Source organism: Rhinoderma darwinii, chromosome 8 (genome assembly GCF_050947455.1).
Source record: "Rhinoderma darwinii isolate aRhiDar2 chromosome 8, aRhiDar2.hap1, whole genome shotgun sequence".
NCBI lineage: Eukaryota > Metazoa > Chordata > Amphibia > Anura > Rhinodermatidae > Rhinoderma > Rhinoderma darwinii.
In genome coordinates, this window is record NC_134694.1 from 84,497,500 (window position 1) to 84,599,609 (window position 102,110).

A 102,110-nucleotide genomic window follows, 5' to 3' on the forward strand; every position below is an offset into this window, starting at 1 on the left:
AAAAGTAAAACACAAACACACAAATATAAAAGTTTTTAATAAAGCACTAACATCTTTAACATATAAAAAAATTATTTCTGATGACACTGTTCCTTTAATGCAGGCACCAAGTTGATTTGGAGCGTGTAACCGGTCTGGAGGAGGCTGAACTCTTAATGGTTGGTAGGGGATCAAATACTTATTTCTCTGTGCACAATGCAAATAAATATATATAATTTTGACTATGTGATTTTTCTTTTTTTTTTTTATATAATCTATCTCTCACTAGTAAAATTAACCTAGCCTAAAAATTCTAGACTGTTCATGTCTTTGACAGTGGGCAAACTTACAAAATCAGCAAGGGATCAAATACTTATTTGCATCACTGTGTGTGTGTGTGTGTGTGTGTGTGTGTGTGTGTGTGTGTGTGTGTGTGTGTGTGTGTGTATATAATATATATATATATATATATATATATATTTCTATCCCTTTTTAAATGTAGTATATTTTACCTATTGTTTTAAGAGTTACTCATCTTTGTTTACAGACTTATTGAATTATACAGATGTATTTACCCAGCATGGATTGTATGTGATAATTGTATTTCAGGTTAGTAATTCCTCTTTATGCACTTGCTGATTTGGGAAGTCTTTGATCTATTTTATGACGTTTTAAAGGATATGAGTTAGTTCTTAAAAGAGGGTGCTCTTATTATTTTAACCATTTCCTTTTTTATTACTTGTATAAATAACTTTGGTAAAGACCTCTTAACTTGCATCTGCAATATGTTTTGAATTTAGGGTATTCTTGCCCCATAAAGCTAGAACTTGTATTAATCACCTAATAAAACCATTCCAAAAGAGAACCTCCTCTTCCAAAACTGTCGAAATTGAAAAAGAAATCTGCATTGTATCTAAAAAGCTATGCTCAATTATTGGGAGCAGTCGGCCATTTTCCACTGTCCAGCGACTGGGTCCTGAAGTGTTAGTGGCCACCGGAACTTGTTTGGGTGACATGGCATTCTTGTCTGCTGGCTGTGGCAATTGATGCCAAGCAAATACTGGTCTTTTATTCAGTGCGCCACAATGTATAGGCCAATAGGAGGAAAATATTGACACCCTATAGAACTGACAGGGAGTTGGTCATTTAAATACCTCACGCCCAAAAAAAAACTATTTTTTTTTTCCTTTGGGTGGTAGTTAGTGGTGGCTTGACTTCTACAGTACATCTCTAGGAGGAATATAATTTAATAAGTAAAGTTGTTTTCAGATGACCTCATACAAGATAATTTATTATTTACTGATTATTATGGTACAGTACTTTGGTAAAATAACTGTATTAAATTCAAACCTCTGAAAGTTAGTAAACTAGAGATGTCACGTGTCCTAATACTGAAGATTTCCTATCCCGTATGAATGCTGTCTTTATCTACAACATTCCTTATATAGGCTAACAAGGGAGCCATAGTTTAATGATACATTTAATTTCTGGCTGCTGCTACTACACAGGAAATGCCAAACCTAACACTGTCCAATATTCATTAACATCCCACTTCAGCCCACAAAAATGTCTAATTTCTCAGCATTTGGTTTGTAAATTTACAGTATCCCTGACTCTGACACCAACTATTCCAGTCTGTGCTTTCTCAAGTGTCCTATAGGTTGTTACGTCCTGGAGCTTTTCTTATATTCCTCCCTTTATCTGTAAGGGCTCATGCACGCATCAGTTATTTATCTTCAGTTTGCTATCTGTTTTTTTATTTTTTTTACAGATAGCACAGTGACCCGTTAACTTCTATAGGGCCATACACACCAGTTTTTTTGTTTTGTTTTTTTCCTGCGGATCAGTGCGCCCGATCCGCAAAACTGTGGCCCGCAAAAACTGATCGGACCAGCTCTGTCTAGCCTAGTCTATTCAATGGTCTTTAAGAAAAAAAAAAAAAGGGATGCACACGGAAGCCATGCGTGTGCAGTCCGTGTTTTACAGCCATATATAAGCACAAGGATGTGTGCATGAGGCCTAACCGGAGTAAGCTGGGAGCTGGCTATTGAGCTTGCCCTTGTATCAGTATGTTTTTGTGTTTTCTTCTTTATTGGCTTAAATTAAAGAGGCTCTGTCACCAGATTTTCAAACCCCTATCTCGTATTGCAGCAGATCGGCGCTGCAATGTAGATTACAGTAAGTTTTTTTTTTTTTTTTTTTTTTTTTTTTTTTTTTTTCCAAAAACGAGCATTTTTGGCCAAGTTATGACCATTTTTTATATTTATGCAAATGAGCCTTTCTTAAGTACAAGTGGGCGTGTATTGTGTGTGTAACATCTGGGCGTTTTTACTAGCTGGGCGTTGTGAATAGAAGTGTATGATGCTGACGAATCAGCATCATCCACTTCTCTTCGTTACCACCCAGCTTCTGGCAGTGCACAGACACACAGCGTGTTCTCGAGAGATCACGCTGTGTTTCTGTGCACTGCCAGAAGCTGGGTGTTAACGAAGAGAAGAGGATGATGCTGATTCGTCAGCATCATACACTTCCATTCACAACGCCCAGCTGGTAAAACAAGTAAAAACGCCCAGATGTTACACACACAATATTCTGCGGGTCTATGATTACGGCGATACCAAATGCATATCGTTTTTTTTTAATGTTTTACAGCGTTTGCACAAAAGATATCCCTTTTTTGAAAAATTAATTTTTTGTGTTCCCATATTCTGTCATAACTTTTTTTTTTAATTTTGCGTTGACAATGCTGTGTAAGGGCTTGTTTTTTGCGGGATGAGATGTAGTTTTTATTGGTACTATTTTGGGGTATGTGCAACTTTTTAATCACTTTTTATTCTATACTTTAGAAGGGATGGTGACCAAGAAAATAGCGATTCTGGCATTGTTTTTTTTTGCGGTGTTCACCGTGCGGGAAAAATGACATTCTAGTTTGGGTTGTTACGAATGCTGTGATACCAAATATGTGTGCTTTTTTTAATGGTTTCATTTTTTTTCCTATAATAAAATACTTATAGGAAAATAGGCAGTTTTCGAATTTTTTAACTTTGAACTTTTTTATAACTTTTTTTTTTGTCCCACTACGAACCTGCACCTCCTCTTTATTCTAATACATTGCACTACCTATGTAATGCAATGTGTTAGAGCTGTCAGCGGTTCACTGACAGCAAGCCTATTAGGCTCTGCCTCTGGGCGGGGCCTAGTAGGCTTCCATACGAGGGAGACCAGGAAGCCATTGTTGGCCTGTAGTTCCCATAGTAATGATCGGCACCCGTGTAATCACATCGCAGTGATGCCGGTCTCCTGGAAACAACTAAGATGCCGCGATCGCTTTTGATCGCGGCATCTATGGTGTTAATGGTTGGGAACAGAGCTAGCTCCGTTCCCTGCCGTTACAGCAGGATTTCAGGTGATGTCCTTCAGGCTGATGGCTCAGCTTATGAGCCCGCCGCCATCTTTCATCTGTGGCTGGAAGCCTTTAAAGCCCCACCTCTGGGCAGGGCCTAACAGGCCGCCGTACTTGGCAGACAGGGGGCCATTGTTAGGCCTCCTGTTGCCAACAGCCGATTGGCTAGCGTGGCTACCCAGTAACCATGCTACAGTACTGTGATTGGTCAGTCACTACTGACTGACCAATCACAGCGATCGCTGGCGGCGCCTTGCCGTGATTGGTCTCACGAGTCACAGTGACTATCGGCTGTCTGTGACAGCCAATGTAACTGTTCCGTCACCATGTGTTTTGACAAGGTAACCGAAAAACACCATGAAGTAACTACTTCATGGTGCCTTAATGCAGTGCAAACCATGACGTACAGTTGCGTCAAGGTGCGCTAAGGGGTTAAACAAACCAGTGTGACAGACTCAAACCAAAGACATATCTGTGGAGAAGTTGATTTTGCCAAGTTGGATTTTTTTCAGTTCTTGTCGGGTGCTGTCTTGTAAAGATTTGCAACACATTAATAGCAGCTAAAACCAGGCCACAGAACAGATATCGATCTGCGATTTGTTGTCTTCTACTTATGGAGTTGTAGTCCAGAATGAGAACTTTCACAGACCAACAATGAACTACAAGTCGTTCAGAAAACAGCTGTCTAAAATTTCTAATATATGGCCAGTTTTTACAGGGCAGATTAGCGGCAAAAAAATCTGCAGCTAATCCACAATGGGATCTGCAATATGCTTGTTCGGGTTTTGTTGCTAACGTAACTGCGGATTTAATTCTTGGTAGTTTTACTCTTCGTTCTTCAGCATAATCGAGCATGCTGGGGATTTTCCAAATGTCTAATCTAGAATTAAAAACTGAGAGCTCTATGCTGTTACTCTGTACAGTTTTGGCAACCAGTGCACCAGAAAGACATAGTAATAGAGATTTTGAGTAGGTTCAAAGGCGGGCAGTCAAAGTAATGGAAGGAGTGGGCTGCAGCACCCAGAAATATGATCAAAATTTGGGTTATTTAGTTCAGATTAAAGATGTCTATGGGTGATCCAGTAACTATGTATAAACATATCAAAGGTAAATACAAAAATCTGTCTAATCTATTTTTGCCTGGGGGGGGGGGATGCGGATGCGGAAAAATAGCAGTGCGCAAGCCGTGGCAAATTTTGCTTTCTTTAGTCACTCCCCTCATCACTCCCTTAAATATGTAAACCACACCATTAACACAAATAGGAAATTTAAAGGGGAACATACAAAACACCTAATAATGCGGTCAAGGAAAGGTTTGCACTCGCTTTTTCAGTCAGGGACAAGTGTACACTACCACTATGCAAGCAACAATATAACTAGTAAAAACTGCCATACAGTGACCATCTAGTGGTACATACCAGTTCTACACTGGTGGTCTGCAGAGTATTATCACACTGTCGACTATACATGGGAATACAGTACAGATCAGACGCAGTTACAGACAGAATACATAACAATTAAAGAGGATCTGTCTGCTCTCCTAAATACTTGTATTCGTCATTAAATATTTCTGGAGCACCATTTCTTATAACGAGTGACAGCTGCAGTCCACAAGACAGCTGTAGTTCTATAGTTAAAATTAATTAGTTGCGTTACAAAACTTCTCCATGTAAACCATGTCAGGAGAGGTGACGGTTCCTCTATAAATACAGTGACTCTCAGGTGACGTCTTCTCTGTTGGGAGTTGTTCACTTTCCTTTTCTTCTATATCCGGCCCAGACTGCCATGAAGACTGTTTGCTGCCTGACATCTTCGGCCCCTCGCAATAACAGCCATCCCCATCCTCTGTAGCAACAAAAATAAATTCAGACCCCCGAACCAGACCCCTAAATTAATCAGACCCTGACCAGTCCCCATAAACTAATACAGGCACCTATAACACTACATATTAAATTAAACAGACCCTGTAAATTGATCAGACTCCTAAATTGATCAGACCACCTAAATTGTCACATGTCTGTGGCCACCTTAATTGCAAGATTTTATTATAAGAAACTAATTTGGTAAGATGCTTTTCCTGGACTAAAAAATGCTAAATTACATCCCAGCATGTTTTATATTACTTGGTGTTCTGCTTACTGGATAATGATTAATATTATGTCCTTACGTGAGAGAAGAGAAGACTTCTCTGTTGACATCTTGGGAACTCTTCCCATATTCACTCAATGAAAGATAAAATGCAGGTCACTATGGCCATGTGGGTTTTGTCATGCTAAAGATGCTCCTCTCAGAGTTTATTTTATAATAGTTTGAAGAGGAATCGCCTCCCAGCACATTTCATAATAAACACTGCGTACTACACCATAAATTGAGTGTTCTGCTAAGACACCACTTACAATTCTGTTCTTATGTTCTGCATTGGTTTTAAGGCAAAGATATTTAAGATCTATTTCATATATAAAATAAGTTGTACTTCTATTTAATTTTGGACTAAAATCTATTCCATTAATAGGAAGCTTTCAAGTTCTGTTTACACATTTCCCTTACTTACATTTTCTATTAGGGCCTCGTTCACATCAGCGTTGGTTTCCGTTCATGGGTTCCGTTACAGCTTTCCATCAGAGGAACCCATGAGCGGAAAGGCAAACGAAACCATAGCTTCCGTCTGCATTTCCATTGATTTCAATGGTAATGCTTCTGTCGCAAAGGGTTTCAGTTTGTCTCGCTTAAAAAAAGCGGAAACCTTGTGGAATGGAAACCATTTGCAATGGAAGCATGACCACTGAAATCAATGGTAATGCAAATGGAAACTTTTGGTTTTCATTCACGGGTTCCTCCAACGGAACCCATGAACGGCAATCAATGCCGATGTGAGCACAGCCTTAGTTAGGACGGGTCACCTCTTCTGACACGTCTGTTTTAGTAAATATGGGTATTTTCCATAAAGTAACCATACTAGAGCATCTTTTCTCGCATCGTGCCGTTTCTCTTGTATTTCTCCTGGGAATAAATTTATAACTGTGTATTACCATTCCCTTGATGGGGTATGTACCTAGAGCCTTTGACACTATCAGTACTGTTCAGAAAGTTCTGAAATTGGAGAGTTCTAAGAAAAGACACTCCAGAATTGTTTTATAGGGAACATAAATTAATAAAATAGACATGTCAGGAGAGTTGATGGGCCCCGTTTGAAGGCAATGCAAATCTTAAATCAAAAGCGCTTGCTATGTATCAAGATATTTCACATGTATGTAAGTAGATCTAGTTATTTTCCATGAGGTACCATAGGTTGAGAACTGAGGCCTCATGCACACAAATGTGTTTTTGTGCCTGCAATTCACCTGCAAATCTGCGGGTGAATTGCGGTCCCATTAGTTTCTATGGGCCCATGCACACGACGGTGGTTTCCATGGTCCGTGCATTGCCCGGGAGCCTGGACTGCAAAAAGATAAGACATGTCTTATTACGGCCGCGTTTTGCAGTCCAGGCTCATGGAAATGAATGTGCACGGCCCGTGATTTGCGGGTGACACACCGCAGCCATCTGAGCGGCAAATTGTGGGCCGTGCACACCACTACGGTCGTGTGCATGAGGCCTTAGGCTTTAAAGCAATAGTCCCTGTACCTTTGTATTCTTGAGCACATCGAACATCCTTTCCTGAGAAATTCTAATGGCAGATACGCTGGTGGCGTGACCGGTGACAGCATCCGTAAATCACTAGTGTTGACCCTGCCTTTCCTTTACTAGGCAATTGTCAGAACATGCTGTAAATGAGCCTGAAGGACTCCCTAATGGATAATGAATGCAAGTCTATTAAATCTCTACTAGGAGACCTGTCATTCACATCACCTTCACAAATATAGACTTCCATATTGTTCCAACTTGTACAGAAGAAACTTTTTTGAGGACTCTGGAAGAGCAGAGATTCCTCAGTCATAGTCTTGTGAAAACTTGACGTTTTCACTGTCACAATATATGCTTAATAAATAGATCTGAAGGAGTAAATCTGGTATGTGTAGGAGACTTTCTTCCAGCTTTATCTCCCAGTTCTAATTATCTTCAGAAATGTTTACATACATATGTTGTCATTGCTAGGTCTTTTACATACGCCAACTTCTTTTTTTTTTTTTTTTTATAGTGCTCCTTCCAGCTCTGCAGTTTCCTTTAGAAAATTCCCTTCATGTGCCTCAACACGATTTGTATATAATATGTGTATATATTTTATTTTGGTGATTTTTTTTATTTTTTATATATTCTATCCTTAATTTATTTAAGTTCTTACACTAGCCACTAGGGCGCACACAACAAGCTGACATTTCCTGTTCTCTGCAGCTCACTTGTTAACTTTGCTGTATAGACTGGGACAGATATATCATCATCTTATCATTAGATGTCGGGGGGCTTAATTACAGTTCCATTGTATTTCTGGAGGCCCAGCTGAGACATTACAGCAGTACTATACACACCTAAAGCTTTGTATGAATCTCCTGTGCCCCTCCATGGTCATTTGGGTACGGGCTGTGCTCCATCTCTTACTGAAGATTGTACAAGTCTTTGACATTCACTGCAGCTGCCATAAAGCACACACCCTGCAGTACTGATTATAGTAATACAGACAAAACAGGAAGGGTCTATCTCCAATATGGCGACCCCAGTGAAGTTTTCAAAAATAAAAAATTGCTACATTATTTTTAAAAAATACAAGTTATTTAAACATGTATCTGAATCTAATTAATGCATCCAAAATAAAAAAAAAGATGAGACCACCTCTCTTTAATCTGCCCCCAAGAGCAGATCTCTATGACCAGAACCACTAGGACAGCTATGTTTATACACGTGTATATACTATGTATGCGTCCATAGATCTCTGCTTTTTCCGACCACCTTCTGAATTCTTTGCTCTCCCATTTCCTCTGGCCTTTAAGCAATTAACTGTCTAGAGATGTAGGTTGGTTGGAATGAAAAATATTTCCTCAATCTTATTTCCTATTTAAAGTGTAGTGAAGGTAGTCCGACAGCATTTCTAAAGTAAACAGTGGCTGTGTAAACTATCATCTGCCAATCATTGCACATTCATCATTTTTGGAAGAAATCGTAAGTTGTTAGGATAAAATATACTCTTTCTTTCTCACTACCGTGCTAAGCTCAGAGATATTTTGTGAGTGCTAACATTTTAGAGTGTTTCATGTAGCCCTGGAAGATATTTAACATGGCACTTTAGTGAAATGGGAAAGACACTTAATCGGGTTACATTTAAAGGGGTTTACTTTGCAGCTCCTAAACATTTTAATGTGTCTTTTTGATGACCTTATGAATTTTTTACTATACCGTATACTCTCCCACTTTTCAGACCACTTTTATTTTTTAGCTGTCTTTATCATTAGGCAGTATTTTTCATTGCTCAGATATAGATCTTAGAGCTTCTCTGTGCTTTTATATGACATAGCAATGCCAACAAAGCACACCAGGTGAAAGCAAAAAGGATTCTGTAGTATGGTATGAAAGCCAGGGTAGCTTCTAAAATTAGAGTTGTGTCATGACAGACATCCTGTGGATATACAATAAATATCTGATAATTGCGGGTCCTACCTACCTGCACCGATTTCCCAAATGGGGGTCCATGGTTTGCATTGATAGAACATCAGTGCACAGCAGGTCGGGTTTTTCAGAAACAGCCGAGCTCGTTGAGTTACTGTTTCTTTAACTTCTATAGAAGTGAATGGGAGTTATCAAAATAGCGTAGCTCTGCTCTTTCCTGGAATCCCGTCCTGCCGTGCACGGCTTCACCGCATGGTCTAAGGGGAAACCATCATTTGGAGTAGGGTTATCCAAACCAAACACGTCCCAAAAACTTATGCCTGCAAGCAAGTGGAAGAAGTACCATGTATCGCTGCACATAGATGCAAGAGGCACTACCGTTTCTGTTTTTTTTTTTTTTTTTCTACAATTTTAAGTCCTGTAAAAAAAAAAAAAAAATGCTGCTGAGAAATGTAGCACACGCACGCACACACACACACTCCAAGTGCATTCTAACCAAATATCAAAAGATATTCTCCGCTACGGGTAGCATCACCAATGGGGATATTTGGGGAGCTACTGACTCACTACTCATGGTGGCTCTGACCAATATATTTAAAGATAAAAGATAAAGTGGGAAATTGATCCAACCTTCTAGTCGTGATTGTGCCAAAAAATGCAACACTTGCGGCATTTATGCCACTTACGCCACTTTACTCAAAAAGTGGACGGAGCATAGCGTAAATTTATAGCACAAATTTACACCAGCTCACAGATGGCCTAGATTTGACTTTCTGGCATATAAAATTCCAGTCTTAATAAATTCCATGCACTATATCTGAATGCTGTTTAGAGTGGGGAGAAAATGGAGGGGAAAAGATAAAACATACTAATATAATATAGGCTAAGGATGCTTCAGGACACACAAACAGAGTTTTTTGGTTTCCACGAGAGATTTCTATGAATGTCCATGGTGGGCAGGTTGTGGATTTCTTTATCCTTTTATGGTCTCCCGTTATCGAATGAACGGCCAGCTTTCTGAGTTAGACTTCGTTTACATCTGCGTCGGGACTCCGTTCATGGTTTTCGTCTGAGCTTTCTGTCAGGGGAACCCATGAATGGAATCCAAACAAAGAAACGGAGACCATAGGTTTCCGTTTACATCACCATTGATTTCAATGGTGACGGATCCGATTCAAATGGTTTCCGTTTTATCAACGATGTGTAAGGGCTCCGTTGTTTTGCCAAAATCAATACCGTAGCCGACTGCGCTATTCATTCCATCAAAGCGACGGAACCCTTACACAATGGTTACAAACGGAAACCTATGATGGATTCTGTTCATGGGTTCCCGGCCTTTGGGTGTGTGACTTGTGCGGAGGCACAGGGCGCAATACTCTTGCACAATGAGGGTGGGTGCTGCCTTTACAACATCTGCCGCCAGCAATCCTTCCCCCCCCCACCCCCATTCCTCCACTACGTCTAGGTGAGCTGCACTAAATATGGCTACACAGGACTCCCAGGGGCAATCCAAACCTTCATAAAACTCCCCCCTTCTCAGAAAACACCTCTTTAACTTTCATCCTTCTCCTGAGAAAGCAGAGGATTCCTGACGCCCCTCCTCCAACACACATAGCACCATCCAGCTTATGGCTCCTAAAACCTTTTATGCCTAAAGTACTGACATCCTCACCAAATAGGTATTGGTCAATGTATATGTACAGTGTGTCATTATCCATTTATTGTGTAACTATGTTTATGCATTTGTCACCATCTACGTAATGTATATGCATGTCACGAGTGATGTCACTATGCATAGTATATGGATATGTAACTGTATGTACTGTATGTATAACAGTTTATAATATAATAATGTACATATGTGTATGTACACACACACACACTGTACAGTATTTTTTGTAAGGTGATATGGTGGATCCTATGATGTGCATTATTTGGGCACTGTATAGCGGTATTATTTGGTTACTGTTTAGTGTTCTCATTTGAGCACTTTTTTTATTTTTTTAAAGGGTATTTGGATACAGTGATTTAATATTTAGCCACTAACATAATATTTAGGTACAGTATGGTATTTGGCCACTATATTCCTTATTGGGTACAGTATGGCATATTCTGTAGACACAGTATTTGATACAGTTTGGCGTTTTATTGAGGCACTGAATACCATTATTTGGACATTGTATGGCATATAATTTCGAGGGTATGGTATATTATTAACCCCTGTATGGTAGCAATATTTTGGCACTGGGCTAGTATATGGTGACATTAGTTAATAACTGCTCCCACCCTCCTTATGCAAGTGCACTTTACTGCAAAAAATTTACGTAAAAACTGTTTCTTAAAAAAGGACACGTGTGTGTGTGTGTGTGTGTGTGTGTGTGTGTGTGTGTGTGCTTTTTTTTTATTTATTTTTTTTAAGCCACATTCCTCCCCTCATTTCTCACCACCTTCCGATTCCAGCGCTGTAGGTAGGCGATTCCAGCTCCTCAATAGGTGTTGCTTCCTGCATTACTGGAACGCTGTCTAATCAGAACGGACAGCCTCACAATGATGCAGAAGACATTGTGCTGCTTAATGGTTCATATTGTAAGTCTCTGAGGGTATGCTCAGATGTTGCGTTCAAGTAGTGAACTTGACTGCACCGTCTCAATATACCCTGACCGTGTTTGACCACTACATTTTATTTCTTGGGGGCACTAAAATAAAAATTTCCACACCGGGAGCCATGTAGACAAAGGCCGGCCCTGAAACTACATAAATGGTCCACCAAAGTGCCTTTTTGGGGTCAGAATAAAATATGGCACATATGAACTTAATATAGACACTACCTATTTAGAACAGACTGATGCCTACATGACCTGTTCCCCTTTAAAAAGTGAGGGAAATTGGATGGCCTGAGGAAGACGCTTGTTCGGCGTTGAAACGCGTAGCCACTCAATGAAATAAACATATCTTACCTATTATATTTGGATTTCATTCCTATCGAGTCTACCACGCAGCAGCGCCCCCGAAAAGATCCAATTTTTCTCCTTTATTTCCCTCAAACCAAGCGGTCCCCTCGGGGTACCGACTCGGATCTGGCAGCAGCACTGTGGTTTTATCTATACGCCTCAAAAACATCCTACCTAGGTGAGCATGATACATGCCCTCTTGCCTCACCCTCTACCCTCTGATCTGCACAAGGTGGCGCCGTGTGTTTTTTCTCTTTCTCTCCTTTAAAAAGTGAGCGCCTAGAAACTCTTAAGGTATATTATTGGTCGATCTGCAACATGGTTCCTTATGTAAACAAATCATTACTTCACGTCCATTGCAAAGATAGTAATTTTATTTCCAAGTGTTGTAACTCTATAGGAGTAATAGTAACTCCATTGACCTAAAAGTGTTGTAGTCCTGTTTGTATGTACAGCCCTGAGTATCACGAGAGAAACTTAAATTTTGCTGCATAAAAGCTACGGTATTTAACTTGGTCAAACACAAAACTATTGGCCGTATATCTGACAATTTGATATGCGCGGGGGCAGACCAATAGCCATCTGGGGAAACAAGGATTAAGCATTTTGCGATTTGATTTTCGACTAGGTGTCTAGCAACGGGTTATTTCCCACTCCCTATTGAAGTAAACATGCATCCGCAGCTGATCTGGTATGTGCAAGGCTTCGTTCACATCTGCGTCGGGACTCTGTTTATGGGTTTCGTCGGAGCTTTCCGACAGTACAATAGTTGTACCCACTAGTTTAGAATTATTAGGACATATTATAATTGCTCTAACATGAAGTAATCTTTCCTGGTTAATAGAGTCCATTTACATTACATAAAGCTCCTGAACAAAGAACACCCGTAAACTACATATTTTTTTTTTAACTCTTAAAAGTGATGTAGCAGCAAGAGTGTCTCTAGGAATAAGACACAACGGTTTCAAGTAGATTGTAGAAAATAAACTGTAATCTTACTCTATTGAGTATTGTGCATTTAGAAAAAGAATGCTCTAGTAAACCTTTATAACCCGATGCCTAGGTATCCTGACACTATTTTCAAAAATGATTTACTTACGGTCCATCTAAAATAAGTATAAGTTTTGGCTCTTACATTGTATAACCTAATGTTCTCCACTGTTGTCCTGGCTAAGAATCCAATCCATCTGCATGGAGTTTGTTCGTTCTCACTGTTTGCATGTGTGTCCTCCCAGTACTCTGGTTTCCACTTCAAGCACCTACTGATGGGTTAACTGGCTTTCTATAAAAATAGCCCACTTGTGTGTATCCGATAGGGAAATTAGATTGTGAGCCCCATTGGGAACAGGGACTTGTGTGAATGATGAGAAACTCTTTGGAATGTATTGGCGCTATATAAGCAACCGGACATAAATCCATAACACTATTGGAATCCCTGTATTTTGGTGCGTAGCCAGCGTAATTTGGGCAGAGCGCTGTGCTTGGCTGTTCCCATCAGCCTCATAGGCTTTGACTGGACCCCCCATTGATCTACAATTTTTCACCCATCCAGTGTATAGGTAAAAAATGTTTCATGCTGGAATACCCTTTTAATGTAAAGTTTTATGGCATAAATACTTTTAAAAATATGGTGTTTGGGCCAAAAGCTACATTAATAAAACCCATGATCCACATTATGCAACATGACTGTGCAATTAATTTAACTTTGTTCAACCCTCTGATCTGGTGAGGTTTTAAAATCGCTCAACATTTGTATGACCGACACATCCACGGAAATGTATTAAAGGGGTTTTCCGATATCCGGGCCATTTTCGGAACACACTTAACTGTACTGGATGCTGGCGAATAAAAATCTTTCGCAAATACCTACAATTTTGGAAAAGTTGGTTTCCACTGTGCTGTCTGCTGCTTTACCCACCACCGGACCTCCAGGTAGTAATGTAGCGTCCATTCAGAAGCCACATTACATGACCATAGCAGCCAATCATGGTACTGCCCCTGTGATGTTGCGTCAACAGTATAGTGCCATGATTGGCTGCCATAGTTAGGTGACTTCTCAAGAACGTCACTATCTAGGGCACCTGTGGCAGGGGAGGCAGCAGGTGTACCCCAAAATATTGCATCTGTCGCATGAACTTTGTTAAATAGCATTGTCTAGCTAGGGGGTACAGCTGTCTAAATAGACTTTATTTATTTTTTATTTTTTTAACTAGACCGCAAAAAGGGATGGGCACATCTGCCCTCTGAGCACATCTGATTGGCTCAGTACAGCACCTAGTTTACAATGTGCCCTATCATTTTGCCCCAGATTTGGGGGCTGTTTACTGAGAGTAGATGCATCCACCTCTTTTCTTTATTAGAGCCTCTGATAAATGCCATGAAATTAAAAGGGTCTGCGTAGTGAACAATTTTAATTGAGGTGTGATAAATAAATCACTCCTCCTATATCTCATGTAGGATTATGTTGCAGGATATTAAAATAATACTTTTTTTCTAAAAATAAATAAAAATGGTGCCATCAGTATTGCTGTGTAGGCACTTAATTAAAACCATGTGTTTGCAATCCAGAAAACTATTTATTGAAATCCATTTGTAAGAATTGCTTTAAAATTTGTTCTAGGAGCGTTGTTGCAGAACTTCCTCAAGGATACTTGCCTTGAGGCAAAGCTGTCAAGCTGTTTCTTGTATTGCACTTGGGATACTGTTTTTCCAACAGAGAGGGAAGGAATGAGAATGAAGAAGGGGAGGCCACTCGGTCGGATTATCCATTTATGGAATAAGCACAACCTCCTTACTCCCAGCCGGAGAGATCATGGTCTGCCTGTTAGCTGGGACTGGTGTCTCTGCACATACTAGGTGTTGTATGTGTTGGTATTTGCAGAATTGGATTGTGAGGACTTGTACTGTTTATTCCAGCCACAGCTCCGCACACCGCAGGCCATGCAATAAGTGGATTGTAGCAGTCAGACAATGTCTGCATTGTATAGTTGTCTGAAAGGTAAAAAGTAAGTCATCCCTTCATTCTTTGTTCCTTTGTTGCCTCTGTCTTTATATGCTGCCTAACCCTAAACTGAGGCTAGAAGAAGAAAATCTGGTTTTCCTTCATCTGTTACACTTTTTTTTTTTTTTTTTTTTTTAAACAATCTGATTAAGTGACGTAAATTCTTATCTGATATATGTATATCGAATAATGTATAACCAAAACCGTGACTGCTCGTGTTCAGATTTGATCAGATTTTTGTCCATTACTTTTTATCTAAGCATGCACGTCTCGATAGGATACATTGTGTTTTATCTGTCCAGCTTCTATTCATGTTATCAAGTGTTGTGATTGATATCTCTCTAGTGAATTGCTGTACCAACATGTGCTAACTAATTTATTGCTACCAAGTATTTGGTATGAGCGATACATTGGGCTATTGGAACATCTATTCTTCTTACTAAATGTATCTTGCTGTTAATAAACATAGGTATGGGATTATATGACCGTAGGTGTTGGATGAATTCTGTCTTTCTTGTATTTTAAAAATTTGTGCGAGAATGTATGTTGATTTACAATGTCCGAACATCACTTTTTCATTGGACAGACCCACTGTTAACCCTAAATCTGCTGTTCTTCTTTCGGCTGTCTGTCATTTTCTCAGTGTCCCAATTTTGAGTTTTTACCTTTCCATCTGCTTTTTCTTAAGATTTTTATGTTCTAGTGTATTGGTATATTCTTGGCATGACCGACTAGAATAAATGATATATTATAATATCCTATAGCCAGATTCAGTTGTATTGCCACAGCTATATAGTCTTCTAACTCCTCTGCACTGAATTTAACACTTCTCATTATTGATGTGTATAGCTTTAAATATTAGAACAAAAAAGCACATTCATAAATGTAAAACATCCTGGTAGATATGGTTTATAGATGTGGACATGAAGTTTCTGTTTTTTCCTGCCAGTTTTATTTTTTCCCAGAATGTCAGCTTTTTGATATGGAACTGTAATGCTGAGGTGCATAAAGTAGGATATATCATGCCATACTTGTGTATGGGAATAGTTTTCACATAAATATGGCCCAGGTCATAGGTTTATAGTGGCAGAGTTATTAAGACTGGCATTTTATGGCACACCTATACATAAATTAAGCGACTCTGTGGCTGTCCATGCGCCTGAAAGGGAAAATCTACGCTAGCTAGGAGCTGGTGTAGATTTCCACTGTAATTTACGAAGGTTTCTTGCGTAAATTTGTCATGCCGCGACAGGCTACTCCTCTTTGACTAAGCCCCACCACCATTTAAAAAAAAGTGGCGGAGGCAGGGTAAAAGGACGAAAGTTACAAAAAAATGTTGCAACTTTTTTATTTTTTTTTTTATGCCAGAAATATATGGAAGATTGCTTAATAAAAAAACCCTTTTAGTGTTTGTCCTTTCACTATGGTCACTGGAGCAGAATAGGCAAAATGAGTAGTTTACAATGGCATATTGAATTTGGACGCTAAGGAAAACTTAACCCTAGTAAAAACTTTTGAGGGAATGTGCTATTGAAGGAGAATTTCTGAGTGGGGCGCAAGTCTAGAGGTTCTATCAGTGTTAATGGTTTTGCCTTCATATTCTACTGCTATGGAGGTTTTGAAGACGATGGGTCATATTGTCTCCACAGTCTTTCATGGTTACTTTGTGTAACATGTTGTTGCGTGGGTGCTATGAATCTGACTTTATAGGTTTGCAGTCTACCGTAGCATGTACTTGTGTAGGCATGAACATTTTGAGTTTCCGATTAAAACAAGATAGGAAAAAGTCTTAACTAATCTGCGCACCTTACCCTTATAGGCTGAATCTTATTAACCCAAAAAAATGTTGGCAGGAAACATCTGCGGCCTGATAATTTGGAACAGATCCACTCCTGGTCTACTGGGATTGGTTGAGGAGATTTATTTCTGCCCAAGTGAAAGTATGTAAACTTTGCTCCAAGGGAGGGTTCCTGTAGGTGTCATAAAATGTACGAACATGAGGGACGCTGACAGTAAAGGTAGAATGTCTTCTGCAGCGGATAGTGTGCCAAATAATAAATTCTAATAAAGGACCATTTGTAGATAGTTGCATATTTTGCTATGTGCTTGGTGTTTTGTATTAACAGTTAACCCATTGTTCAGATATTATGATTGTTGTTATTATTATGGCACTTGATGGAAACATGTCGTCTTTCAACCATATCAAGTCTTACTATTCTTTTAGCTTTATTTCTTTTTGTATTTTCTCATCTAGACATCGATGGCATATCCACAGGGTATGCCATGAATGTCTGATAGATCAGGATCCTACCTCCAAGTTACGGAAACGATAGCTTATATGGCTGCTAAAGGGGTTGTCTCAAGTTTTCTATCCTAGTCTATTGTCCCACGCTATGCTTAACTTTCGTTTTCACAAATCAATTCTATTTCCCAAAGTGGCAGATGTTCCCCTTCCCATGTGTTCTTTTACTTACCGTTGCCGGGGACACATCCTGGAGTAGATCTCCTCCAGTTTTTCGGTCGAGCATGCGCACCTCTGATTCTTCAGTCTTCTCCATCTTCTCAGTCTTTTTGTCCTGTCTTCTAAACACTCTCCCTCCAGTGCTCACGCACGTGCGCAGTATTGCCTGATAGGACGCATGTGCTGTCAGTCTTCGCTGCAGAACTTCGGCAGCACGTATTAGCCTGTGTGACAACCACTGCACATCTCGTAGACGGGCACGTGGATGGTGCACAGCTAGCAAGGAGAACTTATTGGGAGTTTTAGGATTTACACCCTGAGCGCTGGTCACATGGGTAATGCTGCAGGACCACCCTAAGAGCTTATCAAACGACCAGCGATAATGAAAAAACGGTGGTGCCAATGAAGGTTGGTACATGCCGCTTAGGTGCTCATGCTGTATGTTTAAATCAACCTTAAAGGGAATGTGTTGCCAGAAAAACATGTTTTGTTTTTTTTTAATTGAACATTTAGTGTGTAGGTGATTAAACATTGTTCAAATTTTTTTTATTTTTTTCACGAGTCAGGAAATATTATAAATTAGATTCTAATTTATAATATTTCCCATTGCTGGTCACTAGATGGAGCTATTCCCAAAATTGCAGCATTGCAAAATTGGGTAAAAAGCCCTCGCTCTAGTGAGCTCTCAGCATCCCCCCCTCCTTTATCCTGGCTAGTGCCGGGATAAACGAGGGGTTTGAACGGTCTAATCTCCTACACTGTGTGTCGCCATTTTTTGAGCTAACACACAGTGTAGTAGGTTTACATACAGTAGTAAACGTACACAAACACGAACATACATTGAAATCTCTTACCTGCTCCTGCCGCCGCGGCTCCCTCCGGCCCGTCCGCTCCGTCTGCTGCCGCTGGTCCAAGTGCACAAGTCCGGAAGCCGCGACCGGAAGTAGTAATCTTACTGTCCGGCCGCGACCTCCGGTCCACAGGAAAATGGCGCCGGACGGCGCCAATTTCAAATTGGACTGTGTGGGAGCGGCGCATGCGCAGTTCCCACACAGACGGCGTACACAGAAGTGGATGGGACGGGACCCGTTCGCAGTCCCTATGGGACTGTGGCTGCCGTATTCCATGTCTGTATGTGTCGTTAATCGACACATACAGAAATGGAACAAAAAATGGCAGCCCCCATAGGGAAGAAAAAGTGTAAAAATAAGAAAAAGTAAAACACAAACACACAAATATAAACGTTTTTAATAAAGCACTAACATCTTTAACATATTAAAAAAAAAATTGTGATGACACTGTTCCTTTAAGACAACCCCTTTAAGGAAACCGTGTAGCACAGCGAGCTCTGCTGTTTCTGTATTCCTGGCCACCTACACCGATTTCTCTTCCTAAAAGCGGAGTCCAACAGCCGCCTCTCCAGGTCGGACGAGGTCGGGTGACCCCCGTTCTGGCAATAGGCGCAAGCCCCCGAGGTGGGACCTGCATCTATCGGGCATTTCTGGCATATCCTATGGATCTAAGATGAGAATACCCTTTTAACATTTGGCTCTCTCTTCTACATAAAGCACTGTCTCTGTTTCCAGCGGCAGTAATTTTAAAGGGTATAAGCCTTTACATAACAGTTCCATTGATATCGATCTTAGCGCTATCATCATATGAGATATGCAAATCTTTCCGCTAAGCTGAAGTGCCCAGTACTTGGTAAGTTCAAGGAACGCCACCAATGTGCTCTTCTTGACATGTCTCTATGACATGTCAAAAGCTAGTTAAGTGTGTGTACTCAACTTCCAGCTGGATCCTAGATTGGTTATATGGCCCCTATTGACATGAATAGGGGCTGTAAAACATTCTTTGTACCAACTGAATATAGATAACAATGCAGATGGAGGGGGTCTGTGCTGGTAATTTGTAATTATACGACTACTGAATAGAGAATTTGTCCACCATATAGAAGAAAAAGCAACAAAAGTTAATAAACCATATTGTTCACTTTGTGATAAGTGCAATATTTATTCCTATCGCTGAGGGCCTAAGCAGCATTGGACTAAGGTTCCTTGTGATCACCAAGGAAATTATTCTGAAGGTCCACACTACATTTATACATCTTCTTTTACTTGTAGTATTTATCATTGCACACGCAGTCCATATTAATAAGGTCTAATTTTATAAAATACAAAATAAATGGACGCTAGTGGCAAGTGAGACCTTTGGTGTCCTGTATATTAGGGGACCACTATTGTGTTAATCCTGGAACACTCTGACCCTGGGCCTGAGTAGCTGTAATATCTAATTTTCTCAAGTGGGTGATGATGTCCTGGGACACACTCTCTCTTAGGCTATGTTCACACGGAGTATTTTGGGGGAGGAATATCTGCCTCAAAATTCCGTTTGGAACTTCCAGGCAGATTTTCCTCTCCCTGCACGCCGTTTTTCGCGGCAAATTTCGCGCCGTTTTTCGCCCGCGGCCATTGAGCACCGCGGGCATAAAACAGCGCGAAATGCACTTTCTCTGCCTCCCATTGAAGTCAATGGGAGGTCAGAGGCGGAAGCACCCGAAGATAGGGCATGTCGCTGCTTTTTCCCGCGAGGCAGTTTTACTGCTCGCGGGAAAAAGACGCCGACGCCTCCCATTGAAATCAATGGGAGGCGTTCTCTGGCCGTTTTTGCCGAGTTTTGCAACGCGGTTTCCGCTTCAAAAAACTCGGCAAAATACTCCATGTGAACATAGCCTTAGGTCACATTGATTCTACTGATACCTGTAGATAATTGTTAAACCTGCTACATCTAGTATCTAGAACTGGCAGACCATCCTTTCTGGATATTCCAGAGAGTTTGCCACTAAGCTGCCTGCAGGTACATATTGGCATTATGCATAGTTACATCCCATAAACATGCAGTTGTATATGTCGTTCAGGACTGGAGAAGAATATGATGACAACTTAGGTTATACTAGCCAAAGGGGCGGTAATTCTGCTCTTTGTGGGCGGTGTCGTTTTTTTTTTCTCTGTATGGCGTTGTCCAATCCGCGTCATACAGCTTTTCCACTTCCCCGCACTTCGTGATCTCCGCTTCAATCGCGAGATTACGCTGTGTTTACTCTTCCGGCCAGGGGGTCCTTCAGCACTCATCCAGGAAGACAGTTGAAGGACCTGCGGCCGTAAGTATAACCACAGCGTGATCTCACGATTGAAGCAGAGATCATGCTGTGCAGGGATAGGGAGAAGCTGTATGATGCTGATTGGACAGCGTAACACAGACAAAAAAATAACACCGCCCACAGAGAGCAGTGTTACCGCCCTTTTAGCTAGTGTTGCCTCATTTGCATATTAAGAAAAAAAGCTCATAACTTTTAAAATAGTATTTTTGGGACACAATATTCACTGGAATTATCAGTGTGACCGCGCCTATTTAAAGAAGTTAAGAGATTGGGCATTAATAAACTAGTACACCGAAAAAGGCCATACTTACAAATGGACACAGCCAGGTCAGAAATGCTGATGAAAGGGCGAGCAGGTGCTTTAAATAATAGCCACTCCCACTAGTCTTGAGGGGAGTGGTGTGTGTGGTGCATGGGATGTGTAGTAAGAAATAATAAATGGTGTGTGCAAGTGTAATACTATAAGTGAAATATAGGGGGCAGTAATGAGTGAAGTGCCTCAATAGAAATAAATGGATAATGGGGTGCAAGTGAGTGAAACATGGAGGGATAGTGTGTACGTCATGAGGCACAACGTGTATAGCCAGGTAGAAGCCTATTTGTGACGCCTTGATAATTCATAGAGCGGGCTACCCTGCTTGCTATGCCAAACAACAACAACACCATGCTCTCCCAGCATCAAAGACCCGGCTGTGTCCAAGAGAAGAGAATATACATAATAATGAAAAATACCTGGGGTATTGGTAATCATTTTGGCCAAAAGGACGCAAGCTCGCAATCCACGACAAGGATCCCCAGACTTGCGAGTCCCTAACTCCTAAACTGGAACAGAACGTTCCTGATGCACAAACAGAACCGATAAAAACACAGGGACATATACATGGTGTGTTGTTGTTTGGCATAGCAAGCAGGGTAGCCCGCTCTATGAATTATCAAGGCGTCACAAATAGGCTTCTACCTGGCTATACACGTTGTGCCTCATGACGTACACACTATCCCTCCATGTTTCACTCACTTGCACCCCATTATCCATTTATTTCTATTGAGGCACTTCATTTATTACTGCCCCCTATATTTCACTTATAGTATTACACTTGCACACACTATTCATTTATTATTTCTTACTACACATCCCATGCACCACACACCACTCCCCTCAAGACTAGTGGGAGTGGCTATTATTATTTAAAGCACCTGCTCGCCCTTTCATCAGCATTTCTGACCTGGCTGTGTCCATTTGTAAGTATGGCCTTTTTCGGTGTTTTTGTCGGTTCTATTAATAAACTAGTGACTGATCCTCTTTAATGGCTTCCATTCGTAGTTACCACCATGTATTTGTTTTCTTTATCTGGGTAGTTGACCAAGATAACTCTGATAAAGGGCAGATAAATAATGATAATTTCACGCAAGGGATCAAGTCAGAAAATGTTCTATTAATAATTTATGTAACACATTGCGCAAATGTTATTAGTAGAACTCCATTCATATTGGCAAAGATGTCAGTTTTCCTTATAGTTTGTTAATATATGGCTTTCCAGTGTTACCTCTGGAAACGGCAACACCCTGGAGCTAGATGCGGACCATGGGTTCAGTGCACATTTATTCATTTCCTCTGCAAATAGTGGAGTGGACTTGGTAATGCTGTTCTTTGTTATTCAGTGGTACGTTTCATTCCAGAAAAGGGAGCTTGATCCAGGAAATCTGGCCAGCTTCACTTGTCCTGGAAATGACTGCTTGTTTATGAAACTACCAGGGGGCACATTTAGCACGGGCAGCAAGTCTAGCCGTGGGCTAATCTGAATATGTGCGCTTCCATCACTTGTATCCTCTTTATTAATGTTTGTGTACTGGTTGTTTGCATGAATAATGGTCTGGAGTAACATTTTTTTCAGGGAAATTAAGCTGTTCTTTGTGCATTTTTGTTTTCTCTTCCATTAGTTGTTGTGGTGTGTTTGTTTTGTTTTTATACTAAGTTTCTAACTTAGTAGTTTTATACAAATGTCCCATGTTCTATTCCAATCTATTTTTATTATGAGGCATATGTAATGTATGTCAGCACAATTTAGTCAACGTATTTTATTGCCGGTGCTGGTTTTCAGAATATAGGCTGGCTAGTTTTGCACTACTTCACGTAACATTTCGTCACAGACTACATAGCGACCTGTTACCATCAAAATGCCTCAGCTGTTCTTTCATGGACAAGTTGAAGTGAACTCTGAGTTGTCTGTAAAAACGACATGAAACTCCTTTATATTAAAAAGTGGCCTTGTGGCCCATACTAACCAGTTTCCATGTATCCTTTCTCCACTTCTATTTAGAAGATTTCCTTTTGCGGGCAACAAGATCCCTTTTGCTCTGAGCCAGCTTTGACATGATGCCCAATTTGTTAAGTTATTGCATATAAATGGGCCACGTTGTATGAGTAAAATTGCATACATGTAAGGCATGAGTCGCCACAGCCTTAGCCTTTCCCCAATAAAATGTATAATTTCCCGATATTGCACATATTTTCATGGGTACATGGGTAAACCACCAGCATGATTTAATATTTTGGGAGGAAGGTGGGGTGTCTGGAGACCAGATTCAATGCAGTAGCACTCTCACCAGAGTTACATTTTTCAGCTCATTGCGGACCTGTATATGAGAGATGCTGTCTGAACGATGGTTTGGCTCACGTTTATCAAAAGTCTATGGTCAACTTTCAATTTACTGGTTGTGTGTGTGTGATTCTATCCTATCTATCCATCTATCATTTTCTGAAAAAATCTCAATCAAGGCTGTTCTCTTTGGACCTTAGTGACTCTTGGAAAGTGTATTGTCAGAAATAAAACTAGGCATCCTCTGCAGTTCCAACCAAAATAACTACATTTTAACACGGTCTGCATCCTGGCTCTGGTTGGGATAGCTCACATGGGTCGACATTTGAAGAGCAGAAACTTGCAGGAAGTTTTTATAGGCTCGGGTGGGTCACGGGAAAGGAAGTGATAAAGTTCTGCATTGCTTTCAGTCTTTTGATGTTGGATCCCTAAGGTTGACTGCTACCTGCTGTGTCAGAAATGCACTCAATGTTTCCTGTACTTAGCAGCTTTTCTTTTGCTGTCGTTTTTGTCCTCTCTTATACTTAGCAACTTTACTGCAACCTGTTTTTGTTTTTTCTTCTTCAAAGACTACAACCTCCATTGTTGTAATTGTTGAACAGCAGGAACAAGTCAATGTTAGTCTGTCATAAGAGATTCCAATATGTACAGTTCATGGGCGATACTGAGATTCCTTATACAATAAATATCCTTTAATCCCGGATTACAGGACTAGAAAGCTGCTGAATGATCAAATTTTCTGGATTATTTAACGTTCTTATAAAAGTATTGAAAACGTACAAATCCAGGAACTTCAGGTTCTATGGTACATTCCCAAGATAATGAACATGTATACTATTAATGTGGGGGGTAAAAATAATTTATCTGAGTGTTGTTCACATTTGAAAGGTGCGAATTTTATGATCCTACCTGCCGTCCCAAGAATCATGTTGTTCTCATGAAAATTTAATGTTAGGGACATATGTCTTGCTATTCATATGATTATATATCTTTTTGACCGATTGGTTAAACTCTGGGCAAATAAAAAACAAACTCAAATTTTTTTTTTTTGCCTTAATTCCACCCTCCAAAATTTCTGTTAGCCGGTTAGTGTGATGCAGTTTTTTGGTTCACTTTGTCAGTTTCTCCTGGATCAGATCTCCCTGCATGAAGTGACGTCATGACTCTCCTTTTCGTGTGTGTATATATGTGGAATATATATATATAGCAAAATCCAAAACACAAGACAGCACTCCAAATTCAGTGAGAAATCGAATCACTTTAATCACCACTTGCGACGTTTCAGCCCTACTCCATGGGGCCTGTCTCAATCCAAAGCTTGAGAAAGGCCCCATTGAGTAGGGCTGAAATGTCGCAAGTGGTGATCAAATTCAGTGAAAAATCGGATCACTTTAGAGTGCTGTCTTGTGTTTTGGATTTTGCTGGCTATTTGGGACACTGGTCGTGTGTCTGAATGAGAACCTGTGCACCCGATACTGGAAGAACGGTGCTGTTTTTGCTCTGCTTTTTTATTTATATAATATATCAGCAGGAACAGAAGACAAGTAATCGCACCAGGACTACAGAGTTGGGGAGATGTTTGTTCACCACCCGGTGGAAAGAATGAGCATAATATATATTCGTGTGTGTACAGGGCCGGCGTCTTCACCCGGGCAAGTGCCGGGGCCCACTACCCTTGGGGGGAGGGGCCCACTTAGCATGCCACAATCACTGTCCATATATGCGCTAGCGGCTCTGCCCCGGGACTCTGTCTCTGGGGAAGCCTCTGACATCACTGTCCATATGTGGACAGTGATGTCCGGAGGAGCGAAGGCGTCCCAGGCAGAGTGCTAGCGGTTCTTTTCCGGGACTCCATCTCTGGTGAAGCCCCTGACATCACAGTCCATATATGCATGCGCACACGCTCTCTGCACATGTAAGGGCAGGTGAAAGGTTCTCTTTAAGACTTAGGCTCTGTATGAAAGAAATGTGTGCAGCTGCATACCATCTACTATTCTGTACCGCAAAAGAGGTATCTGGCTATAAACCTGCCAAAACATATACACAAAAAGCAATAGAAGTTGTTCAAGGTTAGAAAAAAAAGTATATGATTTTTTTCCAGAATTTGTGTCCATGGTTTCTGTCTAGTATTGCAGTCGAGTCTCGTACACGTAAATGGGGCTCAGCTGCAATACCATAAACAGCCCGGTGGGCAAGAGTGGCACTGTTTCTGGAGAAAAAAAGAAACCCTTTCTTCTAATCTAGGACAACTGCTTTATTTACATAAAACTAGAAAGTCTCTTTTAGGAATTATGTACTTTAATTCCTTACCATTTTCTGTTTGTCTGTGAATAAAAACATTATATAAGCTGAGAATTTGCTGCCATTGTATCCAGTCTGGACAATCCTTTGTGCAATAATTAAAACCAGTAATGTATCAACCTGCCGTCCAGGCTGTTTAGTTCACTGAGGATGCCTAGACCGGATACAATTGTAGAAAACTATCATCTGTGAGAAAATGTTTAGGTTGCAAAGCTCCTTAATATCTGGAAAGCTATAGACCTGCATGTTGCTGCCTTTACCTGATGCCCTTGTGGCAACAAAGCTTCTCTTGTGCTAATTCATATGGGAGCTATGTGGAGCTGGTCATTCATGTCCGCTTTATTCTTGTGTTTATAGTATCCTTATTCTAAAGCAAATTCGTCAATGTTGAGGACTTGTAGAGATTTCTAGATTCGCGGAGTCATTAGCATGACCTGTTTTTAAACCATGGCTTGGACTGGTGTAGAAAATAGTTGTCCCTTGTAAGAATAAGTTCTGTGTAATTACAGACTAAACGTGACCCTTTGCACCAAAGGCATTTCCTCTTGTAACATTTTCGAAAAACAATTCATCCTAGCCAGCTGCTCCGTGTTACAACCAGACAGAGGAGCTTGAAAAAATATTGTAGCTTTTTAACACTTTCTGGCAAAAGTAACAGAGATTTGGAAGAACATCCGAAATATAGTGAAGTGAACATCCATCCTTGTGTCACTGCTTTACAAATACGTTCCTATGAAAAAGTAAGATTCGTTATTGCTATTAACTGAGAATATTGAAAGGCAAACTTTTTAAAAAGTTATTATTTATTAGACCGTCTTTTACCCACACTATTCGCGAAACAGGGGGACTGGATATGTTGAACTGCTCCAGTCAGTGGGTGGCAAGTCTGGCAAATATGTGTCGCGTTAAGTACAAGGACTTGTGGTGGCACCAGCACTTCCGCTCCCAACTGTCAGGGAGATGGCATCTGGGACCCAGCAGTGGGCATGGATTTTTCTGTAGTAGTTTATTAGAGGGGCTGTGTTTTTAAGTGGCCTAAGGCTGGGTTCAAATAGTACAACCCAGTTAAAGCCGGTTTTCTTAAGACCGAAATAGTTTGGAACAAAAAATGATTTCTGGTTTTAGCTGCAATTGCTGAGTAAATTCAGCCGAAGATCCGTTTAATAGGAAGCTACTCAGTGTCCACCTTTTGTGAACCAATTAATATAAGTTACTGCCAGTGTCTTAGTCCAGAGCAGCATTCACAATTCTGCTGGCATTTTGATAGCTCTACGCATTTGACAATCTATACTATGGAATGCTGTGTATTTCTTTTTCACTTGTAGATTGTTATTCGAGTGGAAACCTCTTTACGGCTCATTGTCAGCAAGAAAAAGTACATCCCTCCACCCTTCTTTTTTGTCCTGTCAAAAAGTAGTATCCAGACATCTATATACATTGTTTGTTTTTGCTTTTTTTTATTTTACAATGAGAGCCAATGGCAACAGGATACAACTGTACATGCATCCTGTTATTATCCCTACTTTTCAGTAGTATATGTTTTTTTTGCTGTATACATCTACTGTATGATAAAAAAACAAAACATGATGTGAACTTTAGCCTTCGAAACACACACACACACACACACACACACACACACACACACACACACACCTAAAAAATCTGCCAGTTTGTGTTTTGGAATATAAAAGAAAGCTGGAGTACAGGGAAGAGAACCCATGGCAGAACATGCAAATTTTATGCAGATCATTTTCCCACCTTACCAAGAATCAAGGTCTTCTCCTTTTTAAGTTTGTGATATTGTGGAATTGTAAGAAGTGGAAATTGAGATATATATGCATTACCATTTTATATAATTAGAATATTTTTCTTTTTTAATCTATTAGTTAAGGTGTAACGATCAAGGGAAATGGCAAAGCCGGATGCACAGACCCTGTATGGTGGGACACTGAGTGCCTGCAGTTCTGTATCAGGGAGTGAAAGGCACCCCATGTGTCGCCATATTGTTTCAACGGAGAAAACCTCTGTAATAAGACATATGATGTAGCATGCCACAATCACGATTTTAATTATTTTTCAGAGATTCTTACATGTGCTACTGTAGATAATTAGGAACACAGGGGGACAGTATGACCAATAGCAGGCAGCCCTTGTCAAATACACAAGTTGCCCTTTTTATCTTTTATTTTTAAGAGGATACATTAGAATATCCTTAGACGTGGTCTTGAAACTGCCGTGGTGGTCTGTTTTTAGTATGAGCAAAATCAAAAACTGCTCTGGAAAAATAAAAAGTAAGTTTTGATTTGTTTCTATAGGCAACAAAGACTGTTTTACTGTTACACCGTTTCACCAAATAAAACCCAAAGTTATTCCGTCAGTTGATTTAAATTTTGCTTTTCTAAAACTCCAGCATTTTGTAGCTCCCCCTTTGTACTATTTTACTGAATATTATGTGAGACTTACCATATTGTGGTCACTGTAACCCAAATGTTCCTAGATCTCCACATCTGTTATTGTATCTGGTCTATCAGATAAAACCCAGATCCAGCATATTCTCCTCTCTGGTTGGTTCATCTACCAAGTGAATGAAATGATTGTCTTGAATTGTGGATACCCAGAGACCCAAGCCCCAAAGCATAGGTTTTTGGTTTTTTTCCCCATGTAGAAAAAAATTATATATTGAAGACAGCATATCTATAAAACAACCTATACAGCCCATGATAGGCTTCGATACACGACATCACCTGTTGTCCTTGGATGTTACTTTATATAAAAAATAAGCATTGTGGGGCATGGAACCGGTTTCTATAGATAAATCGTTTATCTCTAAATAATAGCCATGCAACTTAACAAATAATACTATTATATAAGGGAGAAATAATATCTCCACACGATTACCACATATAGTGAATAATACGCCATACTGTTACTTAAATGTTCTTCATGATAGTGTTATCACTGTATATTGACTGAATAGTCATAGTTACCAAATAATACCACTAAACAAGAAACCAATATCACCATACTGTTACTGAACAAAACCTAGTATACCAAGGCCAATATAAGCCATGATACCACTGTAGGAGGGACAAATGGTACCGCCACACCATGACCACACATTACCACCACATAGTGACAGATTTAAAACCCCATACTTTTACTGATTAAAAACCACAAAGACCAATGGCCAGACTACCATGATCACTTCTTACAGCCATGATTTGTCTCAGCAGAACTTGATACACAGACAACTGTATCTTCCCTTCTCCATCTATCTATAACCCACTTTAGTGCCCACTTTGTGTCCCACACAGTAATAGAGCCCCACAAAATAATAATGCCCCTTACTCCGGAATAGTACTTGCCCCCCTTAGTCCCCCGTCCCCCACAATAATAGTGTCGCCACATGGTTATAGTGCAACGCACAGTATTGGTGCAAACTTAGTGCCCTTAACACAGTAATTGGGTCCCTTAGTGCTGCCCACTCAGTAATGGTGCCCCTGAATAGCCCCTATTCAGTAAATGTCACTCAATGCCCCCCTACTCATTGGTGCCCCCTTAATGGTCCCCATTCATTATTAGTGCCCTACTCATTAATGGTAGTTCCCCTTATTGCCTCCCAACAAATGTAGAACTCTTTTATGCTCGCCTAGTTCCCTCCCCACAATGAACGTAGCTGCACAGTTTCATGCTTCAGGCCTCCTCCGCCACATTAGGCATGCAGCCTATGAGAAACACAGATGGGACCCCAGAGTGAATAGCGGAACAGGAAGCTGACCGCTCCCTACGTAGCCATAGTATTCAACTATATCTGCGTCCTGTATGCAGGTACAATTGAATGTGGCAGTCACCTCGGGATCCGAGCACCCAGCCAAGATCTGGAGCTTATACCCTGGATGCCCGGTGCTAGCGATTACCACTGTACCCAGTCATGGCTCTCATCCAGCCAGGTTTCTCTTATGTCCACTAAATAATAACCCATGTCCGTCAGTAGAACTTCCTATACTTTTCCCAGTACAGCTGTACCCTCCCCATTTCGGTGCAGTCCGTCCCTACCATAGAGTCTGTAGCCAACCCAGTTCTCCATGAACCCAAACCCTTCCTTACTACACCAACTTCTAAGTCACTTATTTAACACTAATTTGACGCTTGGATTTCTGCTGTACATCGGCCAGCGGATCTGCACGATTGTTGTTCCCATTATAATTTAATGGAGCTTATATGCCGTTTTTCAGCATGGAATCCGCAGCAATAATGAACATGTTGTAGACTTTAAAATCCTCTGTGCAAGTATTATTCTGCGTGGATGTTTTTCCTGAGTGTGTGAATGGGGTATAAAGTACTCCATTCACATGCATTGCTGGGGGAGTGTGAGCGGATTCTGTCAGGATTTAGGTATGAAATCCATGCCTAAATCCTGATAGAATCCTAAATGTGTGAACGTGGCCTAAATAAAAAAAAATACAGGCTGTTTATGGGGGCACTGTGGCGATCTCCAGACACAGCCCTAAGACAAGAGTGGTAGTTTTTCTGGAAAAATAAGCCAACCCTTTTTTCTTAACCTGAAAATCTCCTTTAATTTAGACACTTAGATCTATGGGACAAAGGGACTATTTGGGTCCCACAGGCTCCAGGTCCAGGTGCGATCCCAGCCTCTGCACGCCCTATAGTTACGCCTCTGAATAAAGACCTCCACTGTTTGAGGATTAATGTTTTCTACCTGGGCTCAGTGCAGACAAAGTCTCTAGGAAAATGTTTACTACCCTCATTATCATAGTCTGTTCTAGTAACCTAATGAAATCTGCTAACCAAACAATGAGGGTATAGAAGGCTGCAGGTTGAAAAGTAATGACCCATCATACTATGGACACTGCTCCGAAGAACGTCCTGAGGGAAAAAAAAAATCGAATACAAAAATCAATATATTTAAGGCCTTTTTTTTTTCTTAATAGTGATGCAATTATGGCTGCAAATACTTCAGAAGGAACACGGACTGTAGAGCCTGAAGAGACCCATGACGAATGTTCTGGTAAGCCTCTTTTTATTTATTTTTATCAAATAGATTCCTGTGGTATTTTCCCAATTATTTTACAGTTCTAATTTCTATAGAATATCTTCATTTGAGGTGGTTTGTTTTGTAATTTTAAGGTAATGGTGCAGTGTATGAAATCGGCTGAAATACAGCATTATTTAACAATAATGTATTCATGCATTGCAAGTGAGATTTTAACCGAGGTAGGAACCGCTCTCAATTTGTCTCTTATTAGTATTTATAGCACTAAATTTTGCCCTTTATTTCTTTGGAGGGTAAACAATGTAGACTAAGCATGTATGGCTACCTCGTTGCCCAGGATCAATAGGGGTCTTAGCTAGTAGACTCAAACAATTTTGGCTTCATACTTCAGAAACATAAGCAGAAACTTGTGGCCCATGCGATGTGTCTTTCAACACAATGAAAACTGGATCAAATTGTATGAGTTGTCAAGAATGTTTTTATTTCTAATAAAAAATATTTTTATGGTTATGTTAAATGTATAGTTGCAATATAAAAAAGGAAGTTAAGAAGGAAAAAGTCCTGGTATGCGCAATAATTCATTTCGTATCCTGGATTGAAGGACCCGCATTCATTCAGACGAGGGTACTGGATTAGAGGACCTCACTATATTCAATCAGAGAGCGACTACAGAGCATCTCTGGAAGACCCAGCACATCTTTGCATTTCATGGATAACTCGTTGATTTCAATAGGCACCATGTAATACTTCATCTCTTCTGTGGTGGTGATGCAGGGAAATACGTGCTGCCAGGTTCCCGCACAGATTACAGTTAATCTCTGGGGGTCCCAGCAGTGCGTCACCTTGTGATCAGCTTAACGTTGGAGCAATCTATCAGAGAGGGGATTGTCCAAAGCGGACAACCTCTTTAAAGGGAACCGGTCAGGAGTATTTTAGGCTCCCAAACAGTCTCCATTGCTTTTATAGTGTGTGTAGATAACTGTCTACACATGTCCCTATATGTGTAATCAGTAGTTGCATTCTTAAAAATTTGTTCTTGGAAAGATGCATGCACTCTACGCAAAGGAAGTTATTGGAGTCATGCAGGTAGAGCCGTCTGGTGAACAGCCACGTTGGTTGATCCCTAATAATGCCCATTCTGGCTTGATTGACATCCTCTGCTGGCCGCCTATAGCGCATGCACAGTAAAGCTGTGTGTACTTACCCTGGCTTCATTGGCGCACTGTCTGAAGAGTATGTCAATCAAGCCAGAATAGGTGGGTTAGAGAACGGCCACCGTGACTGTTCATCTGAGCGGCTCCACCTCCAAAAAACATTATTTCTATACAGCACATGTGGTGTTCAAAGTACATCTCTTCAAGAATGAAGATAATTGATTACACATATAGGAACATGTGTAGACAGAACTGTATACACCCTATAAGGCCAGTGGAGATGGTTTGGGAGTCTAAGGGTCTGTTCATATCGGCGTGGTGCTTCCGTTCATTGGTTCAGTTTGACATCTCCGTTGGTGGAACCAATGAACGAGAAGCCAAATGGTAACGATAGCTTCCGTTTGCATCACTATTGATTTCAATGGTAATTCTTCCGTTGGAGTTCTCCGTTTCATAAAGTTTCTGTAGTTTTTTTCAGTGGAAACAATAGCATAGTAGACTAAGCTATGGTTTCCTCAAAAAATATTGAGAAATAACCGAAACAAACGGAAACTAATTGCAACGGAAGCATTATCATTGAAATCAGTGGTAATGCAAACGGAAGCTATGGTTTTTCTTTGGCTTTCCGTTCATCGATTCCTCTGACGGAAAGGCTGAACGGAAGCCAAACGCTGATGTGAACACACCCTAAATCTGCCTGACAGGTTGCCTTTAGGTTAAACTAGAGTAGAGTAGTATACTGCAGATATACTGTACATAGATGCAGAATAGTGAATCATATTAAATAATCGTAATAGCATTACAATTCCAGTAGGTGTAAATGGAAAACCTTGTACTTAATTGCATGGGGTTGATTTGAGAATTATACCGCTCTGATGTAATATGAAATTGGAGCCTGTATTAACTTCTGACAATAAAACTGAGGGCTCGGATATTTGCTGCATGCGTAGTTAAATGTTTTATGGCTTCATGTAAACAGTTGTTAAATCTGCTACCTTTTTTAGTGCTGAGTTTTCTGACACAGGAGATAGATGCCAGAACCGCAGTACAGTTTACCAGCACAGTCCCTGAAGATGGTCCAACAGGACATGAGTGCTGCTCTACTGTCATCTGTTCTTTACTACTTCTTGTTTATTCCAAGTCCTGTAATAGAAGAATGCCGCATATAAACTCACTTCAAATGCTTCAGCTGCCTTGGAAATGACCATGTGTTACTCCCCAGTATATCGCTATATTTCATTCTTTTATGTTACACTGGCAGAAGAATAAAAACTACATTGGAATATGTCTGCGGGACAGATTGTGGTAGATGCAAGACAGGACCAAGCTGAGCGTTCAACACTTGTTTATGTTGAGCTTCAAATTCTGGCTCTTTAGGGGCTGACAAGTTAAATAAAGGCAAGAAACTTCAAGGAAAAAGAGACACAGATTATGTATAGCGTATGAGGGTATTCTAGCAGGCGTACGTTTTTAGCCTAGCATATTTCTGATTTCCTTACATGATTCATTACTATAGAACAACCAGAAATGTGTGCAATGTGCATATTGTATAGTCTATGAATACCTTGTGGTGTAGCTGATGAATGGATAAATATATCTGTTCCTGACAAGATTGAAAATCCCTGCCGTGCATATAGTCAGTCTTGCATATAGTAACTGTCGTGTGCATGAGGATTAGTAAATAGACCCAAAACAATGGCAGTGATCATCCCCAAGATCCACTCTCAGACTGAATTTTTATTTCTGTTCAGTGTGCTTTTTGGTTACTGCGGCTACCACATACTGTTTTTAATGTGTGTGCATATATTTTTATTAAAGTGATTAACCAGTTGGATCAACCGCATTTGAGATTTTGGGCCCCCTTTAATGAAACTGATCTATCCAAGGCTCTGTAATGACTTGTACTCTGCAGTGAAAATAATGCATAACCTAGCGCTGATTGGAAGGAAATTATTGTACGTAGTTTTCTGCGGCCGCTAATTTAGAAGGTCTCGATTGGGGACTCCACTCTGCTACCTTGACATACACTAATGGTCATATGAAAAGGGATGACATTGCTATAAAGGAATGATTTTTTTCATTGGTTGTCCTGTATAGGTAACCGTTTCAGATATCGCTTTAAAGTGTGTGTACACCTCCTGTATTTTTCTTTTATTATTGTCCCAATGCATCTAAAATGAAGCAACGCAAAAAGAAATTGAGACAGCACTGCCAAATTTTCAAAGTAAAGATCCTTTTATTCCACGGTGCAACGTTTCAGCTCAATACGAGCCTTTCTCAAGTATTGAGCTGAAACGTTGCACCGTGGAATAAAAGGATCTTTACTTTGAAAATTTGGCAGTGCTGTCTCAATTTCTTTTTGCCTTGATGGAGGGGTCACTTTGGACTGTGACCCAGGAGACGTGCACCCTTTTGATAAATCCTGTGCTGCTGATCTATACCTAAAATGAAGCAACTTTGCAAATTGTTTTGATTAAAACACATCTTACTGTAATTGTGGCAAGAGCTCCTTTGCAGAGCTATGTGTCTCCATGGTTACAAGTTCAAACAAAATCCTGTGTAGTCTAGTCTTGCAGTCACACTTCCTCCCAAACTTACTGCTACCCTACCAGATGTAGGTTAGGGCATGTGTAAGGGTGTATGTACACAGGATCAAATTACATTCAGTTTGTAGGATCTGTGGAGACTCTTTCCTGTTAACCAAACATGCACAAAAATGTAATCTGAAATGTGGCTGTAAGAAAACCTACATTAGACATATATTTTTTTATTTTACGCAAAACTGCTGTTTGTTTTTTCGCTTCCCTTTTTTTTTTTTTTTTTTTTTTTTTTTAAACCAAAGCGCTCCTTCGTTGCCTCAATTTAGACCTTCCTTTTTATTTTTTTATTTTTTTCTCTACTCCTAGACAAGACCTGTAAAGTGATCTCTGTATTTTGCAGTTCCAAATATCTGGAAAAAAAAACCCCCTTCATTGTTGCCAGAAATGTTCTTCGTCTCGGAGTCTGTTGACTTGTGTATAAAAGGTTTCTTTACACTGTGAGACAGAACAGCACAACTAGGCTACATTGTTACACCCAGCTATTAGGTCGACATTTACGAGATTTGTAGGCAACCTCTCACTTTTAGATGATTTATTTTTTTTCTTGTATTCAGATGACGTAGCAATGTATAGTTCTTAAATATTCAAAAAAAAAACAAGCTATCTTATGCATACATAGGTACTTCTTTTGTAGAGGTTCAGGACTTCATAGAAAGTTAACGCAAGATACTATACACATTTCCTATTATGCACTGTTAAAATGTAGTACTGAGAATTGATCCCCATGACGTATCTATAGAGAATATGGTGAAGGGCGCTATTTACATTATATTGGCCATGTACGCAGCTTCAATGCATATCTATGCTCGTAAGCACCATCATTATGTAAATAAATAATTTCAGCTGTAGTCTATAGATTCACTGACGGTGACACATCGACAACTTGAGAAATATTGACACTGAAAAATATTCACTCTTCCTTTTCCCTAATGTGTACATAATGTATTGAGCTGTGTTATGGGGGGACGGGGGGACGGACGGACAGACTTGACGTTATTATTGTCTGCATATACAGACTGAAAATAATAAGTAATATAGAGACTATTCGTCTTTTGAACAATGAGAATAAAACAGAAGTATGGTCTGTGGCGGCCACTGGGCAAAACATTGTTTGGGGCAATCGCCTCTATTATGGAAGGAAGGAAATGGACCGTTGCTCAGAAAATATGGCTACATCCAGAAGAAACACATCGCGGATGTTTCTGTAGCAAAGTTTGATTGTGGTAGAGATTTCACCCTACTATATGCATTGGAAAGGGTGAAATCCACCGATCTTCTTTTTTTTTTTTTTGCAAGAGTGATCATGTTGTGGATTTAAAAATCTGCAGCCTGCTCAGATTTTTTTCTGCTACATGTGGATGGGGTACCCCATCTACCTGTACTGGAAATTGCTGCAGATTTGGGGTCGGAATTAACGCCCCATAAGTTATAATAGTGCTAAATAGTGCCCAAATAATCGTTCCATACAGCCGAAATAACAGCAGTTTGCATTGCCCAATAACCGTGCTATTCATTGCCCCAATAACTGTTTGCTAGACATTTTAGGGATGAAGTCCTTTTATGTGACAAACCAGTCATTTCCTTTAAAAAAAATGTAAAGCTAAAATAAATTGAATTGTAAAATTTAAAGATTGACGAACACCCAAAGATTCTCTCTCGATTTTCTATCTACACAGGCTGCTGATCTCAAAGGCTTTGTGCATTGTTTTTATTGGTCCAATGCATCTAAAATAAAACTTGAACCAATTTAGGTAATAATCTTGAATATTTATGTTCTGCTGATTTTGGGTCTACAGCTCCTATGCATACCGATGTGTCTCCATCGTTACAGACAACAAACAATCCCTGTCCAGCCTGATCATATAGTCATGTTTATCTCCACTCCTTCTGGCCCCTCTTCATGCTAATGTTCAGACCGTAGGAGAGGGAACAGATAAAAGAGGTTTGCACATTATTGCAGGATCAGACTACACACAAGGTTTGTAGTCTGTAACCTTAGAGACACATAGGTCTGATTTAAGAGATGTAGTCACAAAATGGTAGGATATTTTTAATGAAGACCATCCTCAAAGTTGCTTTTAATTATTTATATTTAGTGCATTGGAGTAATAAAAAATGGTTGCAAAAGTGGACATGTCCTTTTTAAGTAAATTTTCCTAAATTTTTCTAAAAAAAACTTCTCATGAGATTTACGTCTAAACTGGGGGCAAAATTTTTAGTTTTAGTCAAACAAATTTGTCACGACTTAAATGCTCCGTTGCTTGTCGCGTTTTTTATTTTTTTCTCTTTCAATATTTTAAGTTTCATGCAATAAGTTGTACGGAAAAACTGCACACCCACCATTGAAATGAATAATCGTGCGACTGTCGGGTGACTGAGCTGCGTTGCAGTCAAGTGTTGTACTATTAGTATACAGAGTATAAGAATAACCTTGTTCCTTTTTAATTGTTCCATATATTCAACCAAGAGCACTGTAAAACTATATGAAATAAATTGGGCCTCCTGTAAAGACTAGTGTTTTTACAAGTAACACATTCGTGGAATTAATGGATTATTTCTGCTGTCCATCATTTTCATTACTCCAGGGCAATTAAAATTTTTGAACTAGAAATTTTAATTCAGGACACTGATTAGAATCTTTCAAAAAAAATTTTCTCCAACAGGAAAAAAGAAATCAAAATTTCAGGCCTTCAAGAAATTATTTGTCAAAAAGAAAAGGAAGGGATCTGCAGCTCCTAGCAGAGAAAGCAACCTGAAGCCCAGTCAGTCCAGTAGTGATGTCCGTGCACCTGAAGTCAACACAACTGGTATTCATGTCGACGATGAACCAGTGTAAGAATATATTTGTATAGCTTGTGGACATATTGCCATTGTCGTATGAAATGATGTGTAGCGCCTCATTCACACGGCCGTGCCCGTAATCACGAACGTATGGGAGCACGACCCGTAAAAAACGAAAAGTAGGACATGCTCCATAATTCCCGGCACGGTTCTACGGCACTGACACCTATCCGTAGCGATACGGAAAGGTGTCCGCGGCAAGAAAAAGAAGTTTCAAGTAAATAAATTTTATGGGATTTGTAGAAATTATTAAACAGACCTGTACTCTAGTACAACGTCTGTGACTTCTCATTCCCCATAGTAGGTGTTGTATGAGTTATTTGAATATGATATCAAGAGTAGCTGTTATAGACTCTGGGATTTTTCTTACTGTAGCATATTTTCGACAAACCGTATAATGGTATTTCCATGGTCTTTATTACTTTTCTCGAACCTTGTTCATTAATTGATCATTATGTTGTCCCCCTACTTAAGTGCAGATCAGTCTGATTGCCGATCCAAAAAACCAACCAAGCATCTTCCAAAAGGTGGTTGGTGCTTTTGTAATACTAGGGTAATATAATAGTTTAACCCTTTAATGCATTATCACGTAACTGTACATAAGCGTTAAGGGGAAGCGTTAAGGGGAAGTGTGCGCTCCATATTCAGCGGGTGATGGCTGTGTTATACAGCCGACACCACTACAATGGGTGGAGTTAAAGATCACTTTGATTCCGCCCGTTTAACACCTTAAATGCCACGGTCCAATGGCACTTAAATTGTTAGAATCAAGGGGGCGTCCTCCTCCAATGCGTCATAGCCCCCCCCCCCCCCCCGGACGCAAAAGGGGGTGCCGAAAGTTGTCATAGCAGCCTGGGGGCCTGATTGAGATCCCCAGGTCTTCTGTCTTTGTACTAGGCAGGGCTTCAAAGGACACTGTCAGTATCACGGTACACTGCAATACTTTAGTATTGCCGTATATCATGCAAGCGATCCAATAACTGCTTCTTCAAGTCCCCTAGGGGTACTAATAAAAACAGTAAAAAAACATTTTTTATTCTTTTCAATGTTACAAAAAATAAATTTACATGTTAAAAAAAATTATAATAATCTTTTCCCATTCTTTCCTTAAAGCAATGTTAAAAAAAAGTTAACATAACTGGTATGGCCACGTATGTAGAAAGTCTGAACTATCCCAATATAGCGTTGTTTAACCCGCGTGGTGAGCGTCGTAAAAAAAATTATATATGAAACTTTATAAACCTATATAAAAAAAATACTGCTTTTTTGTCACCTTCGCTCTAAAAAAATAAAAATAAAAAAAATGGAATAAGTGATCAAAAAGGTGCATGTACCCCAAAATGGTATCTGTGAAAACTGTTCACCCTGCAAAATTTAGGCCCTCACATCGCTAAATTGATGGAAAAATTAAACCTATGGATCCAGAATATGGCGACACGCAAATACTTTTATTTTTCTAAAAGTGGTAAAACCTACAACAAAACATATAAATTTGTTATCGGTGTAATCCTATCAGCTTGTAGAATAAGGTGAATATGTAGTTTTTACCGCCTGATGGGCACCGTAAAAACAAAACCCTCCCCAAAAAAAGTGGTGTAATTGCTAATTTTTGCTCATTTAACCCATCAATTTTTTTTCAGCTTCCCAGTACAATAAATTATGCCATAAAAAAACCCACTACAACTTGTCCTGCAAAAAACAAGCCCTCATACGGCTAAGTCGATGAAGAAATAACAGCCTATTGGTTCTGTTAGAAGATTGTCATTTTTACCTTTTCGTTTTTTAAAGGGCCAAAGGAAATATGGGGAACAAGGCAGTATCTCATGACAGCGTATTTATTTCTGAGATAGAGAGCTCTGTGAAGGAAGATATCTCTCAGGAATGTACCCCTGGGAATGTGAAAGCGTTACAGGTACAAGGAATAAAAAAATCACAATATGCCTTTAAATCCGTTCTTTGATATTGTGAAGGACAAATATCTCCTTTTTAGTATAGCAGTATATGTTTTACTCAATCCCTTAACACCGTGTCTTTATAGCATTCCCAATGCATAGTCTTGTCCATTGATACTTTTGAGGAATAATGGTAGTTGCTAAATAAATAATTACGACTTTCATCAAATGTGCAGGTCAATTATTTACAAATTATCTTGTCTCTTGTGTCACTAAGCTGCTCTTCTATATCTTCCTTTCATCCTGACAGCAGAAGCTAATGATCTGCCTGTTATATCTCCGCTGAAACTTACAACGTGCTGTATTATTTGTTAGCTGCAGCTCCAGCAGAACATACGGATAGGGTCTCCACCGCAGGGTATTGTCCCACAGAAACTCGAGGATTCTGGGACACTTTCGGAAGATGATGGCTTGCCAAGGAGTCCTCCGGAGATAACTTCATTGCATGATATTCTTGCCCAGTCATCAGGAAAAGTAAGTGTCTGGGCATTTATTAGATGTTTTTTTATTTTGCACTAGTTAAATAGGGTAATACATGACTATCGTTTAGCTTTGTGAAGTCTTTTTTTTATATATATTTTTTTATTACTGACACTATTTCAATCCAATGCCACATAGAAGGCAACAGCAGCCAAGACAAGACAAGACAAGTGGCTCTTTAGTTCAATGAATATTGCCCATATACATCCGGTGAATAAAAGGTCTACTTTGTTTAGCCTTGGACGCTGTTCTCTTCTGAGTGCGTTTGGTAAACTGATCCTTTGCGGCAATTATGCATTTAGTTTTATATTGGACTTTGGCAAGTTGTGTGCTGCATTACTGCTCTACCTACGTGCTAACTAATTTACATGTTATATCTTGTATATCCTATATTAGTGACGGCATTGCTCAGCTTTGTTAGAATCTAAAATATTTGAAGACGGTTGTACATTTTTTTTTTTTTTTTTTCTACCTCGTGTAATTATATGGCTCTATTTCCTTGGTTTCGCTCTATTACCTTCAAAGATGTATATACTATATTATTGAAAATATAAAATATAAAATTTCCCATATTATTAATAGGATTTTCTAAAATATTCAGAGAAATACATACTCTACTGACTGAGTACTAAATAGCAAAGCTCAAATTCCATCATGTGGACTTCTGTTTAGTCATATGCAGGGGTGTTGTTAATCAGGGGCCCAAGACATGTCTGCCCTCAAATATAGATAGATAGCGAAGACAACTTTGATAACACATAATCTGACAACAATGGCTCAGAAGTAAACTGTCCCTGGATATTACACTGATGAATTAAAATAATTTCTTTGGTGCCTGAAACATGTAGACCTGCCCCCAAATAATTTGTCCAGTCATAAAAACGAATCTATGTAGGATAATAGGCCTCTAATACGGTCACACGGTTACCATGTAAAACCACTATAGAAGGGACAAGTAATACAGCCACACAATGACCACATATTACTATCACATAATGACTGACTAATACCACCGTACTGTTACTGAATAATATCGCCACACCATAACCACATAGTGACTGAATATTACCCCCATATTGTTACTGAAAAAACCCGCAACACCATGACAACATAGTTACTGAAGAATACCACCATACTGTTACTGAATAATACCTTCACACCATAACCACATCTTACCACCGCATAGTAACCGAATAATACCGCCACACCATAACCACATATTACCACCGCATGGTGACTGAATAATACCACCATATTGTTACTGAATAATACCGCCACACCATAACCACATATTACCACCGCATGGTGACTGAATAATACCACCATATTGTTACTGAATAATATTGCCACACCATAACCACATAGTGGCTGAATAATACCCCATACTGTTACTGAATAAAACCTCAACATCATGACCACATAGTGACTGAATAATACCCCCATATTGTTACTGAATAGTACCTCCACATCATTACCACATATTACCACCACATGGTGACTGAATAATACCCCCATAACGGTAATTACTTAATAAAAACCACTATACAAAGACCAATCTTACCAAAATATAGTGGTAGATGCCAGTTATACACAGTAGCTCTGCAGACGATATAAGTGATTACAGCACATTTATATCCAGTGACTTGCCGGTGATGTTTTCTCTGATTAGAGTCGTTCCCTTTCCTTTTTTTTTTTTTCCTCCATCCGGCCCAGGCCACTCTGACGACTTATTCCAGCCACGACTCGTCTCTGCAGAATTTGACACACAGACATGTTGGTTTCTCGCTTGTCCAGCATCTTCCCCACCTATACCCCATCCCCTAAACAAACTCGTAATGCACAGTGCCCCAGATGGTAATAATGAACCCTTCGTGCTCGACACAATAAAAGTGCCCTCTCAGTACAGGTGCCCCCTTTGTGCCCTCACGCAGTAATAATGCCCCTTGTAGATGGCGCCACACACAGCCCCCCCATGTTGATAACGCCACACACCGCTCCCAACTTGTACTTCGTGCCACACACCGCTCCCAACTTGTACTTCGTGCCACACACTGCTCCCAACTTGTACTTCGTGCCACACACAGCCCCCAACTTGTACTTTGCAGCCACACACCGCCACCAACTTGCACCTCGCGCCACACACCGCCCCCAACTTGCACCTCGCGCCACACACCGCCCCCAACTTGCACCTCGCGCCACACACCGCCCCCAACAAGCACTTCGTGCCACACTGCCGCCAGAGCGGAGAGCGGTAGAGTACCGCTACCACTCTCTGCTCTGTCTGACGTTACTCCCCATTAGGAGGCAGGAGGTCTTGCAGCAGCGTTCTGACTGGGGTCGGTGCCGGCCCGGGAGTGGACTAGTCCAGTCACCTAGCCTCATGTCACTGACGTGGGGTCAGGTGACAGGTCAGGTGACTAGACTGGTCCCAAGTCAGAACATCGCTGCAAGACCTCCTGCCGTCTCCTAACACGGATCGCTGCTGCAGCCGTCCGGCATACAGAGCGCCTGTCAGCAGTGATCAGCTGTTTGGATACAGCTGCTCTGCGGCACCCCTCCTTCCCTGCCTCCGAGTTGCACACGGGGCACGTGCCCCTCCGGCCCCCCCCGTAGCTACCCCCTGATGTAGAAGTTGCATTTTTATATGGTAGCAGCATCATATTCAACATTAGTGTATAGCCCTCAGTTTAGGGATGTAAAAGATTGTGTTCTGACCTTATTCAAGTACTGTATGCACAGGTCAGGCTCTTGCCTTATTGTGTTGGTGTGATCAATTCTTGTATGATATTGTAAGTTTTAGCTAACACTACTGACGACTATTTATTCACTTCTATCAAGGTAATTGGTCTGGAAACTGAGTCCTAATTAATTTTTATCCTTTTCAGTCTTCCATCATTGCACAGAGACGCAGTTCTCTTAGTTTAGGAGGAACAGACAGTGAAGACGAACCAGTAAGTATACTGCTATATAATAAATTGTGGTAAAATATATATAGGATGGGATCTATTGAGTACATTGACAAAAAATGGCGTTATACCAAAAGAATGGATTTAATCTGCTTTTGTGGGTGGTTTCTGCAATGAAATTGAACTGTAGGAGAGTCTATTAGAAAGCTATGCTGGCTATACATATGAGATGGCTGTTGACGAAATACTTGTTCAGCTGACCACTATCAGTCCCGACACCCCAATAAATATTCATGCTCCGCTCTACTTTAGACCACACCTTCTAATCATTGAAGTAACTTAAAGCTCATTGACCCCCAATGCAAAATCAATGAGTCCCCCACCCTACCATTTTATTTTAGTGTTTTCTAATGTAGCAGACCAGAATTTAAGCCCCCTCAGGTGCCAGGTGTGACTGCTATCTCTGCACCCCCTATAACTACACCCCTTCTTATATTCTATGTTGGGGTATTTTGAATAGAGGTGAGATTCTCCTCTCTACTAGATAGAGTTGCATCCAATATGGCTTATGGCTCTGTTTTCCCTTCAGTAGAGTTGTAGGAAAATTTGTATTTGCCTTGTGCTCCCCCAATGGCTATTCATGGGGGCTTCTAGCAGTAAGCAAATGCTGGCAGTGGGACTGGCAATGTGAGACTGTCCCTTTGAGAATAATGTGCTTCTGAGAGAACACTCTGTACCCATTGCTCACAAACATACTGCCTTTTATGTAATATATAAAACCTTTATTTAACATTCTTCTGCTTATGTGGGATTTCTTATTTAACATTCCCCTTCCTCAAGCCTGGAATTACTAAGCGCTTCCTGTTGCATGTTAGTTATTTTCTTGAAATCTTGTTTTAAACTTTCATTATTGAGGTTATTTAATTTCAAAATGTTTTGTGGCTTCTATATCATGTTGATGGACGTAATATAAGCAATTTATGTAAAAATTTTATTCGTGAATTTGTTGGCGGTATAATAGTTTTTTTTGTTTTTTTTTATGTAAACATTTTATGGTAATGTTTCTGAATATTTTCGTTTTGTTGGAGGGGATTATTAAAATTCAATTGTGCAACTTGATTCCTCCAGGGCGGTTTACTGGCCAAGATAACTAATCCATTGCCAGTTATTGTTTCGATTGTTCTAATATTGACAGGTTTCTATTCATCATGAAACTGAATAAAAACCATGAGAATAAAAATGAAATTTTAGTTTAGGTTCATTTTAAGATACAGTAACTTGTAATTAATAAGCGCAAGAAAATGTAATGTGCGTTTATTTACTTTGGAGAAGACGCAAGATACAAACAAAGCTCAAAAGTCAATTAACAGAAGTCTGGACTGATCCGCTCTATCAGCATTCTAGATGAATATCTGGACTAAACCCCTATATCAGCATTCTAGTTGAATAGCCTGGACTAAACCCCTCTATTAGCAGACGGGCTGTATAGTCTGGGCTGGAACCCTAAAACCGCACACTGGCTGTAGTCTGGACAAGTCTGATACATGCTATGCGGAATTTTTTTTATGGAAATTTAGATGTTGTATTTGTTTTTTATGATGGACCGCCTATGTGTAGGTTGTCTTAACGTGTTACATTATGAACGGAAACTCTCCCGAACTCTGGACTAATGTGCTAAAATTTATTCCTTCAAAAGTAGATCTTCATTTTCAGGGATCCTTTTGGAGGAACCCTTCGTTGTTACTTATATTCACAACGTTTACGTATATTTGTTAAAGAGGTCTATCAAACATTGTTTTACATTTTACTAAAGATGCATAAATTAAATGCTACAATTTACTACCAATAAGAACAAATTCAATCAACCATGAAATGGTGCTCTGATTTAGTTAAGTGGTAGTGATATTGTTCCAGTTAGGGTATATGATTTTGACCAGAAGAGCCAACTGCCAGCAATATATTATGTTTAGTCTGATGTCAACTCTTATTAATCTGGTTCTGACCGTGGGGGAAAGTTTCGGTATTCTATGGCATCTTAGGCATTACAGTCACTGTCCCTCCATCTGACCTGCGATTTGTTATTATAAATATATCCGATATAATTACAGCTTCAGGACCAAGCTCTGATATATATATATATATATATATATATATACAGCAACTGAACAAAGCTCCACACATATATACAGCACCAGAACAAAGCTCCGTACACATATACAGCCCCAGAACCAAGCTCCGTACATAAATACAGCTCCAGAACCAAGCTCAGCACATATTTACAGCACCAGAACAAAGCTCAGCACATATTTACAGCACCAGAACCAAGTTGTCCATATATACAGCATCAGAACAAATACAGCTCAATTTAGTGCAACCCCTGTCTTATAGGTTTGTACGGTGTAAAACTACAGCTCCCAGCTTGGCCCAAACCATGGTAGGGATATACTGGGAGATGCGGTTTTACAAAAATAACAAAACATATCGTAATAAAACCACCCATCATCTCGCTGCAGATCATACAGCGACTACATTACTGATTAGAGGCAGAATAAACTTTTACATTAAGTGACTCACCAGTGACGTCTCAGATTGTAGTTTTTCTTTTTTTCCTTCCCCATCCGGTCCAGACCTCTTTGACGACATCTCCCAGCCACAGCCCATTTCTGCATTTTTCCGTTCAGATGTCTTCAGCTTCTCACTCTTAAAACTTTTTCTGCACCTATAAACGAAGATGAAGTTCTCAACACCCCTAAATATAATGGCACCAATCACTGCGCCCTTAAATATAATAGCACTAATCACTGCGCCTCTAAATATAGTAGTGCCATACACTGCACCTCTAACTATAATGGCACCATACACTGTGTCCCTGATTATAATAGTACCATACACTGTGTCCCACACACACCGTGCCCCCTGTAGATAGTGCCCCCATAGCCCCCTGTAGATAGTGACCCCCATAGAGCCTCTGTAGATAGTGCCCTACATACAGCTCCCTGTAGATGGTGCCCACATACAGACTCCAGAGCTGCAACGCAATAGTGCTAACCACTGAGCCACCATGCTGCCCTACATATAGCTCCCCCTATAGATAGTGCTCCACATATAGCCCACCTCTGTATATAGTGTCCCACATATAGCCCACCACTGTAGATAGTGCCCTACATATAGCTCCCTCTGTATATAGTTCTCCACATCCCTCATATAGACCCCCTCTAGATAGAGCCCTCCCCTGTAAATAACGGCTCACCGTTTTATTGGAAAAAAAACCAAAGCTTTACGTACTTGCATGATCCCGTGCCGTCCGGTGGCATTGCAGACCTGCTCTTTTGAGCAGGTCTGCTGGGGCTGAATGACGCAAGCAGCGCGACAACCTCATCGCGCCGCTGGCGTCGTTGAAAGGCGCTGATTGGCGGGGCAAGTCCTTTTTCCCTGCCAATAAGCATCATTGTAAGACGTCCAGAGGACACAGATACAAGTGAATGTGGCTGTCGCTAATACCGGGGGCCCCTCCAGTGCTAGCGACGTCACCGGGCATGAGGGGGCCCGTGCCGCTTGGCCCATAAATGTTAAGAGGCCAGGGGCGTGGGCCCCGTAGTGGCGGCGCTACCGCTGTAGCAGCCATAACGGCGGCTAGCGGCGCCACCGGGCATGGGGGGGGTGGCATGGGCCGCTACGACTGCTACACTGCTTATGCCACTGACATTGACCTCTTTACTACCCTAGACCAGCATGAATGTTGGTATTAAAGAGGATCTGTCACTAGTTTATTAATTCCCTCTCTCCTAACAAATTACACTACAGCTATCAGCATCATAGCGCCTATTAGATTAGTTTTCAAAAATGTTTTCTAAATATGCGAAGTTGGCTATACTAGCCAAATAGGAGGTTACTTTTTCTTATTACTCTGGGCGGTGTAATGTTTTCTGTATGATGCTGTCCAATCCACGTAATACAGTTCTCCTCTTCCCTTCCCAGCAACACAGCGTGATCAGCTTCCATTCCAGACTGTTTTCAACTGGTGATATCTCCAGTTGTTTAACCACTGTTCTAGGTGGTCCACGACCCAAAATATGGCTATTACAAGTGATCCCCCTTCCCTCCAGTCTGTCTCTAACACTGTGTGTGAAGCAGCTTCATGCTGATAGGACAGCGTCTGAGGCTGTGAGGTAGCTCCACCTCAGGAGAATCGCTGGTGTTCATGCCCATTTGTCAAGTATAATCTCATTTGGGACACCATTTTCACTATCCTTATCAGTGTGACCGCGCCTATTCGATTAGCTAGGAGATTGGGTATTACTAAACTAGCGACAGATCCACTTTAACTCTTTCACTACCCTAGAGCTTAAAATATGTTTTCATAAACCACTTCAGTTCCCTAGACCACTAGGGATGTTGGTATTAGCCCATGATCTACCCTAGGCCACTAGATATATTCTTACCCCATCAGGGTGCCATAAACTGCCCTATAACACCAGGGATGCTGGCATTAAGCCCTTAACTGCCCTAGACCACTAGTGATGTTTGTATTAACCTCATATCTATCCTAGGCTACTGGGGATATTGTCATCACCACTTCACCCTGTTGTTGAATCCTGCCATAGGCCAAAGGCTAAGATGTGAATGCACACGAGCAATATGTGGTTTCTGAGCCCTTGGTTGGAGAAAACACTGGTCTAGAGGGCCATGCTTGACTCCTGCTTAATGTCAAGGTATCATATTACTAATATTACTCTGAGACACCACAAAAAACTATGCATATTTATAATTGGATGCCACACTTATTAAATAGAAATAAACAGTATTTTTAATTGATTAATGAGCAAGAATTACATGTTGTATGATGATTGAATGAAATTTGCTATTCATATCACATGCAGCGTAAATGTTTAAATTACACAGTTTATTTTTATGTCAAGAAGAGGAATGAAAGCCATGCTAATGTTAAATTTTTCTCATGGTGGGGTCATATAAACATCAGAATGCTGAGAAACAATGTTTTGGGTTGGAAATATTGAGGCTGGGGAGCGTCTGCCGGCCATACTCTGCTATTTTTACGTTTCCTGAATCATCGCGACCTTTTTATGTTCTGTTTATTATTTTAATGAATTGGTATATACATCATACATGCCATAGTACCAGACATGAGTCGCCTCTGCAGTATAAGCAGTTTAGAGCTGATTGACATTGCTGCATTGTTCTGCCTTGTCCAGAAATCTGGACAAGGCAGAATATGATGTAATATTTTGTGAAGTTTTTGTATATTAGGGCAGGCGTCATAATTTTTAAAGGCCTGAAGTAAGCTAGTATTACACGGCGCGATGTGGGCTATGTAAACGAACACCGATCAACGAGACACCTTGTTGATCGGCGCTCATTGGCTCCTTTCACAAGGAGCAAGTATGGGGACGAGCGCTCGTTACTCCGATCGCTTGTCCCCATACAGTAATGTCATGTCAGTAGCACGTCTCAGGGTGATGTGCTGCCGACAACGACAAAAGTTTATACATTTAAATGATGCAATCAGCCGATGAATGAGTGTTTGATCGTTCATCGGCTGATCGTTGCCCTGATTTAAACCGGGCATATATCTGGAACGAGCGTTCTATGAAAGAGCCTTTACTGTGGTTTAGAAAAAACCTGTTCAAATTAGGGCTGGGCGACTTTGGCAAAAGATAAAATGTAGATTTTTTTTTTCAACACTTTGGGTGATTTTCAATTTGAATCTTTTTTTTCTGTTTGTTTAACAGTAATACCAAGATAATAATTAAGTTTTTCTTTATATAAATAACTTTTTAACATATATTGCTATAATTATTGTACATAACTTTACAACTTCTAACCTCTGCAAGTACATAATTTTTTTAATCTAATTGATTATAACTTCTGTGTTCCCCGGTAGGGAACAGGTTAACAGAATCTATAATCAATGAGGCACTGTGTGCACCAACATCCCCCTCTGCCCGTCACTACCTCAGCCGTTCTTCGACACTGCCAGATTCACACGACCGTGATTGGACCGTGTGAAATGGTCCGTGTTTCAGCTGGATTTCGTGGCTCGATCACGGTACATGTGAACGAGACTCCTGGCATCAGTCATTTAGGCCACAATCACACGACAGTGAAAAAAACAATGGCTATTAAAAACTGATCAATGGTCTGTTTTTCATGTCCATTTTGCATCAGTGTCTCCAAATTCTCCTCCATTTCAGGTCTGTCTTTCATGGCTGTAAAAAAAAAAAAAAAAAGTATGTATTTCATTTGTCAGAGTAGATAGTGCCCCAGTTCTCACATATAGTGCCACCCCTCCAATATAGTGCCACATCCCCTTGCAGATGGCGCCCCTTTGCAAATAGCACCCACACGTAGATCGTACCCTACCATGTAGATCGCAGCACCACCCCCTCCCTTGTAGATATCACCCCTACATGTAGATCGCACCCCCAACCCCCTTGCAGATCGCAGCACCACCCGCCTTCCTTGTAGATCGCATCCCCCCCTTTAGCTGCCACTAGGAGCTGAATCCCCGGGCAGAGTTTACCAAAGCTTTGGCCAGGGATTCAGCTCCTAGTGGGAGCTACAGCGGCGCCATCTATAAGGGGGGGGGGGGTTGTAGTGCGATGTACAAGGGGGGATGGTGGTGCGATCTATAAGGGGGGGTTGTGATGCGATGTACAAGCCGGGGGTGGTGTGATCTCCAAAGGGTGGTATCTACAGGGCGGTGTGGCTATGTACTAGGAGTCTCTGCTTTCCTGCGGAACTGCTGTTCCGTACTGTATCATTTTGTTCACTACAGAACAGCAGTTCCGTATGGGAAGCCGGGACAGAATGGGGTGGACCAGGAAGTGACGAGGTGGTGGGCCGGAGCTTCCTCCCTCAGCACGGCGCCTCTAAAGAATAGGTTCTATGATTCTGTTAAACAGAATCGTGAGAATCCTTGAGGGCGAATTAATCGAATTAATTTGATCGCCCAGCCCTAGTTCAAATATCCGATCAGTCCAGGGCTACACCTAGACTTTTTGTAGTAGTACTACTGATTGATTTTAACTATTGAGTGGCAGCTGCAGTCTACAAGATTGCATGCAACTCCATGTAATTGGGGTTACTCCATAGGTGAAGTGTTGGTTTGCCTGGACGCTAGCACCTGCCATTCAGGCTTTCCCTACTGTGCAGCTCCATTATTTGAATGACTGTTAATTTACACGGTTGTCTCATCATTCCTGTCCATATGATCTATTAGACGCGAAGTAGCAGTGGCTCTCGCGCATCCTTCCATCTAATAGTATTTACTTGCCATGTAATAGTTCATTTTGCCTGCAGCCAGACTGCCATGGCCTTGGGAGGGAAGATGCAGTTTTCCAGTCTTGGGAGCTGGAACAGCTGATCACTGTGGCGGGTCCCATCTTAAAAAAAAAATAATATCTGCGTTGAGACAACTTTAACGTAAACCGAAAAAATTATATTAATCTAAAATGGAATTGGAAGTGCGGACTAGGTTCTACATTATTTGGAGTACACATTTGTGGATCACTGTTTCCAGAATTCTCGTTCACCAAAAAACATCTTTGCTGTATGACATTGGCATGGCTTCCGTCTTTTGAATTGAATTTCTGACATCTGCAGGTTGCCTATTGTCGTGGTTCTGCTGAGAACAGAAATCAGAGTGGTCAGGGCTGGTATACGTGAAATACATAGGCCAGGCATTGTTAAGCCACAGTATGTATTACAGATCTATTTTAGTAGTATGGGTTAGAAGAAGTTTATCTAAAGTCACTATTTATATTTCTGTTCTGCCTACAAAACATACTTTATAATCATAGACAAAATATATAGCATAGTGAATAATAATACAACTCCTCTCCGTAATTGTGGGTTATGATGGGCTTTTATATAGGTCTCTTGGCCCGGCCTTGGAATTCCAGTTTTATGAAGTTAAACATAATAAGTGGATGCCCAGCCTGTGATTAAGCATCATTTAGACACTATTACCAGGCAGATGGTGCATGCTGTGTTTTTCTTGTGGATAATTCTGGAAAGAGGGAAGATTAATGACATGAAGTAACTCAGCACAAACGTTAAACATCAGTGCCAGATGTTCTTTGCAGATTGTCGATTCTTACAAAATGTAAAACACTAATAATCACTTTTTATCTTCTGTTCCCTTCTTGACAAATAATTAAATGCCCTTGTTCTGGTTGGATTGTCACATGACTTTGCCCTAAAACAGTGTCTGTCTGTTCTACAATACATGGTGAATCGTATACATTCTATATTGTGGTCAGGTGTGGCCCCTTTTACACTGCGTTTCCCCTGCAATTTTGCCATATATAGGACGCAGATACAGTTGACACCGGGAGTCTGGGAAATACCACCGGCCGCCCGGGAACAGCGGGACACCGCCTGACATCCGCAACTGTCCCGCTGATTCCGGAATGGTTGGGAGGTATGCTGAAAGATATCCGCAACAATCATAAAGCAAGTCCCCAATCTGATCACAACAGATAAATAAATTAATATAAAGCAAATCTATCTTTTAATACCAATTAAACAAATTTATACTTATTTATATCTCCTTTTTTTTAATTTCTTTTTTAAAGTATTATCCAACTGCACAAAAATGCCTTGTTTGTAGAGATGTAGCAATCCTTATCCTGTGACTCTAATAACTTGCTGTAATATGATATCTTTTACACAAAGGTTGCAGTCACACGCGGCAATTTTGTTGCAGAAAATTCTGCGATTGAAAATCAGTTGGAGTTGTTTCTGCAGCAGGTGTATGGATTTCTGCAAGTTGCAGTAAAGGGGTTGTCCAGGAATAAATTTTATTTATGTTTTAACTTAATTGGACATATTTAAGTACGTTTAAGACGTTTCTAATATAACGTCTGTTTACCTGTGGCAGCGTTACACTGTTCTGAGAGTACATTTTTAATTTCCTGTGACATTCCGTGACTTTGCTCCGCAGCACTTCTGGGTGAGAAAGGCATGGCGCGTCATCGACTATTTTTACAGGCATTGAGCCGGGCGGATGTTTTATGAGCTCTTCAGAGCTCCGCCTCCTCTGGTCCCGCGGCCTGTAAACACAGTTGATGACGCGCCGTGTCTCTACACAGCAGGAAGTACTGTCTGAGCAGAGACACGCAGCATCATCTCTGCTTGTACACACCCCTCCTCCTCCTATCTCGGAGATCCTGCCAGTCTCCTCACATCTCCCATGCCAACCCCCTGATGGTATCTACAGTTATTACAGGGGTTATATAAATACAGGGATGATGGGGGCTATATACAGGAATGATGGTGCCATCGTCCCTGTGTATTACCCCCATCGTCCCTGTGTATTACCCCCATCGTCCCTGTGGATGATGAGGTAATCTCGTTTTAAATGACAGTTTACATCGTAATCTCGCGAGATTACGCTTGCCTTGCTGTAAATCTCACACAAACGTTAGCGAAGTGTCAGGATTCTGAATAGACATCACGTCCTGGCTGGAGGTAATATATATTCACTGTCAGGACACTTCAGTAACGTTAATGTGTGTGTATGTGGCTGCACATGGTAATCTTAACTAGATCACTATGTGCTGTGTAAATGAATGGGGAGAAGTGTATGACGCTGATTGGTCAGCGTCATATACTTCTCTCCAACGCCCACTTGGTCAAAAAGTAAAACACGCCCAGTTGTCCATTAAGAAACTCATTAGAATAAAGCTAATCTAGGTCATAATTCCGTCAAAAATGATCGTTTTTCTAAATAAAATACACTGCTGTAATCTACATTACAGCGACGATCACATCATGTACAATATAAGCCACTTATAATGTGGTGACCGAGTCTCTTAAACTGGAAAACTGGATTGTTAAAGTTTAGCTAAATGCAGTCTGGCTGCTCAGTTGGCAGTGTTTGGCAGACACAAGAATATCAAGATTTGGAAGCCCCCTTTTAGATAGTGCCACAGTGCGCTCTGTAGATATTGCTGTGGGCGCACACACCCCCAATAGAGAGCTTCATTGGGGCACCCTCTAGGAGTGAAATCCCCAGCCAGAGCGTTGCCGACGCTTAGGCCAGGGATTCCTTTGCTTGAGGAGCCCCTGATTTCACTGTCTATAGACTGTGACGTCAGGGGCAACCCCAGAGCCGAGCACTAGTATAGGCTCTGCTCCGGTACTTGGCGGAAGCCCCTGACATCACGGTCGATATATTGACAGTGATGTCAGGGGTAAGCCCAGAGCTGGAGTCCAGGGCAAAGCACTACCAGTGCTCTGCCTGGGACTCCATACATGGACAGTGATGTCAGGGGCTTCCTCAGAGCAGGAGTACCAGAGCAGAGAACTAATATAACGTCTGCTCTGGGACGTTATGAAGGAGTGCCAGCGCAGTCCTCCTTCAGACTGCGCTCTCCTCTCCCAAGGGAGCTACGGTGCCCCATGGGCCACAGATGACAGCCTCAGGTGCCACATGTGGCCCCCGGGCCGCATGTTTGAGACCCCTGCTCTAGAGGAAGATTGGACAGGGTTTATTAAAAAAAAATATTATTTTTATCATTCTGATAATTTGAATCTTGACTCTGTTGCCCATAGTGAAGTTATTTATAACATTCGTATACCTGGACTAATCCAGTGATTCTCAGCGCTAAAACCATTAGCCATAGACTTCACCAAGGGCGGCATGTAGTTTGACTGATCATACAGTATTTCAGCTTTGCAAAGGTGAATATGATATGTAATTGTTAAACTGAACCGCCTATATTTGCATCATCTTCTCAAAAAATTAACACCTTTTTAGTTTGTGTTTTTATGAGCTGGTTATTTTTGTTCCTACAGATATAGTTCAAAACTTAATTATAATTAATGTTTAAATTGAAATCTCTATATTTTTCAAGTTCAAAATGTGCCAAAATTCCTCTTAATGAAATCAAGGGCAAGATGTGAATATCTAGCCTAATCACAAGAAGGGAGTGTCCTATGACAAACCTAAGAAGACATGACAAAGTGGCCAGCCGCTATTACTACAGCAAGCGCTCGTCTATGCAGTATTCACAGCACGGCGTAGCGCCTGAAGAATGTCATATTGACTGAAACTTTGCACTCTGCCACTGGCATTAAAAACGAAATAGAAAAATTACCTTTTTTTCAAATTGGTGTGCAGGATACTTTCTTTCATACTCTAAGATGACATGAGTTAGGGCCCTTTTACTTGGGCAGATCCCAGAGTGCCGATCAACGATAATAACATAACATGTCGATCAACACTCGTTTGCTCCATTTACATGGAGCAATGATCATAACTATATAGGGACTAATGATCGTTTATACGACCATTCGTCCCCGTACAGTTTGCATCTTGTCGGCAGCACATCTGTTTACATGGGAGATCATTTTTATGGCAGCATAAAAGATTTGATCAGCTGACAAACAAGTGTTTGCTCACTGATCGGCTGAGCACTGCCAAGTTTATACAGGCTGATGATCAAAAATGAGTGTACGTATGAGCATCATCGGCCCGTGTAAAAGGGCCTTTACCAGAATATTTGCCCTCCCCTTTTTATTTTAAATTTAAAACGCCAAAATTCGATTTGAAACGAGACTAAAATGGTAGATATCATAGTAAAATAATCTAATCCAAAAGGTGCGAAAAAAAAGGTGCTTTCTATGTGTCCCAGGATGCATTTATTTTGTATTCTACATTACGATGTTAAAGCCAGTCACACAGTGCATTTGTAAAAAAAAAATATAGGCATAGTTAAGCAGCAGCTTGATGCAGCAGAAATCTTCTCCCACTAATCTTTCCCCATGCACGCAGAATCTCCATATCCCCCGACAAAAAGAATCCCTTTTTTCTCCAAGTTTTTTCTTCATTTAGTTATCATTTTAGTGTTTACACCTGACTTGTGGGTGTTAAACAATGTGCAGAAATAAAAGCTAAAAATTTACCAACTGTGAAAAAGCTTCTGTACCTGTATCCTCACTGCAACCCTCCCCTCTATGCGATGACCATTGGGTTCAGCACTAGAGAGGCACTATGTATCACAGAATCCAATCCAAATCCAGCTCTCATGTTTCAGGTAATAAAAAACATGATAGGTTGAAATGAGAACCACTGTCCCTATGATAACACTGAGCTGTCATCTCCAATAAAAAAAAAAATTGAGTATAGAATTTTTTGGAGTTCTTTAACAATAAAATATCTAAGCAGGTACAGACCTTACTTTCCAATGGAAACAGTTCATGCTTGAGGTAATTGCATTTGTAGCAATTTTAAAGAGCTGGTCCAGATTTATAGGACGTTTGGCTATTAAGGAAAACTGTTATGACACTTTATGTAATTTATCAGGGATTCAAAGATGCAGAAAACCTGTATCATATGTGAAAAAAAAATGGCTGCAGGGCAGAAGCGTATCCTCATGATATCATTACTTTGCGATCATGACTGCATTGTCCATGGGATCAGGGTCTTATCACATGCCTCTGCATGGGCGGATCACTATGAAAGACTTGAGTGTATGCCTCAACCTGTGATAATGGACAATACACTCCTATAAGACTGCAAAGCGGTGATGTCTTATGGACAGTCTTTCCCAGCGCTTATGTTATTGATATATACAGATTTTTGTTGCGCATCATTAACATCCATTACATGGGTAAGTGCCATAGCCATTCCCTCTATAGTCCCATTTTAAGAACCTTCCATAGTTTTGAGTTATACACATTAAAATATATTTTTCTTTTCTATATGTAGGAATCCTCTGAATTGTCTTCCCGTCCCACCAGTCCACTGCACTCCAATGTCCTTTTGTGTCCTACCTCTCCAGTCAGTTATTTTCCTCTGGCAGATTTTACATCTCCAGCAAGTTCTGTGACCTGTCTGGATAATTCTGCAGCAAAGCACAAGATTTTTGTTAAGCCAAAGAAACGGAGAGCACCAACCATGAGTATGAAAGCAACACAGGTACATATTGATTGCAAAACTTTACTTTTCCTAAGTCTAATGATCATGACTTTGAACTAATCAATCGCCGCCTTGTAAGGGAAATTTAGAAGAAATTTTTTCGTGTACCAATATACTAGTCCTTCTCGATGATTTAGAATATCAAAGTTTTTCAGTAATTCAAAAAGTGAAACATATATTCTATAGATTCATTACACACAGAGTGATCTATTTCCAGCATTTTTTTTATTTTAATGTTGATGATTATGGTAACCGTTAATGAAAACCCAAAATTTTGTCTCTCAGAAAATTAGAATATTATATAAGCCCAATTTCAAAAATAATTTTTAATACCAAAATGTTGGCCTACTGAAAAGTATGTACAGTATATGCCCTCAATACTTGGTCGAGGCTCCTTTCGCATCAATTACTGCATCAATGCGGCATGGCATGGGGGCGATCGGCCTGTGGCACTGCTGAGGTGTTATCAATGCGGCGTGGCATGGAGGCGATCAGCCTGTGGCACTGCTGAGGTGTTAGCAATGCGGCGTGGCATGGAGGTGATCAGCCTGTGGCACTGCTGAGGTGTTATGGAAGCCCAGGTTGCTTTGATAGTGGTCTTCATCTCATCTGCATTGTTGGGTCTGGTGTTTCTCATCTTCCTCTTGACAATACCCCATAGATTCTCTATGGGGTTTAGGTCAGGCGAGTTTGCTGGCCAATCAAGCACAGTGATACTGTGGTTATTACACCAGGTATTGGTACTTTTGGCAGTGTGGGCAGGTGCCAAGTCCTGCTGGAAAATGAAATCAGCATCTCCATAAAGCTTGTCAGCAGAGGGAAGCATGAAGTGCTCGAAAATTTCCTGGTAGACGCTGCGCTGATTCTGGACTTGATATAACACAGTGGACCAACACCAGCAGATGACATGGCTCCACAAACCATCACGAACTGTGGAAACTTCACACTGGACCGCAAGCCATTTGTATTGATGCCGCTCCACTCTTCCTCCAGACTCTGGGAACTTGATTTCCAAATTAAATGCAAAATTTACTTTCATCTGAAAACAGGACTTTGGACCACTGAGCAACAGACCAGTCCTTTTCTCCTTGGCCTTTTCTCTTTCTCCTTAGCCTTAGAATGTGACAGTTGTAGCCCATGTCCTGGATACGTCTGTGTGTGGTGGCTCCTGAAGCACTGACTCCAGCTGCAGTCCACTCATTGTGAATCTCCCCCAGATTCTTGAATGGCCTTTTCTCAACAATCCTTTCAAGGCTGCGGTTATCCCTGTTACTTGTTCACTTTTTTTTCTACCACACTTTTTTTTCCTCCTCTCAACTTTCGACTAATATGCTTGGATACAGCACTCTGAACAGCTAGCTTTTTCAGCAATCTCCTTTTGTGGCTTACCCTCCTTGTGGAGGGTGTCAATGACTGTCTTCTGGACAACTGTCAAGTCAGCAGTCTTCCCCATGATTGTGTAGCCTACTGAACCAGACTGTTGGACCATTTAAAGGCTTAGGAAACCTTTGTTGTATTGATTAGCTGATTAGAGTGTGACACGATGAGTCTTCAATCTTCAACTTTTACCCAATATTCTAATTTTCTGAGGGACTAAATTTTGGGTTTTCATTAACGGTTAGCCATAATCATCAACAATAAAAGAAAAACATGCTGGAAATAGATCACCCTGTGTGTAATGAATATATATATATTATGGGTTTCACTTTTTGACTTGAATTACTGAAATTAACTTTCTGATGATATTCTAATTCATTGAGAAGGACTAGTATATATTTTTATTAATCTATAATGGGTCAAAAAATGTATGCTAACTATTATCATAATATATCTTTATGGTAGGATTTGTTGTGTTTATATATATATATATATATATATATATATATATATACAGAAGTGTGTGGGAAGTGAATGTTAGCTGGTGTGGATGCTCAGCAGATATAAAGCAGCCAAAGTGTCTATATTAATTATTATTATTTATTTTTTTTATAGGTTACTGACAGAACTAACGAGCCAGTACAAATAAAAACGGGAGAAGAGAGCTACAACATGGTAAACAACTGAGACATACCCTGCTGGATATATAGCCTGCAAAAATTTACGGACATTTGGAGCGATGCTAGGCCCAAAAATATTTATTATGACATTCGTATCCTTTGCGTGACAGCCAGAGGCCCTGGTTTCTACAGAAACTTTATCTACTTACCCTTTAAAAAAAAAAAAAAAAAAGGTTGTTTACATGAGTCGTTTTTTTTGTGGTGCTTTACCAAAAATCATTGGGTTTTGCATCAATTAATTTGATTGCAGCAAGAAAAAAAAAACAAAAAACTTGAAAACAGGCCCTAAATCTATTTCTCTCTTCGCAGATTGAGGAGCAGCGATCAGTCAAGATTTCAGACTCGGGAAAAAGTTCAATGGAAGAGGAATCCCCAAGTGAAGAAGTCGAGCACAGAAAAGGTATTTGGCAATTACGCTAGGAATATCATGCAGTTTTTAACTCCTAATTATTTTTCAAGTGGTTTTAGAGTCCAAAATACCCAATATTATTATTAATGAAAATAGGACAGGGATGGAGAAATGCAAAGGACAGGATTTGAGGGGTGTTGAAGTAAAAAGGTGCAGCTAGGTGTATTAGTTCACCTAACTAAAAACAATGCATATCCCACCCTGCCACCTGTTTTTTTTTGGAGAGAAAGCTGTGTAAGGCACAGATCACAACACTTTACCCATAGAGTTAACCTCAGGCGGCCTTGATGGGTAAACTATTGGCTAGGAGTCCAGGGCAGCAGGTTCCCATTGGTTGGCCTGGTATAGTCATGGAAGTTGGTCCAATGATTATCCCAGGGGTCAGTTGCATGCAGGCGTAGCCCAGTTGCCAAGTAGAGGTTGTCAGTCAGGGCAGACAAGCCCGATGTCAAGAAAGGTGGTCTGGAAGGCAGACAAGCTCTCCGCAAGTGGTAGCTATGGTGTCTAGATAGTGTTGGGCAGGACTCGCTTCTTGTTATGAAATAAGTGGGTTCCATCACGTTTTTTGCCAAACCATTGTGTTTGCGGGGAAGGAGGAAAATGAGTAGTCCTTACAATTGGACTGTACGCTCCTTAAGGTTTTTTACTGTAAGGGTTCTGTGGTCTTCATTATTGCTGACCGTTATTACGTGATTCCTCTTTGTCATAGAACATAATATAAAACATAGGTAACCATTTTATTTTTTATTTTAGATGTCATGCAGAAACCAAAGAAAAATATGATTGTGTCAGTTTGTGAACTGCAAATGGATATAACAGAGTTAAATTCCGAAAATTCCAATACGCCTTTGCTTTTGGAGGCCTCTTTGTTCGAGAACCAGATAGTGTCATTTCAAGATGAAGCTGTATGTAGTGAAACTGATGTGGATTTCCATGGAACTCTAGTATCTACAGGAGATCAGGTGGACACAGCTGAGGAGGACCCCGAATGGGATGTAGTTACTTCATCACCTCAAACCTGTGATTTTCAACCTAGACATGAAAATAATGATATTACGGTTATGGTGAAACCGTCTGAAATTAATAATGTTGAACCTTCTGAAGGTAAAACTGTTCAAATAGAAAATCCTGATTCAAACATCAGCAAAGACCTAGTCTGTGGGACATTGGACAACCATGAGACAAATGTAGAAGAAGCAGAAACAGCTGAAGTGATTGAAATTAAAGATGAAGAATACAATGGACGTGACAACGTTTTACTAGACTTACAAAATGATTTATTAAATGTGACAGAAAGTGACTTAGTTGCAAGTGAGACCTTACATAAGTGCATGTTGTCATTCGAACCAGTCACTGCCATGCTAATGGGGGATGAAGTTGAAGAAGTTCAGGTTGCTCCTGAATGTGTTACATCATATGAAATGACTGACGAAGAGCATCAAGATACACCGGGAATAACGCAAAACACAGAAGTCTTCCTAGACGTGTCTGATCAAGTGGTTGCAAATGCTGACGGTAAATATGAACACTCGCCTTCCGAACAAAAGACAGAGACTTCTGATCGGAGTATTACTGAGGGTAGTGATGAACGGACTGATGTTGATAATGTACCTGTCAGAAAGGTACATGCTGTAATAACAAATGTTAATGACTCTACCTACACGAATGTGAACAACCGTGCCCATCATTTTGGTATTCTTGCAAGTAGTGAAACTTCCACAGAAATAGTTAAAGAGCCAAATCCTGACCATGACGTTAAAACATCTAACAAACCAGTAAGGTTTACTGTAGCCCCAGCATGGCAAAGAGCACTCTCCAGTGGATCTAGTGTCAAAGACAGCCCCTTCATTAAGAATGTGGTAGGTAATATTGTCAGGTCGGAATCCTTTGATGGTGCTGATGAGTCTGTTGTACAAAGTAGTTGTAAGAAGAATGAAGTTGTTCAAAAAAACAAAGAGGAATCTTGTGGTCATTTTGGGGTCAGGCTAAGGCGGACTTCATCTTCTATAAACTATAGTGAAGACAACGAAGAGTTTGCCCGGCAAGACTCAACTCCTGGGGATAGCTCATCCTTGCTTCCAGGGAGAAACCTGCAAACTTCTAAAAGAACACCGGTTAACACAGACTCTGCAAAAATGTCAAAATTTCCTTCTACTAATGAGGAAATATCCACTCCAGAAATTCGAGGTCAATCGAAACCAAGAGCAGAAGATCATTCACCAGAAGAAAACTCAGGTGCTTTTCAATGGTTTTAACCATTCTATTCATGTGACTGTATACAAAAATGATTTATTAACATTTTTATTGGTTGTTTGTTCAACCTTTCAAATGTTTACTTGCAATTCCTAAACTAGACTAGAAAAGGGGTAACATAAATCTGATATCTCTATAGTCTTGGTCACCATCTTTTGCACATATATTCATTTAAAAAACAAACAAATTTATTCTAAAGGCTCTGTTGACCTAGCGTCATGGCTTCAGTTCATAACTTAGCAATGACGTCTATGCCAGATCTGCTCTTAAATGCATCCCGACTAACCCATTGGCTTAGAATAGCGCTGCAGATGGCGGTATTCAAAAACATGGAATCCCTGACGCAAGTGTGAACAGAGTCTTGGTTATAACCTAGGTATAATTATGGCTTAAGAATTATAAGGCAGGTTATTGGGGGTTATGTTATTGGTGAATATTATTTTGTCTTAATCAGTATCCGTTTTTGGGCACTCTGCCCTTGCAGACCAAGTTAAAAACCTAATCAATACCTATACCAATCCAGGTAAAAAAAACAACTATAATGATCTACGGATATCAATACCTATAAGCATATATGTAGATACTAGCATGTAAATACTAGAACAAACTATTTGCACACCATTTATATCATACAAAAGATTTTTATTATTATTCTCCAGAGTAAAAAAAACCTGTTCTCCTCTGAATAGGACTTGAACAGGTATGTCCATACTTTCATAGGTAACAGAGAAACCTACACCACTATATTCCTTATGAATGTGTAGCCATACATATGTATACTTTGTCAAAGAGTAATCCGATTTAATGTTTAACAATTTTTTTTTCTTCTCAGAACCTGCATGGATTACGATGGCAAAATTGAAACAAAAAGGATTTCAGGAGCATCCACTTGCCAGACAGCAGATTAGCACAACTGATAACGAGAAAGTTGAGGTATTGAATACTTTTCAAAATTGAGGGGTTAACTTTGGCAGAATCCATTGTATTTTGGAACCCTTTTTGAAGAGAAAAAAATAATAATAGTGTGTCAAGATGATTATTATGAATCATCATGACTATTACTTTCTTTAACTCTGATTTATAAAATGCTGCATTATCAATACAGTTTATTCTACACTTGATTGGGTGTAAAAGTTGAAATTGCATAAAATTATGATGTCCTCTCTCCTGTTACTTCACCACTTGCATGACGTCATCAGTTGCATTAGTGCTCTAATGGAGACCCACCAGACAATCCCCCTGATGTCGTCCGTGGTGAAATCACCAAAGCAATTGATGCCTGCCCCCATGAAAATCGCACCAACCTGTACAATTTATAGGGCAAGCACAACTTTGATGTCCCCCTCCTTTTAAATGCCCCCACCTGGGACATTACCACCTGTTCTGGGGACATGTCAGCGACATTGCCTGACATTACCCATTATGCCAGGCATCGTTAGGAATAACACTCATTCCACTTAATCCAATTGATACAAAGCCATGGTTCAATTCCAAATAATAGTCCAATGATATTTAGGATGACCGCATCCAAGTTAAAAAAAACAAAACATTTTTTTTTTAAATTTAAGTTAACATCTTTCTCAAGGCTTTTTATATAGTTGGATTACCAGTTGTGAAGTCATCAACCTATTACCTCAGTGATGTCACCAAGTCAGTGACCATACCTCCCATGATCTTATGCCATCATCACTTGCCTAGGGAGGCTTAAAGGGCAATAATTACGATTCCTGCATGGGCCAACCTTGCTTCCTGGTTCGCCACTTCTGTTGTCACCGCGCACAATGCCCCCCATCTGTAACAATTACCTGTAATGTCATAGTTCATTCTGGAGTTTTAAAGCGGACGTGTCAGGCAATGACACTGACATTGCCTATTATGCTGTATTCACCCCTACGATGTCACCACTTATATAGCGTCGTCGTATGCACTGGTGCTCTACAGGCAACCCACAAATTCCCAGATAATGTCATCAGTGGATGTCCCTCCTGATTTCACGCCTACGGATTCACCACCTGCTATGGAGTCATAAAGTGGCATGGGCCACTCCTGCTTTCAGGTTCAGTTACCGGTAGCCGTTTTTCATTGACTATATGGAAAACAGCTCCTGAAACGCAGCAAAAATCGCGAGTGGCTTAAAAAACGTCTGAAAATCAGAAGTTTTTGAGTTTGCATGTGAACATACCCTTATAATGCCTAATTGCAGTTATTCCAACATTGTGTCTTTTGTAGGTAACCGAATGTATCCAGAAAAAATCCATAGTCATTAGTCCACAAGAAGAAAAGAGGTCTGAGCAAGCAGCTGCTGACAATCCAGGTACTGCATGGAATCTATCATGTTAGTTTCCAGTTATAGAATACAAATAACATAACAGGAACTAGTTACTTAAGTGGCACTTAAAATTAACAACATATTATAGGGGCAAGTAAACCTTTTCAACAAAGTTTTTCTATAAGGAAGTCAGTACAAAGATTCAAACTCATGCTAAATTAGTTTTATCCCTTACTTGACCTGAATAGAGTTACCTGGAGCATCACATTTACCAATTTTAATATGATCATGGGCTGAATAAAACAAAATATTTTCTTCCATTGAAACATACAAATGTAAAAAATTTTTTTTTTTATCTTTATTTTTGGATATATCCTTACCGGTTTTTTTTTATCTTAAGACATGTCAACTTGATGGATTTGTATTTCCAAAAGTCGTAACCCTAAAGAGCAAAGCTTATAACAAAAGCTACTAAAATAATTTCCAGGACCCAGGGGCGTAGCTAAAGGCTCATAGGCCCTGGTGCAAGAATTTGGCTTGGGTCCCCCTACCCCTCCCCATAACCACCAGACCCCTGCGCACGCCTATGCCCAGCTGCCTTGCCCAACAGACCCCATGAATGCCCCCATAGCTGCACCCACAGTATAATGCCCCTCATAGCTGCCCCCCATACAGTATAATGCCCCCCCATAGCTGCCTCCCACACAGTATGTGCCCCACATAGCTGACCACCACAGTATAATGCCCCTATAGCTGCGCTTACAGTATAATGCCCTCCACAGCTGCCACATACAGTATAATGCCCCCATAGCTGCCACATGCAGTATAATGCCCCATGCAGTATAATGCCTCCCATAGCTGCCTCATACAGTATAATGCCCCCATACTGTACAATGCCCCTCTCCCATACCCAGTATAATGCCCCCAAATGTTTGTACCTAATAGAAAAATAACATAATTACTTACCTATCGCCATTCCCACGACGAGTGGCGGATCCTTCTCCTCCGGTCTGTGATTTGAGTGAATCGGCGTAGACATCACTACAACGCGCCTGCCTGCGTCGTGCCGCTTGCGGCATGGTGAATGCTGGAGCAAGGCTCCAGCATTGAGCCCAACTGAATGTGCGTCCTGCAGACGCAGATTCATTTGGAAGCGGGACCAGCGCAGTCAGCGCTGTGTGGGAACGGGGGCCCCTGCGGACCCCCATGCTTTGGGGCCTGGTTGCAACTGTGACCGTTGCGACCCATATAGCGAAGCCCCGGCCAGGACCCCCACAATCAGCAGAATGATGGGACAACTGCTTCCATTGGAGTGCCACAATGCCTTCACTGCATTAGGGCGGATTCAGACCAGCGTGTGCATTTTTTGCGCACACGCAAAAAAACGCGGCGTTTTATAATACTCATTGGGAAGACCATCTGGGCCTGGGGTCTTATTTTGTTTCGAGGATCTAATAAGTTTCCTGACTTCCTGCTCTGAAATAGGGTTGTTTAGGCATTTCAATTGCTGATCAGATAGTTTTGGTAAGTTCAGGGCTGACACAAATTCCCGAGCCTTTTCTAAAGTTACTTGTGGAAGAGAAGGATCTTCCTTCAAATTATATAAATCACTATAGTAGTCTGCGAACGCATCTGCTATTTTTTGAGGATCATAAGTATCAACGCCATCTTTCGCTTTGAGGTGAGAAATTTTAGCTTTAGCGGATTATGATTTGATCCTTGCTCTGGATAATAAGGGTAAAACAAGTTACATGTTAAAATGGGAGAGGGAACTGGGTTCAGTTTTTCCTGAAGATACCTGGATTAAAGCTTCAAATTGGGCCGCAAAACACTCTAAATGTGTAAATCATACTGAATTAATGCGGAAAATTCACCTGCGGTGGTATTTAACACCTTCTAGACTAGCGCATATCATCACGGGTTCTTCTAAACTTTGTTGGAGAGGTTGTGGACAAATAGGATCCCCTTTACATATGTGGTGGTCGTGTCCATCAGTGTCTGGCCTTTGGGTTCGGGTATTTACACTTATTTCGGAATTCGTACAGGTTCCTGTGCCGTTATCCCCTGCCATAGCAATTTTGGATATTAATCTGGAGGAAATAGATCCGCTAGATAGATTAATTATTCATCATATTCTTATAGCCACTAGAATGGCCATCGCACAATCTTGGAAATCTCAGATTTCCCCCTCTATCCAGGAGGTCATTAGAAGAGTTAATAGCCAATGTTATCATGAAACTTATTTAGTTTCTGATTTAGTTCTTCATGGTCGGAATGTAAAGAGATGGAATTCTTGGACTCATTCAAAATACTATATTTAATTATGATCTTAAATGGCTAATTTGAGATGTGTTTTACTTATATGGAGTGTCATTCTAATACGAACAGTATTGTGTGTCTGTTACTTATGTGTATTTTTGTTTGGTTGTAATGTATAAAAATCTTTCAATAAAAATTGAAGATTTAAAAAAAAAAAAAAAACGCAGCGTTTTGCGTGCGCAAAAGGAACTTGACAGCTCTGTGTGCCCTGTTCATATGGATGCGCGGCTGTGTGCTTTTCGCGCAGCCGCCATCTTTATGACACTCCGTTTGGATGTTTGTAAACAGAAAAGCACGTGGTGCTTTTCTGTTTACATTCATTCTTTTACTGTAATTGCGCGAATAACGCTTGTCCCACGGAAGTGCTTCCATGGGGCATGCGTGATTTTCACGCACCCATTGACTTCAATGGGTGCGTGATGCGTGAAAAACACCTAAATATAGAACATGTTGTGCGTTTTACGCAGCGGACTAACGCTGCGCTAAAAACACGGACTGTCTGCTATTGCAGTGGAGTTTTTGTGGCACTCCAGTGAGCGGCACTGCCCCCCTCATTCTAATTGGTAGGGGTCTGACCACTACGGATCACATATTGCTGGCCTATCATAACAAATAGGCCGTCAATGGTAAATCCAGGAAAAAAAAAACATGAGGCTGTGTTTTTTGTAAGGGTAGCTATATAAGTGTATACAGCCCACTTTTTGAACATTGAACTCTTGTTTTCTTATAGCTACTCTAGAAGAGGTACAGCCAGATTGTGAGAAGAGCACCCAACCTACACAACCACAAAACCCAGAGGAACCACCATGGTTTTCACTTGCTAAGAAGAAGGCAAAAGCATGGAGTGAGATGCCCAAGATTGTGCAGCAGTAATAAATGTCTCGTGTCTTATTTCGGTGTCGTTTATAAACTGTGAGCGAATATCAGCCAATGATCATATGTTATTCTGTATGTATTCATGACAAACTGTCTTGACATAAGGACCTCCGTATTTCTTATTTAGAAACTCTTCTGTTTTTTTGTTTTTTTTTTTAACTTCAAAAAGGGCTGCGTATAATATATATATATATTTTTATTCTAGGAAAATAAATAATGAAAATATTATTCTATAATGTTTTGGTTTTTGTTTTCAAGTTAATATTTTCTATTCAATGTAAATGTGCACAATTTTATGCGTTGCGTCATAGTATGAAATCACATTTGTTTGAGCAAATAAATTCAACAGGTGTATTGCAGGATCTTAACCGTTACTTTGCATTCTGTATACCACTGTGGCATGTAGAGATATTTTTTTTTAAAAGGCCATGCTCCGAAATAATATCTACCAGAATGATGTTTGACTATTAGGTCAACTGCACGATCTTTGTTTAGATAATTTAAAAGTCGCTGAGGCTGTAAGATGGTTCTTCATGGACTCTAGAGGGAGAGTTTACTATATTAAGAATTAATTGAACATGTTTGGTATAATTGTCTTAAAGGGGGTCTCCAGCTGAAATAGTCTTCTAACAGGTCAAAAATGGGGTTGTGCTTTGGCATTCTAGAAAACCTTTCGACACTGCTTGATTTCTTCTCTGAAAACCTTGCAATGTTCTAAATAGAGCACCATCAGGGCTGGTGCCAGCACCAGGTGGTCCTGGGGAGAAGCCAGGACACACTGGGCATGGCAGGCTCATGGCGATCTGGCTAAATATGATCAACCTCAATTTGATCATGTTTAGCTAAACTTAAAGTAGACTGTGTCCCACTGAGTCAGGTTTCAAGGTCTTTTTTTCACTGGGTCGAATATGTGGAGTACAACCCTATTCTGCTCATTAAAAGGAAACCTGACCGAATGCTGAAGTCAATGGGGAAATACAGAAAAAAAGGTTGAAAAATGTTTCTGCTAAGAGTGATGGAGCAGAAGAAAATGCCAGTGTGAGTAAGGCCTTAACTATGCACTTACTGATCTTTATAGACTAAAAAAAAATCATTACTTTAATCAACATAGTCAAGTATCCATTTACTTTAATCAATACGACTGTATATATCACAAAATTATATTTTTATAAAATGGTTAAATCATCTTGAGTTAATCAATTTAATATCTTGAGTGTTCAACGTAAATAAAAGCTGTTACAAAATGAATTGCTGGTTTATGGTTACTTTAGGCCGGGATCACACATAGCGTAAACATTGCGTATTTTCCGCAACTGATTTCCTTGCGGAAAATCCACAGCGTAATGCAGCAGCAACAAAGTGGATGAGAGTTGAACAAATCTCATCCACACGCTGCGTAAAAAATCCGCCAAAAAAAGTAAAAAAATTGACGTGAAATTGACACTCACACAGTCAGCTGGATTCTAGAAAAAGCTTAATGCAAAAGTTCGGGTGGCTTTACAGACTCTTCATAAAATTCTTGCAATTATCATAGTAATCACATTGCAAGTAAGAGCTTTGCAAAATTGTACATGCTAGATATGTGCAGAGTATTATAATAGTTCTTTTTTGCATTATTAGGATACTGGATCCTTGTTCTTCATCCTTTCTTGAGTTTACTTTTCACAACCAAGGCCAATAAAGCATTCAAAGGGGTTTCCCATCTCATAAAGTGATGGCATCTCACAAGGATATGCCACCACTTTCTGACCAGTGGGGGTCGCACTGCTATTTTAGCGCTAAACCAGCACTGCGGCTCCTTCAGTCTCAGGATCAGTAGGACCCCTACCCATCAAAATGGGATGGCATACCCTAGTGAACTGCTGGGACACCCCATCAATCAGAAAAGGATGCCAAATCCTAGCAATATGCCATTATTTTATGAGATGGGAAAAGTTTTTAAAGTTTCTCATAGTAAGACCTCTGAACTTGGTTCCTGAGATCATCCTAAATGGGCCCTGGTTGGTAAAGAGATGGTGTATAAGATCTGCTTATTGTTTTTCCATTAACCGTGCTTGATCCTTTGGACTTTGTCAGGTATTGCATCCTCCATAAAGTGAATAGTGCTATAATGTAATACTAGACCCAGCCCATGGACAAGAGTGGCACTGTTTCATGAACATAAGCTGACCTGATCTCATACAACCCCTTGAACAAATCTTTTTCAAGCACAATTCAATTTGCTATAATGTGATCAGGTTAAATATATGTACAGCACATATTCTAGTGTATGGCATTTTGCAGTGTTGGGATGCAATTCAAAATGCTCCGCAAATAATCTGCACTGCCCAACAAAGCAGCTATGACTGTTAATGTTATATCTAAAAGTGTTCAAATGAACAATGCACTTTTGCAAACCATATGATATATTGTTTTATTAAATATTGCTCTTGTATATATGGTACATAAACATGCTTTTTAACCTATGATACCTGTTTTCCTATAGTCATTTTTTCCCTGCATGGTCTGTATATATATGTACCAAGCCTGTAATGTGTCTTCTTTCATGTGTTTTGTCTTTATATATTATTGTTCTAGTCTTTGTTGGAAATACATTGTTTATATCCATTTGTGTTTATTAAATGATCCCATTTATTATTTATGCTGTCCATTTATCTTCTATCCATGTTTTTTGTTTTTTTTATCTGGTGGTGTCCTCCATGCAGTTCAATAGTGTCCAATTAAAGCCCATCCTGTTTTAAAACGCACGCACGGCCCCGCAACAACGCGCAGCCATTAACAGGCAATTTGACAGCTGCTCCAAACACCGTGGCGGCGCGGCTGTTGGCACGAATTGCGGCCGGGTCAGTGCCGCTCCATGTGACCATACCCTTACTAAGAGTAATGGTGCGTTTATGCAGCGACTCTTAGGCTGGGTTCACACAACCTATTTTCAGACGTAAACGAGGCGTAATATGCCTCGTTTTACGTCTGTAAATAGGGCTACAATACGTCGGCAAACATCTGCCCATTCATTTGAATGGGTTTGCCGACGTACTGTGCAGACGACCTGTCATTTACGCGTCGTCGTTTGACAGCTGTCAAACGACGACGCGTAAAATGACTGCCTCGGCAAAGAAGTGCAGGACACTTCTTTGCAACGTAATTTGAGCCGTTCTTCATTGAAGTCAATGAAGAACAGCTCAAGATTTACGAGCGTCAAAGACGCAATGCATAATGCGAGGAGGAGCATTTACGTCTGAAACGAGGCAGCTGTTTTCTCCTGAAAACAGTCTGTCTTTTCAGACGTAAAAGGCACTTCTCGTGTGCACATACCCTTACAAAAATCAGAAATGGCAACATTTAAGGGAATTAATAGCAGGCAAGCATTACCCAACTGCATAGCTCACAACCGTCCAAGAACTGGCAGGATAGCCCTGGTTTTTCACCGCTGTCCTGCCGTCCTGGGCAGTCTGAAAAATGTCCCGCTAGGTCACTGACACTCCCTGCTGTTGCCAGCCATGCCCCCCAACGTTACTTTGCCCTTACTGTGGTCAGTCTCTTGAGCTGCCTGCGCCCAGCGTGACCACTGAGCGCTCGGCGCAACAGCGTTCTGTCTGAAGAGGAAGCAGGGTATACAGACAGCACAGCACCATGCGGAGCACAGTAAAAGAAAACCGACACAGGAAAGCAGTGAGTAGAAAAAACAAGTGTGCCGATCGTAGTAAAAACAATGTAGTGCCTGGAAACACGAGCGTTTCTAAAATCATAATATAAATGACATTATTTTATGATTTTAGAAACTCTAGTTTCTCCAGGCACTGCCTTTTTTCATATAAAATGGCCCAAGTGGATGCCCCATATGGAGCTAGTGTTTTTCCCACAAATAGGGAATACATGTGTGATTGCTGGGGGTCTAAACACATACCACCCAACCGTCACGGATTCAGCGGGACAGTCCCGGTGGCCGGTGGTATCTCCCGGTGTCAACTGAATCTGCGTCCTCAGGACACAGATACAGTTGAATCCAATGCTAAAGCAAAGAACTGTTAGCTCCCTGCTTCAGCATTCAACTATGGAGTCCCCGGCCAGAGAAACGCAAGCTCTGTAACAGAGTACTCCTGTATTGGGAAAGTCCTTGATATCACTGGCCATGTCTATATATTGATAGTGACATCAGTTGCTCCTCCAGGAGCGGAATCCCTGACCAGAGCATTGCTGATGCTAGGTCAGAGCCCCAGATATGTCGGGGGCTCCCTCCAAGAGCTGAATCCCCGGCCAGAGCGTTGTCGACGCTCTGACCGGGGATTCCTTTTCTGGAAGAGCCCCTGATGTCACTATCCATGTTTGGACAGTGACGTCAGGGGCATCTCCTGGCGTGGAATCCCCGGCCACAGCGTGGCCGATGCTCTGTCTTGGTTTTCTGGGTGTGTGGCACTATCTACATGGGCACTGTGACCATCTATGTGGGTACATTGGCACTTTACATTTGGGCACTATGCCATTTTATATGTGGGCACTGTGGCACTATCTAAAGGGGCATTGTGGCACTATGGGGCGTTATACTGTATAGGGTCTGCTATGAGGGCATTATACTGTATGGGGGCAGCTGTGGGGGCATTATATCGTATGGGGCAGCTATGGTGGAATTATACTGTGGAGGCAGCTATTTGGCATTATACTGTGTGGGGAATACTATGGTGTATTCTACTGTGTGGGAGGCAGCTATAGTGGCATACTGTGTGGGGGTTCTATGGGGGCATTATGGGAGCATAATACTATGTGGGCTGGGTGTGTATGGACGGGGTAAGAGGTGTGGCTTAAAAGGAAAAAAAAAATTGATGCAACACATTGGTTGTCCCTTGTTTGCAATACTTGGAAGTTGGGAGGTATTGCCCAACTGTACGATGTAGGGTTGTAGCTATAAGGGGTGCAGAGCTAGCCGTTGTATCCCACATAAAAATATAGCATATTGTAGGTGGGGGGCACTGTTATAGTTTTTGCAATGGGCCCAGGAGCTTCAAGTTACACTTCTGGTATTACTGCAATCCATAAAAAGTGCATATAGGAAAAGCGAGATTTACTTCATGCATCTTGTTTGAGTATTTCTTCTTCAGATACCAAAAATGTTACTTTGCAGCATGACCTTATGGGTTGAAGCCAAATCTATCCAAAAAATTTGTCTGGGAAAAAAAAAAATGTTTCCTGAAGAGGTCTGAACTTGCTGACTGTAAGCATTTTTCAATGTAATCTAAAACAGATTTCCTTCTAAAAAAAAATATCTATAGAAGATTCACGAGTATGCAAAAAATGTTAATGTTTCACATTTGACTGTGGGAAATTCATTTTTTACATACACAGCAGATATTCTCTGTATAAAGCAGAATTCTCTGTATAAAGCAGATTGTGGGCATATTATCATCTTTGATCTGACCACATAATGATTGGTTCCAGAAGTCAATTTCAGCATACAAAAAATATTTTTTTTTTTTATGGAATTTATTTATAGGTTTGACATTAACAACATTGATCACCAATTAACAGGAAAAGTAAAATGCTAGATCGCTGGAGTCCCACCAATAACTAGTACAGGGGACCAGAGTCCTCCATTCCTCCTCACCAGCACGTCCCAGCAGAAGTGTTTCAATCGGTTTAAAGGGTAAATAAACTTCCCAAAAACTTCAAAAAGTTATAGTGACATTTAAGAATTGTTGATTTGTGGGGGTCTGAGCACAGAGACCCCCACCGATCGGTAAAACTAAGCGGCAGTAGCGCTCAGGTGGGCGCTGAGCCGCTTGGTTTCTGATCAACGTTTATCGAAAAAAGTCTATGAGCCCGTACACCAACTGCTCGGCTTTCCGAGAAAAGCCGATCAGAAACTAAGCGCTCGAGCGCTACTGTCGCTTTGTATTAGCGATCGGTGGGGGTTTCACTGTTAGGACCGGCACCAATCAAAACTTCTGACGTGTGACTATGACACGTCAGGAGTTTTTTTTAAAGTTTAGTTACCCTTTAAGGGCTCGTCCACACATTTCAAAATTGATGCGTTTTTTCCGTCCGGAATTGCAGAATCCAGAAATTTTCCAATTCCGTTGTGTGTGGATAAACTCTTAATCGGATGCAGAACAAAAACATTAGGCCTAATTTATCAAAACTGTCATTTTTCGTGTCCTTATTCTTGGCGTCAAAAAACGCTGCAACCATATGTTAGCTGGAAGTCCATGCTGAAATATAGAACATACTACAGACATTGCATTTTTTTAGGTGGTATTTTTTTCTCTTTTTGCTCTTGCGTTTCTGGCTCTGTGGCGTTGTTTCAAATTTGCAACAAGGCCTGGCTTGACCTTTTTTCCAGAAGTTAGTGGCGTTTTTTTCCTGTAGACCTTTATAGGTTTTATTTCCTCTTGGAAAAAAAAAACGCATGTGTCAAGGTTTTGAATTTTTTTTATGCCGTTTTAATGAGTCAATGGCCATACAGTGGCATACGTGAGAGGCGTCTGTCGGGGGTAAAGCAGTCGAGATATAGCCTAACAAAGACTAGCCTTGCTGCCCAAAGCAACCAATCAGGGCTCAGCTTCCATTTCTTCAACTGCTCTAATAAAAGTTGCAGTGTGATTGGTTGCTGTGGGCAGTAAAGCCAGCTTTTTTGTTAGGTAGTCTTGATAATTGAGGCTTATTGTTCTCTGGGTTCTAATAAAATGTAACCCCTAACTAACCATCTCTTGTAATTTAACAAACTAATGACATGGAGACCTATTTACATCATGGCACAGCGCATACCTCCCAACCATCCCGTGGTATGTCCCGGACTCCCGGTGTAAGCTGTATCAGTGTCCTCAGGACAGGGGAGGCTATTGTTTTATGAGGTGCTATCACTTTGTTTATGCCCTTTGGCTGTCATTGTTAAATGGGCTCTGAAAGCACTCAAGTGAGGGGAGGGGGATTTAGTGGCTTAAAGGGAATGTGTCGCTAGAAATTTTTATTTTTTTATTTAAATTGTTAGTATATAAGTGATTAAACATTGTTCTAATTTTTTTTATTTTTTCACAAGTCAGGAAATATTATAAATTAGATTCTAATTTATAACATTTCCATGTGCTGGTCACTAGAGGGAGCAATTCCCAAAATTGCAGCATTCACATGTGGTAAAGCAACCTCATTGCTTTATGCTGCAAAATTGGAGAAGACACACTCGCTCTAGCGTCCTCAAACAATCCCTCCTCCTTTATCCTGGCTAGTGCCAGGAGAAAGGAGGGGGTTGAATGTTGCAACCTCCTACACTGTGTCGCCATTTTTTGAACGAATGCACAGTGTAGGAGGATTAGATACAGTGGTAAATACACAGTATAACACAAACATAACTTACCTGCTCCTGCCGCCGCTTAGATTAGATACAGTGGTAAATACACAGTATATCACGAACATACACAAACATAACTTACCTGCTCCTGCCGCCGCTTAGATTAGATACAGTGGTAAATACACAGTATATCACGAACATACACAAACATAACTTACCTGCTCCTGCCGCCGCCGCCGCCTCTGCTCCGTCCGCTCCCTCCGCTCCTAGTCCTTGCTTCTGAACATATGGAAGGAAGCCGCGACTGGAAGTTGTCATTTTACTGTCCGGCCGCGACTTCCGGTCCACATGAAAATGACACTGGATGTCGCTCTGTCGAAGACCTTCCTTTTGGACTGTGCGGGAGCGGCGCATAGTGAATGGAACGGCTCCCGTTCGCATTCTCTATGGGGATGTATGTGTAGAGGGAGCCTTGCTGCACACAATTGGATACATAGAGACACTTACTGGACAGATCCTTATATAGCAAGTATTAGGCTGGGTCCAGACATGGGGGATTTGCGGTGCCAGTTCCACAACGCAAATTCGCAGCCATTTACAGTACAATACAAGTGGATGGGGTTTTCAAAACCTGTTTTCACATCAGCGGCTCCTCCAGGGAGCTATGTACAGGGAGGGGGTAGCGCTATCTACAAAGGGTGGCTGTGTGACATTATCTCCTGGGGGAGGGGTGTGGCACTATCTACAAGAGGGGGCTGTGTGGCTGTATCTACAAGGGGGGGGGGGGTGGCACTATTTACAGGGGTGGTTTGTGGCACTACCTACTAGGGGGAGTGTGGCACCATCTACAAGGGTGTGTGGCACTATCTACAGGGGGGTGTGTCACTATCATACTTGCCTAGAGTCCCGAATTTGCTGAGACTGTCCTGAATTTACAGAGGCAGTCTCGGCAAATTACTGTCCCGGGACTTGTCCCGGCGGCTGCCACATTCAATTGTATCTGTGTCCTCAGGACGCAGATACAATTGAATACTATGGCAGAGCAGGAAACTATCCACTTCCTGCTCTGCCGTTCATTTCCCCTTGAGCGAAATCCCCGGTCAAAGCGTTGCCGATGCCTTGGCTGGGGATTCCGCTCATAGATGGAGCCCCTGACTTCACTGTCCATATAAGGGCAGTGACGTCCGTACAGGGCACCACCTGCAGCGGAATCCCCGGCCAAAGGATTGCCGATGCTCTGGCCTCGGATTCCGCCCAAAGGCGGAGCACCTGACTTCAAGGTCCATATATGGACAGTGATGCCAAGGACTTCCCCCAGAGAAGGAGTCCCGAGACAGTGATGTCAGGAACAGAGCAGGTGTCCCAGGCAGTGTGCTAGAAGCGGCTCTGCTCCAGGACTCCGGCTGGGGAGGCCCCTGACATCACTGTCCATATATGGACAGTGATGTCAGGAGCAGAGCTGGAGTCCCCGGAAGAGTGCTAGTAGCGCTCTGTCCGGTACTCCTGCTCTGGGGTTGCCCCTGACATCACATTCCTGTCCAGGGGGATCCCCTGACGTCACTGTCTATGGACAGTGACATCAGGGGCTCCTCCAGCAGAGGAATCCCCGGCCAAAGCGTGGCATCTACAGGGGGCTGTATGGCTCTATCTACAGAGGGCACTGTGCTATTATCTACAGAGGGCACCGTTATCTACAGAGGGAACTGTGGCACGATCTAAAAAATTAGTGGCACTATCTACATAGGGCAGTGTGGCACTATCTACAGGGGGCATTGTGGAATTATCTACAAGGAGCAGTGTATGGCAATATCTACAGGGGGCAGTGTGGAGCACCATCTACAATGGCACTGAGTGTGGCACAATGTACGCTGGTTTTTACGCTACCAGTAGTGGTCCGCACATATCGCCTAGCCCTAGTGATAAAGCGAGACATCACCTGCCTATAAATAACAAGAGACATACTGGCCACTGTAGTAGTTGTCAGCCAAAGTAGTGCAGACAGTTTTGTTCGTTTATTTGTATGCTGGAAACCCCCCCCCCCCCCACAAAACGCCACACCCCAAAGTGTACCTGGAAAAAAAAAACAAATATTGGGCAACTATGCATTATCTATAGGGGGGGGGGGGGGGGCACTATCTACAGGGGAGGTGGGTTTTGTAATATGTGTCTGTGTACAGTAGTTGAATGTGTGTGTTCGCATCGCATATCTGCATAAACGCGAAGCCACATAATTCTGTGTACACCTTTGCATAGGCTAGAGTTACTTTTTCTTGTCTTCAAAGTTGGGAGGTATGTTGCTACAAGAACAATGTGTTTTTAGTTTCTTCAAAACCACACTGGAATGTCTAATTTCCTTGTAGTAGACTTTACCAACCACTAGAGGTCACTATAATCTCGGGGAAAAATTCTATAACCTGTTTGTAAAACGAGTGAAGCAGATTCGTTAATATTTGTAGTAAATAATATCTTATAATTAGGAATTTTCGTCTAAAAATATTAAAAAATTAAGACGCTACTAATTGTCAGAGGTTTCTTTTCTTTTTTTTTTTGTGTTTGTTCACAGAAAATGCCCGGGACTGGAGATTGGTGAAAGTGCGGGATTTCATTGTATCTTGTTGCTACAGAGATGGCCGCTGTATGTTAGAGCTGTGTACTCGGTGCAGGAAGAATCTGTACTGGTGAGACTGGATATACTGGTGGTAAGTTACCTGCTGTCATTCATGCTTATAGTTGGTAGTGGAATAGTTTATTGTAGATAATTATAATATAATTGACTTGTAATGGCACCCTTTTGAAACAATCTGAGCATCACTAATATCCATGCATAAATAACATATTTGGACATTTTTTAGCGCTTTCTGTCATATTGTCCGCAACACAGTCGTGCGCCCAAAGATGGCTGTGTCACCCTGTATGACAGTCGCAAAAAATTCAGCGTGTTCAGATTTCTTGCAACTGTCATTTTGCGGTCGCAGCAACCACCGGGTCACATGGCGGCCACATTGGCTTTCATTACCTCCAATGCAGGTAAGTGACACAGGGATCTTTGGTCGCGGTCAAAGTCACCCTATAGCCCTAGCCAAAAAAATCCTGATATGCAGGTAACATTTTTAACCCCTGTAGTTCCCGGCAGGAGCGGAATCCCCAGCGGCCAGACCCTGCTCCTGGAGAAGGCCCCGGCGTCACTATCCATGTATGGACAGTGACCTCAAGGGGTTACTCCTGGAGCGGAATCCCCGACTAGGGGATTCCACTCTTGGAGAAAGCCTCTGAGGTCAGGTGCTCCGTCTATGAGCGAAATCCCCGGCCAGAGGGATTCCGCTCCTACAGGCGATATCTACAGGGGCGGGGGGGGGGGGGTTTCGATCTACAAGGTTGGGTGCTATCTACATGAGCACTGTGGCACCATCTACAGTGGGCACCGGCACTTTATATATGGGAACTATGGCACTATCTACAGTGGGCACTATCAATGTGGGCACTGACACTATCTACAGTGGGCACTGTGGCACTATATACACTGGTACTATGTGGGCATTGGCCCTATGTGGGCATTTTCTACAGTGGGCACTCTGGTACTATCTACATGGACATTGCGGCACGATCTACATGGGCACGGCGGTGTTTTCAGCGGATCGGGACAAAAAAAAAACACTGACAAATGAAAAACGGACAGACGGACTGGAAATGGATTTCAATGGTGACGGATCGGGTGTGAATGGTTTCCATTTGTCACCGTTGTTTAAGGGTTCCGTCGTTTTGACGGAATCAATACTGTAGTAGACGGCGCTATTCATTCCCTCAAAACGACGGAACCCTTACACAACGGTGACAAATGGAAACCATTCGCACCCGATCCGTCACCATTGAAATCAATGATGATGCAAACGGAAACCTATGGTGAACGAAGTCCCGACACAGATGTGAACGAATCCTAATGCAGCCTATCTGCCCTGTGTGAACTTCATATATTACAAATATTTATGCTGTACAGTTTACCTTTTTTCTTTTTTTTGAACAGTGCCTTTGTAATAAAAACGCCTGGTCATCTATGCTCTCCAATACTGTAAAACAAAAAGTATACAGATGTATACCGGTCAAACTTATGCCAAAAGGACGCTTTTGCCATACATGGGGTCCATAGAAGTTTATTCATATATTCGCCGGAAACCGTGTAAACATAGCCTTAGGCCCCATTCATACGACTGTAGTTTTCATCCGTACTACGGATGAAATTGTGGACCCATTCATTTCTATTGGCCATGGACACCTCTCTGTATAGTTAGGGATGTGTGTCCGTGCCGTAGAAATGATCCGCAAAATATAGAACATGTCCTATTCTTGTCTGCAAAAACCCTTACGGTCGTGTGCGTGAGGCCTTAGATGGGACATGCATGAATGGTACGGCTATGTTCACACGTGGGCTATATGTTGCACAGCTTTGTGTATGTTGCACGGCTTTTTGTGGTTTTTTTTAGACCATTTTGATTAAACATAGTAAGGTTAAAAAATATGTCCAGTAGTTCAGCCTAATATCTTCCAATGTTGATCCAGGCAGAAGCCAATTTTCCTCATTTTAGGGAAAAAATTCCTTCCTGACTCCAAATATGGCAATCTGAATAAATCGCTGAAACCCATCTTGTAATATTTATTACACTCAAGACATCCACTTCCCTCTTGAGCTCATAACAACGTCCTCTGGCAGAGCGTTCCATAGTCTCACTGCAATAAGAAATCCCCTTCTATGTTTGGGTAGAAACCCTCTTTCCTCTATAGGTAGAGGATGCTCCCATGTTATAGTTACAGTCCTGAATATAAATAGATACATGACACATCTCTGTATTAAAGAGGCTCTGTCACCAGATTTTGCAGCCCCTATCTGCTATTGCAGCAGATCGGCGCTGCAATGTAGATTACAGTAACGTTTTTATTTTTAAAAAACGAGCATTTTTGGCCAAGTTATGACCATTTTCGTATTTATGCAAATGAGGTTTGCAAAAGTACAACTGGGCGTGTTGAAGAGTAAAAGTACAACTGGGCGTGTATTATGTGCGTACATCGGGGCGTGTTTACTACTTTTACTAGCTGGGCTTTCTGACGAGAAGTATCATCCACTTCTCTTCACAACGCCCAGCTTCTGGCAGTGCAGATCTGTGACGTCACTCACAGGTCCTGCATCGTGTCGGCACCAGAGGCTACAGTTGATTCTGCAGCAGCATCAGCATTTGTAGGTAAGTAGCTACATCGACTTACCTGCAAACGCCGATGCTGCTGCAGAATCATCTGTAGCCTCTGGTGCCGATGTGTCCTCGCTCGTCTGACACGATGCAGGACCTGTGAGTGACGTCACAGCGTGATCTCTGGAGAACACGGCTGTGTCTGCACTGCCAGAAGCTGGGCGTTGTGAAGAGAAGTGGATGACACTTCTATACACAACGCCCAGCTAGTAAAAGTAGTAAACACGCCCCGATGTACGCACATAATACACGCCCAGTTGTACTTTTACTTTTCAACACGCCCAGTTGTACTTTTGCAAGCCTCATTTGCATAAATACGAAAATGGTCATAACTTGGCCAAAAATGCTCGTTTTTTTAAAATAAAAACGTTACTGTAATCTACATTGCAGCGCCGATCTGCTGCAATAGCAGATAGGGGTTGCAAAATCTGGTGACAGAGCCTCTTTAAGCTTTGATGTATTTATACATAGTCATTTGGTCAACTTTTTCTATGTAACCCCAGTTTTCTTTTGGGGTACTGCAATCTACAAGTTCCATTGATAACTTTGGTTGCCCATTTCCGAACCTGCTTAACAAATGTCTCAAATATTTCTATTCCCAAAAGCATTACAACCTGTACAAAAATGTTAATACACTTTTTTTTTTTAGGTGATTTGGTAAACGCCTAACACGTAAAGAAAAAAAAAAGTAGTAGTGGAGTCGTTTGTTTTTATGCTTTCTACCCATTATTTATTTCTATTACTTATGTAACACCAACATATTCCGCATCGCTATACAGAAATTGTTCTCACTCCCTATCCCCAGTGGGGCTCACAATCTAGATACCCTATCTGTATAGATTTAGGAGTGTGAGAGGAAACTGTAGTACATGTACAAAAGCCATACAAACATACAACGCCATGCAATTGATGTCCTTGGTTGGATTTGAGTCTAGTTATGCAGGGCGACCGGGCTAACCGCCGAGCTGCAAAAAACAATGCCTCAACATAAATATACAAAAAGTTATGGCTCTTGAAATTCATGGAAGCAAAAATGTAATAATTCTTCTTTGTCTTAAAAGTTAACTAAACTTTAAAAAAATATATTTTGTCACCTTACAGTGAATGTCAGAAGTTTTGATTGGTGGGGGTCTGAGCACAGAGACCCCCCCACCGACCGCTAAAACAAAGTGGCAGAAGCGCTCGGGTGAGCGTTGTGCCGCTTTTTTTCTGATCGGCTTCCTCGGAAAGCCGAGGGAGCGGTATACGGGTTCGATAGAAAGCCTATAAGACTGTACCCCGCTCCGAGGGAAGCTGATCAAAAACTAAGCGGCACAGTGCTCACCCGAGCGCTTCTGCGGATTTTTGTTTTAGCGATCGATAGGGGTCTCAGTACTCAAACCCCCCCCCGACCCCCCCATCATAATTTCTAACATGTAGGGCTGCGTTCCATCAGAGCTTTCCAATGGGACCCTGATAAACACAAATGGAAACCATAGGTATTGGTATTGATTCCTTCAAAACGAGGGAATCCTTGCACAACAGAGACAAACGGAAACCATTTGCACCGGATCCCTCACCATTGAGATCAATGGTGATGGAAACGAAAACCTATGGTTTCCATTTGTGTCAGTCAGGGCTGACGCAGATGTGAACGCAGCCTAACTATGACATGTCAAAAGTTTTTTTTACATTTTAGTTACCCATGAAAGGGTTATTCCAGTCTACAGCATTTTTTAACTATCTACTGGATTGGTGATAAATGCTAAATCAGTGGGGGTCCGCTGGATAGGTGAAAAAAATCTTTAGGCTGGAATACCCTTTTAAAAGGGTTGTCAGAGTCAAAACATTGTTTTTAGGCTTTTTCAAATTTTAAGGTTTTAATATGTATTTAGTCTTTGAGTGCAGGACAATCTTGAATTTGGACTACAGAGATCATTAGGATGTACTTAATAGTCCAAGTGCAATGTAAACATCAAGATTATGATTGATGAATCTTTAAGATGTCTTCTGCTGAATGACCAATGTAATGTTTCCACGATCTTATGCCCTTTACAGTCACTGACCATTTGTGTTTCTACACAGTTTCAAGGAATGCCAACAAAAACACTGGCTTGACCATAAACTTCACTGTACAGGTTTTTACAAAGCAATGGAAGGAGAGCACCTTCTCAATGGCTCCGAACAAACGGAATGTTATTTTCTGATCAAAATAAAAAATCGACATGGAAGATCTGAACTCAAGGTTCCAAAAAGTGAAAGCGGGGAAGAAACTTTCTTGTTCCTGTGCAGTCATCTAAGAATTCCCCCAGATAAGATAAGACTGGTCTGTAGAGGAAAGATAGTGACGAAGGACAATATATCCTCTTTTATTGCCAACGGTGCAGTTTTTCAGGCATTTGGGGAGGAATCTGAGGATGAAACTGGCTTGGATGTCAGAGACATTGAGGTGCTGATGCATCAGTTATCGGTGGAGAGGAACGTGGCTATTAAAGCTTTGAGGAAAACTGGAGATCTTATTGATGCCATCTTATATATTTCTGATAACTTGTAGAAATTTGGCTGTTGTAATGCATTGTAAATAAACAATTCTTATATTTGTAACAAGCCTTGCAGTTCTCGTGTTCTTAGGCCCCATTCACATCACGTTTATGCCCTATGCATGTAGGTTGAGAAAGCTCCCGATGTACGCACTAAACGTGTCCATAGGGGGGGCTATAAATTTAGGTTGGTAAAAATCGGTACACCTTTCTAGTTTTTTTTTTAGGTATTTCGTTTCCCTTGCTAGAAATCTCAAAGAAAAGAGTCAGAAGTGTCATGATTCTGAATACACATGACGTCCAGGCTGGATGATCATGTGTATTCATTATCAGGACACTTGATTAACGTTAATCTCTGTGTATGTGGCTGCACATCGCTGCTGTGTAAATCAATGGAGATGAGTGTATGACGCTGACTGGTCACTGATTGGTCAGCGTCATACACGTAAACACGCCCAGTTAAAAACACAATACACGCCCAGTTGGACATAACGAAAAAAAAACGCCCAGTTGTCCATTTCAAAGCTCATTTGCATATATATAAAATAGCTCATAACTTGGCCAAAAATGAACGTTTTAAAAAAAAAAACAACACGTTACTGTTATCTACATTGCAGCGCCGATCACATGCAATAGGAGATAGGGATTTGAGAATCTGGTGACAGAGCCTCTTTAATTACTATTAATGTGAGGTATATAGAGATATTAAATTCATAACACTTTGTGCCTCACATTAATGATAAGTGACTTCATTATTTCCCTCACATAATGGCAACATTGGGGTTAATGTGGGTCACATTAACCCAAATATTCCTCACTGCTGGCTGCAAAAAAAAATACTTCCAGTACTGATCCGCTGTGTACTTTTACGCAGCCTATCCGTCCTGTGTGTTCGTACCCTAAAACTAAAGCCATGCAGTCACCTGTTGTCAGATACAATGACCTCAATTACTTCTATTTTTCCTGTCGTTATTTTTTTACATTTTATACTTTTCAATTTATCTGATAACAACACAGCAGTGAAAGACTTGTTAAACCCACATGCCAAAACCATGAATATTTTTGTTGCTATCGGCTCATGACCATTTTCTTTACTTTCAAATCTGTTCATCTGCGATATGGAAGTCAAAACATTAAGTGAGATTTATCAAAACTAGTGCAAGGAATAAGGAGCAGTTTCCAATAGCAACCACTTGACTAGCTGCTTTTATTTTCCTAAGGGCCTCTCAGAAATCATTGGTTGCTATGGGCAACTGCTTCACTCTTTCCCTTGCACTAGTTTTGTTAAAACTCATCATCACCACTGTTTTGTTGTGTGAACCTGGCTTAACATGCTGCAGAAATAACCCCAATCTGATGTATGGTACAGATTTCCAGCCGCAGATATTTCTGCAAGAAATCTGCCAAGTGTTAACATACCCTATGTGTGGCATATTAAACCCATACGTCCCCTACGGCCTCCAGCACAAGTTGCATAATATGAATAAACCTCTAGTACCAGAGAAAAATCCCTAATAGAACAATAAGTCAAATAATGAGATGCCCACAATGACCTGTGTAAACCAATAGGAAGGTATCAACAATAAGCCAAACACGCGGCGTGTAATATGAAAATACCAAAATCGTTGTTATAAAAAAATTATGGCTGACAAAATCCACAATAAAAAAGGCATGTACACAAAACAAAAATAAAATACATAACCCAAAGAGGCCGGTAGAACATCACATGCAGAAAATATATATTGGATAAGTTACTGGTGTAAGGGGCACCTGGCACTCACTAAGGGTATGTTCACACAGCTTATTTTCAGCCGTTTTTCGGGCCGTAAACCACCCGAAAAACAGCAGAAAATACGTGGGCTGAACGCCTCCGAACACCTGCTCATTGATTTTAATGGGAAAACGGCGTTCCGTTCCTACGGGGCTATTTTTAAAAACGGCCGCGTAAAAAAGAAGTGCATGTCACTTCTTGAGACGTTTTTGGAGACGTTTTTCTTTGACTCAAAAGAAGAACAGCTCCAAAAACGGCCGTAAAAAAACACTAGTTGATTAAAAAACGGCTGAAAATCAGGGGCTGTTTTCGCTTGAAAACAGCTCCGTATTTTATGTCCGTTTTTGGTTTGCCGTGTGAACATACCCTAATACAAACAATTGGTAGGTGTGCAAAGGAGTAAATGTCCTGCACATCTAAAACACATTGATGAAGCCTTATAAGTAGTGGCGTAACTACCGATATAGCAGCCGTAGCGGGCCCCCCTCCCATGGCCGGAGGATCCGCTAGCGGCTGCTACAGCGCGACGCCACTGAAGGGGTTGTTCCTACAAAAGACATGCATCCCTTATCCACAGGATAGGGGATACATGTGTAATCGCTGGGACGCCCAGCGATAAGGAGAACGGGGGACCGAAAGTCCCCCGAAGTTCTCCATGACAAACCTCGGACTTCCGGGGTCTGTCTGCAGCTCCATAGAAATGACTTGCGCACCGGTCGCGCTTATGCGCATGCGTGACCAGCGCTCCTTTCATTTTTATTGAACTGCGCAGACGCCGGAAGTCCGAGGTTTGTCATGGAGAACTTCTGGGGACTTTCGGTCCCCCGTTCTCCCTATCGCTGCCAGTGATCACACATGTATCCCCTATCCTGTGGATAGGGGATACATCTCTTTTATGGGACAAACTATAGGCAGGTTTTTTTGGGGGGGGGTTCGGTATGGCGTTTTCTACAGGGGGGGTTCTGTATGGTGTTATCTACAGGGGGGGGGGGTCTGTATGGTGTTATCTACAGGTGGTCTGTATGGCGTTATCTACAGGGGGGATTTGGGGCTGTAAGACGTTATCTACAGGGGGGCTTTAAGGCGTTATCTACAGGGGGCTGTGTATGGCGCTATCTACAGGGGGCTGTGTATGGTGCTATCTATTGGGGGCGCTGTGTGGTGGAATCTATAGGGAGGCACTATCTACAGGGGGGGGGGGGTTGTGTGATACACAGCGGAGGGGGGCCCCCAGTCAAAAGTTTGCTATGGGGCCCAGTCTTTCCTAGTTACGCCCCTGCTTATAAGGCATACAATATAGTGATAGTCATCCACGATGTGGACAAGAAAAAGGACTAAAATGTAATAAAAAGATCAGTACAAAAAGGGCAGTGTCGTATGCGGTAACTGCGCCAGGCACGGAGGAAGAAAGACGAGTTATCTGAGGTATTTTTTAATGGTACTCTTTAATAGAACGACAACGCGTTTCTGGACCGAAAGGGTCCCTTCGTCAGGTCTGTAACACTGTTTGCACGTGAACCGTGCTTACATTTGTAAAGAAAAAAAACGGGAAAACCCGGTATAGAGCAGTTGTGTTTCACATTTAAAATGTCACAGATTGATATGGAGAGAAGCCCCATACGGCATGATACATTTCAGTTTATACAGATTTTTGAACAAACCAGTATAAGTCATCCATATCTTCAACCATTAAAACAGTATACAATTGTTATTGTTATATTCAACTGTTAGACCGTAATATCTCTCAAGGATACTATGTTTTCTTTTGCATTGGTTTTCCATGCACATATATTCTCATATATGAATTATTCCAAACTCTGGTCACAGCACACCCCGACCTCACGCTGCCGCCTTGTCATTGCCTCCTTGGCTCCGTCCACGCTCCCTACTTACTCAAAGTGAGGTCCAAGTGACTTAACGTTTTTTTTGTTTTTTTTCATCAAGGACATTTATGATATACCCACAGGATATGTCATAAATGTTCCGATGTCTCGCTGAGCTGCGCTGTTTCCTAAGTCCCATAGAACTGAATAGTAGTTACGGAAACAGCGTAACTCGCATGCAACACTTCTTCCGTAACTGCCATTCACTACTATAGGAGTTACGGAAACAGCGCAGCTTACGCAGCAAGCTACGTTGTTTTCTTCTTCATCGTTGGAAATAAGTCAGAACACAGAGAGGTAGAACTGGGTTTAGAGGGCCCCGTTCTAGAGAAAGGTTGGGTCCCAGAGGTGGGACCCGCATCTATCTGACATTTATGACATATCCTGTGGATATGTCGTAAGTGTCACTGATGTGAAAACCCCTTTAAGTAAGGGTGCGTTCACATATATCAGTTGCATCAGCATCAGGTTTTTTTGTCTCTCGTGATTACAACTGATGCATCAGGCTTTTTCACAATTTTTTTACTACAAAACCATCAGTTGTTATCGGTTGTCGTTAGTTGTCATCAGTTTTTAACATCAGTTTTTACCACTGTGGTCCACCAAAAAGGTAGTCTAGGGCCTGAAAATGTGCCAATTTTATTAGAGTGGTGCATAGCTTGTGATAGATTGGATACATGATAGATTAGCTACTTGTGTACCATGTCAGGGCTCTCCTCTGCTATGGCTCCAGCGCTACACTGAACTCTGTCACACACATTGTAATGTCACGTGTGTCATATTCAGTGCAGCGCCAAGGCCGGCGCCGAGAGAGCCCAGAAGGAAGCCGCTGTCCACTGACCTCAGATCAGATCTTTGAAGCAGCCTTATGAGCCTTCAAAGACGCCAAACACTAGCTCTAACTTCAGGGAGTAGATCGTTTTTGGCGCCTTTAGGGCTTATTCAGACGAACGTGATATACGTCCGTGCAACGCGCGTGATTTTCCCACGTCTCGCACGGACCTATATTAGTCTATGCGGCCATGCAGACAGTCCGTGATTTTTGCGCAGCGTGTCCGCTGCGTAAAACTCACGACATGTCCGTTCTTTGTGCGTATTTCGCGCACCACACGGAAGCACTTCCGTGGGATGCGCGTGATTCGCGCAACAGCAGTGAAAAGTATGAAGGAAAACAGAAAAGCACACGTGCTTTTCTGTTTACAAACCTACAAACGCATCATACGGGGATGACACACGGAGCTGTTAAGTGCCTTTTGCACGCGCAAAACGCCGCGTTTGTTGCGCTTGCAAAACGCACACACTCGTGTGAATCCGGCCTTACAGCTACCCAATTCCACCCCGCATCTCCTACCTACCCCACACCACGCAGGGATTGCTGTTGTTTCTATTCACACAACAGGGTTAGGGTGTCGGCCTTTAAAAACGGCCATCTAGGTCCGTTATTGATTGCCGTTTTGTATCCGTTCCATGTTTTATGTTTTTTGACAAATTTTTAAAAACAGATGAATTTTATGTGTAGATAATGAAACAGTGCCCTCTGTATATAGTGCCACACACCCCCCTGTAGATAATGCTGCAGTGCCCAATTTAGATGCCACAGAACTCCCTGTAGATAATGTCACAAAGCCCCCTGTGGATAGCACCACACAGCGCCCCCTGTATATGGTGCCACACAGCGCCACCCTGAAGCTTCCTCTAGCGTTGGCAATGCTCTGGCCGGGGATTCCCTCCAGGAGGAGCCCCTGACGCCACTGTCCATATATAGACTGTGACGTCAGGGGTTACTCCCTGAACGGAATCCCCACTGCGTTGCCGACGCTGTGGCCGGGTATTCCCTCCAGGATTCTCTCAGGGAGGACCCCCTGACGCCACTCTCCATATATGGACAGTGATGTCAGTGGCTACTCTTTGAGCGGAATCCCCGTTGCCGATGATCTGGCCGGGGATTATGCTTCAGGACGAGCTCCTGACGTCAATGTCCATATATGGACAGTATCCTCAGGGGTTTCTTCTAGGAGCGGAATCCCCGGCCAGATCATCGGCAACGGAGATTCCGCTCAATCAGTAGCCACTGACGTCACTGTCCATATATGGACAGTGACGTCAAAGGCTTCCCCGAGCACAGCGCTAAAATAGCGCTGTGCCCGAGGAGTTCTCGGCGAGCGGAGGAGCTCCCTCTGTTCCTCCACTCTGAACTAATTCTGAAGCAGGGATGGTTCATACACCCGGCCGCCTTCCCGCCGGGTGCTACCGGGAAGGTGGATGCGTGGATACGCTGCAGGTAATGTTTTTGGATCTGGCTCCTGCACAGGTCCAGCGACGTACGAAGCCACTACTGATATACCCTGTGCTAGGACAGATCCCATAGAAAGCAATGGGATCCATTCTAGCGTCAGTTTCCCTCTGCAACACGCCGGAGGGGAACTGACAGGAGCAACGGACATATGTGAACAGCACTTTAGTAAGTCAGAACAACTTACTGCTGCAAGTTCTTTTCAAAACTTACCAAAGAGACGACTGCCCTCCAGACTGACCGACGCAGTAGCAACATCAATACTGTTTAGCATCACACGCCTCACCAAAGAGAAGAAGTTCCAGCCATCACATTAGGGGTGAGTTAATTAAGTGTTCGACCAAATATAACAGGCTCATTTTTAAGTTGATAATTTTGTATGACCCGCGAATAATGTTATAAATATCCAAATGGCCCTTGGCAGAAAAGGAAAGGTGACAGAGGGGTCAACATTTTGTCTTCAAAGAGCCCCTCTCCTTTGGTTTACATCATAGATACTTGCATGTAATTGTCTCTTCTTGTACTAGAGATCAGGACCAGAAGAGGGACTCCCAGCAGATTGCTTCTGTTAAGAAACAGACGTGCGATGTCAGAATGTGCAAATTATATAAATATTCACAAACATTTCTGAATTAGTGTCAGACTTGGTATACAGAACATGTACATGTCTACCTTCACTTTCAGGGTATGTGCACACACACTAATTACGTCCGTAATATACGGACGTATTTCGGCCGCAAGTTCCGGACCGAACTCAGTGCAGGGAGCCGGGCTCCTAGCATCATAGTTATGTACGACGCTAGGAGTCCCTGCCTCGCTGCCGGACAACTGTCCCGTACTGTAATCATGTTTTCAGTACGTGACCGTTGTCCTGCAGCGAGGCAGGGACTCCTAGCATCGTACATAAGTATGATGCTTGGAGCCCGGCTCCCTGCACTGTGTTCGGTCCGGTACTTGCGGCCGAAATACGTCCGTATATTACGGATGTAATTAGTGTGTGTGCACATACCCTTAATTGCATAGTAAGCTCTGCTGTATTGCACACACAGGTCACATTATCAGTAAGTGAATTAAAGAGGTTGACTGCTTTGGAAAATCTTTTTGTTATGTGGTTTCCTTGGCAATAAGTCAATCACAAGGTTGGAACACCTGCTGGGACCTCCTGCTCGCAGCTGTAATCTGTAAGGGAACTCTAAAGCAACTGCTCATTTCCCCTACAGCGCCACAGAAGGGGAAATTAAGTATTACACAGCATTCATTGATAGCAATGGACTGTCCATGTAATGCAGAGACACATTCGGTCCTCCAGAGAAATAGATGCTCTTTGTAGCCACACTCCATTGTGAGTTAATAGATCGAAGTCCACAGTTCAGGACCCTCGTCTATCTGCAAATTTATAAATATAAAAAATTTGTTTTTTAACCCAAACACCTATTTTAAGAAAAGTGATATACTCTAGTGGTAATTCACCTGTTCCAAACTCCGCTTCGAGCTGGGCCTCATGGAACCTGTTGAGACAGGGCCCCATTATTCTGTCAGAACTTTAGCTCACCGGAGAATCCTATCTTTTAGTAAGTCCTGGGTTAGATTGAGGCCTAGTGTTACTCAATGTTCTTGTGATCAGTGTAATATTGGAATGGAGATTATATTTTCTCTACTTGCTTGCTTGTATGGTTTGCTCCCACACTCCTATACTTCCATCCAGCCGCTAGACTTTTGTCTGAACTGGTGTCTGATAACAGAACTGTACAGAATGATAGGGTTAGATAACTGTATGTGTCTAGAAAGTACATAACCGTGTCAGGTTTATGTAGCAAAACTAATATTTCTGTGTGTGAAGTATGAATTGTGCTTCACTGATACAATAACCTAATTATTAAACAATTTCTCCAGGAACATCTGTGACCTACTTCCCATTATAGAATCAGGTTTAGTACAAGGAAATGCCAAGTGTCTTGATGTATTTGTTTATTATAGCGGGATAATAAAATAATATAAGACTCTGTAATATCTCATCAGTGTGGGTGTATGTCAATGGAGAGGTAATGTAACACACTTATTTTTCTGTTTATTCAGCATGAGTTGTGTTATGTAGGATAAAGTCAGTTTGCTTTGGGAGTTATAAATTAGAAGCATGGTGTAACATTTGCGCTCGTTGGCGTACTCCCTCTTCCAGCAGGCACAGCTGCCAGGTTAATTTTGGTACACACTGTACGGTTCCAGGATCTCCACACTGTCGTGTACTTCCTTCTGCTGCTGGTGTTGCTGGGTCGGCCCATAGAGCAGGCACGCGCTCACCTCCTGCATCTTATAGGGCCAGCTCATGTCCACAAATCCTTCCCCAGCCTATCCCGGTCAATCACAAGGTCTATTTGTCTACTTCACTTGACATACACTGCCTGAGCAACTTTGGGTCAACCTAGTTCTGTCCTGCAAAGGGTCCTGTTTGCATCCTATTTCCAGTCTGCATCTGCTCTCTATTATCAGCCTGTATCCAGCTGTCCGCTACCAGCATGTATCCAGCTCTCTATTATCAGCCTGTATCCAGCTATCCGTTACCACCATGTATCCTGCTCTCTATTATCAGCCTGTATCCAGCTGTCCGCTACCAGCATGTATCCAGCTCTCTATTATCAGCCTGTATCCAGCTATCCGTTACCACCATGTATCCTGCTCTCTATTATCAGCCTGTATCCAGCTGTCCGCTACCAGCATGTATCCAGCTCTCTATTATCAGCCTGTATCCAGCTGTCCGTTACCACCATGTATCCAGCTCTCTATTATCAGCCTGTATCCAGCTGTCCGCTACCAGCATGTATCCAGCTCTCTATTATCAGCCTGTATCCAGCTACCCACTACAGCCTGTATCCTTAGCCTGGGGCTTCCTGCCTATTACGAACTGTTTTCTGATCTGCATCCATCTGCCGAGCATCATTTGTCGGTGCCCGTACCCTCTGTGCACTACACCATAGTATCCTGGTCCGCTGTGCCAGTCGCTACTCTTACCGGTGAAGTAGCACAGTGGGTCCACAACCTGTCGGTCGCAACATATGAAATATTCCCTTGTCTATCCTCCAACGTTGTTTCCTGTATTGTAAAAGAAAACGGCAGAGGTTTGTCCTTGAATATAACCTTTTGGTATCATCCACATATTCCTATCTTCTACTTTGTGTTCTGTAGTTGATTTGTTATGTCTTGTAGTTGGGTGTTCACCTTTGATTGGACCATTTGGCTGTAATGTAAGAGTACACCCCTTATTCTAATTATAATTCTAAAATATCATTCTTAGTAGGCTACTGGATGACATTACCTCCAACCTAGTTCTGATGTGCTGTAAACCATTAATAACCTTTAAATTAATTGGTAAAGTGACCCTGCAGTAAAAAGCTGAAAATGATACTTTTGCCTGGAGGGCAGGCACCCACCCAGCCCTAGCGTTATACAAACCTTGTCCCTGTCATACCGGAGATCTGACTGCATATCACAGATGCATGGTCAGGTCCTGAGCCGCAGTTGTCATTAGCTGCCTGATACTCTGTACAGGAAATAACTGCATTCAGATTTAAAACGTGACCATATATCAGTAAATCAGAAGTTTGGCTATCGCTCTAAGTTTGGTAATTATGTTTTATGTATTTACAGAAATTGTCATTTTTCTATTCCGTCGTAGGGGGCATTTTTGCAGCTATATTGGTTGTCACCTTTGAATTAGCTGCTCAGTAAATTGTCACGTATTGCCTGAACATGCTTACAAAATTAGTTAGCAACCATATCTCTAAAAATATTTTAATATCTCAAAAATTACCAAACTTACTGGTATATGGCTAATGTTACTTTTTGCACTGATCACAAGATGTCCTGCTGCCTAGACCCCCAGAGATCAGATATAAATTGTGGAAGAAATTGGCAATAAGTTTTCAATTCACCTGCACCATTGCACAGTTCCTATTGAAATCCTTGAGCTGTCCTTGTACTGCATGGATGCGCCGGGTGGTCCAGAGCAAAAGATGCTCTTTGTTAGCGTTGCCCGCTCTGAATAATAAATGAGGGTCCTGAACAGGGCCCCCTCTATTAACTGAAAATTAAACCATTTATATTAATCCAGTTAACACAGAATTTAAATCAGACAATCCCTTTAACCCCTTAACGAAGAGTGACGGATATATCCATCACAAGCAGGTGCTAGTTCCTGCATACCAACGGATATATTCGTCGCTCTGATCTCGTGTATCCACGAGATCAGCGGCAGGCACACGGTTGTTATACACAGCCAGGCTCCTGCCCCAACTACCGGAATTGAGGCACTCTCCGATTTTGGAAGTTTAACCAATTAGATGCTGCTGTCAATAGCGACAGTGGCATCTAATGTGTTTGACAGAGGGAGGGAGCTCCCTCTGTCACCTCATCGGCAGCCCCACAACGATATTGCGGGGCGCCTATCGGTTTCCATGGCAGCCTAACAAAGGCCCCCAGACCATGCCAGAGGTTTTACACTGACAGGCAATAATGCTTTAGTATACTAAGCATACCAAATCATTATATCGGCGATCAGAAGATCGCAAAGTGAAGTCCCCTAGTGGGAAAATAAAAAAAAAGTAAAATAGTTAAATAAAGTTTATGAAAAAAAAAGATTACAGTAAAAATAAAGTGACAATACTTTTTTTTCCCAAAAAAGTGGTTTTATTTAGTAAATGTGTAAAAAAACGAATACACATATATGGTATCGCCACGATCGTAACGACTCAAACAATAAAGTTAACACATTAATTAAACCGCCGGGTGAACAGCGTCCAAAAACAACACTAAATACTATGGCAAAATTCCTTTTTTTCTCCCATTCCCCCCATAAAAAATAAAATAAAAGTTAATCAATAAGTCCCATGTACCCCAAAATAGTACCAATGAAAATTACACCTCCCACAAAAAAAACAAGCCCACATATGGCTACATTGATAGATAAATAAAAAAAGCTATGGCTCTTGGAATGTGGCGATGCAAAAACAAGTAATTTTTCTTTTAACCCCTTCCCGCTTTGGCCACTTTTGATCTTCCTGACAGAGCCTCATTTTACAAATCTGACATGTTTCACTTTATGTGGTAAGAACTTTGGAATGCTTTTACCTATCCAAGCGATTCTGAGATAGTTTTCTCGTGACACATTGGAATTCATGTTACTGCCAAAATTTGCTCGATAAATTCAGTATTTAATTGTGAAAAACACCATTCGGCGCTTTAGTGATGATGCAGTCGGCGCAATGACCATGACGTCATCGCGCTGCTGCATCGTTCCAATGGAGGAGGACTGACGTCGCTGGAGGATGGCGTGGCAACGGGACAGGTAAGAAAATGTTTTTTTTTTCTTCTACTTTGGGCACTATAGGGCACTACATAGGGGACTATACAGGGAACGAGAACTACATAAGACTATATAGGGAACTAACTACAGGGGACTATATAGGGGCCCTTATCTACAGGGAATGCCACAGGGGGCCCTACCTACAGGGTAATGCCACATAGGGTTCCCTGTAGATAGGGCCCCCTGTGGCGTTCCCTGTAGATAGAGCCACTTGTGGCGTTCCCTGTAGATAGGGGCTATCTACAGGGAACGCCACAGGGGGCTCTATCCACAGGGATTGCCACAGGGGGGCCTAGCTACAGGGGGCACTATACAGGGAACGCTACAGGGGGCACTATACAGGGAACGCTACAGTGAATGCCACAGGGGGCACTATCTACAGGGACTGCTACAGGGGGCCCTGTCTGCAGGGAACGCTACAGGGGGCACTATCTACAGGGAACGCTACTACCTACAGAGGGCTCTATGGGGAGAACTATCTATAGAGGGCTCTACTGGGAGCACTATCTACAGAGGACTCTCTGAGGGGCACTATCTACAGGGGGCACTGTGTGGTGCATTACTTTACAGTGTTTGACACAGTTTTATTCAGGGGCACAGTGTATGTTACTATTATATTCAGGGGCACAGTGTGTAGCGCTATTATGTTCCGGGACACAGTGTATGATACTATTATATTTGGGAGCATAAAGTGTGGTACAATAAGAATTTGCTCTTCGTTTATAGGTGCAGAAATGTTGAAAAGTGAGCTTCCAAAGACATCTGAGCAGCAAATTTACCCATTTCCGCAGAAATGGGTCATGGCCAGGAGGCATCATAGAGTTCTGTACCAGATGGAAAAGTAAGGTGTAATGTCTGTACGCTTATGTAATTATATAAATAGTGTGGCAATCCACACTAAAACATTCTGGACAGGGAATTTCTTTATTTAGAGTCCACTTTAATGTAGGGGGTATTTGTAATATCATAATTGTTTTATTTTATTATTAGAATCATTTTCAATGGCGCGATACACAGCAAAACACCGTGAACCCATCCCCCCCCCCCCGCATGTCTTCGTCTGAAAAACAGGGAACCTGTTGTTAAAAATTTGAATCCCACCCCTGTGTGTAAAGGTTGTCAGCAACCGTTGCCAGGGGATTGGGACCAGAGTTTCTGCTCATCTTGCAGACCTCCTGAACAATCCTTCCATACTGAAGCCGTGGGGTTTCTGTCCTGGTTTAAAGATCAGCTTACAGATACCTTTCAGGAGATTAAGTCGGCTGCTATCCCGAAAAAATCGAATAGGTAGAAAGCGGTCGCCCTCTCCGCAATCCTCTTCCGAATATGATCTATCAGAGGAGGATCTGGATTCAGAGGACTCTGATGGGGAACCCTTAGAGAATATTTATCCGTTAGATAAAGACAAGGTCCCGCACTTGCTGAAAGCAGTCAAACTGATCGTGGAGAATGATAAAGATGTGTCTCATAAAACCAAAAAGGAGTCCTTCCCTCCCACCCTGTTATTACAGATTGGGTCCAGAAAGATTTGGATAAGCCAGAGAGACGCATCGATCAAGGGGCGAGGTTTAAACACACCTACAAAACAGATCCCAAGTTCAGTTCTAACTGGGATGTTCCGCCCAAAGTTGATCTTGCTGTCACCAGATTGTCAAAGAAATCTGTGTTTCCTTCAGAGGAGTCCTCGCTCTTAAAGGATCCAATGGATCGCAGAGCTGATTCCATATTAAAAAAAAGCCTACTCATCGTCGGCTGTGGCGTGTAAAGTGGCATCAGCTTCCATCCCGGTTGCCAGAGCCGTCCGTACATGTCTTAGTCAGCTCTCTCAAGATCTGGAGGAAGGCGTACCGAGAGAGAAGATCTTGCAAAATATCCCTCTCATGAAAGCAGCTGCAGAATTTTTGTGTGACGAGCCGCTGGATGTCTTGAAGTTTTCTTCCAGATCCCTGTCTCTCTTTAATATGGTGCGTAGAACAATCTGGATCAAGCAATGGACAGGGGACGTGCCATCTAAGAATATTTTCTGTTCCCTACCATTCCATCCCTCCTTTCTCTTCAGCCCTCAGCTGGAAGACATCCTTAAATTAATTAATGATGAAAAAGGGGTTTCCTTCCCACGTCCTCCAATGAGGCCGCCATTTAGAACCTCTCAAAACCGTTCCAAAAGGTCCCCTAAGGGTCAAAAATATTTTCAGGGGGGGTGACAGACAGCGTAGATTCAAATGCAAGCAAGAGGGTAACCCCTCCGTTAGGAAGAAATCACCCTTTCAAAAAAATTCTAATTTATGACGCCAAGAGAGAGGAGTGTCCAGTAGGTGGAAGACTAGGAGAGTTTGTTCACCTATGGCTATAAGCATGGCCGGCCTTAGCTATGTTCGACCAGTGCGGTCGCACAGGGCGCCAGCCGCCACACGGCAAGAGGGGCGCCAGCGGGTGTGTGTATCCCCGCGCCGTTGCAACTACCAGCGGGGATACACACACTAACTGCAGTCGCACCCGGGCGCTTCCTCACTTAGTGGCCATCGCTACCGCTGTAGCAGCCATAGCGGCTGCTAGCGGTGACACCGGGCATGAGGGCGGTGGCGCCGCTAGAAGGTGCTGTGGCTGCTATAGCGGTAGCGACGGCACTATAGCAGAGCAGGGAGATATCTCCCTGCTCTGCTGTCTACTTGCGCCACTGTAGCTCCCTTCAGCTACAGCGGTGCTAGTAGACAGCAGAGCAGGGAGATACCTCCCTTGCTCTGCTATAATGCCCCCCTGTAGATATCAAACCCCCCCCCCCTTCCAGGATAGTGCCACCGTAGCTCCCTGAAGGAGCGGAATCCCCGTGTGGCCGGGGATTCCGGTCCTGGAGCGCTGCTTGATGCCTCTGTCCATATATGGACAGTGACATCAGGGAAAACTCCTGAAGCGGAATCCCCGGTCACAGCATTGCAGACTCTATGATCGGGGATTCCACTCCAGGAGAAACCAATGATGTCATGGACACAGACGTCAGGAGCTTCAACTGGAGTGGAATCGACGGTCATAGCGTCTGCAATGCTGTGACCGGGGATTCCGCTTCAGGAGTTTTCCCTGATGTCACTGTCCATATATGGACAGAGGCATCAAGCAGCGCTCCAGGACCGGAATCCCCGGTCACACGGGGATTCCGCTCCTTCAGGGAGCTACGGTGGCGCTATCTTTACTGGAAGGAGGGGGGGTTGCTATCTACAGGGGGACTGTGGCACTACCTACAAAGGACAACTGTGCAGGAGCACACAAAATACCCAGCTTTCCCGGGTATCAAAAAAAATAATGTGTGGAAATAAACTAAGATATAACTTTTATTTAATCTAGCTAAAAGGATTAATCCTTTACTCAGACTAAATAAAAGTTATAACTTAGTTTATTTCCACACATTTATTTGATAGCTGGGAAAGCTGGGTATTCTGAGTGCTCCTGCACAGTTGTCCTTTTTTGAATGTCTATTGCCCGCCAGCTATCAGTCATTTCGTAGTCCTTGCACTACCTACAAGGGGGCTGTGGGCTGTGTAGCACTACCTACCAGGGGGCTGTGGGCTGTGTGGCACTACCAACCAGTGGGCTGTGTGGCACTACCTAGTAGGGGGCTGTGTGGCACTACCTACCAGGGGGCTGTGGGCTGTGTGGCTCTACCAACCAGTGGGCTGTGTGGCACTACCAACCAGTGGGCTGTGTGGCACTACCAACCAGGGAGCTGTGGGCTGTGTGGCACTACCAACCAGGGGGCTGTGGGGCACTACCAACCAGGGGGCTGTGGGCACTACCAACCAGGGGGCTGTGTGGCTCTCCCTACCAGGGGGCTGTGGGCTGTGTGACACTTCCTACCAGGGGGCTGTGCGGCCCTCCCTACAGTGGGCTGTGCGGCCCTCCCTACAGGGGGCTGTGCGGCGCTATCTACAAGGGGGCTGTGCGGCGCTATCTACAAGGGGGCTGTGCGGCGCTATCTACAAGGGGGCTGTGTGGCGCTACCTACAAGGGGGCTGTGTGGCGCTACCTACAAGGGGGCTGTGTGGCGCTACCTACAAGGGGGCTGTGTGGCGCTACCCACAAGGGGCTGTGTGGCGCTACCTACAAGGGGGCTGTGTGGCGCTACCTACAAGGGGGCTGTGTGGCACTACCCACAAGGGGCTGTGTGGTGCTACCTACAAGGGGGCTGTGTGGCGCTACCTACAAGGGGCTGTGTGGCGCTACCTACAGGGGGAATCTGTGAGTGGGGATCTGATGGTCATTTTACTGAGTGGTGGGCTGATGGTGATTTTGCTGTGAGTGGGGGGCTGATGGTCATTTTACTGTGAGTGGAGGGTTGATGGTCATTTTTCTGTGAGTGGGGGGCTGATGGTCTTCAAGTGGTTTCCACCTCTGACCTCCAATTGAAATGAATAGGAGGCAGAAGATACCTGCGGCGCTCGTTTGGAGCTTTTTTTTGCCTGCGTCTTTTGCATTAGCTTCAATAGCTTAAGAAAAAACACAAAAAAAAGGTCACACAACGCTGTCAGTTGCTGAAGGAATTTTGAAACAGATTTTTTTTTGCCTTACAAAAAACGTGTGTGAACATACCCTACGAGTGGAGTGCTTGTTCTTAGCCGTTTTCTGTCTTTCTCAAAACAATTTTTGATAGGGGGGGCCCTGAGCAAATTTTGTTTTTCCAGTGCTGCCTCGAGTCCGAAAAGGTTGGGAAACTCTGTACTAGGCTACAGGGTCCCGTCATGGAGCAGCTCAGTTCGTCATGGGAAAGGGGCCTAGGTGAGTACAATTTTTGTGTTTGTTTGGGGGCACTGTCTACAAGGGGGAGGTGGGGGACTGTATGGCACTGTCCAAAGGGAGGCTATATTGCAAAATCTACAGGGGGGCATTATACTGTGTGGGGGCCACTAAGCGGACATTATACTGTGTAGGGGTACTACAGGGGGCATAATACTGTGGGCACAATTAGAGGACAAAATACTGTGTCCTTGAAGGGGTTGTAATATATTATATTATTATTATACTGTATGGGGGCACTATAATTTTTTTATGGGGAATTGTTTTTTTAATGATGGGGTGGGGCGCCGAAAGATCATTTCGCACAGGGCGCCACCTATCCTAGGGCCAGCCCTGGCTATAAGCGTCCACAGACGCTTGGGTCAGATCCACCAACCAGAATGAGTACTCACTGGAACTAAACACTGTTCCAATGAACAGATTCTGTATAAACAGAGGAAGAACTCCTATTGTTCTCAGGCTTATTCAGGACTTAATAAGGAAGGGAGCATTGGAGGAAGTCCCTTATCATAAGCGGGGTTGGGGAGTGTACTCCCTTATCTTTGCCATTCCAAAAAAAGAAGACAATTGGCGGTTAGTGATAGATTTAACATATCTGAACCAGTTCTTTGTAAAGAAAAAGTTCAAAATGGAATCTATACAATCGGTCATAAATATTATCCAGGAAGGAGATTTTCTAGCCACTATCGATCTGCAAGATGAATATCTTCATATCCCGGTCCTGAAGAAACAAAGGAAGTTTCTTCGGGTAGCAGTTCTTGTTCATCATCAAGTCCTACATGTTCTGTTCACCTGCCTATCCTTTGGGATAACATCAGCACCCCGAGTGTTTACGAAGGTACGCATGAAAGGGATCTTCGTATGTCCGTAACTGGACGATTGGCTGGTGAGAGCTCCATCAGAAGACATGCTCATAAAACAACTGAAGGTCGCATGGTTTCATCATAAATCTCCAGAAGTCTCATCTAACACCATGCACCAAGTTAAACTACTTAGGGTATGTTCACATGGCCTATTTACGGACGTAAATCGGGCGTTTTTGCCCCGAATTACGCCCGAAAATAGCGCCTCAATAGCGCTGACAAACATCTGCCCATTGAAAGCAATGGGCAGACGTTTGTCTGTTCACACGAGGCGTATATTTACGCGCCGCTGTCAAATGACGGCGCGTAAATAGACGCCCGCGTAGAAGAAGTGACCTGTCACTTCTTTGGCCGTAATTGGAGCCGCTATTCATTGACTCCAATGAATAGCAGCGCTAATTACGGCCGTAATTGACGCGGCGTTCAAGCGCCTGCACATGCCGTTACGGCTGAAATTACGGGGTTTTCAGGCTGAAACATCCCCGTAATTTCAGCCGTTACGGACCCCCGCCGTGTGAACATACCCTTAGGCTTCATGGTAGATACACAGCAAATGTCACTGACTCTGTTCAGCGACCGGATATATTCCATCCATCAGGGTGTTCAGCGACTAACTTCATTGAGTCACTGCTCCATCCATCAGGCCATGAGAGTGTTAGGCCTTCTAACATCGGCTATCGAGGTGGTACCCTGGGCAAGGGCACATATCCGAATGTTGCAATCCAACATACTAAAAAGCTGGGAAAAGAGAATAGTGTCACTCGACACCTTAATATCAGTGCCTCCGGATGTGAAACGGGACCTCCAGTGGTGGCTGGTACCCTACCATCTCGATCGAGGCAGATCTCTGAAACCAGTTCATCGGATACTCCTCACTACGGATGCCTCAGGCTCAGGCTGGGGTGCACATGTGGGAACATCATGGGTGCAAAAGAAATGGTCCAAACACGACATCTGCCTTTCATCCAACATGAAGGAGCTCAGGGCGAACAAACTGGTCCTATTACACATTCAGGCTGTACTCTATCATCACGATGTACAAATTCAGTCGGACAACCTCCCCGCAGTGTTTTATGTAAACAAGCAGGGGGCACCAGAAGCATCAGGAAGGAATGCAGTCAGATTAAGCGGTGGGCTGAACGCAATCTGAGATCAATCTTCGCAGTCCACATTCGAGGATTGTTGAATCTGAAAGCGGATTGGCTGAGCAGGAAACTGATTCACCCAGGAGAGTGGAGCTTGAATCCGAAAGTCTTCCTCCAAATCACCAGGAAGTGGGCAAACCATCTTTAGACGTCATGGCGACCGCAAAGAATGCCAAATTAAGGAAGTTTTGCTCCCTCAACAGGTCAGATCACCCATATGCCATAGACCGTCTATCATTGAGTTGAGAAAAGACCTTCATATATGTCTTTCCCCCATCCCTCTCATTCCTCGGGTGTTCTGGAAAATAAGGGATGAAAAAATGAAGGCCATAGCGATCGTTCCTCATTGGCCCAGAAGGGCATGGTTTCCGCTCGTGTTGAAACTCTCGAACGGCAACTTCAGAAAACTCCCATTACGTCCAGATCTCCTGCTACAGGAGGATTGGTTTCATCCCACGTTAGACAGGTTACAGTTGACGGCATGGAAACTGAATCACAGTCTCTAAAAAATAAGGGCTTCTCTGATGAAGTAATTAATACCCTATTAGCCTCCAGGAAACCAATAAAGACAAAAATATATTCTCGAATATGGCTTATATTTTCAAAATGGTGTCAGGATAATGAAGGAATTTTGAGGCAGATTTTTCCGCCTGCAAGAAACTCAGTGTGGACAGGGACTATCACATCAGTGGAGAATGTGCAGTGTGTGTAGTATGTGCAACAATGCAGTTTGTTTTATGACACTGATCACACAGCAGAAGGGAGGGGAATGTTTGAGGTATGTATTTAATTACATCTTTTAAAAGTCCAGGTACTCTATAACCTAACCAGAAAATAATGTGCAACTGTAAATTGAACACTCAGTTAGGGTATGTTCACACGGCCTATTTTCGGAAGTTTTTTGAGCTGGAAACGGCCGAAAAAACGGCCGAAAAATCGGAAGCAGAACACCTCCAAACATCTGCCCATTGATTTCAATGGGAAAAAGAAGTGCAGGTCACTTCTTTGGACGTTTTTGGAGCCGTTTTTCATAGACTCTATAGAAAACAGCTCCAAAAACGGCCGTAAAAAACGCAGCGAAAATCTCGAGTGGCTTAAAAAAGTCTGAAAATCAGGAGCTGTTTTCCCCTGTGTGTGCGCATACCCTAAAGAATGTCTGCAAACACCAATCTTGCTAAGTAGCACCCGGCCCCATAATTTGAAGCTCTTATGGAGGCCGACAGTCACCTTCTGTTTTAGGGAGCTGGTGTTATATATCTTGAAGGTGAGGATGCCTTTTGTTCCCCAGCGCTAAAGTACGCAGTAGTTAGGTACAGTTTTGTTAAAGTTAGGTGGGGAAGGGACGTAGAATAGAGACATAAAAGGGGTTTTCTCATTATGCTAATTTATCACCTATCCACAGGACAGGTGATAAATATTAAATTGGTTGGGGTCTGACTGCTGGGACCCTCATGAGAATGGGGGTCCAGGAGTGCCCTGTGTGTATGGAGCTGGACTGCACATGTTCGGCCACCACTACATGCACTTTCCGTGGGCTCTCTCTGGCAGCCAAATAAAAAGTGAGAGGAGCTGTGGCAGAGCCTGCACAGTCCCACTCCATGCACATAGGGCACTTCAATCAGACATGTATCACCTGTTCTGTGAATAGGTGATAAATTATTATAATTTGAAAAATCCCTTTAAAAGTTTTCTTTAAATCCACGAAGTTCCTATCCATATACAATAAACTGGAAATGTATGTTTTAACAATGCATAAAAGGTTTATAACCACAAGGGAGAAAAGAAAACCTGGACCTCACATCCACTTGCTATACTTGATCTATTGAGGCTCAGCAAATTAAAATGTACGAACATGAGGTTCTTAATAAACATTTTGATCAAACTGTATAAGCCCCCTTGCCATTTCATGGCGACCACTTTCAAGTGGGTCCCCACTCTATCAAATGTAGTATCCCATGGCAACCATTGCTGCTGGAACACCACACCTGCAGAGGGAGCAACCCAGAAGACCAACAGCACCCATGCTGCCAGTCTAAGCCACCTTGGCTCTGGACCACGATCCCCTACAGATACAGCACCACAGCAATAAAAAAATCACACAACACCACAAAAAACATTTCCTTACAGTCTCAGGGGCCAAACTGAGAACAATTAGGTGGAAACCATTTTAATCTGCAGTCTCCTGCTATGTGATAAATTATTACAAATACAAAAACACCTTTAAAGGTTTTCTTTAAATCCACGCAGTTCCTATCCATATACAATAAACTGGAAATTTATTTTTAACCAATCCATAAATGTTTATAAGGTTTAAACAAGAAGTTATATAAAAACAGAAAAAGGTAGGTACAATGGTGTGAAACTCTGATGCCACAGGTCTGACTTGAGACTTTTCCCACATATCCATTCTTTTACCTGGTCACTGTAAAACTCAAATTTACTGGTACCTCGCCAAGCAACTCAAACCATGGACCGGAAGCACTGTAATGGGTGAGAGACAAGCAGCCGTTTTAATTATGGCTGCTCTCAAAAGAGATCAATATGCCTAACATACAATATATTGCTTTTTCACAGAAAGACAGAGTATGGTGGGAATTGAATACAAGACATTTTGCATGGAAACGGAACTGCTGGTAGGTCCCCTTTCATGAATACCAAAATTAACAAGAGAACCTGTTCACCTTTTTCCAAAGCTAATTTTACTTCCCCAACACCATTCATACTATTCTCCCTGCAACAGTGACCAGGGATGAGAATAGATGCATCATTTTAACCTAGTCTAGGGTGGCATGCAGTCTATATCTGTTGATAATTCAATGACACGGCATTATCCTCTAGATTCCGCAGATAGATCCTTCTTATTTTGTTCATATTGCTATTCTTATTTTAACAAATGGTTCATCCTATAGATTTTCACAGATGAGATACAGTCTATAGGTTCAGAGGAGTTCCCTAATCTCTGTGCAACGGCTTCTTTCCATGTAATCTTTTTTAAATAATAACCCCTTTTGGACTGAAAGAGGTAATGTACTTAACAATAAAAATGTATATCAAATTGCTGAAAATAAAATTTCCAGTGGCTTTACTAATATCACAATTCTTTATTCTTTCCTTTTACCATTCTGAGAATAGGCTTTGTGGTCTTAAACTTTTCCTGCCATACTTGTACTGAAATGTCTGAGACGACCGCCCAAAATTGCATTAAAAGTGTTTTTTTTAGGAAGTGGTCATCTAAAAGAAGATGGGCAGTATGTATAGTATATGGTGGAACAGAAAATCTGTCACAGGGAATCTGGTCTAAATAAAGGGGTGGTCTTTTACAAAGATTTCACTGTATACGAATGCGAAGTAGAGAAGTGGGAAATGGAACTTGTAGACACCACTGACCTAGGACTTGTTTTCTTTGAAGCTTGAGTTTGCATTAAGCAACCCTTAGGGTATGTTCACACGGCGGGGGTCCGTAACGGCTGAAATTACGGGGATGTTTCAGCCTGAAAACATCCCCGTAATTT

General features: G+C 41.9%; 1 protein-coding gene and 1 long non-coding RNA gene across 2 annotated transcripts; both read left to right on the top strand.

The window, feature by feature from the left end:
- The first annotated feature begins 14,612 nt into the window (after nucleotides 1-14,612).
- Nucleotides 14,613-65,612, top strand: KIAA1210 (KIAA1210 ortholog). Its single transcript, XM_075836641.1, has 13 exons — nucleotides 14,613-14,876; nucleotides 30,344-30,420; nucleotides 36,823-36,991; nucleotides 38,789-38,912; nucleotides 39,268-39,426; nucleotides 42,318-42,383; nucleotides 55,075-55,284; nucleotides 57,277-57,336; nucleotides 57,651-57,741; nucleotides 58,504-59,985; nucleotides 60,836-60,936; nucleotides 62,233-62,317; nucleotides 65,322-65,612. The coding sequence occupies exons 1-13, from the start codon at nucleotides 14,842-14,844 to the stop codon at nucleotides 65,462-65,464; spliced, it is 2,802 nt and encodes a 933-aa protein (XP_075692756.1). The 5' UTR covers nucleotides 14,613-14,841; the 3' UTR covers nucleotides 65,465-65,612.
- Nucleotides 65,613-75,326: 9,714 nt separating this feature from the next.
- Nucleotides 75,327-80,569, top strand: LOC142658748 (uncharacterized). Its single transcript, XR_012850166.1, has 2 exons — nucleotides 75,327-75,445; nucleotides 80,048-80,569. It is a non-coding gene; the product is annotated as an uncharacterized LOC142658748 (long non-coding RNA).
- The last annotated feature ends 21,541 nt before the right edge of the window (nucleotides 80,570-102,110 follow it).

What these genes read in the sequence shown, in the direction of transcription:
- KIAA1210 (XM_075836641.1), top strand. Translation starts at nt 14,842, where the DNA reads ATGTCTGCATTGTATAGTTGTCTGAAAGGTAAAAA. An exon ending in AGTTGTCTGAAAGGTAAAAA is followed by an intron (nt 14,877 to 30,343) that starts GTAAGTCATCCC and finishes TTTTCTTAATAG; the next exon opens with TGATGCAATTATGGCTGCAA. An exon ending in GGAATGTGAAAGCGTTACAG is followed by an intron (nt 38,913 to 39,267) that starts GTACAAGGAATA and finishes ATTATTTGTTAG; the next exon opens with CTGCAGCTCCAGCAGAACAT.